Here is a 110,013-nt window from a genome sequence, read left to right as displayed (position 1 = left end):
GTTTACACTATACTGTAGTCTCTTAAGTGTTCAATCGCATTATGTCTAAAAAACAATGTTTGGGGCCGGCCCGGTGGCGCAGTGGTTAAGTTCACACGTTCTGCTTCGGCAGCCTGTGGTTCGCCGGTTCAGATCCTGGGTGCAGACATGGCACCGCTTGGCAAGCCATGCTGTGGTAGGCGTCCCACGTATAAAGTAGAGGAAGATGGGCATGGATGTTAGCTCAGGGCCAGTCTTCCTCAGCAAAAAGAGGATTGGCAGCAGTTAGCTCAGGACTAATCTTCCTCAAAAAAAAAAAAATTAAAAAACAATGTACATAATTTAAAAATACTTTATTGCCAAGATATGTTAACCATCATCTGAGCCTTCAGCAAGTCATACTCTTTTTGGTGGAGGGTCTTGTAAAAAACGCAGTATCTGCCAAGTGCAATAAAACGAGGTATGCCTGTATTAATACATTCTGAGAAATGCTTGATGGTGTAGTCAGGAACTTGTCTAGATTGGTTTGTAGGCTTTGGGAAGTGGGGAGAAGGCAGGATGGGAGACTTGACCAGGAATCTCTTATTTTAAGAGTTTGCACATGTTATGTCCTGGAGAGATGGAGATTTAGTCATCAAAATTCAGATTCCAAAGATCTAGGCAATTTCTCCATCCTAAAAATACTGCTTTTGGAAAATTATCCTAGCAGCAGAGCTTCTCTTTTCCCCTAGAAGGTGGTATTTTCCCTGATGCTTCAATTTGGAATGTTCGTTTGCTGAAAGAAGCTGTGTGGCTTATTCTCTCCCTTTAGATCTTTCTATTTCACCCATTCTTCTCCCTATGTTAGCATTCTTCCAATGTGTGTGGGTGAAGGGTAGTTGCTTAGAGATCTAGGCAGAAGCCTCTGTCCTTAAGGCATAGCCTTTCTTTACCAGTTGTGGTGCTGACTTGCCAGGTGGCAAGAAGAGTCAAGTTGCTTAGCCTCCGTCCCAGTTTCTTGATTCAAATTGGTAGTTCTCATCGTTGAATACCAATGAAGTGTGCAAGAAGACAGGATTGGCTTGACTACCTGGAGCAGGAACGTTTGAGGGGATGAAAATACACTCTGAAAAGAGTGGGAGTTGTCACCTGCCCTGGAAACAAAGGAGGAGCTTTGAAGGGGGTAGGGCAATGGTGTGTGGTTAAAGAAGCTCAGAATTGTAGGTTTTTTCTTTCCTTAAAACTGCTGTTTTGCCTACTGTTTGAGCAGAGGTAGTTTGGACATCTAAAATGACTTCTCTCCCCTGACCCCCAATTTTTTTCCCTTTCTGTTCAATTTTTTTGTTGGGCTTTTCTACTGTTTATTTTCTGTGAGGCGAAATGTGATTTCATTTTCCATTCCTAAAGTCCCACTAGTACAGGAAAGAATATAAACTCCATGAGGGCAAAGGTTTTGTTTCATTCAGTGTTGTGTCGCCAACACTTAGAAAAGTTACTGGCATATGAAAAGTGCCTGCCTTCTCTGTTGAATGAATTTCCATCTTTGCCTTCCCATACCTAAGCTTAGGCACATTTCTGTCTCTGGTACTGTGAGAAGCCAGCTTTGGACATGGGCAGTAGTTAGAGCTCCATATAGGAGAAAATGCCAGCAGTGAATTTTGGTAGAAAAGCTGCAAGGCAGCTGGGTCCTGTATGGGTTCACCCTTGTTTCCCCACTACCAACCACAACTTGTGGGCCAGGTGCTGTAAGAGGTGTTTCTTGGTGCTTCAGAAAAACATTGAGTCAGGCCTCAGGTTGGCTATAGGAGATAGAAATTCCAAGGAATAGGGAGAGAAATAGTCCGAGGAAATGTTTCCTTGGTGCTCCACAGGGTTAGTTCTAGAATGATTTCTCTAGATGTTTTGTATTTTTATTGAAGTCAATAGTTGGTCCCCTTTTGCCCCCATCATTTGCTACAAGAAAAGTAGGTCAAAGGTAAAGACGAGGTTGTGAACAGATTACTGGGTAAGCGCCTAAGTCTTGGAGAAAGAACGAGCTGCTGCTTTTTCCAGTCTGTAGGTCAGATCAATGAAAGAAATTGCTACTTTTAGGGTAACAATCTTGGATTATTACTAGACCCTTTATCTTTCTGGTTTGTGTCTGCTCCCATATATATTCAGTCTCTGTGTCCATAAGACCATGGAACCTGTGCTAGTCTCTGACATTACCGATGTTAATGATCGAGGTTTCCAATTGCCTGGTGTGAATAACAATCCAGGCAAAAAAATTCAGTATCTCCCCTTCTCTACAGCCCCTTTTCTAACAGGAGCTATCGATCTCCCATGCCTGTATTAAATGAATTCAGATAGGAGTAGTGGGGTTCTTGGCCCACAGCCCCACCACTTCAGTGGTAAGGTGAGATGCTATTGAACCACAGAAAGGAATCTCTACTTCTGGTCTCTTTCCAATTCCCCTAAAAGTTGAATTGAGAAACATCTGACTTAATAACATTGGCCCGCTTGGAAGGGGAAGAGGAGCTCTACGTGTTTAAGTCAAAATACCAAGATGTTGGAGGTATGTTGGCTTTCAGCCAATGCAAAGAATGGCATTATCATATTCAATGGATGTAACACATTGGTCAATTGGAAGGGAATCTATGAAGTACTGGTAGTATAGAATGGGGTGGTACCATGTTATAGGCCAGTGAGAAGAAAGATACTGTATCCCAAGGACCAATGGGGAGAACGTTTCCTAAAAGATAACGACAGGAAAGGTATCAGATTATTTTTGGGATAAGAAATCAACAGAGTATTGGGGCGCTAACTTCTAAGCTCGAAACATCCGCTCGCTAGGTGCCTTGCCCCACAGCCCCGATGACCGTAAAAGTATTTCGTCTTAAGAGGGTAAGCTAAAGCTTCCTCAGATATGGGACCCCCTGAAGAAAGGTTGGGACCAGGATGGTGCCATGGGGGACTGAAGGACCCGCCCACTTCCCTACCCCGGCCGAAACTGCAATTCCCCTCCCTGCCGCAGGGGGCACTGCAGGCCCCGGGGAGGTTGGGGCGGAGCGCTGCGAGGGGCCCGGAGCTGCCGCCCCGCTCCGGAGCACGGGGGGCGCTGTGCGGGGCCCGGGCTGCGGCTCCGCTCCCGGCCACGGGGGGCGCTGCGCGGCGCCGGTGGTTGGTGGTGGCTGTTGGGGGGGGGGGGGGGGGGAGTCACGGCCGCGGGTGGTGCGGAGGGAGGCCTTGCGGGAGGATCGGGCGCTCGGCGGCGGAGGTGGTGGGAGGCGGAGGGCGGGAGCGCGGGTCCGGCCGGCCCTGGCGATGGCGGACGCGGCGGCCTCCCCGGTGGGCAAGCGGCTGCTGCTTCTGTTCGCGGACACCGCGGCCTCGGCCTCAGCCTCGGTCCCCGCGGCAGCGGCGGCGGCGGCAGGCGGAGATCCGGGGCCTGCGCTGCGCACTCGGGCCTGGCGGGCCGGCACGGTGCGGGCCATGAGCGGGGCGGTGCCCCAGGACCTAGCGGTGAGTGGCGGCCGAGGCGGGCACTCGAGGCCGGGGCTGTGGGGCCTGCGGGCGGCCTCCCCGGGGGCCTTTGTGAGGGGGCAGTGGGGTGGGGGTGACCCAGTTCCGCGCCCCCAGATCTCCTCAGCGCCCCCCGCCGGCTCTTCAGCACCTCGAGCTCTGGCCGGCATGGCTTCCGCGTCGGGGTGCGCGCCCCGTTTCCTCCGGGGGGGCGGCCAGGGGCTGCTGCCTCCACCCGGCAGGCCCCGCCTCCTGAGCGACCCCTTTTTCAGCGTCTCCCCCCAAACACGCTTTCGGAGCAGGCTCCCGAACCCTGGGCTCCGGGGCCCCTCAGAGTTCGGCCGGTGCTGCCGCTGCTCCCTGGAAGACGCGGACCTGTAGTCCCCAGCCTCTCCCAGGAGACCTGCGCCCTGTTCCCTTCCTCCGGGAGCCCCGAGTGGGGCGGGAATGTGGGCAATTGTGGGAGGCACAGAGGCTGCACTTGGAGCTGCTGGGGCTTTTTTATCTGGTTACTTCCTCCTTGTCTGAGCCGGGCTCGGCCTGGCGGTCTCCAGAAAGGCCAGCTCTCGGGACTCTCTCGGGCTCCTCTCTCTCTTTGCGCTTCTGGGTGACAGGAGCTGCAGTTGTGGCTGTTTTTGATAAGTTTGGGATCTGTCCTAGCAGCCGAGTGGGGCTGCTGGGTGGTGCTTTTTTGCTCCCAGCTCGGCTACTCCCCCAACCTTGGGAGAGGTTTTGTTTTGAAACTTTGTGTTGGGGCTCAGCCGCGTTTGACTACTTGCCTTGGTGTATTTTGTGATTAAAGTTGTTCAGTAATAGAACTTAACTAGCCTTCGGGACCACGGTGTGTTATTTTTGTTAATGTGGCGGCAGAATATTGTCTTTGAGCTTTGGCAGGGCTCTTTTAGTTCCTCATTCTGATAGCGGCCCTAGCTTCTCTGTTGAGATAGGGCTATGAAATTAGGGGGATTCTTTTGGAATGTAATAGATCAGCAGGCAGAAGGTAAATTTTCTTGATGAACTTGCTTCTGCAGATATTTTCTTCGCTATAAACGGGAACGCATTTTGTGAGATTTAGTAGTAATATTGTAGGTTTCTGTTATTCATTTTTCTGCCTATTGATCAATGGTGTTAAACCCCTTTACCCCCCGCCCCCATGCAAGCTTTATGGGTTGTTTGGTTTATGGCTGTCTTAGGCGTTGCTTCTGCTACTTAAGTTCGCTTGATTTGATCCTTCTCCATGCTCTATAAGAAAAGGCTGCTTGGACATTTATGAGGCTTGGGCGGGGGGCGAATTTGTAAAAAGATATCAGGAATATAGGGGAGTGAGGAAGATGATTAAGAACGGGATTTGGATTTAAAGTCCTCTGCGCTTTCTTTAGAAGATTGCTTTCTAGGTAGGGATGAGGAGAGGTGTCCTTCTCAGATCCAATAATTTACTCTACCCCCTTGAATGCAAAACATAGTTAAGATCCACCGTTATGTGCATAATTTAACCAAAGGCCTAGTCTGTCCTAGCTTTTCAGTTGGAATTTTCTATTCTAGTTGTTTCCATCAAATGAATTGCTAATGTGCTGTGCACCTGAAATGGCTACCCATTCACTTTGTTGTTTGCTGGACTCCCTAAGGGCAGAGGTTTTTGAAGCTCTCTGAGATGCTGGACACCTACTAAGCTAAATACTGAATAATTTTACTACTGGGTCCGTGGAATTGGTTTCTCAAACCAAGTGAAAAGTTGCAGGGATTCTTGGAAATTAAAGCAAAATGTTCATTACAACTGTGTTGAGGTCTTGCATAGACCTGTGTACATACAGAAGCAAAGACAGATTTGGGTTTTGAGAATACACTTAGCTTGTCTTGTATGTCTGTCAAGGGACACAGTTGAGAAAACGGCCGCAACAAAACTTTTAGAGCCTTTAGAATTTTTCACCAGCTTGCAAAATTGCTCAAGAATTGCTCTTGCTATGGTGAGGTTCTGTTAATGACAGTGACTAGTATAGGATCAGAACTAGCCGTTTGTTTTCCTTTTTCATTAGAGATTTCCTTTGGACCCTAGGCATGTGGGCATTTCCAATTTGCACCACACACCGTAGTAAACACAACCGTCTCCCAATCAAAAGTGTTCTTCCTGTACTCAAGGGTGGAGTTTGCAAGCAGCTGGCCTGTGATTGGGCAGATTTTCATTCAGTTATGTTTAAGATGTTTTCAGGCGTGCTTGGCTTTGAGTAATGCATAGCAGGGCGCCCCCTGTTAAGGATGAGTAATTGAGGGTTGGATGAATGAGTTTTTGAAGTGATTGAAAACACTTCTCAATTGTAGGCTCCATTAATATCCTCTTTCTAAATACTTTTTGATCTAGAAATCTTTCAAAATATAGTCCTGATCCCTTTTTATGAACCCTTTTTTTTGAAAACAGTACCAAAGCCATGTGCTACCTTAAGATGAAATATGGACAAAGAGAAGTCAGGATCCTGTTGACTGGGAGTTTTGGTTGATAAGGGTTTGATAGGTGGCCATCTTCATCAAAGCTATGCTGACAAGTAACTACTGAGATTTTTAGATGAAGTAGGAATAGAAAAACAGCCTTTTTCTCTCTCATGGAATTGAGCTTTATTTGTATTTTAGAATAGGCCTGTTTTTTTAAAAAAGTCTTATTGCAAATTAATTTAATGGAGTTTCATGCATTTATCTCTAACTCTTCTTTTCTAACTCAATGTCCTCTTTGTGTTCCTGAATCGTTATTGGTCTATATAAGTTGCAGAGCCCTTGGGACCTTCACATATGTAGGTATGGTAGATAAAACAAACAGACCAAAAAAACATGGATTTTCCTTTTTTTTTGTTATAAAAGAAAAACTTACATTTTGCGAAATGTCAAACAACCAAAACTCCATCCTTCACCAGCTCCCACTTAGCAAAGAAGGCTTTGCTCATCTTTCTTAATACTGGTACAAAACAAAAAATATTAAAACATTCATCCATATACAAAAGGTTGCTTTTTTTAAGCAAATGATATCATACTGCACAATATCTGCAGCCTGCTTTTTTCTTTTTTCCATTTAACATTATACCGTGTGCATCAGTACCTATAGATCTTACTCATCCTTTTAGATAACTAAGTTATATTTCATGGAATGGATGTACCATAATTTATTCAGTCATTTCCCCTTATGGTGGACATTCTTGTTTAAAAGTTTTTGGCACTACAAACAATGCTGCAGTTAATGTACTTGTACATATATATATATATATATTTATTTATTTGTTTGTTTGTTTGTTTGTTTTATTTTTGGTGAGGAAGATTGTCACTGAGCTAACGTCTATGCCAGTCGTCTTCTATTTTGTACGTGGGATGCTGCCACAGCATGGCTTGATGAGTGGTGTGTAGGTCTGTGCCTGGGATCAGCAAACCCTGCACTGCCAAAGAGGAGTGTGCAAATTTAACCACTACACCACGAGGCCCGGCCCCATATATTTTTATGTAATTGTGATTTTATTTCTCTGGTTTAGCCATCCATGAGTGAGGTTGTTGGGTTAAGGAGTATGTGTATTTTTATTTGATTAGGTAATGCCAGGTTATTTTCTAATAAGATTGTAGCATTTCATACTCCCACCAGCAGTGATACACAAAGTGCATGTTTCCCCTCACCCTTGCCATCACTAGTGTCATCATTCTTTGTCATTTTTGGCAATGTATGGGTGAGAAATAGTGTCTAGCATTTTCATGACTAGTCTTTTTTCTGTGTTTATTGGCCTTTTACATTTCTTTTATGCCTATTTGAAAAAAATGGAAGTTGTCTTATCACTCTGTACAAGTTCTGTGCATGTTAGGGATATTAACCCTTTTACCTGTCAAGCGTGTTGCAATTATTTTCTCTCATTTGTCTTTTGACTTTGTTTGTGGGTTGCTTTGCCATACAGAAAAATAAAATTTTTATATCATCAGATCCCTTAGACTTTTCTTAATGGCTTCTGGGTTTATTTGCTTGGGAATGGCTTCCCCATCTTGAGCCTATATAATATAAATATGCTTCAAATTTTCTTTCAATATTTTCATGTATTTTTACCATTAGATCTTTGGTCCATCTGGAATATTTTTGTAAATGGCATTGAGGTAGGGGGATCTAACTTTTTTCCTACTGAGTAACCAATTGTGGCAGCACCAACTTTAAACCATCCGTTTCTTGCTGTATGATAGAATTGAATGATGCTTTTAGTAGTATTGGTTTTTTTTTTTTCAATGTGTGTCTTAGCTATCTCAGCTGTCCAGAACTTGCAAGAGGAATGAAAGCGTATCTGCCTTATTTTTTTACCCTTTAATCTTTCATCTTTATCTGAGGGAAAGGTGGACTCTAACATACTCTTTTCCTTTGATTTGAGATAATGTAATAATTGTAACAGTGTCTGGGCTAATACCATGTTTCTTCTATCTGGGAGTCTTCCAAGAGGGGTGAAAGCGTATCTGCCTTATTTCTTTACCTCCTCCTCCTCCTACCTTTCCCCTCTGTTTCAGGTTAGGTGGACTTTAAAATACCTCTCTACTTTGTTTCTAGATAATATAATAATTATAGTCAGGTCCAGGATATTACCATATTTCCAGTGTACCATCCATTATTTATTCATTCTCAACCTACGTTCAAACAAACATAGAACTTCAGCCCTAATTGAAATAGGAGTTTATGGCTGTGTGTGTGTGTGTGTGTGTGTGTGTGTGTGTGTGTGGAAGATCCTCCCTGAGCTAACATCTGTGCTAGTCTTCTTCTACTTTGGATGTGGGATGCCTCCACAACCTGACTGAGAAGTGGCGTAGGTCCGCACCCTGGATCCGAACCCGTGAATCCTGGGCCGCTGGAGCAGAGCGCACGGAACTTTAACCACTTGGTCACAAGGCCAGCCCCAAGGGGTTTATGGCTTTTAATGATTATCCTTAAGTATCCTTTTCTTGCTTATAATTCCAAAAGTTAAATAAAAGTCTGAGTGATATCATGATACCTCATGATATACTTTAAAATAGAATATGTTTTCCAGTGTACGGTTTAGAGAACTTTGTATAAAAATGAGATTGCACAGGGGGCCAGCCCCTTGGCCGAGTGGTTAAGTTCGCCCGCTCTGCTGCAGCAGCGCAGGGTTTCCCCGGTTCGAATCCTGGGCACAGACATGGCACCGCTCATCAGACCACGCCGAGGCATAAAATCTTTAAAAAAAAAATGAGATTGTACAAAAGAATATATAACATTTAAGTGTGAGCATACTTCTAAGCATACTTTTCATCTTAACTCCCCTCTTAAAGCAGAAGGTCTATTTTTGAAACACTGAGCCACCTTTGAGTTTTTTAGGCATTCAAGTGCTTCCTATAGTTTTTTTTTAAGTTTGTCTTACTTTATGTGTTTATGTGTGTGTGTAATTTTTATTAGCTCTATCTTAATTTGTCTTTGCATTCTATTTATTTCAGGGCTGTGCAGTATGTCCACCAGTGATCACATTATATACTGGTCATTTTGTCCAGCCTCCTCTCTCTATTACACAGTCAGATCTTTTCTCTTAATTACCCGTTTATTTCTAAGAGTTGCTTCATTAAGTCCTCACCTTCCAAGGCTTCATTCTCGTCTTTGGTACTCACTTGCCTAGTTCTCATCCCCAGCTTGTTCTGGTTGATTTAGTTTCCCCTCCACTCTCCTAAATGGTGGCTAAGTAAATAGCATTTTCTGTTACTGATTTTCTCAACAACAGCTGGGGTGGGTTCCAGTAGGCTTTGCTTCCAAGAGGCCTGGGGGACACAACACCTGTTGCTGCTTCTCAGTTTTCCACTGCCTTTGACAGATTGGTTGTTTTTAAGCTCTCCCCACCCCACTATCCCTATTGCCAAAGTGTCTTTTATCCTTGTTCTGGAGATGGGTAAAACCTGCCTGATTGTTTAGTAGTGACTCATATAGTGTGACCTCTCTCGGTTTTGCAAGGACAGAAACTCCGTTTTTTGTGTGTCTCTTCAAGGGTAATCAGGCTCGAGGGGACTGATTCTCACTAACCAAACTCTCAGGAGGCTGATTTGTAAATCCACATGTAAGGTTATTAATTTACAGTGGGAGATATACCTATCCGGAGATCTGCACAGAGCCCCCTCCTGGTCTACTCAAGAGACCAAATTGCAAATAAGAAGAATCCTTGGTGTGCAAAGAATCAAGACAGGGAAAATTGGATGTTGCCTAAAGGGTATTTACAGCAAGCAGCCCTGCTTTGGTGATCTTCCATTGCTTTGTTCCCCCTTTACCCTTTGCTTTTTTTTTTCCCCCCCTGAGGAAGATTCACCCTGAGCTAACATCCATGCCAGTCTTCCTCTCGTTTTTTAGCATGTGGGCCTCCAGCACAGCATGGCTGCTAACAGAGTGATGTAGGTCTACACCTGGGAACCAAACCTGGGACCCCAAAGCAGAGTGCACCAAATTTAACCACTAGGCCACCAGGGCTGGCCCTACCCTTTACTTTTAATGTTGTCATCCATCAAAATCCTATAAAGAGAAAAGAAAGCCTGGGCATTCTAGGTTCTTCCACATCTATAAAGCCTTTCTGAATCCCTGGCATGTTATTTTTTTCTTTGTTCTTTTAGCATTTTGTAGATACCTCTTTTGGAATATTTATCACAGTTTTTCTTATAGATATATAACGATGTATAGCTCATCTCCCCTACTAGATTGTAAGTTCATCAATAACAAGGAACACATGCATTTTTCTATTATTTTAAAAGGCCTTCTCTGACTGCCCTATCTTAAAAAGTAGAATATTTAGAAGCCAGTTTTAGGTTAACTTTCACTTCTGATGTATTGTGGAATTTCTACTCTATGACCCCCCCTGTTATAAGGTATTTATAATTGATGTTTAAGTTTTTTTCTTTTATATATATATATTTTTTTTTTTTTAAGACTTTATTTTTTCCTTTTTCTCCCCAAAGCCCCCCGGTACATAGTTGTGTATTCTTCGTTGTGGGTTCCTCTAGTTGTGGCATGTGGGACGCTGCCTCAGCGTGGTCTGACGAGCAGTGCCATGTCCGCGCCCAGGATTCGAACCAACGAAACACTGGGCCGCCTGCAGCGGAGCGCGCGAACTTAACCACTCGGCCACGGGGCCAGCCCCTCTTTTATATATTTTTATTGATATGGACTCACTATTAAGTTTTTTGTCTTGACATTATTGGAGTCATATTTGGGACCCCAGTCCAAGGTACATTGTCCATAGGTATTGTGATTTACATCTGGATTGTTAGATTGGAAGCATTAGATGTTTTATTTTTCTGATTCTTAAGTAATGTGTGCCTATTATACAAAATTTAGAAATTATTTTAATAATAATAATAAAATAGCCTCTGTAGTGTCACAACACGTTAGAAACTGTTGTTTATATTTTGATACATTTTCTTCTAATCTTTTTTTAGAATTAAGAGGTGAATTCGTACTGTATTTTCAATTTTGAGTTTTACTTTGTCTCTTAAAAATTATTTTCTTGTATTACTAAAACTCTTTTGTATTGTGAGTGATTTTAATTTTCATGGTGCTCTTCTGTATTTCCCACATGTAAAATGTATTGCTTTTGTAACGGAAAGGAAAACAATAAATGCTCTGTAAGAAAATCTTATAATTTTTATTGGCTGGATAATTTATTTAACTGTTCCGTTTCATTGGATACTGAAATTGTTTTAGATTTTAGGCTTTATCAGTAATGCTGTGATGAGCATTTTTATAAAGTCTTTTCTGTGTTTAGGGTTGTTTCCCAGTATTATTGCTAGTAGTGGTATTATGGAGACACAGAGTATGCACATATTTAAGTTTCTTGATATATAGCTTTTTTTTTTTCTTGTTTTAAGTCATATCAATTTATACTCTGAACAGTAGTATGAGTTTGCTTAAGGAATGCATCTTTATCAGGAGCCTGTGGTCTGCTAGGCATTTTATGCTTTTATTTCATTTAATCCTACCAACAATCCTTTGAGGTACTTACTGTTCCTATTTATAGGCAAAGGAAGTGAGGCTCAAACAGGCTAAAGTAACTTGCTCCCGGCTACATAGCTAAGGAATGGGGAAGTTAGGATGCAAATCCAGATCTTTTTGATTCCACAGCCCCTAAAAGCACTGTGTATATATATGTATATATATGCTTGAATTTTTATTCAGGTTATCTGTATGGTACTCAAGTATTTAACATTTAATTTATTGAGGATGTTAGAAAGTAGGAAAAAATTGGGAATAATTGTTAGAAAACTCTCTCTTGATCAAAGGAACCATAGAGAGAAAATTATTTTTTGTTTGAAAACAGCAATATTCTAGACATGCATCATTCCCCACCTTGGCTGTCAAGATATCCCACAGTTTTGTAAGATCATTTGTAACACAGTTCATATTTTGTTTAGAAGATAGGTAGGAGATTGAAAAAGAAAATTTAGGAACCTTGGGAGTTAGTCTTCCATTTCCCTTACCCTCTCTAATTCACCACCACCATATCCCATTATTTTTATCTCTAATTTCTCAAAGACACTTTCCATTCATGCAGTCTTATTAGTTTAGGACTTTTTAATCTCTTTCCTGAGTTATCATTGCTTTGTAATTGGTCTCCCTGCCTCCGGTTTCTTCCCTCTGTAATTTTTCTTCCATTCTGATCCCAAAGGTAATTCTTTCCTTTTTAAAAAAATGTAAATTATATAAGTAATATATGAATACATATTCTAAAGAAAAAAAAGAAATGCTTACTGATAAAGCTAAAATATTATTTCCCTTCCTATCTCAATCCTCCTTCTTATCCCACCACCCCCCTAGAAAATAATCTGCAACTTGCTTTTTTCCATATAGTGTATCTTGGAGATCTTCCTACATTAGTCTATCAGATATATCTCATTTTTTAAAACTTGTCTACGTTATTCCATAGTATGAACAAAGTGTGTTTAGCCTTTCACCTAATTATAAAATATTTTGTAATTTCTATTTTGATTTCCTATTTAGAATGAATATTGAGAAGTTTTTCTCCCCAGATGGCATTATCTTTCTAAAACATATTTTACTGTGTCTTGACCCTCCCCCCTTTAAAACTTTCAGTGGCTCTCCCAAGGCCTGTAGCAGGCAACATAAACTCACATGTGTCCAGGGACCAGGCTTCTGAGAAACAGCTGGGTGACAGACCAAAAGGTGTAGGGGGGATTGGCAACTGGAGAGTGCAGACACTGCCTAAAGATGTTCAAATGCACATTAAAAACAAACCAACAAAAAAACACTCTGTTGGCGAAACAAGACACTTTTGCCACCAGGTTTCACTTTGTCATCCATTAACATGCTAGTCAGAGCCCTTTACCGCTTTCTTAGTAGCCGCCTTCTCCTCCTGCTAGGATACTCAATCTGCCTTTATGTTTCTCTGCCTTTACACCTGCTGGAACGTCTTTCCCTACCTTCTCTGCCAGAAGAATGCAGTTTGTCCTTTAAGACCCAGCTTGTATACTTCTACCTCTTCTGTGAAACCTTTCTAGTTTCCCACGGCAAATGCCTTCTATAGCCTAATACAGCATGTGCAAATCTTTATTATTGCCTTTATTACATAGCTCTGTAATAATTGCTGTACTTCTCTGTTGGCTCATCCAGGATGTGAGTCCTTCCTACCAAGTGCTACCTTGTTCACTTTGATATTCTTGGTCCTGGCAAGTGCTACTTGTATATGTAAGAGGTGTTCTATTTTTGTTGAGTGAGTAGATAAGCAAATAATTTTATTAGTTGTAGTAAGAATGGTCTTGGGGAAAACCAGAATTCAAACATGATTACGTGATAAACCTGAAGACTTATATTACTCAGATTACTACCATCTGATTTTATCAAACTTAAGGGAACTTAGTTGATTTTTTAACGAATTTATTTGATTTTAATATAAGGAAAATGAATATAAGTCACATATAGACTATAAAAGGAATGTTGAAGTGAAAGTAAGAGTTTTACCGTTAACTCTCCTTAACTGATAAAATATCTTACATTTTGTCCTTGGGTTCTAGCTGTAGTGTGTATAGTACTCTTTGCTATGTTTACTCTAATAGTAGAAATTTTTTACAGACTTTTTAAAAAAAATCAACTCAAACTGTTTTAGTCCTGTTCTGTTCAGATTATCAACCTGCCTTGGTCATCTTTGACTCAATCCAACCACTACCATTGATTTTTGTTAATTTATGTCCCTTCTTCCTGTCCTGTGGCCTGGCCACTACCATTTTAAGAGTTCACTTTTTGTGTACTTTGACCTGAAATGTTCTAACTCCTTCCATTTCTCTAGCTAGGAGGTAAAGCGCAGTGCTAGGGGCAAAAATAAGCCTTATTGTTGGAAGAACATGTTTATGTGTATCTACATTCCATATTGCTTTCAAAACAAATTCATATTGTTATCTTGGAGCTGTTGCTTGATCGCAGAATGTATAACAGTGGTTGTTGTCAGGTTAAACACTTTATTCCGCATCCTTTGCTCAGGCAGGTTAAGAGATAATTGTCCTTAAATTAGGTGAAATTTGTCTCCCAAGTATTTCAGCTTTTCCCTGATGTTTTCAGATATGTGATGATAGGATTCCTGAATATTAACTTTTTAAAGGCTCAAGTTCTTATACAAAGAATAAAAACAGTCACAGCTTTAATACAATGACTTCATTTAGTGTTCTTCTTGTATTTGTGTATTGGTTTGACTTAGAATTTTGTGACTCATATATTGATTTTTAAAGTGTCTGGCAGATTAGAACTGCAGCATGGCGTCTAGCCGTCAAGTCACCATGGATCCTCAACCTCTGGTGTTCTAAGTGATGCTGGATAGAGTACTGTGTCACTCAGGGACAGACTCAGCCTGGCCACTGAACACTACACGCTGCTTTCCATGGCTTGCTAGGTCTTGTCTGTCCTCTAGCCATCGCCGCCTGCTGACATCAGTTATGTAAGGGCACTACTATTCTCCCAGTCTCTGGTTCAAAATCCAACTCATTTTGAATTTCCCCTTACTTTTATATCCAGCCAGTCATCAAGCTTGATGATAGGACTCCTGGATTCTCACAAGCACAGTTCTCTTCCTTCCTAGTCACTCCTACTCTAGTCATGTAAAAACACCCCCTACTTCCCCACACCCCCAAACTCTAACCCATCTACATCCACTGCTAGCTAGCTGAGTTTTCCAAAAACCAACTGCTCTGTTCCTGTCTTGACCTTGAGTAGAAACCTTTCAATGGCAATTGCACATACACACACACACACACACACACACACTCACACTCACACTCACTCATACACACACACACACACACACCCCTCTGCTTGGCAGCTGGATGGAATCCTAATTTTTTTTTTTTTTTTTTCTTTTTGAGGAAGACTAGCCCTGAGCTAACTCCTACCAATCCTCCTCCCCTATTTTCTGAGGAAGACTCGCCCTGAGCTCACATCTGTGCCCACCTTCCTCTACTTTATATGTGGGACGCATACCACAGCATGGCGTGCCAAGTGGTGCCATGTCTGCACCCGGGATCCGAACTGGCGAACCCTGGGCCGCTGAAGCGGAATGTGCAAACTTAACCACTGCGCCATCCTGCCGGCCCATGGAGCCTAAATTTTTTATCCCAGTGTTCAGGGTCTTCCACATTGACTCTTAGTCTTCTTAGCCTCATCTCCTCTCTTTCCCTACAGTGTTCTATAGCTCCTGACCATCCTGGAACTTGACTGGAGCTTTCCTTGGCCTCTGCCCGCATCAGTCTCTACACACCTGAAGTGATCTCTCCTGCCTCTGAACATCCCCCATACTCTATTTTACTTTATTTCTGTTTATCTTATGGCGTATTATTGCCCAAGTAGTGCTTTGCAAATGACCAAAGTGCTTTGGAATCTATTACTTTAATTTTTACAACCAGTCTGTGAAGTAAGACTGTTGTGTCTTATCACAAGGGAGGAAACCAAGACCTGATGAGGGAAGAGTGGCCTACCCAAGTTTTGCAGTTACTAGAGAGTGGAACTAAGACTCAAATCCAAGCCTTCTAGGACATAAGCCCCAAGCTTTGTTCATTTTGCTGCTACCACTACCTTTCTTGGTGCCTGAGTCTGCGCTTAAATGTTAAGTTTGAGTACCTGTCTTTCCAGTTACCTGCAAGTTACGCAAATTGGGTTTTATTCCCCTAGAGTATATATATATATATATATGAATGAGGCCATATTGCAGTTCAGTGTTCTCTGTAAAAATCATCCTTCCTCTTTCTGAGCCTTGTTTCCCCATCTTTCTTTTTTTTTTTTGAGGAAGCTCAGCCCTGAGCTAACATCTGCCAATCCTCCTCTTTTTGCTGAGGAAGACCAGCCCTGAGCTAACATCCGTGCCCATGTTCCTCTGCTTTATACGTGGGACACCTACCACAGCATGGCTTGCCAAGCGGTGCCATGTCCGCACCCAGGATCCGAACCAGCGAACCCTGGCTGCCAAAAGGGAACGTGTGCACTTCACTGCTGTGCCACCACACTGTGCCACTTTTTTTTTTAAGTAGAAATGAAGCTTACTTGGTATATTATAAATAATAAAACTAGAGCTTTATATAATGAATTTTCTTTCTGGAATAACTTCAGCAATGTACTTCAATTAATAAGTATTTATTGCCTGTGAAGAGAAGAAGCCTAACGCTAGGCTACTGAGCAGTGGTTCCACACTTTTCAAGTATAAGTATCCTGAATTTTCATATTGTTCTAACTATAATTTTATGCTGACTGAGAACATAGATACCAACAAAAGCTGTTATGAATTCAGTAACAATTTTAGTGGATTTGAATTTTATTTATTGTATCATCTACATTTATTTGAAAAATAATAATACATACATGTACAAGACCTCTAGTATTCAGTCTACAGGAAGTGCTTGATGCCCCTAGTACTTCCAGATCTTCCTAGTAACTCCATGGTTCCCAGTTGGGGAGTCACTGCTGTTTGATTCTGACATTGTCCTGTATCACTCATTATTGCCTTAGGAAGCTTCATGTGAGAAATTTCTTATAGGGCCAAGTGGTTGTAATAACATTGTTTCCTGGAGTAATTGCTTTATGTTTTCCTCTTAGACAGTGAGAACTATGCAACTGACCTCTCTATTTTCAGACTGGCCTTTAGGAAGCTCAGAGCCAAATTTATCACCTCATACAGCTGCATAGATCCTTATTGCCGGCTTAAGTTTTCTGTTTTCAAACTTTGATAGTGACTTTCTGTTGTAGTTTGCTTGGCCCTGATTTTTTAACTTATATTTTATCATTTTATTGCATATGTTTCCCAAAAGCCAACTAAAATTCTTTGAAAGTTAAGTGGGATATAAATAAATACTCAAGCCCTTCTTTTGTCATCAGCTATATTTTAGGCACTGGACATATCCATTCTAAATATTGATACCTATATGCATATGTCTTGCTCTTTATGCTGGATTGAACGTGATCAGAAATCAGAATTTATATGGAAAAGCCAAACCTAAGCATACTATTTATTAGAAAAATGTAGGTTCATTTAATATGAATTGCTTTCAAAACTCCCTACAGTGTCTACTTAAGTATATCTCAAAAAGTGGAGTGTCTCTTCTGGGAGGAAGCAAAGCATTGTTGTGACGACAGCATGCCTCTACTAGCAGATATGAGATCACTGCTGGCAGTGGTACTTAAAAAATCCACACACAGGACTAGAAGGGCAACTGTTTTATTTCAGTGTTTATCTTTTTGAATTTTGTACCGTGTACATATATCACTTATTCAAAATAATTAATAAAAGGAGTTCACAGTCATTTTCGGTGGAAGTGTAAAAAATTTCTCTTCTTACCTGTTTGACTATCAGCTCCTTGAGACCAGGAAATGTGCTCGATTCCTCTCTGTATTCCTGAACCTGGCACAGTGCCTTATACATATATGCCCCCAGCCAGTGTGCATAGGTGTGAACTGGAAACAAAGAACTGCAGATTTCAGTAGAATCACAGCTAAAACTTACTCACTGTGAGTCCCTCATGCACCCTTAGTTCTGTTCAGAATGGGGCTGAGACCAGCTTCCTGGCTCTGAAGTAAGATTGATTTTAATTAAAATCCACTAAAACAATCTAAAAACAAGTTAGCAGAATTTCTCCTAGTTGTTCAAAACAGGGGGTTTATGTTTGTTTATACATTGGAGTGTGGGGTTTTTCTACATGTGACCTTCAAACTGTTCCTTATCTCTTCTTGCAGATCTTTGTAGAGTTTGACGGCTGTAACTGGAAGCAACACTCCTGGGTTAAAGTTCATGCTGAAGAGGTTATTGTGCTCCTGCTGGAAGGGTCTCTAGTATGGGCACCTCGGAAGGACCCAGTCCTTGTCCAAGGTGCTCGAGTCTCCATTGCTCAGTGGCCAGCCCTGGTGAGTGACGCTGATTGGCTGGGAACTTATTTGGGCTTTACTTCGACGCTGTAACTGTGGTATTTATCTAATAGCTGAACTCTATAGAATTCCCCAAACTCTATGATTTGTCCTTAACACACTTTTATTCTGAAGTTACCAAAGCAAAAATTGGGAGAGATCTTTTCTCCTGTGTCTTCTGAAACTTTTTATATTAGATAATATTTGATACTTTTTGTTGCCAAAGAATTTTTTCACCTGTAGTCTCTTCTCACAGTAAGGTTATGAAACAGTGTTTGTAATCCTTAAGGTCTTTTTTTTCCATAGGAACTCTATTTTATTTTTTTCCCAGCTTTATTGAGATATAATTGACATAACATTGTGTAAGTTTGTGTACAACATGAGGATTTGATATACATATATATTGTGAAATGATTGCCACTGTAAGGTTAGTTAACACATCCATTGATTCACATAGTTACCTTTTTGTGTGTGTGGTGAGAATGTTTAAGATTTATTCTCTTAGCAATTTTCAAGTATGAACAGAGTATTGTTACCTATAGTCACCATGCTGTACATTACATGCCCAGAACTTCCTCGTCTTATAACTGAAGTTTGTACCCTTTGACCACTTTCATCCATTTCCCTCACTCCCTCTTCCCCTGGCAACCACCAGTTTACTCTCTATATCTATGTGTTTAGTTTTTTAGATTCCATATATAAGTGAGATCATACAGTATTTGTCTTTTCCTGTCTGACTTATTTCACTTACCATAATGCCCTCAAGGTTTATCCATGTTGTAAATGGCAAGATTTCCTCCTTTTTTGGTAAGGAAGATTGGCCCTGAGCTAACATCTGTTGCCAGTCTTCCTCTTTTTTTTTTTTTAATCCTCAAAGCCCCGGTACATAGTTGTATATCCTAGTTGTAAGTCATTTCGGTTCTTCTATGTGGGATGCTGCCACAGCATGGCTTGATGATTGGTGTGTAGGTCTGCGCCCAGGATCCAAACCAGCGAACCCCAGGCCACTGAAGTGGAGTGCACAAACTTAACCACTCAGTCACAGGGCTGACTCCAAGATTTCCTCCTTTTTTTGTTTTTTAAATTTTTTTTAACTTTTTTTTTTGAGGAAGATTAGCCTTGAGCTAACATTCATTGCTAATCCTCCTCTTTTTCGCTGAGGAAGATTGGCCCTGAGCTAATATCCATGCCCATCTTCCTCCACTTTATATGTGGGATGCCTGTCACAGCATGGCTTGATAAGCAATGCATGAGTCCGCTCCCAGGATCTGAACGGGCGAACCTCAGGCTGCCAAAGAGGAGCACGTGCACTTAACCGCTACGCCACTGGGCCAGCCCCAGAGAGGTCCTCCTTTTTAATGACTGAATAATATTCCTGTGTGTGTGTACATACCACATTTTCTTTATCCAGTCATCCATTACCAGACACTTAGGTTGTTTCCATGTCTTGGATATTGTGAATAATGCTACAGTGAACATGGAGTTGCAGATAGCTCTTCAAGATAGTGATTTCGTTTCCTTCAGATAAATACTCAAAAATGGGGTTGCTGGTTCATATAGTAGTTCTATTTTTAATTTTTTTTTCTGCTTTTTCTCCCCAAATCCCCCAGCACATAGTTGTATATTTTAGTTGTCGGTCCTTCCAGTTGTGGCATGTGGGACACTGCCTCAGCATGGCCTGACCAGTGGCGCCATGTCCGTGGCCAGGATCCAAACCAGTGAAACCCTGGACTGCCACAGCAGAGCACGCGAACTCAACCACTCAGCCACGGGGCTGGCCCCTATTTTTAATTTTTTGAAAAACCTCTATATTGCTTTCTATAGTGGATGCACCAATTTACATTCCCACCAATGGTGCACAGAGGTTCCCTTCTCTCTATATCCTTTCCAGTACTTATCTTTTGTCTTTGATGATAGCCATTCTAACAGATGTGAGGTGATATCTCATTGTGGTTTTGATTTGCATTACCTGTTGCCCATTTGTATATCTTCTTTGGAAAAATGTCTATTCAGGTGATTTTCCCATTTTTTAATAAGATAATTTATTCTTTTACTATTGAGTTGTATGAGTTCCTAGTATATTTCGCTATTAACTCCTTATGTATGATTTGCAAATATTTACTCCCATTCATTATGTTGCCTTTTTATTTTATTGATCATTTCTTTTGCAATGCAGAAGCTTTTTAGTTTGATGTAGTCCCACATGTTTATTTTTGCCTTTGTTGCTTGTTATTAAGTTTTGTTTTCTGAAATCAGACAAAATATACTATAAAGTTTAATTCTGAGCATATCCATTTGTTTCTACCTATCCTATTAGCAAAGTATAGGCATAAATGGTTACATTTTTTAAAATCTTAATTCTCCTGTGGCTAACCAAATTAAATAAATAATACTCAGAACAAATCTCTTTTACCTATTGATTATACATATCATCAATTACTAAACTGTCTTTTTTCATTTGTTTTTAAGGCCACTTTCCAATTGAACTTTTAGAAGAAGCTCAAATGGATGTTGTCCCCTGGGTGACTTTTGTAGGCTATTTATTTGTGAAACAGTAATATGAATTTATCCGTGCATATTTATACCAGTGATTATTTTAGAAATCTCACTGAGATTTCAGGAGTTGTAGAGATGATAATGGTGTAACTCTTTATTCTGGGAATTTACTGTACTTTTAGTCCTCTTGAAGCCTGGCAAGAAGATTAGTCAGATCCCTAGAGAGGAGGAGGAATTTCTCATTCTTCTTGTCCTTTTTAGCTGTAAATAAGAAGTATTGAGCTGACTTTCTGCTCTAGTTTGCTTGCTGTGATTATTTGAGGGGCAGGTGCTTGGTTGGGAATGTTTCCAAGGACTTAAGCTTTAGTTTATCTGTATTTACTGAGGTGAAAGATATATTAATAATGGATATTTTCTCTGAAGTTAGAGATTTGGTTGAACTGTTATATATGTTCTTTTGCAAGTTCTAATAAAGTTCTTGTCATTGTACTTCACAGACTTTCACTCCCCTAGTAGATAAACTCGGTTTGGGTTCTGTGGTTCCAGTTGAATACCTTTTGGATCGAGAGCTTCGTTTCCTGTCGGATGCTAATGGGTTACATCTGTTCCAGGTACTTAACATTTACTCTAGTCCTAAGCTTATTTCTCGCCTTGCTAATTTCTTTGTTGATTGTAAATATATGGTGTTTCCCCTTTTGTTTTAGCATTGAAACAAGTCCTTCCTCCCAGTGATACACTATGCTTTTTAAAGTTTCTCTGTTCCCTTGAAAAGTGGGCTTGGCGGCTGAGGCTTCTTTCCTCTTCTATAGACCCCTACCCCACCCTAAAACTGCTTATGACTTAATACCACAATTCTAAGGGTCTCAGAAGAGGTGGCTTCCCAGAGGTAGCTGCTTTTATAATTTGAGTCTGAAGGGGCCTACATTTATGTCAGTGGCAGGGAAGCTGGGAGTTTGGGATGATTCTGAGCAACATTAAATATTTAAGAGCTTATGTATATCTTTAGTTACAACGAAAAAGGATAAGTTAGTAATTTAAGCAAATTAGCATCTGAGTTAGAGTTTCAGAATTTATGAATAGTAATATTTGTTTCTCACTTGTAAGGGTTACTGTCCAAAGGTTAAAAATTAGGAGACTTCTAAGAGTTTTGCTCTCTTACTGAGGCAGCCAAGAACAGTATTTCCTAAACTGAAATATTAATGAAAATTTCTTTGTTGATGTGTCTTCCTCTCTCATGAGGCCTCACACCCTCTCAGCAACTTTGCTTTATTCATCTTTGTGAATATGAGTAGGCACTCAGTAAATGTTGAATAAATATCAAAATAAACAAACAGATTTACCTGGAATAAAATGTTTTGTGGTCAAATAAGTATGAGAAACACTGACCTAAGAGATTTTTTTCTCCTACGTGTCTTCTCAGAGCCTTTAATATCCTATTGTATGTAGAAAGATATAGTATGTAATATTTCCTAAACCTAATTGATTCTATCATCCTTATTTTATGCAGAGTATTTCATGAGATTAAGGTCCTACAGAACATTCTTTGGCAAATGCTATTATAGAACTCCTTAGGAGTACGATTTTTCTCATCTAGTTACATATTATTGCTACTCATTTTAATATTCAGTTGTTTTCTTCTTTTATCTTTGCCAGATGGGAACAGATAGTCAAAACCAGATTCTTTTGGAACACGCTGCACTGAGAGAAACAGTTAATGCTTTGATCAGTGACCAAAAGCTACAAGAGATATTCAGCCGAGGTAGGAGCAGGATTCTTCTGTCCCTGAATTTTGAGTCAGGTGTGTGGTCAATGTTGAAAGTGATAGAATGAGGAGGATACCATGCAACTCTAAACATTTGTGCTTGTCTTCTTTTTGTATGTAGAGTCAAGAGTATCTCCAGTTAGCTGGATCTCTAGAATAGGTTGGCAAATTAGGCTCTCACTCAGACCACTGTTTTCTCTTTGTATTACGTTTCATAATACACAGTTTTGTCTTGAGTTTTGTTGTTTTTTTCATTTCTGAACTATTCACTAAGGACTAATCTTGTACCAGACACAATGTTGAGATACTAGGGATATAACCATGAGCTAGAAAATCTCTGCCCTTGTTGAGCTTACTGTCTGTAAGTTTCTCAAGTTCTAAAGACAGTTAATACCAGCAAATAACAACTAAGAGTGCAAGGTGGATTCATAAGGAAAGTTGTCCATAGACTCATGCACATTAACAGCATGTTATTTTTTAAGAATGAAAACAAAAAAGAGAATTATTAGCTTTTTTCAGTTCAGATACAGATTTTGCCCAAGATTCTACACAAAGGTAGATTATTGCTTCATTTGTCCTTCCCTTCATGTTGTACATCCATTCCTCTTTCCTTCTGAGCCTCGTGATAATAATCATGATTTTCAGTGAAATAGGGTCCTTGATTCTCTCTTGTCAAACTAAATCTAAACAGGTAAAGGTAGGAAAACTAACCTATTTAGGGAAGGAGAATATCAGGATAAAATGGGGCTGTTTAATAATCAAGGAAAGGTATGGAGGAAAAAAGAAATGTGAGGAAAAATTAATAGCAGAGAGAAGAAGATCAAGCAGACAGAATGAAAGGTGGAGATGTATATGAGTATATATAGAAAAATTAAGCTTAAATATAGCTTTGAGAGATAATAATTTAAAATAAGTAATGATTTAGCCATATAGTCTCAAATGTATAAGATATGCAGGAGAGAGAAACTGTCCTTCTTGGCTGGCCAACTGAAATTGCAGGGTAACATTACCTGCTGATAAAGTAATATCTTTGAAACTATGTGTTCCTAGGAAGACAGGTGCTATATTTGTTCAGACTATTATAGTGCAGAGGCTGGAAACCCCATAAATTGAACTCTCCACCTACTGTTCTTGAAAGTCAGATAGCAGAGTATAAATGGTCATATATCATTCCTGTGGTCACTTAACAAAATAGTACATTCAACTTACTGACCTCTCACTTTTTATATATATGTCAGATAGATCTGAGTAGATTTTCATACTACCTGTAGTTTTTGATTTCTAAATTTCCTTTCTCTTCTCTATGTTATTTCTAGAATTGGAAGATTGAGATAAGGTGGAATCACAGTGCTGAGAGATTCCAAGGAATCTCTTAAAAAAACAGAATTTACAAAAGTCACTGGGAAAAACTATTTATGTTTTAAATTTAATATTAAAATATTAAATACTGACTGATCTCTCCTTTAGGTCCCTACAGTGTTCAAGGTCACAGGGTCAAAGTATACCAGCCAGAAGGGGAGGAAAGTTGGCTCTATGGTATTGTAAGCCATCAAGACTCTATCACTCGTCTTATGGAGGTGTCTATAACTGAGGTGAGGCTCCATGTTATTTCATCTGAGGTCCATCCATCCCCTTACAGAGGGTGGTGTAGAGAAAGGGAGCACTTCGCTAGTGTAAGAAGACATGGGTTCCATTTCTGGCTCTGTCACTTAATGACTGTATGACCTTGAGAAAGGCTGTTCAGTTTTCTTAGTCTCAGTGTTCTCATCTGTAACTTAGAGGTAATTAGGTAACCCTCCACTGACCTCACAGCACTGTTTTGGGAACTGAGATAATGTATTTGAAAATGGTTTGAAATTGGTAAGAGAACACACAAATGTGAAGTGGTATCATATTCATAAAGGTTAGCAGTTAAAAATCAAGTCAGTTAGCATTTGCTTCTGTAATACTTAGCCACTCTCCCTGAGAGGCTGAAGAAATGAATTTTTTCTAATGAAGTAAACAGAAAAAACATAGCATCTAGAAATACCTGGAGAATAGTCTAGGAAAAACAATAGATGAGTGTTTTGAGTCAAATAAATATTTATTTATGATGTCTTTGAATTGGTTTCAGACTTGCCCTAAGCAGTCACATGTAATGCAGTTTATTTATTTGTTTATCATTTATGCTTAAATGATATTTAAAAAATATTAAATTGGGGCCAGCCCTGTGGCCGAGTGATTAAGTTCCTGCGCTCCCCTTTGGCAGCCCGGGGTTTCACTGGTTCAGATCCTGGGCACGGACATGGCACCACTCATTAGGCCATGTTGAGGCGGCGTCCCACATGCCACAACTAGAAGGGCTCACAACTAAAAAAATATACAACTATGTACTGGGAGGATTTGGGGAGAAAAAAGCAGGAAAAAAAAAAAAAGGAAGATTGCCAACAGTTATTAGCTCAGGGGCAAATCTTTAAAAAAAAGATTTAATTAATCTTCATTTAAAAATTTCAAATGATACACAGATATATAAAGTAGATATTGAAAGCCACCCCTTCTCCTAGGCAAATATCACTCCCTCAAATGGTAACCATAATCAACACTTTGGTATATATTTCATATTCTTCCAAATATGTTGTTTGTGTGTGTATAATATTAATATATTACCTATTTATATGATAATTATATAAATCACACTTCATTAACTAATGGGATCCTACGGTACATACAGTTCTATAACTTACCTTTTTTACTTAATTGTAAATTATCATCTTTCTGCGTAAATATATATAAAAATCTGCCTCATGCTTTTAAAATAGATGCATACTATTCCACTGAATGGATGTATCAAACTAATTTAATCTAAAATTGACAGACATTTAAATCTTCGCCAGTATTTTCACTAATATAAATAATGCTGCAGTGATTATCCTTGAACATATATCATTGCACACTGTTTCACATTATTGGAATAAATTCCTAGGTGTGTAATTGCTAAGTCAAAGGATATGCACATTAAATCTGACAATATCTGTCAAATTGGCCCCTCCCAAAAGCTTTTGTTCTTTAATAGTAGAGAGGTGAGTTTTGTTTAGCATAGTGCTTTTAATGATTATTGGTACTGAAGTTTTTTGGTTTCTGTAATGAAATGTAACAGAGTAAGAAGGTTTTAGAGATGCAGAATTTGAAATTAACATCCCTAAAAGAGACACTTGGGCATTGAACACAATTCTGTCATTCATTCTAGTAGGGGAGTAGAAATAAATGAGATGGTGCTGGCCCTGTGGTGTCATGGTTAAGTTTGGTGCACTCTGCTTCAGTGGCCCAGGTTCACGGGTTTGGATCCCAGGCGTGGACCTCTACCACTTGTCAGTCATGCTGTAGCAGCAACCCACATATAGAGTGGAGGAAGATTAGCACAGATGTTAGCTCAGGGCTAATTTTCCTTAAGCAAAAAAAAAAAGATGAAGATTGGCAAAAAATGTTAGCTCAGGGCTAATCTTCCTCAGCAAAAAAAGAAAGAAAGAAAGGGAGAGAGAGAGGAAGGAAGGAAGAAAGAAAAAGAAAAAATGAGAGAATATGAGATAATTAGATAGATTAGAAAAATACATGGTTACATCTTTGGTGGACAAGGCATTAAATCTTTTTTCCTCCCTTTTTCATATTTTCTGCTATCCTGCTCCTACTGTAGAGTGGTGAGATCAAGTCCGTAGATCCCAGACTGATCCATGTGATGCTGATGGATAATTCGACGCCTCAGAGTGAGGTACAGTAATAGACTGAGACTCCGAGCAGACTCATGACCTTGCATTATCTTGTTATGTGGATTCCTTATGTGTGTGTGTTACCCTGGATGCCCTTTGGATTTCAGCTCTAGCCACTGTACATTTCTTGCTGTTCCCACAGTCTTGTCTAGTTAAGGGAGGCTACTCTGAAGAAAGAGACCTAGTCTGAGAAAACCTTTTTAATCATGGCTGTGTTGCCTAGCCATTTTAAAATCCATGGCCTAACTATTTCTTCTTACATTCTTTTAGGACAGGTATGTTTGAAAGATACAGCAGACAGTTAAAGCTGTAATAAGCACTGGTAGTATTCATGACCTATCCAGTAATAACAAATGGAGAAGCTACATCCTCTTTTTTTTTCCATTTGGTGGTAGTGAGCTCCAACTGGTTCTGAAATTCCATATCCCAAGAAGAAGCAAATCAAACAGGTGCCCAGTTCAGTGCTCAGCACACAGTGGATTACTCCATACTTACCATGAACCAGGCCAACACTTACTTCATTCTGAATTATCATGGTCCCCTGCCCCCCAAAAAGATACTTTATAAATCAGGGCCTGAACCAGTCAAGGAATCTTGTGTGAATTTCCTTCAGTAGGACATTGACTAGGACAACCAGCTGTGCACATATTCCTCATAGTCTTTTAGCACCTCTGTAATATTGCTGTCTTGACCACTCCTGCTGAGCGTACAGTTTTCCTCATCATCTTTATCCAGTCATTCTTGACTTGATAAAACAAGATCAGGGTAGGAAAAGAAGCATCAGGGTTAAATTTAACAGCTCTTTACAACATATTGTGTTACACAAATAGGATAAATCTCTTGACTGTGTTTAAATGGCTAAAAATACCTGTTAGTTTGATGGTGTACTGGGTCCCTTTTTCATTTTCTTCCTTATTTAATTAATTCATTAAGCACCTATTATATGCCAGGTACTGTTCAGCTGGCCAGATAGTGCTGGAGAGTACTGGTCTCAGTATTCTAGGTTGTCTACTCACGTGTGAGTAGCTTGCCATAAGTAGGACATATAAATAAGTTGTTGCTCAGGAAGGTTGCTATGAGCCAAGCTCTACAAGTTGGCTGGATGAGTTAGAAGTGAGATTGTGGTTTTCAGCAGCAGATGTTGATTCTTCCCTTTTCAGCTTTGCCATGATGTGACTATCTTCTTAGCTAACAAAGTACAATTATTATTGACAGTTCTGCCAAGTTTTCCAGTAACCCTTCTTAGAGATCCATAGTCACCTTGTCTCCTTGAATGAGTGAGCAAGAAAGGAGAGATTTCATTGATCATGCAGAAATAGTTCACAACAGTGAAAACTGAATGATGATAAATGTTGAAGAAAGGATAAAAAAAATTTGAAGGAGCAAATGAAAACAATTCTTAGCAAACAGAAGCAATTCTTGAATGAAAGATTTAGAAACTTAGATTGATATTACCAAAAGTATTGGGGAAACAAATAAATCTTGAGCTTTGGTTAAGAGTTGTAGAAGGGGGGCCGGCCCGGTGGCGCAGCGGTTAAGTGCGCACGTTCCGCTTTGGTGGCCCGGGGTTCACTGGTTTGGATCCTGGGTGCGGACATGGCACCTCTTGGCAAGCCATGCTGTGGTTGGCGTCCCACATATAAAGTAGAGGAAGATGGGCACGGGTGTTGGCTCAGGACCAGTCTTCCTCAGCAAAAAGAGGAGGATTGGCAACAGTTAGCTCAGGGCTAGTCTTCCTCGAAAAAAAAAAAAAGAGTTGTAGAAGGAAGTTAAGGGAGAAAACATGGAAATGAAGGCAACAAAAAAAGGAAAAGAAGGAAAGAAAGAAGGAGAAAAATATAGAAACTAGAGATGACAAGAAGAAATATAAAATTTGAAAAAGTTTGTTGTAACAGCTATTATAGTGATTATAACAAAGATACAGATCTGCACAAAGAATCTATAAATATTCAAGGGCAGTAAGAGTAGATTAAGTTGGTGAATATTAATGGCTAAATAACTGTGAGTCACTAGCTTATTGGCACCTCAACACATTTTATCTGAAAGTTAAAGCTAAAAAGAATACCCGCTTGTGGTGGGATACCAATCTAGGAATGTTCTAGATATACGTCCTTGCTGCACAAAGTTTGCTTGAGAGAATGTTAGCTGTGTCCCAAGTCACCTGCCCCTTGACCTTCTCAAAGAAGGAATTTATTCAGATAGGAGTTGCCCCTTCTGATCCTGTATCATTTAAGATTATCTGACCTCTTAAATAAAGCACAAGTAAGATTTCATGAGATAGGCTAAAATTATTGGAAGAGCCAAAAGACTTGGCAGTTTATGATAACCTGGTTTTTTTGCTTTCCTCTCTCTAATGCTTTGAAATGAGGTCTAGAGATTGATTGCATCTTTATAGTATCTAAAAGCAAGCCAAACCTATCTCTCTTGGGCTCACTTTTCCTTTGGTCACAGACTTGCAAATGTTGGTTTTCCTATTGTTAAATTGTCACAAGTTTTTAGAGACTTTTTATTTCAATACTTGAAATGCCAGTTTCTGTCAAACAAGGAGATAAATGTGAAATAAAGCAGACTTTTTTTCAGCAAGGGGCAAATGAGCTCCTAGCCTACCTCCAGCAGTCTATTTTGTAAAAGAAATTCCACAAATTTTTAAAACCCTCAAAAAAGTCCATTTGAGGAAGTAGTGCATTTTGTTTAAGGGAAAGTTTGCCAAGTGAGGTCTAGTAACCATTATCTTGAATATGTAGATATAAACTGAGTCACAGGAAGATTGGAGCTTTTTGACAAAGGGAATGTAGAACTGGCATTGGAACTTGGAAACTTGTGCCTGCTTTGATTGTCTGCTTCTAGAGATAGGAAAGAGCTAATGGTTTATGGTTTTCACAGGATGGAAGGTCCATTTTAATAAATCTTTTTTGAATTTTGTTTTGTAGGGGGGTACGTTAAAAGCAGTAAAATCTTCCAAAGGAAAGAAGAAGAGAGAGAGCATAGAGGGGAAAGATGGCCGGAGGAGGAAGAGTGCTTCGGACTCTGGGTGTGACTCTGCATCAAAGAAATTAAAAGGAGACAGGGGTGAAGTAGACAGTAATGGGAGCGATGGAGGTGAGGCGAGCCGAGGGCCCTGGAAAGGAGGGAATACCAGTGGAGAGCCAGGGCTGGATCAGAGAGTCAAGCAGCCACCGACTACATTTGTCCCCCAGATTAACCGCAACATTCGCTTTGCCACTTACACCAAAGAAAACGGCAGGACTCTGGTGGTGCAGGATGAGCCTGTAGGTGGAGACACACCTGTACCTTTCACTTCATATTCTACAGCCACAGGTCAGACATCTTTGGCCCCAGAGGTGGGTGGAGCCGAAAACAAAGAGGCAGGAAAAACACTGGAACAAGTTGGCCAGGGCCTGGTGGCTTCAGCAGCTGTGGTCACTACCACCAGCTCCACCCCAACCACGGTGAGGATCTCAGACACTGGCCTCGGAGCAGGGGCTGGGCCGGAAAAACAGAAAGGCAGCCGGTTGCAGGCCCCAGGAGAGGTGAGTTGTTTCAGGGGCAGATTTGCAAGATTTGGGTTCACTCTTTCACCCTACTTTGTTGTTAACACATTGAAAGGCATTTCAAATGCCATAGGGAAGGAGTATTTCTGAGATGTGCTTAAATTGTACTCTGTGGATAGTCTTTTATTGCTCACTGGACAAATGTGTATATTTTAATAAGTTTATCAGCTCTTAAAAGTCACCTGAACAATTGGGCTAATCAAAAACAGATTATACAATCCAATTTAATGAGATGCTAATATAGATCTGGTGGGGAATCTTTTTAAATTATCTATTTAGTTCATGTAGTGGTTGAGCCTCCACCAGGCCTATGAGAGGCAAGGGTGATGAATTACAGTGTTGGTAATAGTGAACACTATAATTAAGCCTATGTGAAAGCTACTATCACCAACCCCTGTTTTCATTTCATCATTTTCTATGATATTTTCCTTTGAGGCTGGGCTTCTTTCTGTGATTTGATATGGCTATAAAAGCTTTTTTCTTTTTTAATACTAACTTAATCTTTTAAAGCCTTACCTGGGAAATTTGATGGAATTAATCACAGTAGTATCCAGTTTACTATGTTCTTTGTCTGGTATGCATGTATTGTTGCTAAAATGGAACTTTTGTTAAATACATGTTAGCATCAAGTTGACTCCCCAATCAAATTTGAAACAATATCAAAATCAGTTCTTACAATCTTTTGACTCTTATTTTGGTCACCAAGGTATCATTTATGATGTGAGTCATATTTTTTTTCAAACTGGCTGTTAACTTAATCTGGAATATGAAATATAAAGATAAAATACTAAATGATTTTTTAAATTATGTATAGGAAACTACTGTGTGCTAAGTACTGTATATTATAAACAAAGAATTGAAATCCCTATTTGAAGGAGCTCACATCCTAAAATGGAATTATTTTAGGTACAACAGTGTCAAATAAAACAATGTCAGATAAAACAAATGGCATATACATTTCCTCTGACTTCTTCCTCTCCCTAGCAAATGCAGCTTGTTAATCCCTAGTGTGCAGGGATGAAGAGGGAGGTAAAATGTCCAGGCAGAAGAGGAAAAGGCCTGTAAATGCAAATTTCACACTGTTCATGGTTTGTCCTCTGTTAGTTGATCAGAATTCCCAGGAGAACTAGGTGAGGATCTTATGTGGATTTCCAGTGTGTGTGAGTCATCATATTGCCCAAATTAATTAAAATCAACTCCATGTCAACGGCAATGTGGATGTAAATGGGGATTACAAAATAGACCAAATTTTGTATGCTACAAGAAGAGATCCACTGAATGCTGTTACTCTTGGAATAGCAAAGCTGAATAGATGAAATATGGATTCAAAGGGCATTTTCCAAACAGGTTGGAGAAATTTCTCTGACTGTATCAGTAATTTTGCTAATGTGTCAGCCTCTTGGTATTCTCCTAGGATATGATTTAAAGTACAGAAATGGATGTTTCCATTATGATGTCAAATCTAAAATAGGGACACAGCCCCCAGGAAACCTCTTGCCCTAAAACTTGAGTTGAAATCAGTTTGTCATCACTTTCTTCTAAGCAAAGGGTTTGGAATTGAATCATTTGAAGGAAAATGAAGGACCTTCCAAGTTATTTTTCATTCGTGTGTGTATTTATTTTTAAAGGGTACCTTTAGTAGTGAAACCTGAGCTACCCACACTGGTTCCTTGCAGTCATGCAGGTGTCAAGGCTCCTGGCCAAATTCTGCTAGTGAAACAACGGCAAAGCCTCAGGGCTGTATCTGTCTGGTCTCTTCTTTTTTCTTGGGGGTGGGGGGTTTAAGTCAGTGGTTGTTGGTTAGTGGAAAGGAAAAGAAGAAAGAATAATAATCTTTAAGTTTTTAACTCCGAAATGCCCTGAAGCAGTCTCTGTAGCAAATGTCAACTGGAGGCAAGCCATAGGTGGCCTCCCTGGTTCTCATGCCTCTATGCAACCCTCAAGGACAGTCCTAATATAGACTCCTCTTGCATATTTAAAGAATACCTTAAATAAATGGAACCCCCTCCCCCCTTTTTTAACAATAGCTCTTTCATTTATTTGGAATATTTTTGTAGTTGTGGCAAAGTAACATCTAACACAAAAATTACCATTTTAACCATTTAAAGTGTACAATACTGTGGAATTTAGTACATCCACAATGTTGTGCAACCATCACCACTGTCTAGTACCAGAAATTTTCATCACCCCAAAAGGAAACCCCATATCTGTTAAGCAGTCATGGAATAATTTTTATTTCCATTGTTTTAAAGTGAGTGTTTAGGGATATTATCCTCTACTACCAGAAAGTTAATTTTTTTTAGGAATCTATTGTTTGTAAATCAAGTCCTAGGGACTGGATTTTCTTAAATTAATAAGTATTACATAAGGGCTCATATCTACCTGTGGATGTTTCTCTCTGTGTATGTATACGTGTGTGTAATGCATATGAAAGTGATCCTACCCTTCTTTATTCATAGCAGAAGTTAATACTTTCAAGGTAAAAAAAGGAAAGTGTTTATTCATTCACCATTTTGTTGTGCTGAATGCTTTTGTTTCATGGGTATATCAGTATCTACACTTTTCCTACTTGGAGACTTGTTAGATCCTAATGATAACAAAAGCGTTCGGTAATTAGTGTGCTTTCTTTAATTAGCATTTTTAGGTCTAAATTCAATTGAAACAGATACTTGTCTTTTGGGTTGACTTGAATCCGTAAATAAATGGCCAAATTCCAAAAGGGTCCATCTTGGGAAGTTTCAGACTAACAAAGAAAATGATTTTCCTTAATGTACAATGGGCTTGTTATGGGGCTAAAGTCACTTTTGTAAGATGGATAATTTGCAATAGCTTAAATAAATCTAAGCTTTAACAATAGCCCCAAAGGTCACTGAGGTAGATTAATATTACAGGGTCAGTAGGTATATTTCAAAGTAAAAGCTAATGTCTGTTCAGGAACACTTTTCTCCAATTTCCTGGTGAAGTCTTCATTTCCAAATAGATACTGAGAAGCCTACACGGCCTGCTAGTGCTGTGACAACCAATTGGCTAACAACCGAGGGAGTGGCAGGATGAATGACATCTTGCTATCTCTAGCTCACCTTGCTAAAGATGCCCTCTGTATGGTCTGTGGCAGGTTTCTGCCCTAATGCTGGTGAAATCTAGTCAGTAGAGCAGTTTTCATGGATTTGTAGGAAAGAAAAGTTGATTGATCCACAAGAAATGTTGGCCTAGGTCCAAAGAGGTCATAAGGTTGTCAGGAGAAGCCAGCATCACTAACTCAGGCTATCTTCTTTTCAGAATTCAAGAAATTCTGTTCTGGCCTCTTCTGGATTTGGAGCATCTCTTCCAAGTTCATCACAACCTTTGACTTTTGGAAGTGGAAGGAGCCAGTCCAATGGGATTCTAGCCACAGAGAACAAACCTTTGGGCTTCTCTTTTGGCTGTAGCTCTGCACCAGAGTCTCAGAAAGACACTGATCTCTCCAAAAACTTGTTTTTTCAATGCATGTCCCAAACTTTACCCACCAGTAACTACTTCACTACCGTTTCAGAAAGTTTGCCTGATGATTCCTCCAGTCGAGACTCATTCAAACAAAGCCTTGAGAACCTATGTAAAGGCAGGTCCACCCTTGGAGCAGACACTAAATCTGGCTCTAAGGCTGGCAGCTCTGTGGACCGGAAAATGCCTGCAGAGTCCATGCCCACCCTCACGCCAGCCTTCCCACGGAGCCTCCTAAATGCCCGCACCCCAGAGAGTCATGAAAATCTATTTTTACAGCCCCCTAAACTGTCCCGAGAAGAACCCTCTAACCCTTTCCTGGCGTTTGTGGAGAAAGTTGAACATAGCCCTTTCAGCAGCTTTGCATCTCAGGCATCAGGTAGCTCTTCTTCTGCTACCACTGTCACCTCCAAGGCAGCACCCAGCTGGCCCGAGTCTCACTCTGCAGATTCAACATCTTTAGCAAAGAAGAAAACCCTCTTCATCACAACTGACTCCTCCAAACTGGTACCTGGTGTTCTAGGCTCAGCTCTTACCACTGGGGGTCCAAGCCTCTCTGCCATGGGGAATGGCCGCTCCAGTTCACCCACCAGCAGCCTCACCCAGCCCATTGAGATGCCTACACTCTCCTCGAGCCCCACAGAGGAGAGGCCAACTGTGGGGCCTGGGCAGCAAGACAATCCCCTCCTCAAAACCTTTAGTAACGTCTTTGGCAGGCACTCAGGCAGCTTTCTGTCCCCCCCAGCAGATTTTTCACAGGAAAACAAAGCTCCTTTTGAAGCTGTGAAAAGGTTCTCACTGGATGAGCGAAGCTTGGCTTGCAGACAGGACTCGGACTCCAGCACCAACAGTGACCTGTCAGATTTGAGCGACTCTGAGGAGCAGCTGCAGGCCAAGACTGGCCTGAAGGGGATTCCGGAGCACCTGATGGGGAAGCTGGGCCCCAATGGGGAGCGCAGTGCTGAGCTGTTGCTGGGCAAAGGCAAAGGGAAGCAGGCCCCCAAGGGCCGGCCTCGGACTGCACCCCTGAAAGGTGATCCTGCTGGGGCTATACATGGGCTCTGGCACTAGCCTCAAATGTCTGTTGTGTTCTTGGGCAGCGGAGGCCCTCTTTTTGATGAAAGTTTTATAATCTTATAAAATTACATAGCCAAAAAGGTCCAGCAAAGGTTTCTCATCAGACCTCCTGATTCAGGGTAGGATTGCATCAAAACCAGACTGTAAGAGGGGTGTCTGTCCTATGTAATGATAATCCCACAAAGGAAGATCCTCAGTCTTCCTTGATAAAATGTTTGTTTATGAACTCTTTCTGTGTTTTTTTTTCTCATCTCTTTCTACCTCCCTTTGACTCGTTCTTTTGAATTTACTTAAGGGGAGTTACTGAGTACTCGCATCTATTCTCAAATAGCAGCCTTTTGTGGACTGGAAGCAAAGAGAATCACTCCTCAGTTTGATTCTCTCTGGCACATATATAAGGCTTTAACACCTTTTCCAAAAGCCATTAATTTCTGTGGTATGAGGTTATGGTCCAGAAGTGTGTAAGAAAATTTAATGGTAAAAGTAGCTGTTGTCATTAGGAATTGGTATCCCATGGGAGTCCAAGAGTCCTTGATTAGTTAGAACAGTCATATCATGAAGGGCTAGAGGCAGATGGCAGCTACCTTCTGCCTTCTTGGGTTTTCTTCACCCATGCCCAGAGTTGTGTTACTGTAATGGGGCACTTCCCACAGATTCTCCGTAGTCCTTAGCAACCAGTTGAAGCCTCTGTGCTCCCTTCGCTCCCTTTCTGCAAGGATGGACCTGATGGGTGCATGCCCAAGCAGTGCAAAGAAGAGTGGCCCAGGTCAGGACAAGTATCTGTCCCCAGGATCATGTTATTGAGTCTCATTTATACCTCTCATGACTAACCATTTCTCCTCCCTCCCTTGCTACAGTTGGCCAGTCAGTCCTGAAAGATGTAAGCAAAGTGAAAAAGCTGAAGCAGTCTGGAGAGCCCTTCCTGCAGGATGGGTCATGCATCAATGTCGCCCCTCACTTGCACAAGTGTCGTGAGTGCCGCCTGGAGCGGTATAGGAAGTTTAAGGAACAGGAGCAAGATGATTCCACTGTGGCCTGCCGGTTCTTTCACTTCCGGAGGTACCCAAACTACTGTCTGTCTCCTTCCAAGTTTCCATTAATGATACATAACTCCCACTCTTCCTCTGAATCTGTAAGCACATCTCACCAACTTTCTTTGTTTTTCTTACCCCTTTGCTCTCAGGGTCTGTGCTGAGGCTCTGTCATAGTAGCCACTTAGTTGTTTGGATTGTGAAATGACATGTGGCTTTGTCGTTGGAGAATTGAACTTGAACAATCTCAGCCACCAGCCCCTGAGCTACGTTGAGTTACTCCTAACTTGGGTTCCATTTGAAACCAGTGGTATAAGCAGGACTCCGTTTTGTATTATGGTTCTGCCTGACCACTTTCTCCTCTCTTCAGTGCTAGAGTCCCTTGAGTCCCCTTGAGAGAAGGAGAAGTAAGATTAGAAGATAACGTGAAGCATCTTTGAAGTAGAGATAACTGATGAAAATCCTAGGAATGTCCCCTGCTTTTACCAAACAACAGTTATTTAGTCACTTTTCTTCTCAATAAATCAACGATCTTTCAAAAATCTTTCATTTTTAAAATAAAGAAATCTGAGTGGTTTATCCATGTGGTATGGATTCACTTATTCAGCAAATGTTTATTGAGCACTTAATGTGTGCCAGCCATTGTTCGGGCATTGAGGATTAAGCAGTGCACAAAACCATCAAATTCTAGCCCTCAGGAGGTTAGCATTATAGTTGGGGAGGGAGACAGTAAATAAGAAAAAAAAGGTTAAATATATGGTCTGTCAGCTGATAATAACTTTGAGAAAAATAAAGAAGGGAAAGAGGATTGAAGTATGAGGAGGCTAGAGAAGCTACAGTTTTAAAGAAGATTATTTATGTAAAGACGTGAAGGTGGTGAGGGAGTGAGCCATGCATTTCTCTGGGAGACACGTATGCCAGGTAGAGGGTACAACAAGAGCAACTGTCCTGAGGCTGGAATATTCCTGGTATCTTCATGGAGCTAGGGTAGCTAAAATAGAGTAAGCCAGGGAGGAAAGGAATTGAGGTCAAAGAGTTAATGATGGGTCCACATTTTAAAAGACTACTCTAAGGGCCTTGGCTTTCACAGTGAATAAGATCATTGACAGTTTTGAGTTGATGAGTGACACGGATGAATGGTTTAAAGGAGCATTGTGGCTCCCTTCTTGAGAATAGATTACATTAAGGCAAAGGCAGAGAGAAATTAGGAGGCTGTTGGAATTATCCAAGTGAGAAATGATGGTGACTTAGTGCAGGGAATTAGCGATGGAAGTGATGAGAAGTGGTTGGATAAAGGGTATATTTTGAAAGTACAGCCCACATGATTTTCTGATGGGTTAGATGTGGAGTATGAGAGAAAGAAAAGAGTCAAGGATGTGTCTAGGGCTTTTGGCCTGAAAACTGGAAGAATGGATTTCCCATTTACTGATAAAGAGATTTCTTGGGGAAAAGCAGGTCTAGGGAGGAAAATGGGGAGTTTTAATTTGGGCATGTTAAATTTGAGATGCCTATTAAATTTCCAAATGGAGATGTTGAAAAGGCAGCAGGATGTACAACTCCAGAGCTGAGGAACAGCTCCAAGTAGAGATAAAAACTTATATTGTCACTAGGTATTTAAAGCTGTGAGTTTAATTGAGATCACTTATGCAGTCAGACTGTACAGAAGAGAAGTAGTCCAAGGACTGAGTTCTGGAGCTCTCCAACATTTAGAGATGGGAAAGATGAGGAGGAACTAGTAAAGGAGGCTGAGAAAGAAAAAGCCAGTGAAGTATTCTGGAAGACAACTGAAGAAAGTATTTCCAGGAAGGAATAATGAACTGTGGCAAATGCTGCTAATTGGGTCAGGTAAGGTAAGGACTGGAAGTGACCATTGGGTTTAACAAGGGGGAATGACCTCATCAAAAACAGTTTTGGTAGATTGGTAGAGGAAAGCCTGATGGAGTGGATTAAGAGAAAATAAAAGGGAAAGAAACTGGTGACAATCAGTATAGATAACTCTTTCAAGAAACTGCTCTAATAAGCAAATAAATGGAGGAGAATGTAGGATCAAGAGGTTTTTTGAGATACAGATTTTTAGAGGATTTTTGAGATAGCAAGTTCAAATACTGACAAGAATGATTCAGCAGAGAGAAAAATAGATGATGTAGAAGAGAGAATTAGTGGAGGGATGCCTATGAAAGAGGATAGAATGCAGAGCATAGGTGAAGAGATTGGTGTTTGCCGGGACCTAGTGCATTCATAGTAGCAGAAGGTCACATGGAGTATATGGGCCCAGTTGCAGGAAGGTATGGTACTGTGGTGGTGGGAGCTTCAGAAGTTCTCTTCTGGCTCTTTGTATTTTCTCAGTGGAATACTTAGCAAGGTCCTTCCTCATGGAGAAAGTAATATTGGAGGTTTTAAGAGAAAGGAGAAGATATGAAACGTATCTAGGAGAGGGGGTGCACCAGGAAACTGTATTATGACTGCCAGGCAGCATTAAGGGCTCACCTGACGTAGGTAGACATGAATTTAAAGTGTGACAGTGAGCATGGCTCTGTGTTTTTCTCTGGTCACAGTTCAGTGGCATTGGCGTAGGTGTAGTACAAGTGGACGGAGAAACTGGTAGGCATTCCTTGGGACAGCTTTTTAGAGAACCCAGGCCTCATTAAGTCTTAACAAGCAGAGAATGTATACTGTCTTGGTCAAATATGGTGAAAATTCTTAACTCAGCCTGATTCCTGTTAACTCTCATTTAATTTCTTTTAGGTCCTAGGATTTGAGGTGTATGTTAGTTTGTATTGCTGCTGCTATTTTCCATGTATTTGACTGTCTCCCTTCCTATCTCAGGTTGATCTTCACTCGAAAGGGAGTACTCCGTGTGGAGGGGTTTCTGAGTCCCCAGCAAAGTGACCCCGATGCCATGAACCTGTGGATTCCCTCTTCCTCCCTAGCAGAAGGGATAGACCTAGAAACCTCAAAATACATCCTGGCCAACGTTGGGGACCAGTTCTGCCAGCTCGTGATGTCCGAGAAGGAGGCCATGATGATGGTGGAACCACACCGTAAGGCACCCTGTTGCTCGCCTTCCAGGCACTCCTAGTTGGAAACTTTCATTTTCTTTTGCTTAAAAGGAGGAGTAGAAGGAGTGGCAGGTGGCATTTTCTATGGATGAATTAAAGCTGATAAGACTTTTCTTTATAGCAAACTAAATAGTTGAGGCCCTAACTATATCCAGCAACCCTCATTCTTTCCGTCTTTGGCGCTTAACAAACCAAAAACTCCTTCCCTGCTTGCCTTTCATTTTTGTAGCACAGCTGCCGTAATATGCATTTTGATCCCTATTTGAGGTTGGTTCACTCTGAATGTTTTCAGTTTTCTTTGAACAAACTTGTATTAGTAAGCAATACTCTGTGATTTATGAATACATGAAGTGCTACTGGGTGCCATGTTTCACTCCTAGAACCCATATTATTCACACATTTATGATATTTCCATGTCTGTGAGATACTGTACTCTATTTCTAGACCAAGGAAAATTGTACTATGAAATTATGTGCCACATTTCAAGATAAAAATTCTCTCATTTCAAATTCCCCCAAATTGAAAATTTTATAGTATCTTAAGTAATAATATGTGGCATTCATTCTCTGTTAACGTTTGTTCAGAAATAGTAGAAATTCCATGTAGTTTGTTTCTCTTACAATTAGAGAAACGCAAACTTCATGAACCTTTGCGGTTTATAGCTGGACAAAATGGCTTGAGTAGGAATCAGTGGATCTGGGGTCTTTTGCTGTTGTTTAGGATGGTCACTGCCAACAATATTCCTCCTCTTCTTTCCACCAGAGAAAGTGGCATGGAAACGAGCAGTGCGTGGTGTACGGGAGATGTGTGATGTATGTGAAACAACTCTCTTCAACATCCACTGGGTTTGTCGCAAATGTGGATTTGGGGTCTGCCTTGACTGTTACAGGCTCAGGAAAAGCCGTCCACGCAGTGGTAAGCTAATATTGTCTTGTGCAGTTCTAAAGGTAATCTGTCAGTGGAGGAATGGGACTTGGAAAAGAAGTAGGAATGGGTTTATGCCCCCTCTTTAGCTGCTTAGCTTCATTCATTACAATTGCCAATACTCCAGCCTAACTAGGAGAACTAAAACAAGTCAAGAAGGGTTGTTCTTCATCTCCCTTTGTTTGCTTTTTTTTTTAAATAACATCTTTATTGAGATATAATTCTCATGTCATAAAACTCACCCTTTTAAACTGTACAATTCGAAGGTTTTTAGTATATTCTAAAAGTTGTATGACCATCACCACTATCTATTTCCATTTTCATTATTCCCCAAAAAAACTCTTGTACCCATTAACAGTCACTCCCCATCCCCATCTTCTCTCCACTTAACCCTTGGTAACCACCAGTCTACTTACTGTCTCTATGGGTTTGTCTATTCTGTACATGTCATATATAGACAGTCCCCAGCTTATGGTCCTTCAACCTACAATTTTTCGATTTCACCATGATGCAAAAGTGATAATGCGGTCAGTAGAAACCATACTTCGAATTTTGAACTTTGACCTTTTCCCGTGTTAGCAATACGAGGTATGATACTCTCTCATGATCCTGGGCAATGGCAGCAAGCTACAGCTCCCAGTCAGTCATGTGATCACAAGGGTGAACAAACAGTACACTTATAACCATTCTGTACCCAGACAGCCATTCTGTTTTTCACTTTCAGTATAGTATTCAATAAGTTACATGAGATACTCAACACTTTATTATAAAATAGGCTTTGTATTTGATGGTTTTGCCCACCTGTAAGCTAATATAAATGTTCTGAGCACATTTAAGATAGGTTAGGCTAAACTATGATATTCAGTAGGTTAAGTGTATTAAATGCATTTTTGACTTATGATATTTTCAACTTAATAATGAGTTTATCAGGCCATAACCCCATTGTAAGTTGAAGAAGATTTGTGAATGGAATCATACAATATTTGGTCTTCTGTGACTGGCCTCTTTCACTTAGCATAGCATTTATAGTTTCATCCATGTTATATAGCACATAGTACTAATTCATTCCTTTGTATTGCCAAACAATATTCCATTGTATAGATATACTACATTTTGTTTATCCATTCATCAGTTGATAGACATTTGGCTTGTTTTCACTTTGGGCTATTATAAATACAGATTATTGTGTGAACTTATGTTTTCAGTTCTTTTGAGTATATACCTAGGAGTGGAACTGCTGAGTCATATAACAGTTCTTTGTATCCCTTTCAGGAACTGCCAAATTGTATTCCAAAGTAGCTGCACCATTTTATAATCCCACCAGCAATAAATGAGGGTTCCAATTTTTCCACATCCTCACCAATGCTTGTTCTTGTCTGTCTTTTTGATTATAGCCATTATAATGGCTGTGAAGTAGTATTTTGTTATGTGGCTTTGATTTGCATTTTCCTGATAATTAATGATGTTGAGCATCTTTTCATGTCCTTATTGGCCGTGTGTTTATCTTCTTTGGAGAACTGTCTATTCAAATCCTTTGCTTCCTTTTATTGTTGCTTTATCTTATTACAGGCCAAGAATCCTCCTTGCCCCTTGACCTCCTCATTCTTTCCTCTTCAGAGAAATAATACCAGTTCTACACAAACTCTTTCAGAAAATAGGAGGAAACACTTATCAACTCATTTTATGAAGCCAGCATTACACTGATATCAAAACCAGATGAAGATAGAGCAAGCAAAGAAAACTACAGATCCAGTATCCTTCATGAACATAGATGTAAAAATCTTTCATAAATTTAAGTAAATTTAAATCTAGAGATACATAAAAAGAAAAATACATCATGATCAATTGGGGTTTATCCCATTAATGGAAGGTTGGTTTAATATTTGAAAATCAGTCAATACAATTAACTATATTAATAGCTTAAAGACCATTGATTATCTCAAGAAATACAGAAAAATCATTTGTCAAAATTCTCAACAAACTATATCATGTGTTCTCTACAGGGGTGAAAATTGGTTCTTGGCAGAGGCAGGGGAATTCTAACATATAATGGTTTATGCCCTTCCAGAGGGTCACAGTACATAAACAGTTATACAGTATATCTTTTATTGAAAAAAGATTTATTGAAATTTCGAGGTGGGAAGTACAATTATCCCCTCTCTTCCCCAAATAAAGATCTAGAAAGTTTTTTAGAGGAGTGATAAAGAAATAAAGGTTGAAAAACACTGAATTAGGTATAGATAGGAACTTCTTACATAATGTGAAAGACTGAGTTTTTCCCCTTAAGATCAGGAAGAAAGCAAGGATGTCCACTTTTCACAACTTCTATTCAACATTGTACTGGAGTGACTAGTTAGCATTAAGAAGTAAAAGACAAAATCATAACAAAAAAAATATAGATTGGATATAGACTGGAAAGAAGCAAAATGGTTTTTATTATCAGATGACATGATCATCTATATAGAAAATCCCAAAAAATCTACCAAAAAGCTACAAGAACTGGGGATTGGCCAGTGGCATAATGATTAAGTCCATGCACTCTGCTTCAGCGGCCTGGGGTTCGTGGGTTCAGATCCTAGGCACAGACCTATGCACCACTCATCAACCCATGCTGTGGCGGCATCCCACATACAAAATAGAGGAAGACTGGCACAGATGTTAGCTCCGGGCCAATCTTCCTCAGAAAAAAAAAAACTACAATAACTAATCAATGAATTTAGCAAGATTGGAAGATATAAAATCAACATAACAAAAAACAGTTGTATTTCTGTATGCTGTCATTGAACAATTAGAAATTCGATTTTAAATGAATATAATTTATGGTCACATCAAAAAAACATGAAGTACTTACAGATAAATTTAGCAAATATGTAAAAGGCACACAGTAAAGACTACAACATATTGCTGAGAGAAATTAAAGAAGACTAAATAGATGGATAAATGTACCGTATTCATGGATAGAAGATTGAATATTAAGATGTCAATTCTTCCAGATTGATCTATAATTAAACATACTTCCAATCAAAATCCCAGTAGGCCTTTTTGTATAAAGTGACAAACTGGTTCTAAAATTTATATGAAATGCAAAGGACTTACAATAACCAAAACAATTTTGAAAAAGAATGAAGTTGGAGGATTTATACTTCTTCAAGACTTACTATAAAGCTACAGTAATTAAAATGCTGTGGTAATGCAACAGAACTGAGAGTCTAGAAGTAGACTCAGGCATACATAGTCAACTGTTGTTGACAAAGGTACCAAGATAATTCAATGGGGAAAAGATAGTCCTTTCAACAATTGGTATTGGAATAAAATGAACTATTTTTACTCAGATTATATAGAAAAAAATTAACTTTTAAGTAAATGATAGACCTAGACATAAAAGAATAGAAAATCTTCTTGTCCTTGGGTTAGATAAATATTTCTTGGATAGGACACAAAAAGCAAAAGAAAAATTGTTATCAAATTTGAAAACTTTTGCTCTTCAAAAGACACTTTTAAGTAAGTGAAAAGTCAAGCCACAAACCGGGAGAAAAGATTTGCCAATCGTATATTTGCTAAAGGACTTGTATCCATAATAAAGACCTCTTGCAACTCAGTAACAGGAAGACAACCCAGTTTTTAAATGCACAAAAGATTTGAACCAATATTTTGCCAAAGAAGATAGATCAATGGAAAATAAGCACATGAAAAAAGTTATCATTCCTCATTAGGGAAATGCAAATTAAAACCATAATGAGAAACCACTATGCCTACTAGGATGGCTAAAATTTTAAAAACTGACAGTACTAAGTGTTGTCAAGGATGTGGAGGAACTAGAAATCTTAAAACATTGCTAATAGGAATGCTAATTGGTACCATCGCTTTGGAAAACATTATAGCCATTTCTTATAAATTTAAACATAAAATAACCATATGACCCAGCATTCCACTCCTAGGTATTTATAAGAGAAATGAAAAGGTGTCCATACAAAGACTTGTACTTGAATGTTTATAGCAGCTTTATTCGTAATAGCCAAAAATTGGAAACAATTTAAATGTCCACCAGCAGATGAATGAGTAAACAAAATGTCGTACATCCATACCATATGGAATACTACTCAACCATAAAAAGGAATGAATTACTGATACATACAACAATATGGGTGAATCTCAAAGTCATGCTAAATGAAAGAAGCCAAACACAAATGACTATATACTGTATGCTTTCAGTTATGTGAAATTCTAGAAAAAGCAAAACTTTAATGTTAGAAAGTTGATCAGGTGGCTAGGGGTTGAAGAGAGGTGTATTGACTGCAAAGGGCTCGAGGGAACTTTAGGAAGGGGATGGAAATGTTCTATTTCATGATTGTGATAGTGTTTATACAACTGTATACATTTGTGGAAATTCATCAAAGTACACACTTTAAATTGTTGGATTTATTATATGTAAATTATACATCAGTGAAGCAGATTTTTTTAAAGTTAGCTATCTTCTTTGGCCCATGAGAAAACTGGCCTTTAGGGTCTGAAACTCCGACTCACTGAGAGGGGTACATCTTGTGACCCTCATTAAAAGAGTGAAGTCATTTTATTTCCATTTCAGAGACAGAAGAGATGGGTGATGAAGAGGTTTTCTCCTGGTTGAAGTGTGCAAAGGGGCAGTCCCATGAACCAGAGAATCTCATGCCCACACAGATCATCCCTGGCACAGGTAAAGAAATTACTTTTTTAGATTTGGTAGGGAAAAAAATGTTTTACTCACACACCATAAAATTTGGTGAAATGGTTTATCTCAGCCTGATTTTTTTTAAGCCTCACAGATTTCTCTGAGAATTTGAATTTTTAGATATATATGTTAGATTATATGTAGCCACTACACATACTTTGCTTCACCTTTCTGGTCGGAGAGGTTGGCTACTTTTCCAGATAATATTTTACATGGCTTTGGTTGGCAGGACCAGAATAGAAGAAGCCAGTCTCCACATTTTCAGAAAGACCTTTGGTTTTAGACTTATAAAATCCAGTTGAAGCTAACCAAATCTCTTGAATCCATGAAGAAGGCAGCTTAACAGTAGGAACAAATGGTCGCATTTGTGTCGCAGTCCCAGTTTACTTCTGTGATTCCTCCAGAAAGTCTGTATTTCCAGCTTCCACACTTCTATTAACATACAGGCATTGAAGATGGTGAATCTGCAAAATTACTGCCTGTTTTCTCTTCTACTTAAGAAAGTGTTGCAGGGGGCACCCCCTGCATCCTTTATACCCAGTACTTCCAAGCAGAAGGGCTCCCTCAATGCAGTGGTAGGATACCTGCTCCCTGCTGGTCCAAGCGTTGATTAAAGGTTTGTGTAAAGTTTACATTGATCTTTTTTTTTGTTTTTTCACTTTTTCTTTTTCTTTAGGTATAACTTACAGCAAAGTACATAAATCTCAAGTACACAATTCAAAATGTTTACGTACTCTTGAACATTAAGGAACCTACCCCTAGACTTTCTCCTGGAGGACACCTTGTTAATGTTTACTGGAGGAGGGAAGAGAATGTGGCGCTTAGTGGTTAAGAGTGCACAGAGCTTTAGGGCTAGATCTACCTGGGTTAAAGTCTTAATACTTCCATTTACCACTTACATGTACTTGAGCGAACAACCTAACTTCTCTGAGTCTCAGTTTCATGATCAAGAATTGAGGGAAAAAGCTGCTACCTCATTGAAATGTGGTAAGGATCGAGGGAGATTAAATGAGGTCCTTAGCACAATGCCTGATGCATGTAAGCATTCTAATGTTTATTGTTATTATTGTCTTTTTTCCAGCTCTTTACAATATTGGAGACATGGTACACGCTGCTCGGGGCAAGTGGGGAATTAAAGCAAACTGCCCTTGTATCAGTCGGCAAAACAAATCTGTGTTGAGACCTGCTGTCACCAATGGGATGTCACAGGTAAAGTGATGTGAGTGGGTATAACTGAGTGAAACTTAAGATCTTAGTACCAGGAAATGCCTCGTTTTCACCTCTGTTGTGCCAGGATCCTGTAGGATTCCTGGGGAATTAGGAGATGGGAAGCCTTTCTAGAGAGAACCCAAAAAGAGTTACTCAAGGAATTTTAATCCCCCTGACTAGTACGAATTTCTCTTCTTCATCTTTAAAACCAATTCAGACTTGGTTAATAAATAGCACAAAGAGTGGGGCCGGCCCTGTGGCCTAGTGGTTAAGTTTGGACACTCCGCTTCAGTCGTCTGGGGTGTGTCAGTTCGGATCCTGGGCACAGACCTACTGCTAATCAGGCCATGCTGTGGCAGCATCCCACATGAATGAATTAGTATGACCTAAAACTAGGATATACAACTATGCACTGGGGCTTTGGGGAGAAAAGAAAAAAGAAGAAGATTGGCAACAGCTGTTGGCTCAGGGCCAGTCTTCCGTGCCAAAACAAGGAGACAAAAACCACGAAGATTCTTTGCATCTTATCACGATTTATACCTCAGGGTCCTTGTAGAGGTGAAGATTATTAAAAAGGTTACTAGGAATACAGTACTATCTGTGTGCATTGTCCCTGTCCTTGTTGTGTTAGCTACAGAGGACAGAAATATGACGATTGGCTTGCTGAGCTGGGATCATTGTACCCTGAAAGCAATCCCAAGCCTCCAGAGAGAGGCGTGGTTTTCTCATTGCTCTGTCAGAGGTGGAGGTCATGCCAGTTTGATGGTGACTATTTTGGACAAGAGGCTGTTTTAAAAACACACACACACACGCACACAACTAACTGCTTACATTTGGAGGCCCTTCCAGGAACACTGCTAATACGTGGTCAGTAAGAGGCTCAGGGATTAATCCTGAGGACCTCAAGATATATTTTCAGTAGAGTTGACATTAGAGTAAATCATCTGGAAAACTCAGTAATAGAATAATAAACATTTATTGAACATTTATGTGTGCCAGGCACTATGCTAAGCTCTTGGCATATAGTATCTCATTTAATCCTCAGAATAGCTGTCTGAAGTCAAGTTCTAATCACCAATTTGCCATCGCAGAAATTGAGCCTCAGGCATGCTAAAAACTTTTATTTTCAAGTCTTGTTCACTGCTCTTTCCACAGAACTTAGCATAGTTTCTATCGTGTCATAGGACTCAATAAATATATGTTAAATTAATGAATGAATGAAATAGCAGTTTATGGGACGGTTTCAGACTGTTTTTCCAGATCTATTTAGTGTCAGCATTATTACTATTTGCGTTTGTTTGTTTTGTTTTGTTTTCCAGTTTTATTGAGAAAAAATTGACATACATAGCGTTTTATTTTTTCTACACAAGGACAGCTTTCTAACCATGTTGGTCTTCTGTGCTTTAGCTTCCTAGCATAAACCCTAGTGCCTCTTCTGGAAATGAAACCCCCTTCTCAGGCGGAGGAGGATCTGCAGCAGTAACAACTCCAGAGCCTGACCACCTTCCCAAAGCTGACGGCACTGACATCAGATCTGATGAGCCTCTGAAAGCAGACAGTTCGGCATCAAATAGCAATAGTGAGCTAAAAGCCATCAGGCCCCCTTGCCCTGACACAGCCCCACCCTCCTCTGCCCTGCACTGGCTGGCGGATTTAGCAACTCAAAAGGCTAAAGAAGAAACAAAAGGTGAGATACACACAAGCCTCTGTCCTGCCTATGGGTGGAACACTTGAGTTATTCTGGGATTCTTCAAGCTCACACATTACCATCCACATTTATGAAACATGCCACTTGTTTTCTCTGGCTGATCACATAAAATGAGGGAATCTCTTTCACCTTCCTTCTAGAAGTGGAGCTTTTTTTTTTAAAGTCACATGCCTGGGCTCTATCCCAGACCTCTTTAGTCAGAACTGATACAAGGCTTTTAACAAGTTTCCCAGATGGTTCTGTTATACAGCCAGGGTTGAGGGCTAGACTTAGTTTTCAATGGGCACAAGAATCACCTGGGGAATCGTTAAAAATGCAGATTCCTGTGCCCCACCAAAACTATTAAATGAGGATCACTTAGAGTAAGACCAAGAATCTCCATTTTTAACAAGCACTCCAGGTGATTCCAATACAAGTATTCTGGAAACCCACTTGAAGAAACACTGTCTTAGAAAGTGAGGGAGACGAAAGATGGATGGGAACAAAAGGAAGTTTGAAATCCAGATCTGGAAAAGAAAGGAAGAAGTAGGAGAGCTTCTCCTTGGCCATGAGACCTGCCGTAGTCATAGCTCATCAGGCTTGGCCCAGACAAACCGTACGTAGTTTGGGGGGCAGGGGAGGGGAGAGTCTTCCCTCCTTCCCAACTTGACTGATTTTTAGGAGTCAGTTGCCTGCTGGGTATTCCTTGCCATGCCTAATGCTGTTCCTGGTTATATTCTTACAGAAGCAGGGTCCCTGAGGTCGGTGCTCAATAAAGAGTCTCATTCACCCTTTGGGCTGGACTCGTTCAACTCCACTGCAAAGGTCTCTCCGTTGACTCCAAAGCTTTTTAACAGTCTGTTACTGGGTCCCACTGCCTCCAACAACAAAACTGAAGGCTCTAGCCTTCGAGACCTCCTTCACTCCGGGCCCGGAAAGCTTCCTCAAACCCCTCTGGACACAGGCATACCCTTCCCCCCGGTCTTCTCTACATCCTCAGCAGTAAGTGTCCTCTCTAAGGCTCTAGGCTTTGCTGCTTTTCCATGAAAACCATCAGAGATCTGATAACTGGGTTAGAGGGTATGTGGGTGACTTGTGTTCTCTGCATTGTCCAGCTGACAAGATCTCTCTTTACATGAAGTTTTGGGAATGTTTGTGATCCTTTTAAGTAGTGAACCTTTTGTGCCGTGTTAGGAAGTCAGTAGAAATTGAGACATTGAAATTTTGCAATCAGCAGCAGAAATCACTTTATTTTCTTGACAGACATTACATTTTTTTTTTTACCTAGGCAGTACCTCCATAGCATATTCTCTTGAGTATCTAATAAACAGTTCAACCTAGCACATCTGAGAGCACACTCCTGATCGTCTGCCTGTAAGCCTGCTCCTGTAGTTTTCCTCTCTTGGTCAGTGGCATCTCCATTCTTCCAATCGCTCAGCCAAAAATCTTGGAATCATTTGGGACTCCCCTCTCTCACATTTCATATCTAATCTGTCAACAGATCCTTTCAGTTTGATCTTCAAAATGTGTTCAGAGTCCACCCATTTCTCATCAGCTCCACTGCTTCCTCTCTTTTCTGAGCCAGCATCCTCTCTTGCCTGAATTTTTGCAGTGAAATCCTTACCAGTCCCTTTTATTTCTTCCCTTTCCACTCTACAGTCTATTTTCATCCTAGCAGCTATTGTGATCCTTTTAAAATGTAAGTCAAATCATGTCACCTCTGCTTAAAATCCTTCAAGGTCTTCCTGTTTCTCATAATATAATCAGGGTCCTTTCAGTGAACTATAAGGCTCCAGTCCTATGTGCATCTTCCCCTCACTTCTTTGACTTCAGCTACCGCTCTTCCTCTTGTTCACTGCACCTCAGCCACACCCACCTCCTTGCTGTTCCTTGAGCATGGCTCGGCCTGCTCCATCTTGAGAGCCTTTGCCCTTATCCTTTCCTCCACCTAGAACTTTCCCATGTAACTAGATGGCTTGCTTCATCAACTTCCTCTGCCCCCTCCTGAAATGCTACCTCCTCAGTAAGCCTTCTTAGATCACTCTTTTAAAAAGTCCTTCCCACTCCCATCCTTCACTCAAATTGGTTTTCTCTGCACTTATTTTTTCCATAGCGCTTATTACCATCTGACTTACTGTGTGTTTTATTTATTATCTGTCTCGCCTCTCTTTAAAGGCAGTTGTTTTTTTTAAAGATTGGCACTTGAGCTAACATCTGTTGCCAATCTTTTTTTTTTTTTCCTTCTCCCCAAAGCCCCCCAGTACATAGTTGCATATTCTTTTTTTTTTTTCCCCTGGTTTATTTCCCAAACCCCCTGGTACATAGTTGTATATCTTAGTTGCAGGTCCTTCTAGTTGTGGGATCATAGTTGCATATTCTAGTTGTGAGTGCCTCTGGTTGTGCTAAAGGCAGTTTTGACTGTTTTATTGACCACTATATCCCTAGTGCCAGTGTTTGATACACAGTAGGTGTTTAGTAAGCATTTACTGAATGAATGGATTCACAAGGTACAAAATTTAAAAGATACAGTGAAAAGTCTCCTTCCCACCATTATCTCCCAGCCACCTGTTTCCCTTTCTGGAGGTCACTGTTGTTTCATGAGTGTCCTTTCAATGATGTTATCATGTATATATAGTTTTTCCCCCCTTTTTACACAAATGTTCTGCACAATTACTTTTCTGTTTTCAGTTTATATATCTTGGAAATAATTTTGAACAAGTACATAAACATGTTTCTCATTCTATTTTATGATTAATGGCTGAAACTTAATGAACTATGGGTGGTTGAGCCCTGTACAATGTAGGTTGTTTCTCTTTTGGATAAGTGACTTAAAAAAAAAAGATTACTTTGGGCTCTATTTTTTACCTGCTTGACCCCCAATTCTCCTTTTTCTTTTTTAATTTTCCCTGGATGTATATTATTACGTGTACTCTATAGAGATAATGATTAGTAATACTTGAGGTACAGGATTATCCAGTTTACAAAGCCCTTCCCCTCCTTCAGTTCTGTGACCTCAGGGGTATGTTGCTTTCATCTCTGGGCCTGAGCTTTCCCATCAGCTAAAACATGAGAAATTCTCAGTGAGGTGGCAGCAGGGGAAGAATGGGCAGTAGGGGACTATTTTCAGAACATGTAGTTCCCCTCGGATACTCTGGTACACCTCTTTATTGGGGTGTGATCCCTGCAGTCTACATGTATATGCTTAAAACAAGTTAAATGTCAAAGATATTTCTTAGGTCTCAAATCTCTTGAGGCACAGGAGATCTTTCTATACTTTTCTTTCATAAATGTAGAGCAAAATATGAAGGATAGGGAAATTTAAGATGTTGACCTAACAGACTCACTCCCCCCTCCAATTACAAAAGACATTTCAGTAACTTTTATGAAATTTAATCAGGTAGATCAGAACTCTTTCTTGTAAATATAACTGTGAGACAATTCTTTGAATGCTTTTTTTGTGGTGCTTCAAACTTACCTGATGGATTTGTGTCTGGCAGGGAGTAAAGAACAAGGCCAGCCTACCCAACTTCCTCGACCACATCATTGCCTCAGTGGTAGAAAATAAGAAAACCTCAGATGCTGCAAAGCGGGCCTGTAACTTGACTGATACCCAAAAGGAGGTAAAGGAGATGGTGATGGGGTTAAATGTGTTGGACCCCCATACCTCTCACTCCTGGCTCTGTGATGGGAGACTTCTGTGTCTCCATGACCCTAGCAACAAAAACAATTGGAAGATCTTCCGGGAGTGTTGGAAGCAAGGCCAGGTAAGCAAGAATAAGTAGTTCCCAGGGCTAGCTGTCTGCCTGCCTGTCTGCCTGCCCACCACAGCTACCAGGATAGTTCCAGTCCTCTCTGGCAGATTTTTTGCCAGGGAGATTTAGACAAAGGAAGTTTGTTGTAGACAGCCTTGCTACTTCAAGTTTTCTTGGATTTTTAAAAATCAGAAGATTCCTAAAAATACATTGTGGATCCTTTTATTTCTAAGCTGTGTAGCTCTGTGTTCTTAAAAGGGCAGTTGAAATTCCTGTGAGGTGGCAATCTGGCATTAATGACACCTTTAGAGGAAAATCCTTACGTGTGATATGGGGTGAGGCGAAGGTGGATGTAGGTAGGGGGTACTTTTCTAAGTAAATGTTTCAAGGCCACACAAGTTTGTGTGATAGTGTGATAACATTTCCTGATTTTTATACTTTAGGAGGTGATTGAGGAAGGGGGAGGTTATAGAATTGTCTGGATAGTTTTTTATTCTAGATGTGGGGACGTATTCTCAAAGGTGCATTTGTCAGCTTTTTGTCCTCTCACCTCAAAATAGTGGTAGATACCAGGGCAGCAGAAGTGATTTCTGTGGCATGCACCCCAGGGTGAGAACCAAGTATAATAATGGAGTAGAAATAGTTTCCATTTGTTATACTTGGCATGTAGAAATCCATAGATTCTGAAACTGGGAAGGAACAATAAATCATCATGGAGAAGACAAGGTCGTCCCCAGGAAACCCTCCTATTCTGTTCCTTAGCCCTGAGCTAAAAGTATTTCCTAAATGCCTCCGATTGGGATATTTTTGTTTCCACAGCCAGTGCTGGTTTCAGGGGTACATAAAAAGCTCAGGTCTGAACTCTGGAAACCAGAAGCCTTTAGCCAGGAATTTGGAGACCAGGATGTGGACTTGGTGAACTGCAGGAATTGTGCTATAATTTCTGATGTGAAAGTTCGGGATTTCTGGGATGGCTTTGAGATCATATGCAGTAAGTAGCTTTGATATCTGGTTCAGTAATAGCAGACTAGAAAGTAAGCATCTATATGCCCAGCCCTGCCCCTGGAATGACAAATTACATCCTCTTGGTGGGAGGAACATTCTTTCCTGGTGCCAGCCAGGTAACTTGCATAGCAATCACATGGTCCCCAGAGCACACCTGGGCTTAAGCATGTAATTCCACAGGGTGTGTGGAGCACTTTCACTCAGTGGAAGGGGGCTTGAATCCCTGTGAGATGGAAAAATATAGCATGTACTAAAGTAGTGAGTGAGGAGAAGAAAGCCCATCTAGTCCATTACGGGGGTTTATAAGTCTGAAAATAAGAGCTTGGTCTCCTACAACATTTAGTTACTGGAAAATCAGGCAGCAGCCAACCCAGCAGATGTTTGTGGGAGTGCTTTCTGTCTTCCAGAGCGATTAAGGTCAGAAGATGGGCAGCCAATGGTGCTCAAACTCAAGGACTGGCCTCCTGGGGAAGATTTTCGGGACATGATGCCAACAAGGTTAGTGAACTACAGTGGGTCATCTTGAGAGACTTGTGCCTTGCTGAAGCCTTCACAAAGTAATCACAGAAAAGTGAACTTTGCCCCTTTTTTGTAGGTTTGAAGATCTGATGGAGAACCTTCCTCTGCCAGAATATACGAAACGAGATGGCCGGCTCAATCTGGCCTCGAGGCTACCCAGCTACTTTGTAAGGCCCGATCTGGGCCCCAAGATGTACAATGCCTACGGTATGAGGGAGAGGCCATAGTTGCCCATTTTGAACACTATTATTTCCATTTCACCTATAGAGGGAGTGTAGAGATGATAGAGGGCAAGTGACAAGTGCTGTAGAAGTTAATAGTATCCAGGATGGTTTTGAATATGTTTGCTTTTGTCATATTGATTTGAGTAACATCCATATGGACCCAGTCCATAAGCTTGTATATCTCCAGTAGTGAGAAAGTTTCCTCTCAAAAATTCTTTTTTTTTTTTTTTTGTTAAAGATTTTATTTTTTCCTTTTCTCCCCAAAGCCCCCTGGTACATAGTTGTATATTCTTTGTTATGGGTCCTTCTAGTTGTGGCATGTGGGACGCTGCCTCAGCATGGTTTGATGAGCAGTGCCATGTCTGTGTCCAGGATTCGAACCAACGAAACACTGGGCCGCCTGCAGCAGAGCGCGCAAACTTAACCACTCGTCCATGGGGCCAGCCCCTCAAAAATTCTATCCGAGGAGACATGAGTCTTAGCTTTCAAGAGACTTGATAAAATAATAGTGAAGGGGCCAGCCTGCCCGGGCACAGCGGTTAAGTTCACACGTTCCACTTTGGTGGCCCGGAGTTCACCAGTTTGGATCCCAGGTGTGGACATTGCACCGCTTGGCAAGGCATGCTGTGGCAGGCATCCCACATATAAAGGAGAGGAAGATGGGCACAGATGTTAGCTCAGGGCCAGTCTTCCTCAGCAAAAAAGAGGAGGATTGGCAGCAGATATTAGCTCAGAGCTAATCTTCCTCAAAAAAAAAAAAAAAAAGTGAAGAAGTCTGAGTGCCATGCTACCGAGCCAGCTCTTTGTGAAGTCACAATAATGTCCTACATCACTGTGAAAACCAAGCTTTATTTGAAAGACACTAATGTCCATATCTGTTTTGCTTTTGAAGGAGAGGTCATTTTTAGAGAGTGGAATTGGTTCAATGGCCAAAGCTAATAATAGTGTCAACTGAGCTAGAAAACAGCCTTAAAACACTAGAAAAGAGATGAGGAGAATGATTTCTTGATAAACAGATACACTTCACTCTCTCAATGTTACTCATTTAAGAACATCTTTGAGTATTTTTTCACTTGTAGGGTCTCCATGGATTCTTCAGAATATTGCCCTTTCACCTTTCATATCTTCCTTTTACCTTCAGGCTTGATAACAGCAGAAGACAGAAGAGTTGGCACAACAAATCTTCACTTAGATGTGTCTGATGCAGTTAATGTGATGGTGTATGTTGGGATCCCCATCGGGGAGGGTGCTCATGATGAAGGTACGATTCCTAGAACCCACTGCTTCAGGTTGGTAAGGCTTGGCCTCAGGAGTAGAATTAGGTATCTTCTTCCTCAGCCAAGGCCAGTGGCTTGTCCTTAAATCTCAACCAGGCCTGATGCATAGTAGGTGCCCAGTAGATGTTGCTAGACAAAGGGAGGTTCTAGCAGAGAAGAGTGCTACTTGTGTATCTTTGACCAGAATTATTCTCTTTATGGGAATGCTGCTGTTTTCCACTGAGTGTGTAGCCTCACAAAGAGGCTCGAAGAAAGGGCAAACTGGCCTACTTGGTCCATCAGCCAGATTAGCTGTGGGGTGACAGAGGGCAGAGCCAGGTCACTTGCACAGAAAGGAACCATAAAAATGATATTTTGCTGCATTTGCTCTCCCTGCCATCTCTCAGTGTGAAAATATGTGTTAATTATGAAAGTTTTAGAAAACAGACAATTTTTTTTCTTCTCTTTCTTATTCTTCTCCCCAAAGCCCCCCAGTACATAGTTGTATATTCTAGTTGTAGGTCCTTCTGGCTCTGCTATGTGGGACTCCACCTCAGCATGGCTTGATGAGCAGTGCTAGGTCCATGCCCAGGATCCAAACCGGTGAAACCCTGGGCCCTGACCTAGACAATTTTAAAGAAGAAAATAAGGGACTGGTCCCGTGGCCAGGTGGTTAAGTTCATGCACTCTGCTTCGGCAGCCCATGGTTTCACCTGTTCAGATTCTGGGCACCGACATGGCACCGTTCATAAGCCATGCTGAGGCGGTATCCCACATAACACAACCAGAAGAAACTGCAACTAGAATATACAACTATGTGCTGGGGGGCTTTGGGGAGAAGAAGAAGACAAAGACAAAGAAGAAAAGGATTGGCAACAGATATTAGCTCAGGTGCCAATCTTTAAAAAAATAAGAAATAAAACAATGAAGACAAAAACTCAAAATCTCAAGATTCAGGGATAATTAATGTCATTACTTTGGTATATTTCCTACCACATATTTGCTTTTGATGCTGCACACCTGCAGATCCTTCCATTATGTTGTCTTTTAAGGGACTGTAACAAACAAGCATTAGAAGCCAGCTATCTTAACTTGCCAAAGAAGCTTTATGCTTTGTGGCCTTAAATCTATAGAATTCTAGAGTTGAAGAGGTCTTGAGAAAGTACATAGAGTCCATCTACTTAGAGCAGGAAATAACCTACAATTTAAACATAAGGTATGACTACACAGTTTCAGGAAGAAATATGTTTTAAAGGAAAACTATACCTCCAAAAAATGCTGAGTCTCTATTAAGTAAGGAAGATTTAGTGTTATGCTTCCTGTGTATAGGAAGCTTAGACCAATATGAGTTTTGATTCTTTGATTTTATCTTATTACTCCAGAGAGATGGAGAATAGTGGAGACTAAACTTGTTTGAATTGGATATTTTGCTTCACTTGCAGGTTCTGAAATGACTGGTTCATTGAAATGTGTCATTTTGCTCTTTTCAGAGGTACTCAAGACAATTGACGAGGGAGATGCTGATGAGGTGACAAAGCAGAGGATTCACGACGGAAAGGAGAAGCCTGGTGCTTTGTGGCACATCTATGCAGCCAAGGATGCAGAGAAGATCCGGGAGCTACTCCGAAAGGTATGCCTCTGGGGGTGCTGAGACAGCCTGCCTAGGATTTCTTATGTGGAGTCCCTTGGTATTAAAGACCTGTACCTCTTGTCAAAATGCCCCAAAGACCTGAATTCACACTTAGAGGATTTTGACTAGAATAAAGCAGAAGCTTTGGCCCACTAGGGACATTGTGCTGCTGCAATTTGGATTTATGCTATTAATTATTGTTATGTATTTATTGATTTTTCCATCTTTGGGTTTTGGTCATGACTTCAGGTTGGAGAAGAGCAAGGCCAAGAGAATCCCCCTGATCATGACCCAATTCATGACCAAAGTTGGTACCTGGACCAGACTCTCCGTAAGCGACTCTATGAGGAGTATGGTGTGCAAGGCTGGGCCATCGTTCAGTTCCTGGGAGATGCTGTCTTCATACCTGCTGGAGCCCCTCACCAGGTGGGTTCCAATTTGGGAGTTGGGCTCCACAGTTCCATGGGCTTCCATTTTTCTGATTTTCTTGCTAATCTGGCAATAGATATAAATGGCTGGATTAGACTGATTGCGCTTAAACTGCAACTTATTTTTGCTTTTTAATTTTCTTCTACATAATTTTAAATGCTCATTTAAAAATTTTTGAACAATGGAGCCTGTTAAAGAAAAAGTGAAAGTCTCAGCCCAGCTACCTGTGCCATATCCCTTTCAATCCCCTCGTCCTCCTTCTGTAAAGGTAGCCGACTGTTAACAGTTTGGGATAGATTTTTCCAGGTCCCTTTCTGTGCGAATACTAACATTTTTATTTATAAATTTATACTTAGAGTTTTTCTGCATTTGTTTTTATAAAAAAGGAGTATTATTTTTGAAGCTTTTTTAAATTTTAAATATATCATGGACATTTTCCATGTGTTATTGAATCTCTAATGCCTGATGTTTTCCCTCTGTACTTTTTTCCCCTCCCAGGTGCACAATTTATACAGTTGCATAAAAGTAGCAGAAGACTTTGTATCTCCAGAACATGTAAAGCACTGTTTCCGCCTGACGCAGGAATTCAGGCATCTCTCTAACACTCACACAAACCATGAGGATAAACTGCAGGTAACTAACTCCTCCTTCCCCCCATTCTGTTTTCTCTTCTCCTACTCAGCTACCTACACAGGAGGCACATTCTGCTTTCTGAGGGTATTCTCTGGGCAGTATGCTGTGGAAAGGTGACTAAGGGAACTATGTCTGGGGGTATGGAGTCCTTCCATACCAGGAGGTATTTAATCAATCCCCTTCAGGTTGCCTTTAGAGAATACTCATCTTTTAACCTATTCATTTCCACGGACAGTCTTCTATTTCTCTGCCCCTGGGAGATACAGTGTGTCAGTGTCAGTAACTGACTAGGCTGACTTTCCCAGTCACTGGGAAAAGCACTGTGGCAGTGTGTGCTAAAGCATGTTTCTGAGAGGGGGTATTTCCCCCAAGCTGCTCCTGACAGCACATTTCTGTGCAGACTCAATTCCTTAGATCCCTCCTAGAGACTGCAATCCATGCCCTAAGAATTGTACTCACAGGGTGAGGATTGTTCCCCCCTTATAGATCTAAGCTGGACAATCAGATTAGGTTTTCCTCTGCTCCCGAAATGGATTGCAACTTTAAGGGCAGAATTTCATTGTTAATACACTTGGGTGCTTTAGGTGGCATGAAAAGAAAAAGAATAAGGAAGCATGATTCCCCAGGCAGAACTTCAGCAGTATAAATATATACTCTTCCAGCCTCTCACTTGTGGCCTGTTTTCCTCCATCATGCCTGTGACTCAGGTGTGTCTTCTTTGGTCAGTGACCAATGCGGTTGTAGATTTTTCTTGGCTGCTGGTAGATTAAATCACCTTAAACCCTGAGTCTGATCTGTTTTGCTATTCCTTTTTGAAAATTATTAAAGTTGTTATACAAAGTACAATCACATTGATAAATAGATAACATTGATATTATAGATATAGTGGAGATATTCAAGTACACATATTTCAGACCCCACCTCCATCAGGTCTCTACTTTTAACATGTCACCTCCAGCACTCCCAGTCCTCTGTCACTGCTTTATTTTTTCTGGTATATTTTTTACCATCTAACATACCATGTATTTTATCTGTTTATTTGTATCCCTGCTAGAACGTAAGCTATTTAAGCTTCATGAAGGCAGGGATTTTACTGTTTTATTCACTGCTTTTCCCTAGCACAATATCTGACACATAGTGGGAACTCACTAAATATTTGTTGAATAAACACAAAAAATTTAATAGAGAATAGCGTAAGGGCACTTGTGTGTCCATCACTCAGTTTAAGGAATAAAGCATCATATATATATACATATACAACATATACATTGTTGAAGTCTCTATGTACCCTTCCCCATTCCATCTCCTCACTTTCCCTTCCCAGAAATAGTCACCATCTTGGTTTAAAACTGTCTTTAGCTTGTTCATTTTATTTTAATAAGACTGTTCACTTTAATAATTTTTACTATATCTTCCTACTTCACACATAATCTATGTTCCTTTTAGACAAAGTGGAAAATGCATTTAAGCACAAAGGGAAAGAATATCCAATAATCCTACCTGCCCACTATTGTTTTAGTGCATTCGTAACCATGGAACCTTGGTTTCCCCAGTTTCTTACCTGTAAAGTGGGGAGAATGAGAGACTCTACCTCATAGGATTATGGTAAGGATTAAATGAAAGTCCACATAAAGAGCTTAGCAATAGTGCTGAGCACACTAAGCACATGGATGATGGTGATCATATAACCTTTCAAATGATTTAATCATTTTTTTAAATATAGATCTTATATCTTACGTGACTTGTAAATCATCTTTGGGATTGATTTGGGAAACATGCAGTCCTGGTTGAAGGGTTTCCTCACTAACCAGTAGGATTATAGTCAGTGTAGAACATACATTTTCGTTTCCAGAACACAGTATGGGGCTGCCATGAACTGACTGTGCTGATTGCTCTCTCCAGGTGAAGAACATCATTTATCATGCAGTGAAAGATGCTGTTGGCACCCTCAAGGCTCATGAATCCAAACTGGCAAGGTCTTAGGTGTGGAGAAATTCCAAACTCCCCTGTGAAGCAGGTCTTTCACTCACAACACATACAGGGAATGGCAGGGTTCTCTGCTGGAGCAGAGGCCTTCACTTGGAGCCAGTGTGGTCAGTATTACAAACTCTCCAGCCACTCTTTTCTACGCTGCCTCAACACTGAAGGTTGACACAGGAAAGTCACTGTTCACACACACAGTTTCAGACTCCAAGCCGAGGGTGCCACATCCCCATCCTGTGGCCTTTTGGGACTCTGCATTGCCTGAACATCGCTGGGCTTTCCTGCACATTCTCGTGATTTGAGATTCGTGGAAACCAGGAATGTGGGCACACCTTTCTTTTCTTTTTCTCTTGTGCCTAGTTAAGTGGGAATGTGTTTGGAGTAGGGGGAATCACATAACTGGTACAAGTAGGGGCTAATTGCATAAACCTGCCTGGTGGAGGCCTGACAGTTATTCTGCACTTGACCTCTGACACAGCCCATCCCAGGAGACGGGATGAAGCCATTCCCCACAATCTTTCCCGTGAACACTGGAGTCTTATAGGACCCAGGGAGAACCCACTGCTTTTCCCAGGAGGCTCCAGGATTAGGAAATGTGTGTATTTAGTGAAAAATAGGTTTGTAGTGAAATAGTTACTATTTCATGAAAGTAGATATTTTTAGAATTTTTGAAATACCACAGTTGTTTTCCTGGATTATGAGGAAAGGCACATTACATTTAGTCTTCCTTTCGATAAAACTCTTTGAAGAAATATGATTTTTAGAAGTCAACTGCCCATTATAGCACAAAATCAGCCAAAGCAGAATTTAAAAGAATTGGCTTTTTAGGATTCTTTTAGTCCCCGTTACCCCCCTACCCCCATCTCAGTCCTATCTTGAGGGAACAGCCATCTGAGAAAGAACTTTGTCATGTCTGAGCTGTGGTGTATTCCACACACACAAACACTGGTGACTACAGGAACCATTTTCACCTACTACCAGCGTTCCCTTGGGACTCCTCTTAAAGTTCCAAATACAAAGGAAAGTTTGATTTCCTACATCAGGCTTTTTGGTTTGGGGGTTTTTTGTCCAGAAATATTTTCGGTAAAACTTTCCAACTCAGTGGAGTTTTATTAAGAATTTATTTGAAAATGATGGAATTCATTGGCCCATAGGTACATTGGAAAATGTATCTATCTTCTTTCCAGCTGTACTGTAGTGCCCTGCAGGCTTGTTTATATGTTCACAGTTACTTTTTTTTTTTTTAATAAAAGTCATTTACTGTAGAATACTTTTAATTTCACTTTCTGTATTTTAATTTTGTTGAAGGGCTGATTGGGATTTCCATGTTCTTATTAAAAATCTAACAAATCTGTTTGGAGTGGACTAAATTTTTCCTGTGCCAGCCATTCTAAAAAGCAAGGCCAGGTTGAGGGTGGGGTTGGAGGTGGAGGATGGTTCACTTTCACATCTTCATTACATTGCTGCCTCCAATTATTATGCTTTGCTTCCTGAATTTGTGCCCAATTGGGAGAGGGAAGTGCCAGGTCATTGTGGTTTGTGGGCTTGGGGGTGAGGGAAGGGGCCACTTGGGAAGAGAGATGGGTTTTCCATAGTTTATGCTCTGTGAATGGAGTGAGAAAGATGGGGTCCCACCTTCCTGAGGCAGTCTGGGGGGAAAAGGCCATGGGGGGATGGCCTGAACAAAGTTTGGGGCAATGAATGTTGGAGTTCCTCAAAGCAGGAGGCCTGGCTGCCCACGTATGAAACATATGGCCCTGGATCCACCTCGGAGTTGGTGGCAGAAGACCCAAATGGGATTTATTTTTGTTTATCAGACAGCAATTAAAGTGGCTTTAGGGGTGATGAGGACAGACTGCATTCCAATTAGAAAAGGCCTTTTGAAGAGGAAGTTGTAAAGAATAGCAAGAGGGGTCATCAGAGGCTGCTTCTCTAGAGGCTGTTGGAAAACATCTTCCAAAGTGTTTGAGCCTGGAAATACAATTATCAGGGTGGAAATAGACCATTGTGTGGTTCAAGGATACTGAGTTTGAATAGGGCCGTAACTGAAATACAGAACTCTGAGCGTGTCCTTTCAGCCTGATGGGCACAGTTGATGCTGTGATCACCAAAAGGATTACTCCTCGGCATAAAGGGTAGAGGAATGCAGAAGCTTTGAAATGGGACAGGAAAGGAAAGCATGGGGGAAGGGTGGGTGCAGAGGTTGGAGCTTTGTTGCTTTGGTGAAAATCAAGAGGCAGGCTAGCCTACTTTCTAGATATAAATGTCTTCAGAATTAGGACATCCACTGCTGCCAGTGCTTGCTGATGGGGGTGGAACTGGAGCCCCTGATCCATCTCCAACCTGGACCCCAGGCCTCTCCCAGTCCCTCTGTTTGAAGAGAATCTGACTCCCCTGCCCCAGGGTATCCACCTTTTGAGAACAAGGCTCTGTTCCCCTGCGAAGCTTTGGAACTGACAACCTAAAAAGCAAATCAGATGGGGGTGGGTCCTCTTCCAACTGGGTTGATTGGTGATAGTCGGAAAGGGGTGGGGTGGGACAGGTGCAGCTATACCTTTGACTTCAGGAGTTGGGGGGCGGGTTCTTTACAGGGCCTGTGATGGAGGAGGAGGATTTGCTAGTCAGCAGTTGGGAGAAGTAGCCTGTTTAAACTTCCTGGGTTCATATCTCAGCAGCATGACTTAGAATTTCTGAAACCCTTGGCAAATTATTGAACCTCCCTAAGCTTCTCATTTCCTCATCTTCAAAATGAAGATAGTTATAGCCCCTGCCTTATAGAATGGTGGTAAAGATTCACTGAAATAATGCATGTGACGCTCTTAGCACAGGGCCTGGCACACAGTAAGCACTCAATAAGTCACAACTAGTATTCCTCGAAGGATTTTTAGGCCTTTCAGACTGATGTGGGCTGGGATATCAGGATGGAACCATGAAGGTGTGAGGACCTCAACCCAGGGCTTGGAACGCAAGAAAGTTGAACAAGCGATTAGAGGAAGGCAGGGCACCGAGGGTCAAAGGCGCATGCCCGGCGACAGCAGGTGCAGGGGGCGCGCCGCAGCCGCCACGGCCTCCCCTTTAAGAGCCGCCACCGCCCACGGTCCGCCGCTGCGGCAGGGACCTCCCCTTTAACGGCGGCGGCTCGGCGCTCCGCGGCCCCCGCGGCGGCTGCGGCTGCTACTGCGGCTCCTGCTGCCTCCTGCTGCCGCTGCCGCTCGACCTCCGGCAGCTGCATCCTCGGCCCGGGCCGGGTCCCCGCCCGGCCCCGCCATGGTGTCCTGGATCATCTCTCGCTTGGTGGTGTGAGTGCGGCAGCGGCGGGGCGCGGCCGGGGTGGGAGGGGGAGGGGGGCTAGGGATGGGAGCTGAGGTATATTGAAGCTGGGGATGGACCACTCCTTGACTTGACACAGCACAGTCACTTAAAGGCACATCGTCCCTATTTGGGGTCCCCAGAGACGTGGACGTGTGGAACCCAGGACTGGAGCGGAGAATATTCAGAGGAGCATGGCAGGCCTGGCTTCCTATCCCTTTTATTTTTAATTTCTCTGCTCCTTCGCCCTCCGTTATCCTGGAGGCTGATTTATGAGGGGAGGCGGGCATGTCCCTTCCCCCACCTAGCAGATCGGGGCTGGAGGAGCTCCTCAGACCTGGACCCTCATCTCCCTCGGGGGAGAGAGCTAATGGAAGAGTAGGGAGCAAGGCAGGGCCTCATTCCATAGCTTAGGGCCATAGGCAGCAGCCTTGGCCTCCCCAAAGAGCCCGGTCCCTCCTCCCTCTTCCACTGACTGTCAGGAGACTGAGGATAAGGGCACATGCTCTGAAGGCCCCCCAGGAAGGACATCTGGGTATCTGGAAGCAGAGATGCTTGGAGGACAAAATGTGGGAGGTAACCAGGAGAGGATGTGTGTGCTCAGCCTAGGATTGTGAAAGCCACGGAGGGGAGGGCTTTAGGTGTCCTTCATTCCAGGCTGTCAGCTACACCATGGAGCTATGTCCCTGCCACCTCCCCCAGGCCCCAGGAGGGAACCCTGCTCCCACAACCCCAGACTTTGCCCTTGAGGATTCTGTCCCCCACCCCATCTTCACAGGCCAAGTCAGAAGTATCCTGCCTCTATAAGGTGCGTCCATGTGGGAACAAGCAGTACCCACATGTTTTCAAGGGGCTGGGCCTGGCAGGGGCTCCAGGTGGGCCTCAGCCAACTCCTGCCCCAGCACAGGACCCTGGCTCTCTCTATGGGGGACTGATACCCCAGAATCCCCTCCCTGCTGCCTTCTTCCCTCTCAGTGCTCTCAAGTGCTTGTGTCCAGCTACCTCTAGATCCACCAGTTTCTCTCCTTCCTCTCCCCGATGCCACCCCAGAGGGAATCCAGGAGCCTCATGTCTCCATGTGGCCTTCAAAGTGGCTTTTCCCTCTTGTCTGGATGAGCTCCCTGAGGGGCATGAGTCTTCTCTCCTCTCATTCTCTCACCTGTGTCCTGTATGTGGTCTCTAACAGGGTCACCACCAGCCCCCGCTCCAGCCAGGGCCTTGAGCTCAGGGCCCTCCCCTGCACCTAATCCAAAGAGTGTTTACATGGGGGAATAAATTTCTTTGCCCCTCCCAGGACTTCCTGCCCTTATGCCCTGTGCTTCCCAGGGCAGGTCCTCAGGGCCACAGTGGTGCCTCTGAGTGCCAGGTAGAGTCCCCTGTTAGGTGGTGTCAGGTTCCCTTGCAGACCTGGCCCTACCCAGCCTGGCTCTGAAATAAGGAGGTAGGGAATAAAGACAGAAGGGTATGAATGGGCATAGTGTCTAGAGAAGGAAGACATCCCCATGGCAGTGACCAGACCCCCACTCCCCATGATATATTTGTGCATAACCAAGGATCATGGCTTAAGAGACCTTATTGGACCCTCTAGCCTCTGGGTCTTTCTCTACCTCAGGGGCTGGAGAAAAACTGAACAACAGAGAGGGAAGGGGCATCACCCTGTCTGGCTGAGGCCTCCATGCTTGTGTATCACTTGAGAATTGACTGCTTTGACCTTAACCCCTGACCTGAGTTCATCAATCCAGCTGATGCAGCACTGTGGAGTTCTGTGCCTTCTCCCCTTACCTACCCAGGGACTGATGCAGAGCTGGGAGGGAGAGGCCATGGCTCTTGGCCATGGGGCCCAGTAACCATGCCTGCCTCCCTAGGCTCATCTTTGGCACCTTGTACCCAGCGTATTCTTCCTACAAGGCCGTGAAGACAAAAAACGTGAAGGAATATGTGAGTGTATGACCCTTCATCTCCCACCCAACCCACATGGCAGAGATAGGGGAGGATAGTGGGTCACATTACAGATGGGGGTGACTTTGTACCAGTGCTGTCAGCACTGAGACCCTGGTCCAAAGGAGGTTCCTGTGTGTTCCTTTCCCCTAGCCCTGGTGTGATCCACAGGCAAAGTTGAGATCTTAAATGTCTCTTCCCTACAGCACTTCCAGCATGGTTGGCAGGCAGGGGTGGGGTCCTGGGTGTTCCCCCGAGGCCCCAGCCAATGCTGCCCTCTGTACCCTTAGGTGAAATGGATGATGTACTGGATCGTCTTTGCCTTCTTCACCACGGCTGAGACACTCACGGATATCGTGCTTTCCTGGTGAGGTCCAGCATCCCCTCCCTGCATCTCAGGGTCCAGGCCTCTGACTTTCTCTATCCAGCCAGTAAAATAGAAGATTCAGACCCAGGGTGGAGTCCCCCCCGTAGTTCCATGAGATCCTGGATGCCACCACCCACATCCAGGCCTGTCTTGATCAGAATAAGGACAGACATAACCTCCACATTTTTTCTGGTGGCAGCCAAAGCACCACAATAGATTCAAGAAACCTGCTGCTGCCAGACTTACTGTGACTTTGGGGAGGTCGCAGCTATTTAGGCCTCAGTTTCCCTATTTGTAAAATAGGCATATGATTCAACCCTGTAAACTTTGGATGCTTGTATTTCAAAGGCATTTTCCAGGCACTGCTGTACTACTTGCGAGCACTTTGAGGACAGGAAATGTCTTAACCCTCTGTATATTGACAGCAGGAACTCAAAAATGTTTATTTAATGCCTTTTAAAAATGCCTTTTAGAAGAGAGGACTAACAGCACAGTACATTGGAAGTCAAGAGAAGAGAGTTTTACAGAGAGATAGAGACAAAAGATCATTGCATTTGTAGATGACAAGGGCCTATGGCCTTTGAGGAAAATTGTTTCAGCAGAGGAAGTTGAGTGGGGTCAGACTAGGAAAGAGTGATGGGTTAGAAATTGAGGAGAGTGAGTACAGATGCTTCTTGACACGAGCAAAGGAGAGAGCTTTGATGAAGGCTTTGTAAGGAGACCTGCCTGAAGGAGTTTGTGGCTTGAGGAGAAGGAGCCTGGTGGGGAATGGAGAAAAGTCCTTAAAAGCAAGGGGCATGTCCTAGCTGCGAGGGAGGGGACTCAGAGCACAGTTGGAGAAGCCCCAGTCTTCTTCATGGGAGGAAGGGCAGGAAGAGAAGAGAGTGAGGACGGACCCAGGAGTCCACCTGGGAGGTTAGGGAGCTCGCCTTGGTGCTGACCCCAGGACAGAGGAGTGGGGCCTTCTCTCAGCGTGAGAGAGCTGGGACTCTGAGAGAGAAGAGGCTGAGGAGAGCCGCTGCTGAGGGGAATTTCTGCCGGGGTCTCTTCTCACCTTCCCACTCGGGGTCTCAGTTGAGCCTCCCAGCCCCCTTGAGATTAGAAATGACCAGTTTCCTGAGCTACATGGGGACCCTAGTGCACTAAGGGGTTGGGGGCTGGCCAGGGTCATGCAGAGGGTCATATCCCGGGCTCTGCCACTTGCCTCTGTCCCCCCAACAGGTTCCCCTTCTACTTTGAGCTCAAGATCGCCTTCGTGATTTGGCTGCTGTCCCCTTACACCAAGGGCTCCAGTGTGCTCTACCGCAAGTTCGTGCACCCGACACTGTCCAACAAGGAGAAGGTTTGCCCCCGCGCGTGCCCACCCCCCCGACCCCCACCCCCGCCTCAGCTCACTTCCCAGCCTGCCCCAGGCCACGGCACCCTATGCCTGCAGCCACATCCATTCCTGGCTCTCCCCGTGGGTACCCAGAGCCTAAAGTGACCTGGCAGGGCCTGGCCTCCTGGAGCAGGCAGTGCCTTTGTCCAGGTGTGAACAAGAGCAGGGCAGGGCCTGGCCATCAGAGCCCAGCCCTCACCTCCCCTTCCTTCCCCTCCAACCTCTCAGGAGATTGACGAGTACATCACACAGGCCCGAGACAAGAGCTATGAGACCATGATGAGAGTGGGCAAGAGAGGCCTGAACCTGGCCGCCAATGCGGCAGTCACGGCTGCTGCCAAGGTGAGATGGGGGCAGACCCAGTTGCCCAGAGCCCCACCTTATTCATCTCATCCCCCTGTCCATGCCCCTTTGCTGCCATCCTGTCCTCAGGGCTGTGAAAGTTTGGGGCTTGTGCAGCTTGGGGTTGCAGTCCTGGCTCTACTACCCTCCAGCTAAGTGACTTCCACCTCCAAGCCACAGTTTCCTCATCTGTCCAAAGGGAAAGTATGGCCCCAGCCTGTCAGTGCTGTTGTAGAACTGGGTGAGGATGCAGTGGGGAAATCACTGAATGCCGTAGCTGCCCAGTGCTCTCTGGTGACCTCTATCTCCACCCCGCCCCTTCCTCCGGTTCTCCGGCGCGGTGGTAACCCTAGGGCCAGGGGGTGCTGTCAGAGAAGCTCCGAAGCTTCAGCATGCAGGACCTGACCCTGATCCGGGACGAGGATGCACTGCCCCTACAGGGACCTGAAGGCCGCCTCCGACCCAGCCCCGGCAGCCTCCTGGACACCATTGAGGACTTAGGTACAGGCAGAGCCCGGGGCTGGGCAGGGTGACACGAGGGCAAGGAGGCCAGGTGGGAAAGACACCTGGCCCCTGTTCTTTCCTCCCCTCAACCAGGAGATGATGCTGCCCTGAATTTAAGGTCTAGCACGAGCCAGGCAGATCCTCGGACAGAGACCTCTGAGGATGACATGGGGGACAAGGCCCCTAAGAGGGTCAAATCCATCAAAAAAGTGCCCAAAGCAGAGGTAAGAGCCCGGGCCAGAGCTTGGGAATGGGGAGGGGCTTGTGGCTCCAAGCTGAGCCTTCTGTCTTCCTCCCTCCTTCCCACAGCCACTGGCTTCCAAGACGCTGAAGACCCGGCCCAAGAAGAAGACCTCTGGCGGGGGCGACTCGGCTTGAGGTCCTGACCCCCACAGGCTGCAGAGCCCCTGCTTCACACTGTGCCAGTAGCCCACATTTCTCAGGCCCCAGGGCCCCTCCGATGGCTGTTTCCAGTGCCTGCCCGGTGGCCACTCCTCTGGAAGGGCTTAGAAAAGAGGAGGGAGGCCCTGCTGTGGGAGTTGAGGGTAGAGGCTGGACCAGGAGCTGAGGATTGAGCCACCCAAGGAGGTGGGGGCTCCTCAGAGCCTGAACCGCTATTCTCCCCGCTCCAGCCCTGCCACCACCCACCCAGTGCCTTGCTGAAGACCATGGCCATCCCCTTCTCTGAGGTCCTAACATGCCCGCCCTGTGCTCCCTGGCCCTGTGCTCCCTGGGTCGGGGGTGGGGGGCATCACAGCCCAGATTGAGCAGAGTTGGCCTGAAGGCACCCGAGAAAGAGGGAGGGAGTGGGGAAGGCCTCGGAGAACCTGGGCAGAGGCTCCAGGCCACAGCTGTGAATGGTGGACAAGGGCTTAGTGTGTGCTTAAATGACCAGGATGGCCAGGCAGGCCAGAGCTGCAGCTGGGGGCATTGGGTGGGGCTCTGTTTTACATGTCCCTGCTCAAAAGAGGTGGGGTTCCAGGGGGTGTGTATGAGTGAGTGTATTTGTGTATCTTTCTGGGTCTAGAGCAGGGGGATTTGGGGTAAAGGACTTTGCTTCTAGCAGTGACCTCCTCCCACCCTTAGCCAGCTGGCCCTTTCCCCCTCTCAACCCTCCCTCCCCGTCTCTGAGCCTCAGAGGACCCAGCCCATGAGAGGGAGGGACTCCAAGCGGCCTCTCACCTCCTCTGCCTTCAATCTCCTTTCGCCTCCTCCCATTCCTGCCCTGCCCCTGGGCTGAGCTCCTTTACCCTCAGGGCCCCTGTAGAGGCCGCTGCTGAGCCAGCTTCTTTTCTCCTCACCTGGGGACCCATCCTCCTGTCCCCCAGGGTCCTCTTCCTGTGCCAAGCAGATTGGGCCCCTTGTGAGCAGACCCCTGTCAGAGCCCAGCCTTTGCCCCACACCCTGCCCCAGCTTCTGCCGTGGCTTCAGTCAGGGCCAGGAGGAATGTGTGAAGAAAAAAAATTTAGGAGCCAAGGGGCTCCCAATTCCATGGAAAGAGGGTGCCCATTGGACCTTTGGCACTGGATGAGCCAATAAACCAAACTCTGGCACCTCATTTATTTCAGCCTTGTACTTTGTTCTCGCCCCACCAGTCCATAGGAGAGAAGGACCTCAAGTGAGAAGCAGGGTCCAGCTGTGGGAGAGAGAGGGGAAGAGGTCAGACTCTGAACCCTAGGAGCTCTGATCTCCAAAGTAAGAAATAGCCTTGAGCTGGTTCAGTCAGGGAAAATGGTTTTGGGGTTCAAGATAGAGCCAGAGGGGCCAGAACTGAAGAAGGGCTAGGGGCCCCAACCCTCAAAAGTTGTCTTGTTCCTCAGAATCCTGCCCTGAGATCCCCTCCCCGACTGGACCTTCTGTGCCAGGTGTAAGCTCTGGGGACAAAGACCCTGAAGAGGCCCCCAAGGAAGAGAGGATGGTATATGGGGGCTGCTGGGCAGGGCTAGGGGATTGTATGGCCACAGTCCAGAAAGGCTAAAAAATGTTGGAGGGGAGCTGTGAGCCAGAGACTCTGAAAGGAGGAGAGGGGTGGGTTGGGGGAAGAGGTAGAGATAGGGAACCAGCTCCCCGTGGTTCATGTCCAACCCTGGAGACAGAGGAAGACAGGGAAGCAAAGGCTAGGGCCAAAGAGGCATGCTTATGGGGCCCAAGGAGGGAGAGGCCGAGCCCTGAGCTCCTAGGCTAGGTTGGAGGAGGGACAGAGGAGGAGGCTGCAGGGCATGAGGTCGGAGCCCTTGGGAGGTAGAGCCAAGGCCACCAGAAGGGGCACAACTCACTGGAGATGAGGCCCTGGAAGGCAGAACCCAGGAGGAGGAAAAGGATGGCAGAGGAGCAGAGGCAGCATCTGAGGAGATGAACAAAGGAAAAGAGAGGAGAGGGAGGGGGGAGAGAGCGAGGGAAGGAGGAGGGAGGGAGACGGGAGCAGAGAAACAGCAGCTCAGCCTTGTGGAAGGAAAATGGAAGAAGCAGAGCATGGGATGGGTAGGGGCGTGTGGGGACCTAGCCCCAGGCTCTGAATCCCAAGGTGGGCAAAATGCCCCTACATCAGGCATTCCTCTCCCTTTCCTGGCATCACAGGGGCACATCCTCCAGCCACACTTGAGCCAAGCTGGCCCAGAACCTCCTGAACTAAGCTCCCAGTGGAGGTGGGGTATGCAATGCTCTTTCCATCCTCCCTGGAATCCTCCAGTCAACAGCTCTCTGAAGGGCATGCCTTTCACCGTTGGTCTCTGAGCAAATTGGCCCCTTTCTCTATCAGAGAGGAGGGGAAGTGTCAGGGTAGAATTCAGGGGAGAGCTTCCCTTGTTCTAGAAAGATCTCCAGAGAGTAAGATGCTGCAGTCTCATGCTAGCAGCTACCATATGGCCAGGAAACCAGGTTAGGCCCTCTCTAACCTAAATCCCATTTGCTACATATCACACACACACACACACACACACACACACTCGCACCCACAAGGACCGGTGGCTAAGGAGGTCTCTGCCAGATTCCACATTGCCAGGCTCTCCATGCACATCTGGGTTTCCCTGTGTCAACAGGAACATGCTCAGATTTCCAAGCTCATTGGTCCGTTGCCATGGAAACACTCAGTCTCCTAGAACTCGGCACAGGGCCTGGCCCCTGTGATGCAGGGGAGGAGAGAAGAGATGGAGGTGAGAAAAAGAACTGGGGAAAGGCTCCTGGGAGGAGGCTGGGGGAATGCAGCTGGGTCTAGGTGACCCCTTGCTGTCTCATTCCCTGGGGCCACCTGCCCTCTCCCCTCTGCCTCCGTAGCTCTCTCTAGGTCAGGAGGGTGGGGAAGAGATGCCAGAACAGAGGTATATGGCTATAGCTACGTGGAGGGAGCCTGATTGCTGCCTGGGTCCCCACTGGACATTGAGAGATACTGGCTTTGGAGTGACGGCTGAGTTCTAGCCCTGTGTCCCATCTTGGAGACACTGGGCAGCTCTCCAAGCCTAAGGTCCCTGGCTAGAACGGCCTTGGGCCTAGAACTGCTTCAGCTGGCTCCCCCGCCTTTTCTTGTGTGTGCCCCGCACCCAGAGAACCTGCTTAAAATGGGATTTCCAGGCCGTGACGTCAGAGAAAAGCCAGCAGCCCCAGCCTGTGCCAGCTCTTCCTTGATCAGCAGAGCTGAGCCCAGCCTTGCTCAGCCTGGAGGAAAGGGGGGTGAAGCAAAGAAGGGAGGGGCTCTGGGGGCTCTGGGCCATGGTTCCCATATCTGTGGCATCCAGGATAATAGGTAGACTGTTTCCAAGCCAATAGCGACTGCTGGCTTCCCTGCTGCCTTATATCTCAGCCAGTATATGATCATCTCCCTCCAAAATTCCCTGTTTTTCCCCTTCTGAGCTGGGCAGGCCTGCCTAGAGGAGGAGGGCACCTCAAGTCTTAGAGCCATTTGGGTTCTCCCTGAGAGCTTGTCCCATATCCACGCTGGAGGCAGCGATGGATGAGCGGGATGCCTGCAAGGAGGAAACTGCCCACAAGGTGGCGCAGCTCCCTCCCAATGTGGGATTCCCGGGCCCCTGCAGAGAACAATCTTTCCTGCAGCCAGTCTGCTTAAGGGCTGGTGAGCAAGGTTCTCATGCCCCACTCCCTGGAGTTGGAGGTTCACGAGGAAAGCACCCTACAGGTGAACAGTCCATGGATAGCAATAGCTATGGATTCTCAAGCTATTGCTTCCTAAGCCCAGCCTGTGTGCCCACCCCATGCCCACTCCCCACAGGAGAGATGGTCAGACCCACAGGAAAGTTATGCCCTTTGGGTGAGAATCAGGCACCCTCCTAGGAGTGGGAAAATTGCCAAGCTGACCCTGGGAGGACGCTGCAGCCCAAGGGACCCAATCTGGGCTTCTGAAATGGCATCTAGAGAGGCTGCTGGGGCTGATTTCAGGGTCAGATAGGGAGAGGGACCCAAGAGGTGGTAAGGGGCAGGGAACTTGGGAGGGGCAGGTTGGGCCCAGAGGGAGGGAAGCTCACCCAGCTGCAGGATTCCCTGGATATGATCTCCTTGGTGGCCACAGGGGCGGTCCCAAGCCTGCCCCAGGTTTCCCTGTCCCTTGCCCTTCCCTTATTTTCATGTGGGGTACAGTGGGGTTAAAAAAGGAGACAAAGACCCTAATCCCCAATCCGTGGAATCCCAAGGTTGTTTTGCAGGAGCCAGGGCTGGGGCTCCTCGATGACCTACCTTTCCCTGACCTCTTCCCCAAACTGACCGCACCAGCCCTGCATCTCTAATGAATTACCCTCTCCTTTTGTCCCAGCCAGATGAGTGATCAATAAATAATGCTGCCTGAAATATTGATGGCGAGTTTTACACCAGCATCCCTTAGCTGTGCCTGTCATTGTGGAACTGAAAAGCTGACAGAGAATGCATGGCCCCCCAGAGAGCTCTTTCCTGTCTCTGCCAATGGAGGGTCTTTCTTTGCCAAGATTTCTACCTGTTCCCATCTCAGCCAGAATCATGATTCATTCCCATCAACCAAGAAGAGGAAAGGTCCCCCAAAGACTGACTCATCCAGCCCACCCTCCCACTCCCAGGAGGGATGGGGTAAGCTAAACCAAGCAGAGACCCTTCTTGATACCTTGTCTCCTATGATGCGATTGAGATCCCGTTTCCTCTGTTCCATGTCCATCTTGGACCTGCCACGTCCAGCTTTCTGAGTGGCAACTCAGAAGGAGACCTACAGCTTCCCTGCCCCTACCTCAGCTATTTAGAGCTGAGCAGACTTCTCTGGCCCAAGTCACTCTCATCTGGTGGTGTTCTCCCCGGAAGAAGGGGTGGGGAGAAGAGGAGGAGGAGGTGGAAGCTCTTGAGCCCTCTTGAGCCCAAATCACCCAGTGCCAGGCTCCTTTGCAGAAGCCAGATTTTCAAATTTTGCATGTGCAGTGCCTTCTGCCCAAGCACTCTTGTTCTCCTGCTGTGACTCCCCTACCCTGCCCTGTCCAAGCCCCCGGGGCATCCTATTTTTCCTCCCTGACAGCACACATGTTCCCCAGGCAGTGGGTCTACCTGGTTCACCACTGTTTCCCCAACATCTAGTATGGGGCCTGGCATGCAATAAGCACTCGGCACATTTTTGTGGAGTGTTGAATGATGTCCCTGCAGCATCTTCCACTCCTGGAAAAACACCAACCTTCAAACCTTAGTGTCTCTCTGCTGAGCTGTTTGCCTGCACCTAGGGATGGTGTCTGTGCTAAATAGCAGCTGCCCAGATCAGCTCCCCTCGCTCTGACTCCCCCTGCATGCGCTCATGCTCACTTGCTCTCCTTTTCTCTCTCACACACACACAGATGGGAGTCAGCTTTCCAGCCACATTCAGTTCTCACTTTAATTCAAAAGCTAAAATGAGAAGAAGAGCAGCTTCACACTCCCAATTTAGCCTGGGAGAGAAAAAGGAGACAGCCTGGATGTTGCCAGGGAAAGGAGAAAGTTGGGTCTGGGGTGGGGAGTAGTGGCAAACATACCCAGGGCCCAAGAGAAAACGATGAAACCCTCACCATCCAGCTCCTAGAAATAAACCATCCAGAGCTTTGACCCCAGAGTGAGCCCTACAAAGCCTCTTTCCTAGACCAGTGCAGCATTCCGGGCATGACCCCGTCCAGGGGTGGGATTAGGTGAGGCAGAGGACACTCTGGTTATTAAAACTATCCAAAGAGGGAGAAGCTGCTGCTTTGATCACTGTGGTAGGAAACCGGGAAGTCTTTCTTAAATCTAACTTTAATCCCTCTTGTGATAACTGGAACAGATGATGAATAAAAACAGAGCCCACAAAAAGATACTTGCCCACTAATATTCACAGCAGCATTATTCCCAGTAGTCAAAAGGTATAAACAACCCAAATGTCCATCAACAGATGAAGGGATAAACACAATGTGGTCTATACATACAATGGAATATTATTCAGCCATAAAAATGGATGAAATTCTGACACATGCTACAACCTTGAAACCTTGAACCTTGAAAATATTAAGTGAAATAAGCCAGACACAAAAGGACAAACATTATGATTCCAGTTACATGAGGTACCTAGAATAGGCAAATTCATAGGACAGAAACTATAATAGAGGTTACCAGGGGCTAGGGGAGGGAGCAGGCCGGGGAACTATTAATTTATGCATACAGAGTTTCTGTTAGGGATGATGAAAAAGTTCTGGAAATGAATAGTGGTGATGGTTGCACAACATTGTGAATGTAGTAAATGACACCAAATCACATGCTTAAAAATGGTTAAAATGGTAAATTTTATGTTATGTATATTTTACCACAATAAATTTTTTAAAAAGATAGTGAGCCCAAAGTCAGACACTGAGTGCAAAGTCAGCTTCAAGAGACCATCATCCTGCCATGATGGACCTCTCTGTGGCTCCACCAGAGGTAAACTGGGTCCCAGAAGTTCCAAAGATGCCCTCCCTCTGCCCACTGATAGGAACAGAAGGGCTGCCTCTGCCCAGAGCAAAGCAGAGACCCCTCTGCAGATGTTCCTCGGAACCGGAGCTGATGCTCCCTCCCTCTCATCACCACGTGTCAGTGTGATAATCTGGATGGAAGCTCTTCCTCTTGGTTCTGGGTACCAGCTTCCTTTTCAGTCGCTCATTTTGACTCTGCCCTAAAACAGGGTTCCCATACGGTGGAGTAGACAGGGAGACAGTTGGAGGAGGAAAAAGAGAGGACTTTTCCATCCAGCCTCTCCAACTACCCTATTGCCACTGTACCAAGGGAAATGGATGCACCTTTGGGTGAGCTGCCTGTCAGTAAATTTGGGTGTCAGATTTTCTTGCTCTCTGCCTATGATGGGGAGGCCCCTGAAGGGAGCCTCTGTGCTAGCTGGTGCTGATGCAGCCAGAGCTCACCCTCTCTCCGGGACAAATGCAGGGCTTCCTGGCTGGTCTCACCCCTAGCCCTCCTCGACCCAGCCTCCTGCAATTATTTAAAAATGGTGAGGAGCTGGCTCTCTGATTATCCAGGAACCACTTCAGTGGGTAGGAGCAACATTAGGGGCTCCCACCGTCACTATGCTTCCCCCACAATAGCATGGCTCACTCTGTTGTAATTGCTTGTTAACTTGTCTGTCTTCCCCCACTAGGCTGTGAACTGCAAAAGGTGTATCCCCTTACTCCTCTTTGTATCTTTAATGCCTAGAGCAGAGTAGATGTTTGATAAATAATTGCTGAATGGATGAATTGAAATGATCTGTTCACATGTCTATTCAGCTTGACTCAAGAACCCCTGTAGGGCGAAAGCTTTGTCCAACTCATTCTGGGACCCCAGAGAACAGTTCTCGGTATGAGCTGGGATTTAGCCAGAGAGTTCTGAGGCCAGACTGTCTGGAATCCTGGCTCCACCATTGCCCAGCTCTTTGACCTTGAGCAAGTCTCCTGCCCTCTCTGAGCCTGTTTCCTCATCAATGAAATGGAGGTAAGAATGGTACCTACTTCGTAGGCATTGCGGGGACAAATGCCTGTCAAGCGTTTAGCACAGAACCTGTGACACTGCAAGTGTGTCTTGGGGGGGGGGGGGGGGGGGGGGTAGAGAATGCATCTAGAGATTAAGGAAAATCATAGAAAACAAGCACCATTACTGATCCCTGTGTCCTGGTGTTTAGGGGGTGGTGAGGTCAGTGCCAGAGTGGGGCAACCCTGGGGGCTGCCTGCCCCCTCCTCCCTCCCTCCCCCTCCCACCAAGTCTGCAGAATTGAAGCTCACCCACCACGAAGCTGAGCAGCCCCGGCGCTGGGCGGTGGTGAGGGGCCAGAAATAACCACTGTTGCTATTCCTGCCTTTCTGGGCTGGATGGGAACACTGCCTTTCTAATCTAAAGGCTGCTCGAGACTTCCTGCACATCAGTGGGCTCTTATGTAATGCTCCCCTCCCTCTGCCTGCCCATGAGCTTCCAGAGATTTCTGCAGCAGACTTTGCTGCACATTCAGCTGGGGGTGGAGGGTGCAAAGCAGTCACCACAGGCTGGATCGTCCTCTAAGCCCAGGGTCCTGCCACCCTCGGGCCTGGGAGAGGGACTACCCAGCACAGGGCAGAGGGACAGATGACCAAGGACAGCAGCCTCTTCTGCATCTGCAGGGCACTCTGGGGCAGAGAGGACCCATAAAGCCCTACTTAAGTGTTCATCTACCTCTACCCACTCCCTCTTCCCTTAACAGACCCTCTGTGCCACCTCCCCAAGTTATTATGCCTCAGGGTCTTCCATTTCAGGCCCAACCTAACTCTCTCTGGCACATGACCCCTCAGGCAGACTCTGAGGACAGCAGCCCAGCCCAACTCTCTCAGGCAGATGACCGTACCTGGGCCAAATCCTCCATGGTCTCTTCCCTGCGGTCCCTGGATCTCGTCCAGAACATGCCAGGCACCCTCTTCAGAGCCCAGGGGACCCTCTCTGCCTCAGGCCTCAGCATCACTCTGCATGGGCCCTTCTCCACCTATCCTGGGACTCAGGGGTCTCCTCTGGCATGCTGTTTCCTCATCTGTAATTGGAGTAGATGAGACGGCTTCAAACTCCGACACTCTGGGATGCTCCTCTCTTTTATCTCCCCTGTATTTCTTGATGTCTCCATTTCTCCCCACTCTCTCAGTGCACCTTCTGTCCCACTCCATACCTGGCCTCTTCAGGTTTCCTCTCACCCCTCAAGACCCCCCTCAGGGTGGGAGCAGAGCTGCCCCCAGACCCATTGAAGGCCAGGCCCTCCATGTTTCCTGCAGAGCCCATCAGCCATCGGAAAGTGTGACAGGCGCCCCAGACAGAATGAAGAGAGAGTCACTTCCTGAGCCCCGGGCTGGCCACAGCAGTGGCAAACCACCGATCTGAGCAGCACATGTGGGTGCTGACGTAGCCCGGGGCTGGGGAAGAGGAAGTGGCAATGGAAAATGGGGCTTGTTTTCCTTTGAGAGCTGCAGCCCGCTCAACCCCAGGCCAAGTGTCCGAGACATGATAGTTCCCACTGGTTTCTCCTGGAGCCTCAGCTGCCACGGGCAACCTCAGTTCTGCTCTCACCTCTGCCCCCTCCTCCTCTCCCGTTTGCAAGGAAAATCTGAGTGTAGATAGCTCAGACCTGCAGACCCTCTGAGGGCCTCTCATCTCTCCCAGGGCTTCTGGCACCAGTCACCTAGCAGGCAAGGTCTGAGTCTTAGACTCATCCCTAAGTAACCCTTGAGGCCCCGTGGGCACCCAGGCCAGGGTACAGGAGTGGCTCATAGCCTTCCTTACTCCTCATCTGGTTTCCTGTAGGCCCCAGGCCAGTTGTCCCATCTGGGGTATTGGTCACAAGTTGGGTGCTCACGAGCCCAAACTGAGATTTGGCTCCTTGGGAGGAGAGCCCGATGTCACCATGTCTCCTTCCCTTCCTGTCCCCCCAGTCTCAGGAAACAGAAGTGTGCCATTGGCCAAAAGACAGACCAGGGGAGAGTGGGGATAACTCAGATGCCCCAGCCCTGCTGTTGAGAAGATAGGCCAGCAGCACAACCCTGAGTACGGAGCAGGGTTTCAGGCCTTCCTTCTCACTGGCTGCCTCAAGGCAAACAGGGCGCAGGTCTGGGGAGCGTGCAGGGGCTTTGAGCCAGCTCCTCTCACTGCCCCTGGGTGGGAGCTGCCTTCCAGGGGCATACACCGTGGAGCGGGGTGGGATCGAGAAGGCCAGCTTCTCCTCTGTCTGAACTGTAGAGGGCAGAACAAGGCAGATGAAGGTGGAGGGGACAGCTTAGCCCTCAAACATCTTGCTGCTCACACCTGAGCCTGAGGCCCCAGACTGATCGTAGCCACATCTCTTTCCATCCTGAGGCCTTTACACAACTGTCCCCTTTACCTGGAATGCTCTCCCCACCACACTCCTCTAAGCAGAACTGCTTTCCTCTTATCCTTTATATCTTTGCATAAACGTCACCTCCTCCAAGGTGCCCTCCCTCACCTCTCTAGTATGTTACACATACCGGAATCTGAAATTATCCTGTTTATTTGCGTAGCTGTTTAGTTCCTTCTACCCCCCCCCCCCCCCCCCAAACGGCAGTTTCCAGGAGGGCAGAACTGCATCTGCCTTCCTCATTGTGGAATTCTAAAGACTTCACACTGCGTCTGAAACAAGCAGTGGACAAAAATCATTTTTAAAAGAATGAATGTTTCGTTCAACCTTACCTCCTACTACTTCCCAATAGGAACCCTCTTTACTCCAGTCCATTTTTCTCAGATAGACCACATGGACTGTGCCGGCCACCTCCAACCACCGCCTGAAAGTGCCTCTCACTTCCTCACCACAAAGTTTGGTCCTTCTTGTGTTCTTTCTTCTCAAACATCTCTTCATCAACCCTGTCCTCCTCCCAAACCCCTGGAATCTCTCCCTCCTCTTATCCCCTCCGTTCTTTAGTGTAACTGACTTTTGGTGGCTAACAGGGCTGCTTCCTATTCTTAATTCTCTCCTAATATGGAATCCAGGCTCCCTTCTACCCAGCTGTAAGCTCCTTAGAGGTAGGGGCCTAGGCCTTAGGCCTTAGGCTTTATCCCCAGGCCTTGCCCACAGCAAGTCCTCAGAAAAGTTTTTTGTTGGTGTGGATAATGGGTGTATTAGTCAGAACCTCCTGGGTTGCAAGTAACAGCAATCGAAATGAGCCTGTGTCATTGTATGAAATAAAAGAGGAATTCGTTGGCTTGCATAACTAAAAAGCCCAGGCTGCACTTAGAGACTCACTCTCTGTATGCACATCTCTTCTCTCTGATTTCCTCGGCGCATTGGCTTCTTTCTGAGGAAGGCTGTCCAGTCCTGATGGCAAGATGGCCTCCAGCCTTACATTCCATTGTCTTAGCTCCACCAGGGAAAGAGAATTCCTCCTTTTCAAGAGTTCCAGAAAAAGTCCCAGAAGTGATTCTCATTGGCCTAATTTGAGTCATGTGTCCATCCTGACTCATTCACTAGGGCTAGGGACATGGAACAGCCCTAGACTGGAACAGCCTAGATGGACGACCAGGCTTGGGTGACATATCTACTCCTAATCTAGGATGGGGTTATCTTCCCCCAACCACATGGATTGGGGTGGTTGCCCAAAGGAAATCACTGGCTGGGGAGTAGTTATGAAAAGAAAGGAGAATTGATGTTGGGTATGCAAAACAAAAGTTGTAGATTTAAGGATTCCCAGTGCCCAGCTTCAGCAAGGACCTGAAGATATCTTAGGTCAGCTTGCACATTAGAACCACAGGAGAACTGGCTTGCCCTGGCTGGGGAAGGAGGACATGCTCGTGGGGTCTGGGCAGCTCCCCAGGAACAGAACAAGGTTCCTAGGACAAGGCGCCTACTCAGTTCTGGCACCCACAAGTTCAGGAAGATTGTGATTCAGTTGGTCTAGGGTAAAACCTTTCTTATTCATTGCTCCAAGGGTGATTCTGCTGCACAGTGAAGGTTGAAAAATTCTGCTCTAAGAAATGATGTTCTACTGCAGCAAGAAGGATATTCAGATTAGCTCTTCAGGACAATGTCCCCTGTGTTAGAATTGGAATGTTTCTCCCTTTCTGTACAACTTTTCAGAAAAGGGTCACTAGGGCTTGCTTGGAGGCTGAGGATGGGTGGGTGACCTCTGGGTGATGCTGTGGGTCAAAAGCCCCTGAAAATAACAATAGCTACTGTTTATCGACTGCCAACTGCAAGGCAGGCACTGTGCTTTGGGACTTCACAGATGGCAGTCCATTGCAAGTTTCAGTCTTCACGACAATCCTTCCACGTAGGTATCATTAACATTAGCCCTGTTTTACAGTTGAAGAAAGGGAGATACAAAAAGCCTGGCCAGGGTACCCTACTGGGGAATGGCAAAATGGGCATTCAGACACAGGACAATCTGACCCTGCCTGGCCTGGCCTGGCCTCCCTGCCCTGCAGTAGGCCTCAGAGAGGTGCATCACTCCTGCCCCTAATGGACAAGTCGGTAGGCGGTGGGAGAGGGCCCACTGGCCCTAGGCACTTGGTATGGGGAGCTCAGACCTAGAGCAGAGGGACAAGGGACTCCTGATTCATTGCTGGGTTCCTTAAGCAGATTTTTATAAGAAAATATATGGGGGGTGGGGGTGGGGGGATACAGAGGGATGCAGCCCAAGAGAGTTACCCTCCACCCCGCCCCGTTTAAACCCCCTGACCCCGACCTCCTGAGGCTGTTTGGGTTCATGGAGACCTTGACCTGCCCCCTTCACTCCTGGCGTTAGCACCCTCCTTTCACACACATACACTTTCTGTTTTCTTTTTAAATTCAGAAAAACAACACCTCCCCTGGATTGAGAGCTAGAGCAGGAGCATTCCCCTCCTGGAATCCCTGTTCTCTTTGGGGTGCGCACTTGACTGCGGGGGAGACGGGAGGGGGAGGGCTTCCCTGTTCGAGTCCCGCTCCCGGAAGACCTGCAGGAATCGTTCCCGCCTACCCTATCCCCACCCCCTCAGCCCCCCCACCCTTGGCCTGGCTCGGGGAGGGAGTGTTATCCTGCCCAGAGTCTGGGCGCCTCGGCGGTGGCGTCTCCCGAGGGACTGCAGGGAGAGCCCAGGCTGCGGCGCCTGCTCAGTTCGCGCTCACTGCGTCTAAGGCTCCCCCGGACTGGCTCGGCGCCCAGCACAGGAGCCGGGAGGGGGAGCAAGAAGGCGGCGCAAGAGCCCACTCCGCCGAGGGTTAGGGGAACTGAGCTGGAGAGGGGACCTGCAGGGGGCAGCACCAAGCCGCTAAGCAGGTCCTCTCCTCGCGCTAACCTGTGGTCCCCAGACAATCTTTAGGGAAGCCCCTTTTTCAGATTTCCGCACTGCCCACACCACCTCCACCTGTTTCGGATAAAGGTGGGAAAGTCTCCCACCACCACAAGAACCAGCAGCTCCTGGTGGGAACAGGACTCGGGTCTCCCTTAGGGCAATCGTCCGCCACCCAAAGGTGGGCTCTTCCCAGGAGGGGCCCAGGGAACAGTCTTGCGGTTCTGGGTGGCGTAAAGGGATCCCCAGGCTCCAACAGCCTCATCCCATTGGCAGATGGCGGAGAAGCAGGCGGCCCACCGCAATGCCCAGGGTCCCAGGAACCATCTGGCTACTATTTCCTAGCCTCAGTTTCCCCGGTGACACCTGGAAAGGCACCGTGTCATTGGTCGAGGCCCGGGGTCAAGGACCCGCCCCTCTTGGGCGGCCTCTGCCCGGGCCAGTCCAGCCGCTCCTCCCCTTCGCTCCCGCCCCGCTCCCACGGTCCCAGAGGTGGGCGGGCGGGCCCTGGATGACGGCGGCAGAACCCTAGCCCGACTCGCCCTCGCCCCCGCCTCGGGCCTGGGCTTCCCCAGCCCAGGCCCCGTCGGGGAGCCTCGAGTCGCGGTGTGCTAGCGCTACGCGCCCCAAGCCCTCCCTGCCTGGGCGTCCCCCGCTCTTGCGCGCGATCGGGCTCCCGGCTTGGAACCAGGGAGGAGGGGGGAGTCAGGGAGCAGCAAGCAGCGACCCGGAAACGCCATATAAGGAGCAGGAAGGATCCCCCGCCGGAACAACCCTTATTTGGTCAGCGCCTTATTTGGAGCAGCCCGATATGGCCCGGCCGCTTCCGGCTCCGGGAGGAGGGAAGAAGGCGGAGGGAAGGGACGGGGGCAAAGTCGGGAACTCCGGAGCAGCTTGGGTCCGGGAGTCCCAAGGTGCGGCTTGAGCCCTAGGCTTTCTTGATGCCTGGGCGCCCAGGGTGCAGGAGCCCGCGCAGGGCCCGGGATGCGGGATGGTGGTGCCCACCGCTCACGGCTAGGGGGCTTCACGTCACTCCGGGTCCTCCTGGCCGGTCTTGCCATATTAGGGCTTCCTGCTTCCCATATATGGCCATGTACGTCACGAGGGAGGCGGGCCCATGCCGTTCCAGACCCTTCAAATAGAGGCGGATCCGGGGAGTCGCGAGAGATCCCAGCGCGCAGAACTTGGGGAGCCGCCGCCGCCAGCTGCCGCCGCCGCCGCCAGCTTTCGCCGCTGCAGGACCGGCCCCTGCCCCAGCCTCCGTAGCAGCACCGCGTTCACACCGGCCGGCGGCGAGGGCGAGCCTGGGGACCCCACCTGCACTCTCCATAGTGTGCCCCGCGCCCCGCATGTGACCCGGCCAGGCCCCCGAGAGTGTGTCCCCCCAGCTCCAGCCCCGGGCTGCGCCCACCCGGCCCAACAGCAGCTCGCCAGCCCGCCCGGGATGGCCGCAGCCAAGGCCGAGATGCAGCTGATGTCCCCGCTGCAGATCTCCGATCCGTTTGGCTCCTTTCCTCACTCGCCCACCATGGACAACTACCCTAAGCTGGAGGAGATGATGCTGCTGAGCAACGGGGCTCCCCAGTTCCTCGGTGCCGCCGGAGCCCCTGAGGGCAGCGGCGGTAACAGCAGCAGCAGCAGCGGGGGCGGTGGAGCTGGAGGGGGCAGCAGCAACAGCAGCAGCAGCAGCGCCTTCAACCCTCAGGGGGAGGCAGGCGAGCAGCCCTACGAGCACCTGACCTCAGGTAAGCGGTGGCCTATGCCCAGGATTAGCCCCTTCGCCACCATCCTGGCTTCCAGTCCTTCCCCACAGCCTTTGCAGCGCTCCATTCACCGCAGTAGTGCTCCTAGACCTCAGGGATGCAAGTGGGGTTTCCCTTCTGTTCCTCGCATCCTCAGGGTCATATGTTAAAGGGATGCCTGGGGACATCCACCCCCACCCCCACCCACCTCGTTTCTAGCGGTACGCAGAGGAGAGAGCTTTTGTTTTGGATGGAGCGCTCTGGGGCTGCGTGGGTGGGTGGAGGCGGGGGGAGGGCTTGTTTTGATGAGCAGGGCTGTGGCCCCCCTCCCCCCAAAGGCCGTGCCTGCCGTCTGTCCCCAAGGAAAGGCTGTGATCTGTGGCCAAAGATGTCCCGGCTGCCCGGGGTAGTGGGCGCGTACTAGCCGCAGCCGAGGGGGTGCTGGCGGGAATTCCTTGCCCGCGCAGCCGCCGCGGTGCAGCTCTGGGAGCTGCAGTGGAGGGGGATTCTCCGTATTTGCGTCAGCTGTTGTTGAAATGGGCTCTGCCGCTGGAGCGGGTCCAGGAACATTGCAATCTGCTGCTATCAATTATTAACCAGCCCGGGAGTCAATGGTAGCCGGCCCGACCTCTTGCCTGGCAGCTTGGGTCCTCCTCGTCCTCCAGTGATTGCTCTCCAGTAACCAGGCCTCGTCCCTCTCTCTCTCCTCCCAGAGTCTTTTCCTGACATCTCTCTGAATAACGAGAAGGTTCTCGTGGAGACAAGTTACCCGAGCCAAACCACCCGGCTGCCGCCCATCACCTACACTGGCCGTTTTTCTCTGGAGCCTGCGCCCAACAGTGGCAACACCTTGTGGCCTGAGCCCCTCTTCAGCCTGGTCAGTGGCCTCGTGAGCATGACCAACCCACCGGCCACTTCATCTTCAGCACCATCTCCAGCGGCCTCCTCCTCCTCTTCTGCCTCCCAGAGCCCACCTCTGAGCTGTGCGGTGCAGTCCAACGACAGCAGCCCCATTTACTCCGCGGCACCCACCTTCCCCACGCCTAACACTGACATCTTCCCTGAGCCACAAAACCAGGCCTTTCCCGGCTCGGCAGGCACCGCGCTCCAGTACCCACCTCCTGCTTACCCTGCTGCCAAGGGTGGCTTCCAGGTCCCCATGATCCCTGACTACCTGTTTCCACAGCAGCAGGGGGACTTGGGCCTGGGCACGCCAGACCAAAAGCCCTTCCAGGGCCTGGAGAGCCGTACCCAGCAGCCTTCGCTCACTCCACTCTCTACCATCAAGGCCTTTGCCACACAGTCGGGCTCCCAGGACCTGAAGGCCCTCAACACCACCTACCAGTCTCAGCTCATCAAACCCAGCCGCATGCGCAAGTACCCCAACCGGCCCAGCAAGACGCCCCCCCACGAACGCCCCTATGCCTGCCCAGTGGAGTCCTGTGACCGCCGCTTCTCCCGCTCAGATGAGCTTACCCGCCACATTCGCATCCACACTGGCCAGAAGCCCTTCCAGTGTCGCATCTGCATGCGCAACTTCAGCCGCAGTGACCACCTCACCACCCACATCCGCACCCACACAGGCGAGAAGCCCTTCGCCTGCGACATCTGTGGGAGAAAGTTTGCCAGGAGCGATGAACGCAAGAGGCATACCAAGATCCACCTGCGGCAGAAGGACAAAAAAGCAGACAAAGGTGTTGTTGCCTCTTCTGCCACCTCCTCCCTCTCTTCCTACCCGTCCCCGGTGGCTACCTCCTACACGTCCCCGGTTACTACCTCTTATCCATCCCCAGCCACCACCTCATACCCATCGCCTGTGCCCACCTCCTTCTCCTCTCCCGGCTCCTCGACCTACCCGTCCCCTGTGCACAGTGGCTTCCCCTCACCCTCGGTGGCCACCACATACTCCTCCGTTCCCCCTGCTTTCCCAGCCCAAATCAGTAGCTTCCCTTCTTCAGCTGTCACCAACTCCTTCAGCGCCTCCACAGGGCTTTCGGACATGACAACAACCTTTTCTCCGAGGACAATTGAAATTTGCTAAAGGAAAGGGCAAAGGGAGAAAAAGAAACACAAGAGACTTAAAGGACAGGAAGAGGAGACGGCCATAGGAGGGGGTTCTTCTTAGGTCAGATGGAGGTCCTCAGAGCCAAATCCTCCCTCTTTACTCAACCCCAGGGTCGGCGTGGAAGGTTTGTTGGCCAACAATTCTTTCTGCCCACTTTCCCTTCCTCCCCTACTCCCTTTGACTTCAGCTGCCTGAAACAGCCATGTCCAAGTTCTTCACCTCTATCCAAAGAACTTGATTTGCATGGATTTTGGATATATCATTTCAGTATCATCTCCATCGTATGCCTGACCCCTTGCTCCCTTCAATGCTAGAAAATCAAGTTGGCAACATGGGGTTTGGGCCCCTCAGAGCCCAGCCCTGTACCCTTGTACAGTGTCTGTGCCATGGATTTTGTTTTTCTTGGGGTTCTCTTGATGTGAAGATAATTTGCATATTCTATTGTATTATTTGGAGTTAAGTCCTCACTTTGGGGGGGAAAAAAAAAAAAGCAAAGCCAAGCAAACCAATGGTGATCCTTTAATTTTGTGATGATGCTGTGACAATTAAGTTTGAAGCTTTTTTTGAAACAGCAGTCCTCGGTATTAATCAGAGCATGTGTCAGAGTGCTGTTCCGTTAATCTTTTTGTAAATATTGCCCGACCATACTCTCACATGTGGCAAAATATGGTTTGGATTTTCTTCTTTTTTTTGAAAGTGGTTTTTTTTTTTTTCCGTCCTTTTGGTTTAAAAAGTTTCACGTCTTGGTGCCTTTCGTGTGATGCGCCTCGCTGATGGCTTGACATGTGCAGTTGTGAGGGACATGCTCACCTCTAGCCTTAAGGGGGGCAGGGAGTGATGAATTGGGGGAGGCTTTGGGAGCAAAATGAGTAAGAGGGCTGAGCCGAGCCTCAGTTCTCCAGAATGTAAGAAAACAAAATCTAAAACAAAATCTGAACTCTCAAAAGTCTATTTTTTTAACTGAAAATGTAAATTTATAAATATATTCAGGAGTTGGAATGTTGTAGTTACCTACTGAGTAGGCGGCAATTTTTATATGTTATGAACATGCAGTTCATTATTTTGTGGTTTTATTTTACTTTGTACTTGTGTTTGCTTAAACAAAGTGACTGTTTGGCTTATAAACACATTGAATGCGCTTTATTGCCCATGGGATATGTGGTGTATATCCTTGAGAAAAATTAAAAGGAAAATAAAATAGGTGTGGTTGGGTGTGTTTCCTGGGCTGAGGGTGGGGTGGTCTGCAGTAGCTGTCCCTCTCAAGGGGTTTGAAGGGCTTTTACAGAGACAAAGGTATTCCAACCAGAGTCATGTCCACTGTGTGTCACTGGAGTGAATTCTTTATGAGGACTGGGTGTGAATCTCCTCTTCTTGATCCTGGGCCTATTCCTCCTCAGTCTGGTGGGCTGCAGTCTTGTCTTGGTTAGTTAAAGCTAACGGCCAGTGATAGGGGTGGAACATGTGTGGCCAGAGGCAATGCTATTCTCCTGGCCCCAAAGGTTCAGCCAGCCCTGCCCCCCATCTCTATGCAGGGTTGGGAAAATCTAGGTTCTTGGGAATCCTTGCCATATGCACTTGGGGGAGATAAGGGGTGGGCACAAGGACTTTGGGAAACAGCAACAAAGCTGGGGCTGACTCAGCCTCTCCTTCCCATCCTCCATGTCCCCAGAAACCTAAGGATGTCGAAGAAGCCTAGAAGAGGTCAGGGCCACTTGTCAAGCCAAGAATCCTTCCAGGAAGAAATCTCATTACTTGCCAGCTGGAGCAGCAATCCTTGGCAGCTTCCTGGGGCACGGGGCAGAGTGGACAGGAGACTGGCCTGGAGTCTTAAGGTTCCCATCCAGACCAAGTCTGTTCCCATTGTGTAGAAGGTCTGAGATGCCAGGGTCCTCTGGCCCCAGCTCCCAGAGGGTCCACACGGCTAGAGCAATCCTTGTGGGCTTATGAGCATCTGTCTACTCTGTGAGAGATCTTGAGCTGGCCACAACAATAATGAAGATTGTCATTTGGAAAGACAGAGATGTAAGCCAAAAATTATAACATGGTGTTATGGTTTGTAATATAGGCAAGCATGGGGCTCTGTAAGAGCACAGAGAAGGGCACACAACCCACCCAGGGCTTAGGAAAGGTGGAAACATTGAGTCAGGAAGAGTAAGTAGGACTCAACTCAATTGACTTGCTTTGTGTGAGGCAGGGAGGGCACTGGTTGGTCTTTGCCCAGGAGAGTTGATGGATGGATTACTGAATGGAAACACTAACTGCAATCCTTATATGAGTCTTCTGTGAATTGGTCAGATGGGTACAATAGATTTGGTGTCCTGGAATTCCTAAGCCTGGGCTCCCCTCCTAACTTCTGACCCCCAAAATCAAGGACAATGAAGTATGCCCCCTACCCAGTATGGTTATCAGGCCCTGAGTGAAGTCGAAGTCTCATTTGCCTCTACTCCTCCTCCTTTTGAGGGTCTCCCTGGTTAATCCTCCTCCCTCTAAGGGTCTCCTCAGTTACCTACCCACCTCTCTGGAGCCAGGAATTACAGCAATCCCCTGGCATAGGCCCGATTCTTTCTCTTCCATTCTAGCCCTCAAGCACCAATGCTCTTGACCTCTGCCCTTTCCCATGATACCAGACTCCCCAGCCTGGAGCAGGGGGAACCAAGCCACCTTCTCCAGCAAAGGGCACATCCCTGTGAGCCTCCTAGCAAAAGTGCCAGATCCTGATGGGACAATATTTGCGTTGGCACACCTCTTCCCAGCCCCACCTACCCCTCCTCATCTCACTCTAGGCTCAGGAACACAAGTCTATGCCTGTTACACATTCTTAAGAATTTCTCACCACAGACTCCCAAGAAACTAACCATGGCAAGAATAAAATGTGAAAGAAAGAGCAAAGAGACTCTGTTCCTTTAAAGTAGAGGGTCTCCTATGTGACTACAGTGCCTCAGAATCAGATTCCCGGCCCCATTCTCAGAGCATCTGATTCTTGAAGTCTGGGCTGGGGTCCTGGAACTGACCTTGATAACAAACACACCAGGAGATTCTGATGCAGATGGCTTGTTGAGAAATTATGACACGCCTGCTAGATATTTTTTTTTTTCTCCTATCATCAGGGTTTCTTTAGGTTCTGAGAGTGAAAACTCAAGTTTCTTTGCATGGTTGAAATAGGGCAAGACCCAAAAATTGCCCCATTTTACAGTCCTATAGTATAAAGAAAAAGGAAAGTGTTCATTTTAACTCCTGCTCCTGGGAGGGAAATCTGAAACCAAGGGCACAGGGCAGTGCTGATAAAAGCTCTCATCATCATAAAGGCTGAGGTTTGGGAAGGGACCCAGATAGTGTTGAACAATTGATTGCTACCTGGGGACACTGCCTAGGGCTTCAGGGATGAGAAGGACAGAGGGGAGTGGGGTGGAAGAGGAGAGTGGGGCCGGGGAACTTGGCGAGCAGAGGACGGGTTTAGACTCTGATGTAAAAGAAAGAACTGAGTTCTAAGGACCCTTGACCCTTCCTCCTAGTACCTGAGAGGTACTCTTTTCTCTTTAATTTCAGGAATGTTCAGCCTCGTCCATTTTGAAAGATTCTAAGCACTTAGAAAGGCAGAGCTTAGCCTGGTTGTCAGGCTGGGTTTGAAGTGTGTTCCTTCTACGTCCCCCCGCTTGGAGTCCCCCAACCCCAGGAAGAAATGGAGTTAGGAATGGGTACTCCAAGATCAGAGATATTCCCTGCAGGCTTCCTCTCTCTCCTCAACCCTGCTGTTTTCCCTGGTCAGCCACACACAGTGCAGTTTGAGAGGGGAAGATTGGGCAGAGTGAGATCCAGGTGGTCCTAAGGGAAATGAGGCCAAGTCTAAAAGAACTGAGTGTCAAGCAAATAAGATTTCAACATTTTACCCATAAGCCTTTGGTGCTAATAAGATTTCTGCACTCAAATAGCAAATCTAGCCCTCCACTTCTGTGATGTTTCTTCCCATCTCCCTTTTCCCTTTACTAGAACCTAGCATACTTGAATTCTCTTAGGTCAAGTTGGTGGCTCAGCTCCTCAGACCCAAGTAAATCTACCTCATTTCCCTTTTCAGGGAGCTCTCTCCAACAAGCCTACTCCACTCACTACTTAGGCTTATTATTATTATTGTTATTATGACTTTATTGAGGTACAATTGATGTACAATAAACTGTACATATAAAGTGTACAATTTGATGAGTCTTAACATATGTGTACACAGTGAAGCCATCAACACATTTAAGATAGTGAACATATCCATCACCTCCAAAACTTTTCTCATGCCCCTTGGTAATTTTTCCTTCTTCCACCCCATGTCCCTAGGCAACCATTGATCTGCTTTCTGTCACTATCTAGATCAGTTTACATTTTCTGAAGTTTCATATAAGTTGAATAATTTTATGTATTCGTTTTGGTCCGGGTTCTTTCACCTAGCATCATTATTTTGAAATTCATCCACATTGCTGCATGCATAAATAGTTCACTCTTGTTTATTGCTGAGTAGTATTCCACTGCAATGGCTATAGCACAATCTTGTACCTGTGGATGGACATTTGGGTTGGTTCCCTTCGGGGCTATTACAAATAAAGCTGCTGTGAACATCTGAGTACAAGTCCTTATGTGGATGTGTCCTTATTTATTCCGAAGCCTCCCGATTCTGGCTCCTTCTTCCCACCATGTCCCCATTTACTCTCCTCCCTCTTACTCAAAGCAATAATCACCAATCTCCCCCCACACTCCCAGAGGCAGGGCTCAACCTCCTAAAAGATTTGCTTCATTTAACCTTTCCGCATGTAAACAGAGCCAGCCCCTTCATCATTTTTATTGCTCTACTCCAAACTCCCTCCAGTTTGTTTATACCTTCCTGGTAATGAGATGTCTGGGGCTAGCCAAGGTATGCTGTCATGATTTATTCTGCTTGGCAAATGCACATAAATCCTTAGTGATACTTTTCTAAGGAGGAAAGGTACCTGCTGGATGGTGGGCCACGCACTGGTGAGGCACTCCTGCCTCAAAAGGAGGAAGGGTCTGAGATCAGAGGATGTGGGAAGGTGCCCTGGGAGACTAGTTCCAAGAGGTTATCTGTACGCCTTGCCTTTTTTACTGTTTCCTGTGGGCTCTACCTTGCATGGGTTTTCTGGAACACAGGCACCACTCACCCATTAGTTGTTGCAAACCCTATCCTACCTCATTCCCGCCTCTCAGTCCTGAGATAGTGTTGTAACTACAACTTCTTTCTCTCCTCTTTGGGCCCAGAAGGCCTGGGACTGTGGAGCTGCCTGAGTGTGAAAAGGGCAGCTGAGGCCAGAGGGTGAGTCTTGGTCTGTGTTCCCAACTCTGATAAATTGGCATTTGCTGCCTGCCTGGGTATGTGCATGGGCGGCTACACTTATTTTAGAAAATTATCCTCAACAATTAGCCTTTCCAGACACACAATCACAAGTGCTAGTGAGGATGTGGAAAAACTGGAACTCTTATACACTGCTGATGGGCATGTAAAAAGGTGTAGCCTCTTCGGAAAATGACTTAGCTGTTTCTTATAAAGTTAAATATCTACCCTATGACCCAGCAATTCCACTCCTGGGTATCTACCCAAGAGAAATGAAAATATGTTCACACAAAGATAAGTGTGGGACTGTTCATAGCAGCATTATTCATAACAGCCAAAAAATGGAAACCATCCAAATGTCTATTCAACTGGTGAATGAATAAACAAGATGTGGTATATCCAAACAATGAAATACCATTCAGCAGTAAAAAGGAACAAAATAGGGATGTGTGCTGCAGCATGGATAAACCTCAAAAACGTTATGATAAAGAAGTCAGATGTATATCATATGATTGCATTTATACGAAATATCCAGAAAAGGCAAATCTATGCAGACAGCAGATTCGTAGTTGCCAGGGGGCTGAGCCTAAGAGTAGGTTTTGACTGCAAATCAGCTTGTTATTTTGAGGATGTTGGAAATATTCTAAAACTGGTGTAATGTTTGAACAACTCTGTAAATTTACTAAAAGTCATTGAATTGCACACTTAAAATGGATGAATTTTATGGTATGTAAATTATACCTCAATAAAGCTATTTTTAAATCCTTTATACTTCAATAAAGCTATATTTAAAAATCTTTTCAGGCCAGCCTGGGTAGCCTAGTGCTTAAGTTCAGTGTGCTTCACTTCGGCGGCCCGAGTTCGGTTCCCGGTGCCGACCTACACCACTCATCTGTCAGTGGCCATGCTGTCCCAGCGGCTCACACACAAAAAAAGAGGAAGATTGGCAACAGATGTTAGCTCAGGGAAGCTCTTCCTCAGCAAAAATAAATAAATATTATTTTTTAAAAAATCTTTTCCATCCCTGTCTTTGAGTGCCCATTCACCAGGTGGGCTTCCCAGCGTTCATCCCATCCTTACAGACCTGTCCTCCATCCTGGGGTGACCCTCTTGGACCCTCTGTCCTGCTAGCTGCCCTGGCCTGAGCTCTGACCAGCCCCTGTGCTCGGAGGACACAACCCTCTAAGATCATGGTGCTGATCTGCAAACTGGAGGCCAAAGGGCAGGCCCCAAGGTAGCAGGGGTGGAGGCCCTCCTAAGACTCTCACTCGGGACTTGTTTTGAGGGGAGGGATGTAAGAAATCTGGGGAGGCAAATGGGTGGAAATGAATGTATCCTGAAGTGTCTTGTCCCATCCCTGAGGCTCAGGTACTTCAGGAGACCCACCGCGGCCAGAGGGCTCCTCGGCTCCCAAACAAATGAGGAAGTTGCCCTTTCCAAAGAACCAGCGATGGGTGCCCTCCTCAGAGAACACAATCTCAGCCTTTTTGGAAGCTCATTTCTCCTCAGAACCAACTTCTCATCCTAGAACCTTTTCAGATCCAAAAACCAGACTCCTAAGAAACAAACTGTGCCTCATTTTTTGAACAAATTAAAGGAGCACCAGGGGCCGGCCTGGGGGCATAGTGGTAAAGTTCGTGCTCGCTTTGGCGGCCCAGGGTTCGCCAGTTTGGATCCCTGGCGTGGACTTCATACCACTCATCAAACCACGCTGTGGCAGCATCCCACATAAAATAGAGGAAGATTGGCACAGATGTTAGCTCAGGGCCTATCTTTCTCATAGAAAAAAAAAAGAAAGAAAGAAAGAAAAAGAAAGAAGAAAAAAGGAGCCGCCCCGTGGCTAAGTGGTTAAGTTCGTACACTCTGCTTTGGCAGCCTGGGGTTCGCTGGTTTGGATCCTGGACATGGACCTACACACCACTCATCAAGCCATGCTGTGGTGGCATCCCACACAGAAGAACTAGAATGACCTACAACTAGGATAGACAACTATGTAGTGAGGGCTTTGCGGAGAAAAAAGGAGGAAGATTGGCAACAGACGTTAGCTCAGGGCCAATACTAAAAAAAAATAAAGGAGCACCGACTGTGGGCAAGTTGGTCCAGGAGATTTGGAGGGGTTCTGGGAGAAGGAGAAACAAAACTATCCCAGCCTGCCAACCACCTTTCAATCTCTTTAGAACCAACTTTGAATTCCCTCAAACTGACTTCTCAGAGACAGTGAATCTCCTCCAGCTGCTTTATCAAAACTGATTTTCAGGGCCTGCCCGGAGTGTAGTGGTGAAGTTCAGCATGCTCCACTTCAGTGGCCCAGGTTCTCAGGTTTGGATGTGGCACAGACCTACAACATTGTCAGCCATGCTGTGGCAGTGACCCACATATAAAGTGGAAGAAGACTGACACAGATGTTAGCTCAGGGCAAATCTTCCTCAAGCAAAAAAAGAGAGGAATATTGGCAACAGTTGTTAGCTCAGAGCTAATCTTCCTCAGCAAAAAAATAAATAAATAAAATAAAAATAAAGAAAAAAATTTCAGTCATCTCCACACCAATTGTCCACCTCAAACTGTCTTCTCAGAATCACGTATTTAATATCCCCAGGTCCACCTGACTTGGCCCTGTTGTAAGCCTTCTCAGATCAGTGATGAGGCCAAGGAGAACCTTGGGGAGCGTTCTCAATCTTCTATGAATGACACAGACAAAACTTTGATGGTCCTCAAGTCCCTCTAAAACAGAAGCTTTAGAGTGGTTACTACTTCCAATCCCATTACAGCAGCCTCAGAACTGATTTTGTCTCCTCAGATTTGTGATGATTCCCCCAAATTGCCACCTCAGCGTCATCTTTCATTCTCTTCGGAGCTAGATTTCACTTTTGGCTAATGAAACTGCCAAAGTCCTTAGAATTTTCTTCTCAGAAGCATCTTGGTTCTATCCAGAAACACTTTTTTCAATCTCCTCAGGTCCCACTGTCAGGCTCCATAAAGCAGGTCTTTTTAAGTTACTCATCCATGGGCCTCAGGTTCCCCATCTGTTTAACAGGAAAAATAATACTTATTTTCTCCTTCTCTTTAAAAGAAGCATGTGATTTTTCCCCGATTTCAAAATAAATATTCATTGTGAGAACTACAGCAACACCTCACTTTTTTCACACATGTGAGAGGAGGGAAAGCACTTTTTTTGTTGGTTTTAATAATTTCTTTTTTAAAAAATTATTTATTTATTTTTTTGAGGAAGATTAGCCCTGAGCTAACTGCTGCCAATCCTCCTCTTTTTGCTGAGGAAGACTGGCCCTGAGCTAACATCCATGCCCATCTTCCTCTACTTTATATGTGGGACGCCTACCACAGCATGGCTTGATGAGCGGTGCCATGTCTGCACCTACGCCCCGAATGGGCGAACCCCGGGCCGCCAAAGTGGAACATGCACACTTAACTGCTGCGCCACCAGGCAGGCCCCAGGAAAGCACTTTGACATACAAAATCTCATACACTGATGGAGACTAAACTGGTACAAACTTTCCTGTGGGCAATTCAACAGCAGGCACCAAGAGCCTTACTAAAGTTCACGCCTTCTGACCTAGCAATCCTTCCAGGATCGCTGTTAATTACAGTATTCTTCATAATGGAGAAAAACTGGCAACAACATAAATGTCCCATAGATGATGGCTGAAGTATATTCTTACATGATGGACTACTAGGCAGTCATTATATATCATGTTCTGAGATAATTATTGACCTGAAGAAATGTCAACAATATAATACTAAGTGATAAAGTAATATATAAAACTTTATATGGCATGAGTCCATTTTTATAAAATACATTTATGTGCATACATGCATATGTCAAATGTTAATACTTGTTACTTTGGTAGGATTGTGGGAAATTTTTATTTCATTTTTTACGTTGAGCAGGCATTTTTATCATCAGAAGAAAATCATTCTGGGGCCGGCCCTGTGGCCTAGTGGTTAAGTTTGGCATGCTCTGCTTTGGTGGCCTGGGTTAAGTTCTCAGGTATAGACCTACACCACTCGTCAGTGGCCATGCTGTGGCGGCAACTCATATCCAAAATAGAGGAAGACTGGCACAGATGTTAGTCAGGGCAAATCTTCCTCAGAAAAAAAATCAAATCAAATCAATCAATCAGCAATTTAATAAAAAAGAAGAAAATCATTCTATTTATGAAAGAAAAAGAAAAAACTAAGCAAATAATTTTTTTAGACTCTGGTGTGATATAGGGATCTTTGTGGAAGTTCTCTGATGGATCATTCTTTCCCCTTGCAAGGATGTGCCCCTTCAATTGTAAGGTGTTAAAGAATGCTAAAAAGTAAGGAAGGGAAAGATATTCTAGGGTCTCAGGGCTCTACATTCTTTGCTGAGTGGACACAAGTTGGCCGTTTCATATGCCTGTAGGAGGATTGTCTGTTGGGGGTGGCAGGATAGAAGTACAAGGGAGCTGCCGCTACTTCTAAATTTGGGGACTGTGGGTTTTTCACAAGTCAGAAAGCGGGGCTGGCCCCGTGGCCAAGTGGTTAAGCTCACATGTTCCACTTTGGCAGCCCGGGGTTTCACCAGTTCAGATCCCAGGCACGGACATGGCACCGCTCATCGGGCCACGCTGAGGTGGCGTCCCACGTGGCACAACCAGAAGGACCTGCAACTAGAATATACAACTATGTACTGGGGGTTTTGGGGAGAAGAAGAAAAAAAGAAGATTGGCAACAGATGTTAGCTCAGGTGCCAATATTAAAAAAAAGAGTCAGAAAGCGTTGTTATTTTATTGGCTCACCAAGCTCCCTCAACTATTTCTTAGAGAACTCTTGAGATCTTGCCCCATCACTGAAGTATCCCCCTATCCCCATTTCCAGTCTACAACTCACGGATACTACTAGGCTCAAGGCCTTCCTCTGAAATTTCTTTCTTCTGCTTGTTACTGAGTTGGTGTTAACCAGGTGGTCTTGCTGGTTACTCTTGGATCAGACTGTTTTGTGTACCCCAGTTTAGTGGGCACATTGCAGAAGGAAGAGCCCAAGTCTGGGTCACTGTCTTGGGGCCACACTCAGCCCTGGGCCATCCAGTCTGCACTGCTCCTTCAGTAACTTAGTCTGTTATCCGAAAAAACATTAATCAAATACCTATTTTATGTCAGGCCCTGTGCACGTAGAGATAAAAAAGATAAAGTCTGGGGCAGTACAGAATTGGGTGGGGAAAGATTTAGAAATAAATAATTACCTTACAGCATGATATAACAGAGGTGTGTATAGAGCAGGGAGTGACTAATTCTGTCAAGGAGGAGGGGACGTAGGAATAGGGTGTAAAAGGAAGATTGGGAGTTCAGAGGACAAGAATTTGCAGGCAGAGGGAACAGCAAGTGCAAAGGCAAGGAGGTCAGCATGTTCACCAGCATGAATTAATGGTGGTGTGGCCAGGAAGCAAGGAGAGGAGGGGCAGGGAACCAGCCTGGAGGCAGGTCCAGGCCGGACTCGGAAGGTTGCACTTTTCCTAGAGGCAACAGGGACACAAGTGGCATTAGAGAGAAGGTCTGCGACTTAGTCTGACTGTGTTTCTGTGTGCTCGAAAGGCTGCACTGCCTCTTGCCTCCCTGGGAGGGTCCTGGTGCCCCCGCTCCACTTCCAGTTTAGTTATAGCAATGATAACAATAATTCAACTAGTCACTTCAGATTTTATACATGCTCTTTTATTTCAGCTTTCAATAAAGTATGAGTCACTTCCAACTCAATTATTTGATCTTAGCCCACTTTTCTTCAAATAAGATATAACTTCTAAATATGCTCCAATTTCATGGATAAATCAAACCTCATATTTTTTATTGCGTAAATTTTCAAACATTCACAAAAGTAGGAGGGAATAGTGCAATGAACCTCTCTGTATCTATCAGCAGTTCAACAACCGTCAATTCATAGGTGGTCTTGTTTCATCTTTACCACCTCCTCCCTCCCCACCACCACACAGTGGATTGTTTTGAGCAAATTCTGGACATTATATAATTTCATCTGCAAGTACTTCAGTACACAACCTTTTTTTTAAGATTTTATTTTCCCTTTTTCTCCCCAAAGCCCCCCAGTACATAGCTGTGTATTTTTTTAGTTGTGGGTCCTTCTAGTTGTGGCATGTGGGATGCTGCCTCAGCATGGCCTGACCAGCGGTGCTGTGTCCGCGCCCAGGGCCGCCAAAGCAAAGCACACGAACTTAACCACTCGGCCCCAGGGCTGGCCCCTCAGTATATATCTTTATAAGTATTTTTTAAGTTCCTTTGGTTAAATCAGGACCTAAAAAAGACCAGACTTTGCATTTGGTTGATACGTCTTTCAAGTTTCTTTTCATTCATAATAGCTCATCTTGCTATTTATTTATTCAAGAAACCAGGTTATTTATAATGAAGAATTCCTCCACTTTTGGAATTTGACAGATTGTAATGTTGTTTATGATGTCTTTCTATCTCATGAATTTCCTCTAAACTTGTTACACCTAGAGGTTGATCAGATTCAGCTTCACTTTTTAGGCAATGCTATATACTTGCTATTGCAACATATCAAGAGGCACATAATTTTTGGTTCTCTCCTTTTAATTTCCTAGATATGATTTTTAAATTGAAATATAATTCAGTTAACATAAAATTCTCCATTTGAAAGTGTACAATTCAATGGTTTTCAATATATTCATAATGTTGTAAAACTATTGCCACTATCTAATTCTGGAACATTACCATCACCGCCCCCCTTCGCCCCCGCCCAAACCCTGTACCTGTTAGCAGTCACTCCTCATTCCACCTACCCCCCAACACTTGGCAACCACTAATCTACTTTTTGTTTCTGCAGATTTGCCTATTCTGGACATTTTATATAAATGGAATCATGAAATATGTGGCTTTGTTTACTCAGCATAATGTTTTAAGGTTCGTCCATGTTGTAACATGCCTCAGTACTTCATTCAGTTTTTGGCTGAATAATGTTTCAGTGTTTGGCTATACCACATTTTGTTTATCCACTCATCAGCTGATGGACATTTGGGTTCCTTCCACTTTTGGCTATTACAAATAATGCTGCTGCTATGAACATTATACACAGGTTTCTGTGTGAACATATGTTTTCAGTTCTCTTGGGTGGTCTCTCTTTTCGTGATGTTAAAATTATCTGGAGGGGTCAAGTATTATTGGTATTATAAAGCTCCCCTCAATCTTTCACCCAATGGTTTTAGGACTCCCTGATGATTGATGATCCTTGTCTAAACCCATTATCTCATTAGAGGTTAGGAAATGATGATTTTGTAATCCTATCATTCCATTGGCATTTACTAATCAGAATTTGTTGACAAAGAATTTAGACTAAACCATAGTTGTAAAAAAAGACAGGACAGGGGCTGGCCCAGTGGCGTAGTGGTTAAGTTCGCATGCTCTGCTTTGGCGGCCTGGGGTTCACAGGTTTAGATCCTGGGTGTGGACCTGCACACTGCTCATCAAGCCATGCTGTGGTGGCATCCCACATACAAAATAGAGGAAGATTGGCGCAGATGTTAGCCCAGGGCCAGTCTTCCTCAAAAAAAAAAACAAAAACACAAAGACAGAATAAATACTTGACTGCTTCCTTTCATTTACCAAACAATGATATTTTGTACTTTCCTATATGGAACCCTAATAAATTCTGGGTTTCTACATGGTCAAGGCTCTACACGGAGTTGCAAATAAAGAATTATAATCCTGGAAATCCAATCTCTACTTGGGGAACTAGGGGAATCCACTTACTGCCCCACAGCAATACTTCATAAAATGCCTGCCTTTCCTTTCTAACCTGTCTCTTTCCTTTCTCCCTCCCCCTTCCTTGTTCTTTATTATATAGATCAATTTAGCCTCTCTGCCCAAGTCCTTCCTTTTCCCAGCCTCTCAGACTCTACAGCTCATTCTCTCTCTCTAACCAGCACCCCTCCTCCCCCTTCTTTTTTTTTCCTTGAGGAAGATTAGCCCTGAGCTAACATCTGCCGCCAATTCTCCTCTTTTTGCTGAGGAAGACTGGCCCTGAGCTAACATCCATGCCCATCTTCCTCCACTTTATATGTGGACGCCTGCCACAGCATGGCTTGCCAAGCAGTGCCATGTCCGCACCCGGGATCTGAACCGGCAAACCCCGGGCTGCCGAAGCAGAACGTGAGCACTTCACTGCTGAGCCAGCGATCCGGCCCCCCTCCTTCCTCTTCTGATTCTATACTACAAAAGATCCAGGAACTGGGCTGGCAAAGAGCAAACTCTCTAAACTGGAAAGTACGATTGGATTCTGAGCTGGAAACCTTTTGGTGGATGGGTAAAAGGAGAGAAAAAAGGAAGAACACACAAACTAATAAAATCTTATTTCCATCACATGTATTTTCTGCAATGTACTTGCATTACTATGGTGGAATAAAAAACAAATAAGTAAAATGTTTTAAAAATAAAAGAGATGGTAGGGAAGTAAATGGGCACTTTCCTTTTTCACTTTCCAGCTCCTCTCCTCTCCAGTTAGACTGCTGCATCCTTGACTTGCCGTTCCAGGGAAAGTGAAGTGGAACCTTTCCTCTGACTCAAGATTCCAAGCAGGGCTGTGGGGGTGGGACGATGGAATCTGCTCCCGTAACAGTGCAGAGGAGCCTCTGGGAAAGGCCGCTGGAAGCCCAACAGGCTGGAGAGGCTGCCATCTCGTCTCCCTGAATGAAATTGCTGGGCTCTCCACCCTCTTCTCCGAGAAGCACCTCCTCTGAGTCTTAAGGAGACCTCCTTAGGGCTGTTCAATTTAGACATCTTTGCATCTCTTAGGGGATTCTCAAGCATGGGGAGGGTAAGGAAGACCTCTCAAGGCTTCTTCCTGCCTCGGGAATCTGGATTGGAGACAGCCAGAGCTCTAAGACACAGGGCCCCATGTTACCCAGGCCCATCTGTCCAGGCCCTAAAAATACTCTGGTGGCAAGTCGGAACTGAATCAAATGAACGATCCCAGCCAGGTTTTCATCTGTGTGGTGAGCACTAGGAAAGTGTAGACGCGGGCAGATTTTCTGTGGTCTCAGCCTATCTCCATCTGGAAGAAGTAGAGAAGCCTCTGTGTCAGCGAGGCAAAGCGGTCAAGCCCACATGTTCTGGAGTCACACATCCAAATTCTAATCCCTCACTCTGCGATTTATAACTTAGTGATCACAGGCGCGTTCCCTACCTCTCTGAGCCTCAGTTTTCACCTGTGGAAAATGGGCAGAATGGTTCCATCTCATCGTTTGTGGTGAGGATTAAATGAGACAATGTCTATAGAGAGGCTGGCCCACTCCCTCCAATTGGGAGCTATTGTTATTGAGGAGCTCATATACCTCAGTTTCTTCATCTTTAAAACAGAGATAACAGCGGGATCTACCTGAGGGAGAGGATTAAATGAGATAACACATGAAGGTGGTTGACACACTGTAAATAAACATTAACTATTAATACTATTAACATTCTCCCTGCTTTGCTTGTGGTCACAACCTGATAGTTCCCTTCTACTGCTTTCTCCTTCACCCTCTTCCAGTTGCCAGGACATGATTCTTCTCGTCTTTTTGGACAGAAGACCCACAGAAAGAAGAATGACACCAAGAAAAGAGCACATGAGGGGAGGAGGAGGGCATCCAGGGGTCTCTCTCCTTCCTGAGACCCACCTCTCCTCATCCATCGCACTCAAACCCAGGGCTTTCCTATTAGTGTCTCTCCTGAGCAAAGCCCTCACCCAAGGGTTCATTTTAGAGACTTCTATAATCTCCAGAGGATCAGTATTAATCTTCTCCACCTACAAGATGATTGGCAGCTCGAAGCCAAGTGCTTCCCAGCCAGGGAAAGAAATGGAAGTTTCCTTTTTTGCTGTGTCTCTCTCCCCCCTCCCTTTTGCGGGGGAGCTGAATGTGCTCACTCTAGAGGGACTGAGGGAAGCCGGGGCTGGCTCTAATGCAATTTTGCTTAGATGAAGCTGGCAGCTGGGAACCACTTTCCCTCGGCTTGCCCTCTGCCGGGGAAACTCCATGACGGAGACAAGGCAGCTGGCAAGGGGAAGCCTCAGGTTTGAGGACGAGGATGCTGCTGCTGCTGCTGCTGCAGTGCCATGCAGGGCCACAAGGGACCCCGCGGCCATGGACACTGTGCCAATGACCGTTTCGTTACTGGGGACCTCTTAGAAAGGCAATGCCTTGGGACCTTGGGAGAAGGATTCTTCTTTATCAGTAACACAGTAGCAAATACAAAGGAACACAGGATGTAGAAGGAGTGTGGGATTGGGAATCTGAAGGCCTAGGCTCCAGTCCTGGTGCCATCACTCCACGGCCATGTATTTTTGGTCAAGTTGCTTAGGATCTTTACCCAACTTTTAGTTTCCTCATTTGTAAAATGAGTGTTCCAATACCTCCCTCATAGGACTGTAGGAAGAATTAATATATGGGACCTGGAAGATGGAGACGGTTAATAAATATTCATTTATTCCACAGAGGGACTGAAGAGAAAGGAAATCACTGGATTCTGGAGGCTTTATGGTTTATGAGCTTATTCTACAGAATTAAGCGCCAGCGTTATGCCATTTGTCAGGTGCCTGGTTTTAATGAAGATGTGTGTTTATCATTCACCATGAGATCCCCAGAGGCTCCCTAAATATTCTGGGGCTCAGAACTGGAGCAACACATCAGGCAGAAGGAATCTGTTCCCCCCAGAGATTCAATCAGCATCTCCCTTAAGCCCTTTGCCGCCCTCCATGAACTAGTCCTTTTATGCCCCCAGCACCGTGTCCTCATTCTGGGGGAGGCCAGAATGACACAGCTACATGTCACCCTGTGATCTACGGTGGGAGAAGGAGCTATGTCCCCGCTGGAATTGAAAAACATCCTTGAGGGCTGCAACTTTTGCAGGGAAGGTTACCATGCCAACGACAGCCTCCTTGCCCAACAAGGATGAAAAGAAACAAGGCTGTGGGTGACACACATCTATTATATGTGTCCACAAACTTGCCTGGAACCTCTTAGGGGCTGCTAACTGCAGCACAGCAGGATGGGGCTGCGACTGAGAGGTAGGAAGATTCAGGTTAGATTTCAGTGGGACTCCAGGACAGGCAGAACACATGAGGGCAGGGCAGGGCCAACACGGGAGGATTGGAAAACATCTTCCTGAGATTGATACCCATCTCGTGTTGAAACGTGTGGGTGTGGTACTGACAGCAGGTGTGGGAGGGGATGGTGTCCTAGATACCAGGTTCTGGCTGTGATGGGAACTTCAACTTCCTCCAGGTTCTTTTTGCCCTTGCCAGCCGATCTAGGAGGTCAACCACGCTCTGGGTGGGTAGAGAAGAGCAGCAGACAGGAAGGGCAGGTCATTGGAATGGTGGCTGAACTGAGGAAGGTGAGTATCAGGGCCACAGACATGCCCCTGGTAAAGGCATCAAATCTTGGCAATAAGGCCCCAGAGATGCCAAAGAAGAGACAGTCTTCCCCAAGGGCACAGGGCTTCTAGGAAGAATGGCCAAGTACTCAAGCCCTTCATATCTCCTTTTCCCCACCCAACTGGGAAAGTGCACAGAGAACTGAGGAACTGACATTAAGTAAGCACCTACTCCATGTCGGGCACTTTATACAGATACTTGCCCCATTTAATTTGATTATCACAACAACCCTGCAAATCAGGAGTTATTATCCCCATTTTACCGATGAGGAAATTATAAGTACCTTCCCAGCATCAATCAGCTGGTAAGGGGAGAAGCTGGGATTGGAACCCCCTCTCTCTGGACCCCATAGCCTGGAAGGGAAAACTAGATCTTAAGGTTGTCCTATTTTCTTCTGGAGAGATCTCTTCCGAAGCTGTCAGCTCCCATGTAGCCCTTCATTCGGGCTCCCCAGAGGAAGTCGGCTGGGAAGAGGCTAAAGAGACACGGACAGCAGGTGATTGGGAACACCGCCCCCCCCTTACACATTTGTTAGGGTAACGGAGCTGCCACTGAGGGTCATGCCCGCTCCAGGAGGTGCTTAACTGGCATCCTCTCATTTTATCCCCACACTCGCGGAAGAAGAATCTGAGGCTCAGAAACCAAAGCGTTTTACTCAAGGTCACAGAGCGAGTGCGCGGCGGGGCTGGGAATGCAACTCAGCTAGGTCAGGCGTCAAGCCGGGCTGGACCCACTGTAGCCCGCCCCCGCCCCCATTTCTGAAGCTCCGGCACGGAGGAGACGGAGGGCGCGGCGCGGGTAGGGGCAGGCGGGTGGGGGTCGCGGCCTGGGGTAGGGGGTGGCGGCCTTTGCAGGTGGGGGTGGCGCAGCGCGACTCCGGTTCACCGCCCTCTGCGGCGGAAGCGGCCTCCATCGCGGGCGACTTCCCCGCCCCCGCCCGCCCCTCGCCATGTATGGTGCTTCCTCCCGGGGCCCTAAAAGGCGCTTCCTCCTGCTCGAGGCCCATACAAGGCGCTTCCTTCCCGGCGCGTCTGGCAGGCGGCCCGCGGGCGGCTGTGGGCGGGAGCCTGGCCCTCGGGGCCCGCCCGCGCCTGGGAGCCAGCAGCCAGGGGACACGATGCCAAGAAGGGGGCGGCCGGCGGGCTGGGAACGCGCGGCCTGGGCCCGGCCGAGGTGAACGCGGGACAGGCGGGCTTGGGAGCCCCGACCCGGGCACGGTGCCTTCCTCCATTCCCACTGCCCCCACCGATTTCATATTTTGCCCCACTCCCTTCCCCCGCCAATTTTGGAACGAGGCTCACCTTGCTGGAGATCGTTCCGCGGCTCCCAGCCCTGGGGCTGAAGCCCAAACTGCGAGCGTGGTGTGAGGGCCTACCGCTCCTCTCCTGGCATTTTGCAAGTTGGTCTTTGGTGTCTCTCTCTCCCTTCGTCCCTCTTGCAGTTTCTTGCCCCTCCCTGCCTCTACTCAAGCTGTCTCCTTTGCCTGGAATGTCCTTCCCACACCATTCTGGTAGAACGCCTCTCATCCTTTACTTGGTTCAGACATCTGGCTATCTGGAAATCCTTCCCACCCCACCCCATAGGCCCATTATGAACTTAACACAGTATTATACATCATTTATTTATTAGGACTACGATTTGATCTTACTCATCTTTGCATTCCTGCTGCCTAGCTTAGTAAGCTAGAGTTGTTATTACATCTGACCCAGGGGAAAGAGGGAAAGGACTTTGTTTTCAGGCCAGTCATTGGTGCCTTTTCACCTTGGATAGGAGTCCCTGACTTTAGGTCCCGCCCCTAACGTCTTCACCTGCTTGCTTCTTGTGGTCTGGAGGTTCATGAGCCCCAGAACTCTACATGAATAGTTTGACTCTGTAGGGAAAGTTGGAGAGATGGGGTACGGGGAGCCAGAGCTGGGGCAGGTATACCACCTGCAGTGGGGCTGAGGTATGGAGTAGTGCACACTGGGTGCCCCAACACCCGGAATGGCCTCCTTTGCTCAGCCTGACAACTCTGGTTATTCACTGCAAGAACCAGCAAGCCCCCACAGGCCCTCCCTACAGTGCCTCTGAGAAACTTAAACCTGGCCCAGCCATGTGGTTACCCTGAGCTATCTGCTGGGAGATGAGCAAAGGTCAGAGAGAGGGACCAGACCTCAGCAGAGACCAGACTGTCACCAGTTCCCAAAGTTCCATCCCCCAGCTCTTCCAGAAGGGCACCATGTCATCCAGAGTACAGGCTTTCTGCTGGACCAACCTGTGGCCCTTGATTGTTCTGCCTCAGGTGAGGCAGGGAAAGAGAAGCTCAGAGCTTTGGGACTGAGTTGGGGAACATGCCAGGGAAGGGGCTTCAAGTGCCAAGCAGCCTCTGGGCTTGATCCAGAATAAAATCAGTCATAGGCTTTTAGTCTTTGGTCGTGTACACATACAGACTGTGAATAAGGCCAAAAGATAAGGAGCTTTGTTGGTCTCCCTGGCCCCAGGTCAGCTGAGTGCCTGATTTGGGTGCATGGAGAGGAGATGATCTCTAAGGTCCAGGACTGAAGGTTTAGGGGTTAGATTTTGGAAAAAACTGGGTCTCAGGCCCTGGGCTGCACACCCAAGGCCTGGTTTTCCCACCTCAGGCTGAGGTCCCTCAGCAGCCTCCTCTTCCCAGCTATGATCTAGCATTGTGGGTAATGTAGTCCAGAGGACAGCTTCTCTCTGGTGCTGGTTCCTGCCCTCCCCTCCGCTCCTTCCCCCTGCCAGCCACCACCCTCTTCTGCTCCAGGCTGAGGGCAGCACAGGGTGAGAAGGCGGTACTTGCTCCTTGCAGGGCTGGGAGATCCCCGACTGGAAACCAGCAAGCTATTTATAGCTGAGCCTAGCAGAGAGGGAAGGCGTGAGAGGAGCTGGGGAGCGCCAGCAGCCTCCTCTCTGGCTACAGAATTTGCAGGAACCCCAGGCCTGTTGGGCAGGCCTTGTGTTCTCTTCTGAGTGAGAGGGCTTTGAACCTCTGAAAGCTCCATGAAGCAGTAGGGTTCTTGGGCTGTTCCCTGCCTTGAGAGAGGCAGATACTCTCGTGGCCCTGGGGCCTAGCTTTTAGGATATTTGGAACCTGGGAATTGATCAACTGAGCCTTTTGGCAAAAAGAGTTAATGTGACACCCAATATGATAGTGACCTGGTAATTCTATGCATTTTGCTTTCTTCTTCTTTTTTTTCTTTTGAGGGAGATTAACCCTGAGCTAACATCTGCCACTAATCCTCCTCTTTTTGCTGAGGAAGATTGGCCCTGAGCTAACATCCATGCCCATCTTCCTCTACTTTATATGTGGGACGCCTGCCACTGCATGGCTTGCCAAGCGGTGCCATGTCCGCACCCGGGATCCGAACCGGCGAACCCTGGGCCACCAAAGCCCAACGTGCCACTTGACCACTGCGCCACTGGGCAGGCCCCACCAACCCCATCTTCATACTGTAACAAGGGATCTTGCCAAAAGGATAACCAACCCCTGCCTACAAAGACTGGGTTGGGTGCAACTTTTGTTTCCCTACCCACCCAATCCTCTGCCCAGTGCCCTGTGCCTTTCCCATCAAAGAACAGAATCTTTGCTTGACTAGGTCCCCCACTAGATTGGGCAGTCCTTGTGGACATGGATGGTATCTGCCTTGTTGACTACTATATCCCCATTGCCTGGCACAATAAACAATTGTTGAATGAATATGAACCTATGATACTAATATTGTTTGTGGAGTACTTAATTCATGCTTCGCTGTCACATTTAATCACAGATTGGAAAACAGTTTGTCATTTAAGTATCCTTCACCTAGATCTTGATAAGTGGTAGAGCTCTGATAGGAACTGGTGTCTGACTTCAGAGAAGCACTTAGCCGTAACATGAGGATACCTTCATGCTGGCACCCAGTAGGTACCTCTGGCTCTTGAGCAGCCAGATGGGTGAGGTGGGTTAGATGAGGTGGGCAGACATGGTCAAACTGGCCTGGCCCTATGATGCAGCTAGTGCAGCCAGCCAGGAAGCTGCCAGGGAATCATCCTAAGAAGCCTAATGAGAAAGACCTGCTCTGATCTGCCAGAGGGGAAGTCCTGAGGCAGTGGCCATGGGGGCTGGAGATGGCAGACAGGCTCTGAGGGCTGAGCAGCAGTGTTTGGGGGCTCCTCAGATGTTACCAGAAACCTCCTGTCTCTGAATCCAGTAGATTTTTTTCAGTCCTCACCTTCCTTGAGTAATTCTCAGCAGTATTTGACTTGTATGTGATCATGTCTTCTTGACGCCATGTCTCTCATCATTTACACGTCTCGAAGGACAATGTTCTGTGTGGTCATTGTGTTCCAGTGCTGCAAGACTGAGCCCCACGCTCTTTTCTCAAATTTCACTGTGCCCAGAAGGCCCTCTTTGAAAAAGAAATCTGAATTTGTCACCTTCCTGCTTAAAACACCTCAATGGCTTCTCATATTCTTCAGAATAAAATTTCAAGTTCTCAGCAAGGCTTTGAGGCTCAGCCTGGTCTGCACCTGCTGGCCTCTCTTTTGGCTTCATTTTCCACCATGCTCCCGCTTTTTTCTCTGAGCTTCATCCACACAGCTCTCCACCTACCTCCTCAACTATACTCCCTCTCCCACTGCATGCTGTTCTCAGTATGTAGGATACTTTCCTCTTTGCCAAGCAACAGTGTCTTCAGAAAAGCTTTCTCTGACAGACAGACTCTCATGTGTGACCCTCCCTCAGGTGTTAACTGCAATAGGGATTTCACATTCATTGGAGTAATCTACTAGCCTGGAAGCCAACTGGGACAGTGACTGTGTCTCTTTTGCTCATGACTGTATTCTAGGGTCTAGCACAGTGCTTGGCTATAGTAGACACTTATTTATGTAACAAATGAAATAAAAATTTAGTTTATTTAACAAAATACCCCATTTTAAAGTTGAAGGAACTAAAAGTGAAGTTAAGTAACATGGCCAAGGTCATGCAGCTAGTAAGTAGCAGGGTGTGACCTGGACATCTGGCTCCAGTGTCTGTGTTTTTAACCCCTGCAGTGCACTACCCCTCCACCTGTTAAGTACTTTTTGAAAGTAAAGAGAAAGGGAAGAAGGGAAGAAGAAGGGTATCTGGGAGACAAAGGGACTCCCCTCCCAATCATGGAAATGCAGAGTTGGAGATTAAGAATGAAAGATTACATTTCACCAAAAAAGATATATAAATGGCTAATAAGCACACGAAAAGATTCTCAGCATCATTAGGCATGAGGAAAACACAAATCAAAACCACAATGACACCAGTGGTGAACAATCCAAAAAAGAAATTAAGAAAACAATTCCATTTACAATAGCATCCAAAAGAATAAAATACCTAGGAATAAATTTAATGACTTGTACACAGAAAACTACAAAACACAGTTGAAAGACATTATAGACCTAAAGAAATGGAAAGACATCCCATGTTTATGAATTGTAAGACTTAATATTGTTAAGATGGCAATACTACCCAAAGCAATCTACAGATTCAATGCAATCTCTATCAAAATTTCAATGGCCTTTTTTGCAGAAATGGAAGAGCTGATCCTTAAACTCATATGGAATTGCAAGGAACCCTCCCAGCACCTTGACATGTTCACCAACCGGGAAGCTCTCTGAACTCCATAATTTAGGGGTTTTTATGGAAGTGTCATCACACAGGCATTACTGATTAAATCGCTGGCCATTGGTGATTAGTTCAAACTCCAGCCCCACTCTACTCCCTCAGGGTGGGGCTGAAAGTTCCAACCCCCGATATCATCCTTTTCTGGCAACATCGCCTCCACCCTGAAGTCCCCAACCACTAGTCATCTCATTAGCATAGAAAAAGACACTCATCACTCCAGAGATTCCAAGGCTTTTAGGAGCTGTGTGCCTGGAACTGGGAACAAAGACAGAATATGTATTTCTTATTGTATCACATTACTCAAAAATAATAATAAACATGCAACAACACGGATGTATCTCAAAAACTCAACTAAATGAAAGGAGCTAAGTCAAAGAAGCTTGATGTAGAAGACAATATATTGTACTATTTCCATTATATGAAATTTCTAGGAAAGGCAAAACTATAGAGGCAGAAAACAGACCAGTGGTTGCCTAGGGCTGGGAGTGGGAGCAGGGAATGCCTGCAAAGGGGCACAAAGACCTTTTGGGGTGATGGACACTGGAATGTGTGATGTTTGCATGACTATACAAATTTATTTCAAAAATCACCAAACTATACTTACAGTGGATAAATTTTATCTCAATAAAACTGTTAAACAAGCAACAACAAAAATGATGGCAGGGTGGAAAAAATCAGTGTCCTGAAATCTGAGCAGCTTCTTGGCCTTTGGATCAAGTCAGGACTAACTCATCTACCTCTCCAAACTCTCCTCTCACCTCTCCAGGCTGACCCTTGCTTACTCCCAGATGGAGTGAGAGCCACCCTGCCCTCTCTTTATCCTCTGACACTCCTCACTCTGTCATTCCTTGCTGTCTCTGCTGCTGGACCATAAGCGCTGAAGGGCAGGGTTAGTGCCTGTTGTTCACCAATGTATCCCAGCATCTTGCACAGGGCCCAGTACACAGGGAATGTCTGTAAATGCTTGCTGAATGACAGAATGCCACTAGGGTTAACCCAAGTCCAATTTAAGGAATAGAGGTGGCAGTGGCTGTGTCTGTGGAAACGGAAGGCTGGAGGAGACTGGGTTTCTGAGGGCCTTTTGCTCAGCTCCCTGGGGAGGGGCAGGGCCCCTTCATGCTCCCTCTCTTCAGAACTGGAGTACAAAGGAATGCACCTTTATCTGGAGGAGCTTTAACTCCTCTTCCCCAGGTGACATTCTGCCCTATAACAAACAGTCCCCTTCTGCAGGCCCTCCAGTGTCATTAGGTGGTTGGTCCAGACCACCCACCCTGGGGAGCCGAGGCTGGGAACGTACTTAGGTCTAGACAGCTATGTAACACGGGACAGGCATCTGGCATCAAACTGATTTCTCCTCATTCTCAAGCCCAGCTCCCACCTCCCTTCCCCCATGGAGCAGAATATCCCTGCATCTTTGCCTTTACCTCAGAAGATCCTTGCCCTTCCTGCTTGGAGAGCCTCTCTCTGAAGTTCTCATCCTCCTTTCCTAGTCTCCAGGTTCTCTGGAAATGGGTTTGCCCATTTCCTTTGGGTGGGGATGGAGAATCAAGCAAAAGGGGCTGAACCCAGGGAGGGTATCTCAGCAGAACGCAAGACCTGGATGGGGCTAATTTGGAACCTTGGGGGCTGGAGAAGCAAGTTAAGCTTCACACTCAAGCCAACCCTGACTCACAGGGAAGTGATTTCTAAACAGCTTTCACAATCCCACCTGGATGTTGGCCACCTTTCTCCTCCCAGTTCTGTCTTTGGCTTCAGGCCACTCACTCTCTGATCCTCCCTTTTCTCATCCCTAACGAGGGGGAGAATAGGGTTTAGCTGAAGAATAACAAGATCATCCATGTGTTAAGAGCACTGAATGCGGAGTTGTAACATCAAGTGCTCATGTTGGCTCTGCTAATTTGCTGCATGAGCATGACAGGTCATTATGCTGCTCTCTGGGCTTTAGCTTTATCTTTTTAAATGAGGGGATTTGAAAAGTAAGGTCCAGGGCCCCTTTAAGTGCTAAAACTGATGCCTTAAGAAGTGAAAGTAGGGGCAACAGAAGAGCTACATAAGGGTGTGGCTGTAGGCAATGGACTAAGGTCTAAAGACATTTTTGTCTTTTCTGAGAATGAGCTCTAGGCTCCCAGGTACAGCTCTTCCTTCTTCCCATTGTCCCCAGGGTTGTTCACTCAGCTAGGGATCAAGGGTCCCCCAAAGAAACCCTTGTTTCTCACACTGCCTCATCTACCCAGTACCAGACCAACCTCAAAGCTGATTTCATCTGAGGCATGTGACAGCAGCTCCTCTCCCGGCCCTGCCTCTGTTCTCTTCCTTCCAGTCTGGGCCCAACTCCCAGGCTCAGCCCCCAGCCCCACTGGCTGACTCACAGTGGGGATTTCTCCTGAACTGCAAACCCTGCAGCAGAACTAACTCTTCTAAATGCTGACCTCTGAGTCAAACCCAAATTTGAATGAAGAATCAAAGTTGTTTTAAGTACCTTGTGAACCAGTTAGAACCTAAACACTCATTATCACACTGTTCTACAATGGATGTTCATGATGACCCTATTGAAGATGAATAATGCTCTTATGTTTTTCTTCTACATTTCTGAAATTTCAAAAATTTCCTTAACAAATGTCTTAAACTCCTTGATACTTCAATGTATATTTCCTAAGAAAAAGGGTATTCTCTTACATAACCTCAATACAGTTACCAAATTCAGATTTAACATTGATACAATACTTTCATCTATAGTCCACATTCCAGTTTCCTTAATTGTCCTACTGACGACATATTTTTTAAGGGCATGGGCAGATCCCCTAGTCTGAGAAATTCCATTATGTATACATTCTTCTCTGATGATACTGGATAAATTATAATTATAAGGGTCCCCTACAGAGAGTCCAAGGGAGCTCCTTTGATCCATCTGCAATCGTGGCTGTGGCTAAGCTGGGCTGGCCAGTCAAAATGTGCATGTGCTGTGGGAAGGACAGAACTACTAGACCGGGTGCCTTCCAGATGCAATCTGAGCTGATGCTCAACTCTGAAAGCACAAGAGTTGGTGAGTCCACTTATCTTCTTCTCAGCAGCACCAGTAACTGTTCTCTCTCTTCCTGAGCGAGGAATGACCTTCATTTGCATTGGCTTTGGCACCAAATAGATTTGTCTTTGAGTCCCAAATTTTGCGACATAGTAGTTTATGAACTTGGATGGGCAGATATAAAACAGTAGCTACCTCACTGTTTTTCTAAGAATTAAATGAGATGATGCACATGACAACAGCAACCTGCCTGGTACATGGTAACTGTTCAACAAATATTAGTGACTGTAGTTATTTTACAGATGGGTAACTCAAAGCCCAGATTGAGACTCCTGAGCTCTCCTGTTTATTCATTCCTACTTCCTTTGGTAATTTCCCCTATTTCTCCAAATTTTAAGGGTAAGCAAGCTGTCGCAGGCACCTCTTACTGCTTAGCAGCAGTCTCCCCACAAGCAACAAATTCCTTCCACAGCCAGTATCCTTAACTCTAGCACCACCTCGTGGTTGCCAGCACAAATTCACCCTGGCTTAAGACCAAGGTTGGTAGTAACAGGATTATCATGAGAGCAGCTCCCATGTGAGCCCCTGCTAAGTGCCAGGTACTGTGCTCTGTATTTCACATGCCTTACTGCATTTAATCCTTATGGAGTAGGCACTGTTACATGTAGGGAAATTGCTGCTCACAAACATTAGATAATTTGCAAAACCCTCACTCGTACAGCCAGGCTTCTAACCCAGTCAGACATCAGGAGCTCAACGTGCTACCCTGGTAGCTTTACAGCTGGAAAGGCTCTTTAGATTCACAGCCTTCCTCACACTAACAGAGAAACTGAGAGATAGGAAGAGACTTACCTGAAATCACAAGTCTAGTTATTGGGAGAGCCAGAACCACAGACGTTTGTGCAAAGAGCTGACTCTTTGTCCTGGCTTTTAACTGAGTCCCAGGATGAGACTGCTGGGCAATTCCACTCAATACTTGAAACAGTTCACCCAGACAGGGTTTCAAGTTGATTATCAGAGAACTCTGGAGGTGAATTGTTTTCACGGGCACCTCTAGTTCCTGTTGTTCAGCCATGTCCTCAACAACTTTGGCACCCAGTGCTTCCACACTCCTTGGCTGGTCAGTTCTATGTTCCTGGAGGCATAGTCCCATAGGGTGGGACTTGGCATGTGAGAATCCCAGCAGGCGCTCAGTCAGACTGGCAACAAAGGAGAAGCTGGCATGAAGCTTAAATTCCACCTTGGCACTCAGCCCTGAATCCACTCTGCCTGTCTGGGAGCGTCATGGCATGAGAACCGGAGCCAGAGAACAAAAAGACGGCAAGTGTTACAGGCCCAGACAGGCAAGCATAACAGCCCACATATCTGGCACCACTGTGCTACCTTCCAACTTTTGACTTCAAACAGCACCTAGGAATACATCAGGAGGAAAAATTATATACCTCTGCCATGCACAGGCATGTCTGCCCCTTCCCAGAGGGTAAGTGGGTTTCACCAAGACTATCATCTAGCTCAGATGAGAAAATGGGCATAAGTATGCTGAAAAAGCAAAGTGACAGAAAAAGTGCCATTACTGGTCAATAGTTAAAAACACTGTTTTCCTTAAATTCACAGAAAACAAATAAATAATGCATCACCTTGGTTCTTCAATGAGGCTTCCTAAACTACGAAATAGAAGGAGCTCTAAGCACCTTAACCTTTAGGGAAAACAAATGAAACAAATGCTCTTCTGCTCTTGACCTGATCTAAGAGCCCTACTCCAGCCTCCCA

The 110,013-nt window shown here is 45.2% G+C and overlaps 3 protein-coding genes across 4 annotated transcripts; all 3 read left to right on the top strand.

Annotated features, from left to right (window-relative positions):
• Window positions 1-3,176: 3,176 nt before the first annotated feature.
• KDM3B (lysine demethylase 3B) lies at window positions 3,177-59,340 on the top strand. Its single transcript, XM_046666254.1, has 24 exons — window positions 3,177-3,459; window positions 17,663-17,830; window positions 20,824-20,937; window positions 21,980-22,085; window positions 23,556-23,680; window positions 25,759-25,833; window positions 28,762-29,361; window positions 32,662-33,895; window positions 34,797-34,998; window positions 37,797-38,011; window positions 38,792-38,944; window positions 43,539-43,646; window positions 44,743-44,870; window positions 46,278-46,557; window positions 47,303-47,559; window positions 50,055-50,321; window positions 51,129-51,300; window positions 51,722-51,812; window positions 51,910-52,040; window positions 53,199-53,318; window positions 54,804-54,943; window positions 55,193-55,369; window positions 55,871-56,005; window positions 57,908-59,340. Exons 1-24 carry the CDS (start codon window positions 3,262-3,264, stop codon window positions 57,986-57,988), a joined length of 5,277 nt encoding a protein of 1,758 aa, XP_046522210.1. The 5' UTR covers window positions 3,177-3,261; the 3' UTR covers window positions 57,989-59,340.
• A 1,784-nt stretch (window positions 59,341-61,124) lies between these two features.
• REEP2 (receptor accessory protein 2) lies at window positions 61,125-67,370 on the top strand. Of its 2 annotated transcripts, none has more exons than XM_046667252.1 (8): window positions 61,125-61,287; window positions 63,163-63,235; window positions 63,526-63,602; window positions 64,824-64,944; window positions 65,209-65,322; window positions 65,682-65,823; window positions 65,920-66,050; window positions 66,136-67,370. In XM_046667252.1, the coding sequence occupies exons 1-8, from the start codon at window positions 61,256-61,258 to the stop codon at window positions 66,202-66,204; spliced, it is 759 nt and encodes a 252-aa protein (XP_046523208.1). In that variant the 5' UTR covers window positions 61,125-61,255; the 3' UTR covers window positions 66,205-67,370. The 2 variants fall into 2 exon arrangements, with proteins under 2 accessions (XP_046523208.1, XP_046523207.1); XM_046667251.1 differs by having other exon boundaries at window positions 65,676-65,823.
• Window positions 67,371-80,137: 12,767 nt separating this feature from the next.
• On the top strand, window positions 80,138-84,044 carry EGR1 (early growth response 1). The gene is made up of 2 exons (XM_046667236.1): window positions 80,138-80,780; window positions 81,491-84,044. The coding sequence occupies exons 1-2, from the start codon at window positions 80,153-80,155 to the stop codon at window positions 82,816-82,818; spliced, it is 1,956 nt and encodes a 651-aa protein (XP_046523192.1). The 5' UTR covers window positions 80,138-80,152; the 3' UTR covers window positions 82,819-84,044.
• Window positions 84,045-110,013: the final 25,969 nt, after the last annotated feature.

The sequence above is a fragment of the Equus quagga genome, chromosome 7 (genome assembly GCF_021613505.1).
Source record: "Equus quagga isolate Etosha38 chromosome 7, UCLA_HA_Equagga_1.0, whole genome shotgun sequence".
Lineage (NCBI taxonomy): Eukaryota > Metazoa > Chordata > Mammalia > Perissodactyla > Equidae > Equus > Equus quagga.
This window is presented reverse-complemented; position numbering and strand designations above follow the sequence as displayed.

Bases quoted from the DNA above. Each gene is read 5' to 3' on its own strand.
- KDM3B (XM_046666254.1), top strand. From the start codon at position 3,262: ATGGCGGACGCGGCGGCCTCCCCGGTGGGCAAGCGGCTGCTGCTTCTG. The intron at 17,831-20,823 runs GTGAGTGACGCT...TGTACTTCACAG, and splicing joins TTGCTCAGTGGCCAGCCCTG to ACTTTCACTCCCCTAGTAGA. The intron at 38,945-43,538 runs GTAAGCTAATAT...TTTCCATTTCAG, and splicing joins GAAAAGCCGTCCACGCAGTG to AGACAGAAGAGATGGGTGAT.
- REEP2 (XM_046667251.1), top strand. From the start codon at position 61,256: ATGGTGTCCTGGATCATCTCTCGCTTGGTGGT. The intron at 61,288-63,162 runs GTGAGTGCGGCA...CTGCCTCCCTAG, and splicing joins ATCATCTCTCGCTTGGTGGT to GCTCATCTTTGGCACCTTGT. The intron at 63,603-64,823 runs GTGAGGTCCAGC...TCCCCCCAACAG, and splicing joins ACGGATATCGTGCTTTCCTG to GTTCCCCTTCTACTTTGAGC.
- EGR1 (XM_046667236.1), top strand. From the start codon at position 80,153: ATGCCGTTCCAGACCCTTCAAATAGAGGCGGATCCGGGGAGTCGCGAG. The intron at 80,781-81,490 runs GTAAGCGGTGGC...CTCTCCTCCCAG, and splicing joins CTACGAGCACCTGACCTCAG to AGTCTTTTCCTGACATCTCT.